Source organism: Eurosta solidaginis, chromosome 4 (assembly GCF_040869045.1).
Source record: "Eurosta solidaginis isolate ZX-2024a chromosome 4, ASM4086904v1, whole genome shotgun sequence".
Classification (NCBI taxonomy): domain Eukaryota; kingdom Metazoa; phylum Arthropoda; class Insecta; order Diptera; family Tephritidae; genus Eurosta; species Eurosta solidaginis.
In genome coordinates this window covers 134,261,114-134,405,292 of record NC_090322.1, presented here as the reverse complement: position 1 = coordinate 134,405,292, position 144,179 = coordinate 134,261,114, and positions in this window count along the sequence as shown.

The following is a 144,179-nucleotide window of genomic DNA, read 5'->3' as shown; positions in this document are numbered from 1 at the left end:
CGGTATTTCGGTGGAAATCTCAAACGGACGCCATAGTAAATCAGGATGTGGAAACAAGTTGTGGAAAAGGAGGTTATGCTAGTGGTAGAATAAGATGTCAGTAATCAGGGTGGCGATGCACGTTTGTTACCTGACCCAGCGTTGCAAGTAAGGTAACCATTCCGTGGATTTTTATTTTACATTTGCAACCACATATTAAGGATTTTCATGCTGAATTTTAAGTGTAGGTATGTAAATATGCGCGGTTTGAATGTATACAAGACTACATATGGCGAAATCCAAGATGCCTTTGACTTTTTAAAAAACGTTTTATGTAGTTTTTATTATGACGCAATAAAACCAGACAGGTAAAGTCAATAGGACAACAATAAAAATTTGACGGCCCTCATAATCCGGGCATGCGTTACAAAATAGTGAGTTTGGGAAATTTGTTGGTACCATTTTGTTTCTCTTTTACTATTTGAGTAATGCAATGCGAGGAAAACGGCAGAACCCGATATATCTTAAAGTTTTGAGACAAAGTAGTAAAAAGAGGTTAACGAGAACATTGACAATAAGGATAAGACTAAGAGTGAAAGTTAGAGTTACACTTGAGTGAGAGCAACAGCGGGAAGATTTACGGAAAATGAAAGGGATAGAGAAATTTAATGAGCCGGTTAAGATAAACTAGAAAACACAGAGGGGAAAGGAAATAAAAGAGGAAGTGGGCTAGGGGATAGATAGAGAAAGCCAAAACAATGTCTGTCGGGTTTAATCATATGGGTTATGGACGGTTATCCAGAGCTGTTTAAAATAAAGTTCTGATAAGCTAAAGTTCTTTTGCCTCAGGTTTGCTCTGATTGTTGAAGCATCGTTGCTGTAAAACCACTGATGCTATATGTTTTTACTTCATACACTTCTTTCTGTTCAATTAGCCTACCTTAACGCTTAGTTTACACTGAAAAATGCTTGGTCTTGGGACCGTATACTGGCAATTCAAAGTTTTCGTATTACAAGCCTCCCAGATACTTATCTGCAACTTCATGATATTGTTCCAGATCGTCGTTCATCTCATTGGCGTCAGCCGTATAAAAAATAAATGTAAGGCGCGATAACCTCGGAAGAGATCTAAGGCCGAGCTTCTCTTCCAATTTGCGTCGTGCTCCTCTTGATTTTCCCTACAAATTGGCCGGACGGGACCTTATGCCGACTCTGAATGGCATCTGCAAGACAGATGAGTTTTCACTGAGAGCTTTTCATGGCAGATATACACTCGGAGCGCTTGCCAAACACTGCCGAGGGGCGACCCCGCTTAGAATAATTTTCTTCTAATTGAAAAACCTTATTTCTAAAATGTTGATGTTGCTTTGTCCGGGAGTTGAACCCAGGGCATACGGTCTGGTAGGCGGAGCACGCTACCATCATACCACGGCCGCCGCCCCCTAGCGTCAGCAGTATGCTTTCATTATAATTAGTTGTGGACAATGTAATGCTCTGAAAATCCAGCCATTCACTCACATTGGCTATGACTTTTCCATTTTCTCTCAGGAAAAGGAAATAAGCCCTCCTTCAAAAGGAAATGCAGACCGCAGGCGTTGTTTTCGTGCAGGTCACTTCATATTTCAGAAAGGTATAAATGATGCTGAAAAAATCAATGCTGCAGATAAGTGAAGAAGAAACACCTAAATTTATGAGGGCGAATATTGTCCGCCAGCGGGTAGCATATACCCGCGGCAGGTATACCTGTCGTAAGAGGTGACTAACATACCAAATTGATTCAAGGGGTTGTGTAGCGCAACCCTTTCACGGAGTTGTCAGAGCAATATATAGCTTCTCCAACCCAATTGTCAACCTCAGCTACCCGTGGCCACTCCTGTTTTTTTAACAGCTCTGGCAAGTTCCTCATGGATCAAGGGGTGGGAGGGCGATATGGCCTAGAAGGTTTCATGCGGTTATACTAAATCGTTTCAAAAATAGACAGGCTAGCACCTTAATGGTGCTTGTTACCGGAACGTAATCAAAATCAACAATATTCCCCATAATCTTCGGTGACCTTATCGCTAAAACAACAACAACATGGCGAGAATTGTCTAATCCCACTCCATTTTGTAAAATTGACTTCATCTCTCTGGTTTATTGCATCATGGTTTTGATCAAAAAATATTTAAAAAAGTTGTAGTGAACTTGACAGATCTCCTTTTTCTGTAGGAGACAAACAAAGTTTACGTTTTTCACATTCTTCTGAAACTTTGTCATGTGTGCACTAGCGATTAATCAGAAGGTCGCAGGTTCAGTGGATTTGTCCATAAGAACACGAATTTTCACATCTACGTGAGGCGTATGATCTGGTGGTGGTGGCGTTGGCAGCAGCATATTTCAGCAACTCATTTTAATAATTCAGTAACTTAAAATTCATTATCCTTTTTAATTTAGCTATGTAACTTTCCTGGGGTTGTAGAAGTGATACAAAATAATACCATGATACATTTGAGTTTAATGTATACTCAAGTGTATTTTGACTGAATCAATCTGAATCTTTTACCTAACCAAATTCAATACGAAATACGAAACGTAATTCTATAAGTCAAGGAAAAATTATTTCTCCAGCGCTTCGTGCTTAGCACTAGGATTTCATTTAAGCCCTACTATTGGACATAGCTTTTATTTAGGGTAATTAACTAGAAACAATTGGAGCAGAACCTATGTTATGAAATAACTTCGTCCTCGTGACAAGCTTTCAAGGACCTATGATCCCTTTCCAAATTCGGCCGTTCCGGTCTTTTCGCAAGGAGGGGACACCTCGTCAAGTGCCGTAGTTAGTGATGTGACGCATATTATTCCTCCTAAGGACCTTAAAATGTATTATCAAAATGTATCAGGCCTCAGGACCAAGTCTTACGATATTCATACTATGAGTTCCCACATGGATTACGACATCCTTGTTATTGTAGAGTCGTCGTTAAATGACAATTTCCTGGATAGTGAGTTTTTTGATGAGAAATTATACTGCTTTTCCGTAAAAATCGTGACTTTTCTAAAACTGGTCTCTCAAGAGGAGGGGGCGTCTTAATTGCTGTTCAGCGAAAATATCGTTCAACATTGATGCCACTACCCAATGACGATACTCTCTTGGATCAGCTATGCATTACAGTACATGGATCTTCCAAACTATTAATTTGTGCTTCTTATATACCGCCAACTAGTGGGGATTTGCTTTACAAATAACATGTTGATAATATTGTAGCCTTAGCATCTGATCACGAAAACGTTTGCGTAATCGGAGATTTCAACCTTAGCAAATTAGAATGGTCTAATATAAAGGGTGGCCTTGGGCTCTACCCAAAATCTATTAATACTTTTGCTGAAACATACTTGATTGATAATTTTTCAAAATGTGACCTTAGTCAAGTCAACAGTTTCTATAATACTTTTCATAGAATTTTGGACCTTATCTATTTAAGCGATATAAATTTTTCTATCCAGGAGTGCCTCGACCCTCTGTCTACTCCTGGTTTGCATCATGTACCGCTTGTTCTTCAATTGGAATTTTATGAATTTAATACTTATTGTGAGGACTCTTTTTCAAAATTTAGCTTTAAAAATTACGATGTCGATGTTGTCAATACGGCAATTGATTCTATTGACTGGGATATGCTATTTACTGGGGTTGAAGTCTCAGGTTGTTTTGATATATTTAAGAATAATTTAAGCACTATATGTAGTGACAATATCCCGAGAGCCAAAAAAAAGGGCTTATAAAATTCCTTGGTTTACTAAGGAGTTGAAAAAACTTAAGAATTTAGGGTACAAGTTTTATAAAAAATTTAAAAAATCAAACTTGCCTTCTCATAAAGAAAAGTATTTGCAGTACTTAAAAGAGTTTAAGTCATTGAGCAAGGATTTGAAGAAGAAATATGTGCGTAACTTTGAGGCAGATATAAAATTGAATCCCAAGGCTTTCTGGCGTTATGTTAAGTCTATAAAATCCTGTTCAAGTATTCCCTCCGTTGTGTTCTTCACTGATAAGCAAGCAGACTCTTCATCTGATGCTGCGAATCTTTTCGCTGTTTTTTTGAGTTCAAATTTTGACCCAGACTCGGCCGTGAGTAATAACTGGCTTCCTCCTGCTGATTCTATGTTAAATTTTGGTGGTCTCGAGCTCACTTTAGACGATGTTGAGAGGGGGATTCAACAAGTAAAATTGTCATCACAGACTGATGTTGATGGATTGTCGTCTCTCCTTTTCAAAAACAGTTCTGCTATCGCCTACCCTCTATGGCTGCTTTTTAATAAATCCCTCGCGCAAGGGGAGTTCATTGATGCATGGAAAAGACGTTTATCACTCCCATTTTCAAAACTGGCAATAAATAGAATATTGTTAATTACAGACCGATCTCTAAATTATCTACTGTCTCAAAAATTTTCGAATGTATTGTAAAAGAAAAAATTATTTCCTCTATAAGTCGTCTAATCTCTGTAGATCAGCATGGTTTCATGTCGGGAAGATCAACCACGTCTAACTTGGCAGTGTTTTCGGAATACTGCATCGACGCTTTACCAAGTAGATACCGTGTATACCGACTTTTCAAAAGCCTTCGATAAAGTTAATCATAGTATTCTACTATCGAAATTACATTGTTTTGCTTTTCATTCTGTTTTTTGAAATGGATTAAATCATATCTCTCCAACCGTAGTTGTACCGTGGTAGTTGATGGTATGACCTCATATCCCTTCATAGCTTCTTCAGGCGTTCCTCAAGGAAGCATACTGGGCCCTATTCTTTTTGTGATTTTCATTAATGATATTGCCAGCTGTTTTGAATTTTCGCAATTCCTGCTATACGCAGATGATATGAAGATTTTCAACAAGATTACTTGCCTCTACGATTCAATTAAACTTCAGAAGGACCTAGATAATGTAGTTACTTGGTGCAAAAATAATAAACTTGCGTTAAATATTAAAAAATGCTATCATGTCCCTTATTATAAATCCCGTTTACTCATTCCTACTTCCTACCACATTGGGGGCGCGCAACTAAGCACTGTGTCCGAGGTCACTGATCTTGGAGTGGTCTTTTATTCTAAGTTTTCTTTTCATAGTCATTTAAAATTTACAATAGCTAAGTCTTACTCGATGTTGGCTTTTGTTCGACGATTCAGTTCTGATTTCACTGACCCATATACTTTAAAATCACTATATACTAATTTCGTACGTTCGAAATTGGAATATGCCGTATTTATTTGGCGGCCGTATTATGCCTGTCATATTTATCGTCTGGAAAAAATTCAAAAAGTATTTATTAGGTACGGTATACGTCCCCTTCATTTTGATCCTCCTTTTCCTTCCTATGAATCCAGATGTTTGCTTATCAATATTAAGACTTTGAACTGCAGGAGAACTTTTCTCTCTTTAATATTTGTTTTTAATTTAGTCCGTGGGGCTGTTGATTGTCCGTACCTGTTAGAACGCATTTTCCTTGCTATTTCACATATATGCCTAAGAAATAATGCGTATTTTTTTGTGGGATTGGCAAGAACTAATTATGCTGCAAATGCTCCTCTTTCCAGAGCTCTTAAAGAGTTTAACTTGCTCTCAAATTCGTCAATTTTGGACTTTTCCTACTCTGAAAATACTTTTAAATTGTTACTTAACCAAATACTAAATTAGTGGTTAAGTCTTTATATATGTCATTAGTCTGTAAGAAATGTAACAATTTCAAGATGAGTAAATAAATAAATAAATAGCAGAACAAAGACCCCATATGAAGTCATATTTGTCTTGCTTCCGCTGTTCTGCAAAACAATGCCCAAAAGAGCAAATATCTATACATTTTTATAACTTCCATGAAAACGAAATGGTATATTAATTCCGTCACGAATCCCAAAATTGTAAGTCCTTAAAGGAAAATAGATAGACCCACCATTAAGAATACCGAAATAATCAGAATGAAGAGCTGAGTTGATTTAGCCATGTCCACTTGTCCGCCCTCCTGTTTGTATGCAAACTAGTCCCTCAATTTTTGACTTACCGTGATAAGATTTGGTGAGCGGGTGTATTTAGGTGTCCGATTAGGCATTTGTCGGAACCGGCCGGATCGGACCACTATAGCATATATCCTCCATAAAACCGATCTTTCAGAAAAAGAAGATTTTTGTCATATCTTCCTCAATTTATCAGATTGAAACTTCACCATATGCTTTCGAATATTGCACATATTGTTGTCTGAAAATGGATAAGATCGGTCGTATATATAGCATATATCCCCTACATCCGATTTTTCAAATAAGAAAGTTTTCGTAATTACTGCCCCAATTTAAGAGCTAGAGGCTTCAAAATTCAACGAATGCTTACGCTTATAGCGTATATTGTTGTGTGAAAAAACCATAGAGATCGGTGGAATATACAGTATCTATCTCATACAACCGATTGTTCAGATAACATCATTTTTTGTAAAATTATGTTTTTTTGATGGGAAATCTCAAAACTAAAAACATTTGTTTTGACGTTTTTTGATATTTTAAAAAACTTCATTTATTTTTGAAAAAATGTTATGTTGCATATCTGCAACAACGGTAAGTTGAGTAAAAAACAAGTAAGGAAGGCTAAGTTCGGATGTAACCGAACATTATATATTTAGCGTGAGCTTCAATTTTCATTTCAGATAAATTCCTTTTCTACATAACACGTGGAACCGCCCGTTTAAAAAAAATGTCTCCCCATTTCCTTTGATAATAAAACTTGATAAGTGAAATATCATTGATTCAAAACTATCTTTTTCTATGTTATAACTTATTATTCTAGTCTACGACCCTTTTAAATTTGTTTTATATCTAAGGTGCCGTGGTTTTCAACCGATCCCTTCCATTTTTATTAGAAATATTTTCTGCTATAAGGAAAATATGTGTACAAAATTTCATTACGATATGTTAATTTTTCTTCGAGTTATGGCTCCCGAAATATAGAAAATTGGTTAGTGATAAAAGGGGCGGTGGCCCACCCATTTTCAAAAATTTTAGTGTTTTCCCATTTAGAAAGTAAAATTCTGTTGATACAAAGCTCTTTTTCGCTATGATATAGCTTATTATTTTCGTCTACGACCCTTTGAAAATCTCTTATATAATAGTGGGCCTGGTCTTTAACCGATATCCTCCATTTTTCACAGAAATATTTCCTGCTATAGAGAAAATCTGTGTACCCAATCTTATTACGATCCGTTAATTTTTCTTCGAGTTATGGCTCCAGAAACATAGAAAGTTGCTTAGTCATAAAAAGGGCAGTTTTTCCTATTTACTGTTATAAATCCACTTGGGAAATAAAATACCATTGATATAAAGCTCTTTTTTGCAAATACGTATTTATTTTATTCGTCCATGACCCTTTTAAAAATCTTTTATATAAAAGTGGGCGTGGCCCTTAACTGATTTCGTTAATTTTTCTTCAAAGCATTTCTTATAGTAAAGGCAACTTCTCTGCCGAATTTTGTCACGATAAGATTAACGATTTTTGATTTATGATTAATAATATTTGTAAAATTGATTTTATCACAAGTGGGCGGTGCCACGCCCATTTTAAACATTTTTTTCAAATCTTTATCAAGAGTCTCAATACCAGTCCACGTGTTAAATTTCAACATTCTAGATGTATTGTTTACTAAATAATGTGGTTTTTTGTGTTTTCCAAAATGTTATATATATAAAAAGTGGGCGTGGTTATCATCCGATTTTACTCATTTTCAATATCAATCTATTCTGGGTCCAGATAAGCTCGTGTAACAAATTTGGTGAAGATATCTCAATATTTACTCAAGTTATCGTGTTAACGGACATACGGACGGACATGGCTCAATCAAATTTTTTTTCGATACTGATGATTTTGATATATGGAAGTCTATACCTATCTCTATTCCTTTATACCTGTACAACCAACCGTTATCCAATCAAAATTAATATACTCTGTGTGCAAAGCACGCTGAGTATAAAAAGATACAATGGATAGCATGCAAATTATTTCAAATGGAAATCTTTGAAGCAATTGTTGGTTTTTTTGTAACATAGCGATACTCCACATTTTTTTCGCCTCATATAGTCGTTTGTGTATATCCGGTGTACTTTGGATACTTGCATCGCATACGTTTCGTCGCCCAAGGAGGCCATATTGGCTGTGGTGGTACGTGCTGCTAGGAAGCTTTCAATGATTTGACTCTGAGCAAAACTGGAGCGCTATCATAGCATTCGACGTTTTCATTTTCACAATGAGGATATAGCCACGGAGGAAAGCGATGTTACTCCTCCGTGGCTATATCCTCAATATAGTCTGGATCTCCAAGGTTGTCATCACTTGAAAACTCTTCATCATGCGAACTGTCCAGATCTTCCAAAACGTTATTTATTTCAGTGGAATTCAATCGTGTCGTCCACATTCTAAGTGAGAGAACCCCGAAAAAATTTTCTATGTATATAATAATAGTATATTTTCTCATATGTGCTAGCAATTTGTTGCATTACTGCAACAGTTATATAATTTTGCAATTTCTACAGTTACTTTGGCGATGCTGCCTGAAGTAATTCCAAAGAAAAATGTTGCAGATGCGCAGCATATATAAGTGACTGCAATTAGAACTACATGAAGGAAAATAAAGTAAATTGAAAATTATGTTGCAGAACTGCAACACGCGCCGTGAAGGGATATAGTATATATCTCATACAACCGATTGTTCAGATAAGAAACTTTTCGCAATTTCTGCCCCATTTTAACAGCTAGAAGCTTCAAATTTCACCAAATGCTTACGTATATTACATATATTGTTGTCTGAAGATCGGTGGTATATATATAATATACCCTTTTTTACGGCTAGAAGCTTAAAATTTCATCCAATGCTTACGCTTTCGTCATATATTCTTGAAATACGTGATTCGTGGTCATAGTTTTTACATGCAGGCCACAAAAAAGTGAAACTTTGCATCCTCACACAAAGTACCTACCTATTTTTTTAATTCATATTTCTCTTAAAAATCGGTTAGGTATGTACAACTATTCACTATATATTTTTTATTTTATACAGCCGATTATTTCGAGGTTACGAATGGGATAAGTTTACTGTTCAGCCCCATCATGGAAGGTATGAAGTCCTCGGCACAGCCGAACACAGTCCCGTTCTTACTTGTTTTGCTTTGCTCTCGCTCCACTACAAATAGCATTTCGTTTGGAGCTTTTGTTCTAACGCATAAGAAATGCAATCATTATTTTATGTTACGGTTCTGCTCTGTGCTCTGTTCATGTTCGGAGCACGAGCAGTAGCAGAGCTTTTTCGCTGATGCTGCTACTCTGGTGTAGCAAATGCAAGCACTGATCAAAATACACCCTCTAAAATAAAAAATTACACTGATTTTTCTTTAACTTTGAAATATTTACAAAATAAAACATTTACCGCACTTTATCTCGTTTATTATTCACGTAACCCTTGTTGCTTCCTTACCAAATTTTTTTTCATATTTGTCGACTATTGTTGTTGTAATATAAAATTAAGTTGTTGCTGCTGCTTTATTTTCCAGTACCAAATAAAAGAAAAATAAAACATTTAAGTAAATAAAAAATAGATTATTAAAGAAAAACAGTAAAGCTGAAGCAATTAAGGGTGCAAAAGGATACAACGCAGTGTAAACGAACAACACACAAATACATGCAAGGTGAATCACAACCCTGCAAAAAATCGTGCGATTAAGCCCTAAAGAGATTGGTCTCCGATTGATCTCTTTTGTCTACTTTGGGCATAATTAGTCCCCTATAGTCCCTTTCGGGTACAGTTGGGATAGTCAGTTTGATATCTATGTAGCCCACTTTAAGAAATATTAAAAAAAAAAATAGCAACGAAATAAAATAAAAATATTACAGGTGATTGAATCGAATTATTTAAGAAAAATGCGGAGCCCTATACTGAACCTAAATTACTAGGACTTAACAACTCAGCCGGAGTTAGGGTTAAATTTTCGGAGAATTTTTTTTTTATTCCATTTAAAAAAGCTGTTCCGCCCGCTCAAATAGATTGTGTTTCTGTCAAATGAAAAAATGCGTCTGGGCCTTATTTGAGTCCTTATAGAACCAAAAAGGGAATATTCCTCCTATGTTCCCATATGGGTACAAAGAGGACTGGTCCTTCCGATCCCTTTCAGGTATAAATAGGTACAATTAGTCTCTTCATAGGACATACTCAAATAAAAGGTAACAGTTCAACTCATACAAAGACATCAAAACTGGCATTGGTCACAACTTCTTTGCGACATCCCGGCATTATCCTAGACTTTGCAGGGGAAATATTGTCAACCGCAATATTCATCTACAACAAGAGTTAAAATTACCAACAAAATTCTTTTACAACAAAAAAAAAAAACATAAATCGTACAGCAACTAAGCCAGCAACACATCTGCGCAAATTCAAGCTCAGTCGAATTCCAATTAAGTTGAGTTGATGTGATATAGCTTAGAGTTTCAGCATTGAATGTTGCCACACGCGATTTAATTAGAATTTTTGAATTTATTATTTTGTTTTACTTAGTCGATTTCCGTGCTTGAACAGAATTTATTTATTCATAATTATAGCGTTTTGTTGGTTTATTTAAAATTTTGGTATGATTTTTTTATATCTAATATGCATATAAAGAATGTACATTAATTTGATGTGGTGGCTTAAGAAGGGGTCAAAAGGGTGAAGATTAATGCAGATAGCACAAAAAAAAAACAATGAAAGTAATCAAGCTGTCAAATATGAATTCCCAGTAGATTAGTCAGCAGCCAATCAGAATACTTTTATTTTGTTCTTTTTGCCTAAAGCAGCTTAGTCTTGCCAGCCGACTTGCTTTTTCTTGTTATACTCAGAGTGCATTGGACACAGAGTATATTAACTTTGACTGGATAACGGTTGGTTGTACACGTATAAAGGAATCGAGATAGATATAGACTTCCATATATCAAAATCATCAGTGTAGAAAAAAAATTTGATTGAGCCATGTCCGTCCGTCCGTCTGTCCGTTAACACGATAACTTGAGTAAATATTGAGATATCTTCACCAAATTTGGTACACGAGCTTATTGAAAATGAGCGAAATCGGATGATAACCACGCCCACTTTTTATATATATAATATTTTTCAAAACACATAAAACCTCATTATTTAATAAAAAATACACCTAAAATGTTGAAATTTGACGCGTGGACTGATATTGAGACTCTTGATAAAAATTTGAAAAAATATTTTTTAAATGGGGGTGGCACCTCCCACTTGTGATAAAATTTATTTTACAAATATTATTAATCTTAAATCAAAAATCTTTAATCGTATCGTAACAAAATTCGGAAGATATGCCTTTACTATAAGGAATGCTTTGAAGAAAAATTAACGAAATCGGTTAAGGACCACGCCCACTTTCATATAAAAGATTTTTTAAAGGGTCGTGGACGAATAAAATAAGCTATATCTTAGCGAAAAAGAGCTTCGTATCAATAGAATTTTACTTTTTAAATTGAATTATTACATTAAATTGGAAAACACTAAAACTTTTGAAAATGGGTGTGCCACTGCCGCTTTTATGACTAACCAATTTTCTATATTTGGGGAGCCATAACTCGAAGCAAAATGAACGGATCGGAATAAAATTGGGTACACAAATTTTCCCTATATTAAAAAATATTTCTAGTATAAATGGACTTGGTCGGTTAACGACCACGGCAACTTAGATATAAAACAAGTTTAAAAGGGTCGTCGACTAGAATAATAAGCTATAACTTAGCAAAGAAGAGTTTTGAATCAATGATATTTCACTTATCAAGTTTTATTCTAAGAGGAAGTGGGGAGAAATTTTTTTTAAACGGGCGGTGCCACGTGTTATGTAGAAAAGGAACTTATATAAAATGAAATGTGCAATTGAAGCTCACGCTGAGTATATAATGTTCGGTTACACCCGAACTTAGCCACATTTACTTGTTCTTTTTGGCTTCTGCAGCCATTGCTGTCGATGCTAAGTAATGATAACGAACTTGCTTCCGTTTAGTATTTTATTGCTTGTCTGATCTAAACCAGTAGTTTGCTCGAGAGCTTCGGAAGCGCTCAAACTTTCGGCCGTAAGTTGAGTGTGAGTATGAAAGTTAAAAATTCTTCGTAGCAAAAATTTGTTTTTATTGCATTGCATAGCATAGTATAAGACTTTTTTAAAGGTTCAAGAAATGCTCAATAAATGCTTCCAGGCCTAATGGTTGCAGCAATTTTATAAAGAAAATTAACAATAAAACAGGAAAATATATACTTACATATGATATTGATATTATGGGCCTGAGTTGCGCTTTCTCTGGATAATATAAAGAAGGAAACAAGCGGACAAGACCGAGTACTTCCTGTACCAAGAAAGTATCGGAATATTCGCGCTTTGACAGACAAGTAACTTTTGACTGTGAAGGATTTCGTCTATTTAAGAACCAGCATTAACATCGAAGACAATGGCAGCTTAGAAAGCAAACGGAGAATAACTTTTTTCAAAAAGTGTTACTTTGCACTGAGTAGGCATCGACATGTACATTTCTCTCTAGACGAACAAAACCCACGCCTTACAAGTCGTTCATCATACCTGCCCTCTGGAATATCTCTGAATCGTGAACAGTGTCGAGAGAAAGTTAGATGGATTCTATAGTGTTCGAGAAAAAAGATAAGCGGAAGATTTACGGTCCTGTCCGTGTTGCAGAGGCCGAGTATCGAAAGAGGTATAACTATAGCTTTACATATATATGACGATAGCGAAGAGAATAAAATCCCAAAGGCTTCGCTATCCAGATCATGTTATACGAATGGTGGAAGACGCTTCTACCAAGTAAGTATTTCAGCCGACAACGCAGTTTGGAAGCAGAGAGAGAGGGAGACCTCCACTGAGCTGAAGAGGCGGGTGGAGGAAGACTTAACCTCATTGTTGCTACCAATTGGCGTCAGTTACCGTGGAACAGGAATAGTCGGTGTCACTTGTTACGAAACGACCAAAATCGCTTAGGCGGGTTAGCTCTAATTAATGACATCTTGAAAACATTTTTTTGCGTTTTCTTTTGATCTGAATACCGAGTTTAACCAATTCAAACAATTGCAAAAGTACATGCTCCAAAAAGTAAGCACACAGAGCATTTATTAACTAAAATCTTTTGTAGGGTTACAAATATTTTAATCTGATTCATATAAAATTAAACATTTAGCAATTGTTTTCTAAGCTCTGCCGTGCACCACTGGGCTGGACACGAATTAATCTTCAAACTAGCAACTAAGTCCGGGATGGGCGTTATCAACCAATTTGAATAACCATTGACGAAAAAAAAAAAATAAATTTTTATTCATTATTCAAGAAAACTTGAGTGATGAATAACATGGTATTTTTTATTCAAGCATTTCTTGAATAGTGAATAACATTTTCTCGTTATTCAAAATATTCTAATTGATGATAACCCCCCATTCTTATTTTTGCAAATTTTGAATAAAGAGTTGAGTTATTATTCATTACTTACAAAATATGGAATAACAATAAAATTTTAGTTATTCAAAAATAAACCATCGAGATGCCTTGAAAATATACTCATATGCGTAACCAGTTCGCGTGTAGTTCTGAAGCTTCTTAGGGTAATATTGAAATGATTTTGGGGAGTATTCGAGGGGTTTTTGGGGGCCGTTTGGGGGTAATTTCTGGGACACCCTGGGGATCCTCCCGTGGTCTATTGGGGTCCAGAGGCTCCCCCGTGATCCTCATAGGGTTTTGGGGTCATTTCCGGATGGCTTTTGCGACTCCCTCGGGGACTTTTGGAAGTCATTTTGGCATGGTTTAGGGGAGTACCTCGGGGTCCTCCCGGGGTTATTCCGTGACCTTTTTGGGACTCCCTCGGGGTATTTTGGGGTCATTCCGGGGTCATTTGGTGGTCATTCCGGGATCGTTTTGAGGACTCCCCCGGGGTAATTTCGGGATGGTTTTGGGGACTCCCTCGGGGTCCTCCCGGGGTAATTCGTGGGTCATTCCGGGATCTTTTTGGGGACTCCCTCAGGGTCATTTCGGGGTGGTTTTGGGGACTCCCTCGGGGTCCTCCCAGCGTAATTCGTGGGTCATTCCGGGATCTTTTTGGGGACTCCCTCGGGGTCATTTGGTGGTCATCCCGGGATGATTTTGGGGACTCTCTCGGGGTCTCCCGGGGTCATTTGTGTATCATTTCGGGATCTTTTTGGCGACTCCCTCCGGGTCATTCGTGGGTCATTCCGGGATTTTTTGGGGACTCCCTCGTGGTCATTTCGGGGTTATTCCAGGATCTTTTTGGGGTCTCCCTCGGGGTCATTTGGGGATCATTTCGGGATGGTTTTGGGGACTCCTTCGGATCTTTTTGGGGACTCCCTCGGGGTCATTTGGGGGTCATTTCGGGATGGTTTTGGGGACATACATATTTACACCGAATAAAAAGTTTTCATTGATTGAATAATGAGGGAGTACCTATTGCCTATACTGCCCTCTTTTATTTCTGGGTGTACTTTGATTGCTTTTATTATTTACGCTCATGCCAGTCTAGCGCCAATTTTTCGAACTATTACATTTTGCAAGAACGCGTATTTCAAAGTTATAGTCCTTAAGCCTATTATACCGAGGTAAGTTGTGCATCGTTGCGTATGAAAAAAGCCTCTGCCGGTGCTGAGGAAGGCAACGGGGTGTTGTGTTAAAGGAAAATTTTTTTCACAACGGGATAAACATCCACTGCTAAAATGTCATTAACATAAAGTTTAATTGGGTGATGGAAAGTCGGTGTTAAGCTGACATCGAAAGCGCCTGTTATTTAAATAACTTTTGAATAGTTATAAGGAGTTAAATTTCACAATTAGTTTCTTATAACTGGCAGTGATGCGCATCCGTTGATACCCCTTTCGACCATATCCGACCAATTTTCGACATGAAAAATAAATGGCCTAAACAGTCTTAAACGAGTAGAAAATATAGTAACGCGCCGGACGCAGCGCCGCCACGCCGATATTTTTGACATTCGGCGGCGGCGTACGAAAAACGACCGAAATCAGCGGCGGCGGCGGCGTTTATGGGCGGCGTATATCTCTAGTGCCTACTTGCTAAAAAATACCAAAATATACCAAAAAGAACCATCGAACCAAACTGGGTTGGAAAGGACCATTTTGGTCCAAATGGACAAAGTGGCAACCGTTATGCATAGGTTTGCCCAACCGTTCAATAACTCCTGAGAGAGCGCTAAATACCCAGAAGCAAACTTGGAAAACGGTGTCTCCAAGTCATAAATTTGCGGATTACTTTTGGCACGCATCCAAATTACTCCATATAACAATTTCAGGTCAAAAGAAACTTTTTTCAAATCAAATAAAATTTTTTTTGACCTATGAGGTGTCAGGTTTTGAACCGTGATTATACACTCAAAAACTATATATTTCAATGTTAAAAGTGTGCTACTAAAGTGTATTAAACTACATATATCGAAGTGCGAATGGAATATCACCCAATCTCGGCTGCCGATTCGAATGCGCCATATCCCAGAAAACTTTTAAAACAAGGGACCAAATGTCCCCGAGGTAGTTACCAAAACCATCCAGAAATTACCCCCAAATGACCCCGAAATGACCACAAGGTAGTCCCCAAAATGATCCCGGAATGACCCAAGAATGACCCCGAGGGAGTCGCCAAAAAGATCTCAAAATGATCCACGAATGACCCCGGGAGGGCCCCGATAGAGTCCACAAAAAGATCCCGGAATGACCCCGAAATGACCCCGAGGGAGTCACCAAAAAGATCCCGGAATGATCCCCAAAGGACCCCGAGGGAGTCCCCAAAACCATCCCGAAATGACCTCCAAATGACCCCGACGGAGTCCCCAAAACCATCCTGAAATGACCCCCAAATGACCCCGAATGAGTCCCCAAAAATATCCCGGAATGACCCAGGAATTACCCCGGGAGGACCCCAAGGTAGTCCCCAAAACCATCCCGAAATGACCCGAAATGACCCCGAACCCCCAAACGGCCCCCAAAAACCCCGCGAATACTCCCCAAAATCATTTCAATATTACCCTAAGAAGCTTCAGAACTACACGCGAACTGGTTACGAATATGGTATATTTTGATGGCATCTCGATGGTTTATTTTTTTATTTTTGAATAACTGAATAAAAACTAAAACTTTATTGTTATTCCATATTTTGTAAATAATGAATAATAACTCAACTCTTTATTCAAAATTTGCAAAAATAAGAATTGGAGGTTATAATCAATTAGAATATTTTGAATAACGAGAAAATGTTATTCATTATTTAAGAAATGCTTTATTCATCAATAAGAAAATTTAAAATGATGAATAATTTTTTATTTTTTATTTTGATTTTTTTCATTTCAAAATGACTCAACCCTGAACTAAGTATTCATGACTCTTTCGGTATACAGCTGCTTGTCTGGTATAATTTTCTAAAAAGTATTGTGCGAAATTAAATATCTAATGAAAATTTGCGCCGAAGTCAAGGATATTTGCCTGCATCTTGTATGACCGAGGCTACTGTCACTGCATTTATCTATTAAAATTTGTTTTATTTCAATTGGACTTGCAAACTTGTAGTGAAGGCGCACTGGGCGCAATCGAGCTGGGTTGCCATCACAAATAGCTGTTGAACCAACTTCGCACAAATTGTTGATTCTGAACTAACCGTCATATCAAAAAAAAAAAATAAAATTACACAAGCCACAGCTGTCACCCTAAGAATGCCAATGATACATGTTAAATTAACAGATTTTTGGCCACATTAACATAAAGGTTGGTTGTTGTAATGATAGATATTTATGCGGCGTCGTGGTTATAAGAACAAAGTAGTTTCAATTTAAAATTAGCTGATATTGGCAGTACTTCGGTGTTGAAATTACTAATAAAATCAATTCTGGAATTTTCACAGAATATTTTAACGTGAGACAGTTTGTTTTTTGTTGAAATAACTGAACAAAGTTTTTCTCCGGAATGAAATCAGTTGAATTAATCGTAATGCGATAAATTTAACCAAATATCTGTTAATTCACGAACAACAAACCATGTTTGTTTATTTCTTCCAGAGTCATTGGTTTCGGTGTAAAAAGGATTTTATTTTACTCTATGAACTAATTAAGAAAAGTTAAAATTTGAGGACCTCTTCTTAGGTTCTGGATATTAATTGGAAAGCTGGTTGATGTCATGTGGGGACACGTCGTATGCAGGACGTACATTACGTATGTTGGAGTTAATTCTGGACAAATAAGGATTTAACCTGTTACAGTCAGCCAGAACGACTCGTATCTCCCTTGGTGGACTGCTTTCTTCCTCTGCAAAGTTGGGATAGTGTGTATTGATAATGGGACTCACCGGGTCCATCCTGGCAAAGGAGTTTACCGATTCTGTGTGGATTTTGCCTCCCTATCTTTGCCTAGATGATCGGTTGTGAAGGCAGGATGCTTATGAAAATGTTCCCTTAACCCTCCTCGTGCCGGGGCTAGATCTAGCAGTTGTTTGCTGTGGTGTCCAGGTTTTTGTTATGCTCTTTTATGTTGAACTATTTTGCCTCATGATGTATATGATGTGCCGGGGTTTAAGAACACATCCCGTGGCAGTTCTGAATGCAGCATTTTGGCGTTCCGTAATCACATTGGCCGTAGATTTCGTCGGTGACAATACCAAGTCACGCGAGGTAAAGAACCCAGAAAGACTTCATCTATTGAAGGGCCAGCTTTTTTTGCCATTAATGTGCAGTCGTCGGCATGGGATAAGGAAATTACTCCTTCTGAAAGAGAAAGCAGCTAAGGTATGTAGAAATTAAACAGAAGTGGGGATGGGACACCAGACTGTGGCAACCCTTGTTTAGTACTGATAGGTATTGAGGTTTCCTTCCTCAGCTGAACCAACACTTGCCGGCCATTCATAAAATTTGCGGCCATATTTTTAGTCAAGAAGAAAAAGTGTGTCTAAAGCTTTTATATTTATATTTATTTATATTTCGGTCTAAAAAGTACAAACTTCCTTACAGACTAGTTAAAAATAGAGAAAAGTTCAAGCTTAAATTTATAAATGCTATTATTAAAGTTAAGAAGACCACTATATCGATTTGCTAGGTGTAAAGCCTTGGATATGGGTTCATTCAACGCGTAATTCGTTCGATGAGTTACTTCAACAAATAGTCTGGTGTGCCTTAGATCACGTGGTGGAATATATGAAACGAATAAATTAGATAAATCAGGGCAGTTTATATTACCGTTGATAACGTTATAGGCAAGCATGAGTGAGATACAAGTTCTACGGTCATACAAAGCCTGGAGTCCGAGCAATTTACGCCTGCTGATATATGATGGGAGGCCATCGGGCCAGTGAAGCATACGCAAAGCAATTTTGGTGAAAATTCTTTGAACTCTCTCAATTTTATGTGAGCTACCTTCATAGAATGGACTCCATATAATCGAGCAATATTCCAGACGACTTCTTACCAATGCCGTAAAAAGTGCCTTCAAAGTCATCGGATCCTTGAAGTCCCTGGAATTACGTCTAATAAACCCAACCATTGCAAAAGATTTGGAAATAATAAAGTCGATGTGACCAGAAAAAGAAAGTTGGTTGTCAAACATTACACCCAGATCTTTTATCTCTCGACAACGGTTTAAAGATCCAGCATTTAATTTGTAGTTGAAAAAGGTGGTAGTGACCCTTTTAGAATAGGAAACCACGCAGCATTTGTTAGTATTTAAAAGTAGGTTATTACTTGAACACCATTCATTAAAAGAATCGAGATCATATTGCAAGTTAATGCAGTCGGAAGTATCCCGTACGGTTAGAAAGAGTTTGACGTCGTCTGCAAACATTAAACATTTAGCAAATTTGAATTTTTGAGGTAGATCATTAATAAAAATTAGGAACAACAGAGGGCCACAGTGGGTTCCCTGTGGGATTCCAGACCAAGCGTTAATAAGCGCAGTAGACTGGTTGGCTCCGATTGACACAAAAAGCTTTCTATTCGATAAGAAACTTGAGAAGAACTTCAGCAAACTTCCGGTCACTCCGTACATCCCCAGTTTTTGCAAGAGTATAGAGTGGTCGACCTTGTCAAATGCTTTCGAGAAGTCAGTATAGATGACGTCTAGTTGCGCATGGTTCTCAAAGGCATCTACAATTTGGCTAGTGACTAAAGCCAGATTGGTAGAAGTAGACCTGCCAGGAAAAAACCCATGCTGACACTCAACAATAGCCTTGACTATGTAGTGAAACAATTTGCTATGAAGGATACTATCGAATAGTTTTGCCAGAGTACTCTGCTTAACAATAGGTCTGTAGTTGCGAATATCATTGCGGTCACCAGACTTAAATACCGGATTTATGGAGCATAACTTCCAAGAGTCTAAAAATATCCCATGGTTCAAGCATCCTTGGAAAAGAATTGCCAGGGGTTCAGAAATTGTATTTGAACATAGTTTGAAGAATAACGGAGAAAATCCCTCGCTATCTGATTTCGGACTATTATTCAATTTTGAAATTGACAGAAATACATCTTCGGCTGTAATATCAAAAGAAGAAATTTGACGCGGAGAACCAGAGTAGAATGTCGGACTAGGTGAAGAGGTAGGATCTGAGTATACCTTCTGAAATAATTTGGCAAATAAGTTACAAATATCTACCGTATTACTGGACGATACACCGTCATACTCCATGCACGTCGGAAATCCGTTAGTCTGCCTCTTGGAATTAATCACCGACCAGAAACTAGATGGATTCGTCTTCAGTTTTGATTCCAGATTATTCATATATTGTCTAAACAAGAACTTATTGAGACAGTTAAAATTCGATTTAAGCCTGACAAAGGTAAGACGATCAGATTCACTCCTGCTCCTTTTATATTTCTTAAAGGCCTTACGTCTTTTATTTTTAATATTATTAAGTTTAGTATTGAACCAGGGTGGCCTGTTGTTCAGAATTTTCCGTTTTAGCGGAACAAAATTCGAGACTGCTAATGAAAGCCTTTGCTTTAAGAGCTCATAAGAAGCCTCAGGCCCATTAGCGGAGTCCAAGAAGGACCAATCAGTGTCGATCATTGCGAAATACGTTATAATAGCCGTCAAAAAATTCGTTAGATGAAAAATTTTCATTCAACCAGGTCTCTGACAGAGCTAATATATCATATTCGTGTGAACTAACGTTACAATAGAATTGTGACGATTTGGTACGCATACCACTAACATTTTGATAATAAATCGCATAACTCGATTTTGATTTATTAATGGATCTACTAATTTCTAAGTAAGAACTAGCGACTATGTCTTCAGTTCGAACCTTTTTCGGCCAAACCGAAAAGGGCAAACCGTTACACCGGCAGGCCAAAGCTCAGGGTTGAGCATCTTATCAAACCAAGAATCGGGGACACCAAGCTTGAATGTAATTCGCTTCAAAGATTCAACGGCAGTACCTTTCCTAATAAGCCCGTGACAAGAAAGCAACTCTCTTCGTATCCCAGAATACTTAGAGACGTATTCAATAATATTTTCCTCTGTAACGGATGGCAAAAACGACGCAATGTGAAGCCACTTAGTCTTAGCAACCCTAAGCTCAGTGCTTACATTCGAACCAATAATGCGCATTTGTTTATCATCATTATTCTTCATTGCATCATCTACCTTCTGATGTTGATGATTGTTGTTGACGTTCGCAATGTTAACTTCAGCATTAGTGCCATTAACAGCTGACGCAGAGAAAGACGGAGATGCGGCGGTATTTAGGTCAGATTTATCCTTCTCAGTACTTCGATTTTTACCTGCTTTCTTTTTCTTTATAACTTCCACCCACTTTGCATCAGTAGGCTCATCACTTTGTATGTCAGTTGTATCAATAATAACAATGCTATCATCAACACACGTATTAGCTGGTTCAACAGATAGTGTAACATTGTTGTTGTCAATGAGAACAGGTTTCTCCTTAGCAGCGACATCATTGATTGGAGTTAGAAATTCAGATTCTATCATAGGTTCTGACTGCCTTGTTTCTGTATCAGATTCAGGCTTTTCTATACTCGTGATTTGTTTACCTTTTGCAGCAGAGTCGTTGTTGCTGTTTTTTGCCTTTGCAGCCAAACCACTCATATTGTTTTTCTTATGAGAAGTTGACTGTTTAACTTTTTGTTTTTCTATGCGAGTTGATTCGCGTTCACTAGCATAGGAAGCAACAACAGTATGCATGTCTTTTAGTTCGGTAGTTAACGAGGAGATTATATTATTTTTATCGACAATTAATGAGCGCAAAGAGCAAACTTCGGCTAATAGAGAATTCACTGTAGTAAGTATACTGGCATTTTCCGAACGTAAAGCAGCAATGTCATTAGCAATATCGAACAGAGATAGTTGTTGGATATTTTCACACAGCTCGCCTATGCTCTCAGCATTATTAGAGACAATGGGTGGAGCACTTGGTGGAGGAGTACGTATCGATGCGCGACGCGCAACCGAACACAATTTACAAAAGAATGGTTTCTTTGAAGAGATGAGATAATCAAGATCATCAGATGACATGTTAACACATTGCAAATGAAAGAGATCATTGCACTTTGCACACAACACTTTCGGTTTATTGCGATCAACCCTTTGTCCACATTCGCAGGGCATTTTGAATAATTTATTTTATTAATAATAAAATTGTTTCTTCATTTGAATAAAATGATAATAGTAATTATATTGAAACAAGAGTCACTATCTCAGGTCAACAGTGCACTTGTTATAATTATACTTATTAAAACTTGCCATAATAGCAGAAATAGTACAAAAAACGCGGAGCGAAAAATAAACACGTCCGCAATCGACGGCGACTTCTTTAACGATTTGACAGGTCAAGAGCCACGAACACCGCACTATGATTAAGTTTTTGCTGGCTTAGTCCGTAATTTATCTGGTTGCTTATGGCATTAAGCATGCTGGTAGAATTATTCGTTTTGCGGAAGCCATGCCGAATATCCGCAGTGAAATGAGGAAGCTGGACGGTTTCTAACACCTTTGCTACTGACTAAAGGAGTGATGTCGGTCGATATGACTCATCTTCTTGAGCTGGTTTTCCAGGTTTTAGTAGTGAAAATAACCCTGCCATATTCCGTTGTTCGGGAGTGCCAAAGGACTTCAACGAAAATTCGAAAACGGGGCGCACGTAGCTTATTACCTCATCGCTGAGGTGTTTTGCATTGGCATGGCTATATTGTCTGGCCTATTTGCTTCTTTAACCTTTAACAAGCGATGGACATTTTATCATTGTTTTCTGGCGGGTTTGATAATGATTTGCAAGTTGAGCACAATTTCTTCGAAACCCGTAGAGAGGTTACATTTCTTTAGATGATCTTCCTATTTGACACATTTGTATTAATTTACCAGCCAGTATCTAGGGTCAAGCTGTCCCCCTCTCTAGCTAGGTTTGCAGCTTCTACAGGGAAAAGTTTGCTATGTTTCAGGTACTCGATATGAAGCATCCCAAAGCTGCAGTGATGACTTTCCGGATCGCGCATTCGCCTTGGCGGACATCAGTCGGATATATGCAGCTTCTAAGCGCAAAATCGTAAACATAACCTGTGATGTGAGTTACTATATTGTACAAATATAATTGAATTTTATAATTTTGGAACAACCATTTGGTAAATTATAATGATAAATTTTGATAAATTATCATGACTACCTAGTTGCCGTCGTACATACTGTTGGAAACTCTATTAAGAAACGTGCAGCCAGTCTTACTCAAAATCAAAGCATATTTAAGCACTGTAAATGAGCATATTAGGTGCTTCCGCTTCCGGCGCCAACACCCGGCAACAGCAGCAGAGTTTGTGGTTGCGGTAAATGCTGCGGCAAAAGCTGTGGCAATGGCAATGGAACCGTGAATGGATATTACTTGTAGAGAGGCAGACATCTAGTATAAAAGAACTGAGTGTTGTTAAGTCATGGCACGAAAAATTGTGCTTTGTGCGCTTAAAGTTTTTGAACATTGCTTTGCTAAGTCTATGACGTTCGCATGCGAAGTTAAGTAGCTGAATAAACACAAAATTTTACATCATATTTTATAGAAATTTTAAAGTTCATTTCACTGAAACGATTTATTCGTACATATTTAATTTTTGTTGAGTATATATGCTCACAGAATTCAACGCTCCTAACATGAGCTTTACAATATTGAAAAAAAAAAAAACAGAAATAAATAAATTTAGCACACAACTCAAGTTTGTGCCATATGAAGTAAAGCACATGCTCATGAGTTTGCTCTTTGATTGAAAATATTTATGCGCATACTCGCGACTGTGCAGATTATTAGAAAAAAGTGCTGAGTGCTATTAAAGCCATGCACATGGGCAAGCACAGAAATTAAGGCGCCCAATCAACATTCTCAGAGCTTTATACGATAATGAAAACGTGGCCGCAACGTATTTTAGAAGTCGTTTCAACTGATAAAATGCGTAACCTTGAATTCTATGCCTTCGGGATATTATCGAATACAAATCGCGTCAACTCACCTACGGTTCAGCCGTATTTATCAAAAGGAGGTGAGATTGTTTCTTTCTTGAGTCTGGAGTCCTACATCCTGAAAAATTACAAAATTTCATATGTATGATCAATGGGACATGAGAGTGCAAATATGAGTCCTGGTAGATATGAAACTTAGATCCAGATCAGGTTTTGTTGGTTGATCAAGGCCGTTGCAGCAGCTAGATCCGCTCTGAGGCACAGACAAATTTTAAAAACGGCGGTGACTGTAACGTCGCAGTCGCAAATCAAGTTACCTTTTACAAATCGCAAATCCATCTTACTCTATAGCTAATGGAGCGCTACTAATCCAGCAAGTACTACTTGTCATTTCAGAGTTGCAGTAAAACGTTTGATTATTGAGTAGGCACTGGACTGCGGTAGGGCATGGTTTTACCTGAGGTATTCCAAAGTGACGGTAGAGACACTTTGACTCGATTTTGACTCAAAATTTATGTAATGTCTCTATATCTAGAAACTTGGCAAATTCTGGAAATTCAACGAAACGAATTAAAAATTTAACTTACATAGGCGTACAGTTCATACAAAGAATAAACTGGTCTACCACGTTATCCCCAAAATAAAAATTGCCAAAGCAAAATCCCCAAAACAAAATCCCCAAAATTAAAATCCTCAAAATCAAAATCCCCAAACTCATTATCCCCAACACAAAATCTCCATTTTATGTGTGAAATAAAACCAAGTTAGGTTTAAAAACGCCGCGACCAAAAAAGGCTAAAATCCATACCAACTTTCTGCATAGGCGGCCTTCGGCCGCGCTTATAAAAAATAACCCTGGGGTACGCCATGCCAAGTCCGGGTGTGTGGTATAACCGTGGCTACCGCTAAGGTGATGTCCTTCTGCGTAGAACACGCTTCTGTTAGCTTGTTCGAATTAGAGCGACTAGCAGCCCTATATATAGATAAGTAAAAATATGTATTGCCAAAACGTGAATATATAGTTATACATACATAAATATGAATGAAAGAGGAAAGAGATATTGCTATTTTTTATACGGTCATGATGTTTATCATAGCATATCTTTGGGGATTTTGTGTGTGGGTATTTTTTTTTGGGGATTTCGTGGCACTTCCAGAATAAACATTTTCTAAGAGTGACTGGTGTGACTTTGAAGTTAACGCACAGATAAATTGCGGACGTAATCAAGAACCTTACCACCAAACTAGAGCTGCAAAAGTATCGATATAAATATCGATACATTGAGTACTAGGTTCATTGGGCGATTATCGATGTTTTTTTTATAAATATCGAGTACTGTATTTCCATTACATATTCCTTTTTCTAGCGGCAGAATTACCTGCTTCTAAAACTTTGGTAAGACTAATAAAACATGAATAAATAAAATTACATACATTGTGTTAGATTTTTGTTTATTTTAGATGAATACCTAACAAGTTGGTGGCTCTGAATAGATTCACATAGCTCGCCAAATAAGATTGATTTTGATATGAAAAATACATATGAAGATCCATCATCACGTACAAACGCTTTTGACAGCACACTACTTGGGTTTAGTCACCGCAGACGTTCGAACTTTTCCCATAGTGAACGACAAAGGGTGTTGTAACTTTGTATATACCTTCGTTTCGCTGTAGAAGCTACCATTGTGGACAACTTTTGGGTTATGGAGATAATAATACATATATATATATATACATGAACATATTGTATTTACATAAATTTCTGTGTCTCAACAAGGTCGACCGCAAATTATCTGTCTGGCCGGCATACATTGGTGAAATTCAGGAACGTAACATCCAACCCCAAAAGGATTAACACAGGGTGGTGTCCCATCTCCGCTTTTGTCAAAGCTCCCTTCCCCATCCTTAGGAGTTACTATTGTATCTTACACCTATGACTGCACGATAATGGCAACATGTCCGGTCCACCTATTGATAAACTATGCAATAAAATAAACGAGTTAGTCTTTCCAGTTCCTTCGTCTCGCGTAACCAGACATTGCATTTACGCTATCGTCTGTCTTACGTCCAAAAATACTGGGTGTGATGTTCTATCAGGATCTACAGTTTGGCGCGCACACATCTGCAGTTGTAAGTGACATCCAGAGCCGTAACAATATCGTCAAATTCTTTGCCGGCAATACTTGAGGTAAAGATAAGTAAACGCTCACTACCACCTACAAGTCGAATGGCCGGCCGTTTGTGTGGTTTCCCCAATATGGTCGCCAACGCCTCTAACAGCCCTTTCTCTCAGGTCCACCCCTTTTGAAACTGCAAGTTTACTCGGACTTTCGTTAGAGGATTTTGATGAGAAAGTGTGAGTGCGCACACCTATTGGATGAGGCGAAGCACTGCCTATGTAAGTGGATAACTTCATTTCACACAAACTATTAAAGTGTCTTCAAAAATTGCTGTTCTATATGTTTTAATGAGAAACATTACCTATCTTATATTATATTTAATTTATTTTTTTTTTTTGTTGATTTTCCGACAAGGTGGATAAATGATGTATACTGGAACAATTTTCCGTCATCCCTTGTCAAATTTGGTTTCGAGACAAACCGGATTCGGCGTTGTGCCATCATCAGTATCGATTTTAGTTCTGATTTGTTGTTGTCGTTTGTCTTGTATTTATAGTTCGTAGATACATGAGCAGGTATTGTAAAAAGGATGCTTGTGTATATTTATTTGTATGTGCTGTGTGTTCATTCAAACCGAGGGTGGTTTTTACTGATCGATTTGTGTGGCTGGCTGAGGCAGGTAAAAGTCAGTAAATTCAAATTGGGGGTGTCATTTTACGCAAGATACGTGGATGACACAATATGCGTTTTAACTACTAAGCTAGTACTGGAGTGCCTCACCAAGCAGTATGGGAACATAAAATTCACAATGGAAACCGAAAAAGATGGAAAAATGTAAGCGATAATTTGGATTCACGTTCATATTTTAATGAGCCTTAAGAATTATCGATGATTCGTTTGCCTTGCGATATCTTTCGAGTCACTCAAATGTTTTGTATGTAAAATGCTCTGTATTTACAGCATTCCTGTGATAGTCGATTTTCGCTATGAAACTATTCGCGTATTTTACTTACAACATTTTAAATTCAAACTGATTGACCATCGATTGGACTGCGCTGCTTTAATGCTCTCATTCCCCTCGTTCAAATATCTCTCGCAGGGTCCAGACTTTTCGCGAACAGCCTTCCCGATTAGTTGCTTGTTTACTTCTATAATCTGCTGCTTCTCATATTCGCTGTTGTCTTCTATGTATGCGTGTGAGTAATGTCATGGGCCCTCTTAGCTGCTGTGTTCATGCATAGTGACGTGTCGAAACTGCTAATATTCGCCAAATATTCTCAATTTTGTCAAGTCGAACACTCAGTTACTTCTCAGACTCATTATCACAAGCGAGAGTTGTACGTTTAGAAAGGTGGTGTTATTAACTCAGGCTGTCTGATGATTAAAGTTAGACGAGGTATCTAGAACTCGAATTCGTCATACGAGAATGTGGTAAGCAGATTTATCGGAAAATATGTATTCCGTTCCCAATTGAAAAGAAATTCTTCAATAAGTAATTTATGTAGGTAATTTTTGATAATTTTTGGTAGTAGTTCCTTAACCATATATAACGTAATTTTTCCTGAGCCCATCAGACAAAAAAAATCAGTGCAACAAATTAATGCAATATTGGCGAAATAGCATTGAATATTGTTAGCAATTAGTCTGCAAAGTTTTCGGACAAATAAACTATGGGTATGACTTTTGGCGTACAAATGCAGAAGAAACCAAGATGCGTCGCCTATGGAATTTTTCGAAATAATGTAACAGCCAATACAAAAAAATATGGCACCCGCAGTACATTTTCGCAGCAAAAACATTTTTCTTGTCGTAAACTTTTCTAATTGCATTATTATAGCAGCAAAGTGCGCATTGCACCCCGCCCACCGTCCACCGCTTGCCCACACCAACAAACGCCAAACAGCTGGTTATCAACAACAGACGCTGTCAGTACAAAGTACGCACTACAAGTAAAAATTGCCTGTAAGCGTTTTTTGTTGCACTGGGCAAATAAGTTACACAAAAACAACAAGTTCGCAGCAACAGCTACTCGAGACATTACCGCCAACATAGGAACTTATGCACCAATACACTGACACTGTAATGTGCGACTCATGTTGGTGCCGCAATTATTTGTAGTGTTGCTGCGTGTATTGCTTTAGCCTCTTGACTTTTGGCCGAAGGAAGTACGACTTGCTCAAATTTCTCCAAAATGAACAAAGTGAAGAGAAGTGACAGAAACTGAAAGAACAACAACATCAATATTCTCATTTTTATTCCTTGCAGTAAAATTTGTACGTAAAACTTCTAAATTTCATGTTGAAGCAGAAATTTGATGTTTTGCTTATTGAGCTGCTTTCAACTTTCTCAAGGAGTTTTGTAGTTTTTAACTGCACATTTTTAGCTACACTAGTTATATAGAGCTATGAAAAAATTTTAATCAAAAACTATACAAATAAAACTGCGGAAGTTTTGAAAGTTGGTTTACAATAAATATTGCTATGAGCTGTCATTGCATCGGGTGCACGTGTTGCAAGCGCAAAGTCAGTTGCCTTAAATTGTTTGATTTTTATGCAGCAACAGGATTGATTCAAGGTTCGATTCGAGCTCAAGGCCAGAACAATAAATTTTTTGTAATGAAAATTATTGTTATTTTATAATTTTTTCTAAATTTGAAAAACTGTATTTTGTTTTTGGAATAGTAAATATTATTGTTCTGGCCTTGAGCTCGAATCCAACCTTGAATCATTTATCAATAGGCCGATAAAAACAAAAACAAGCAGACAACAGGATTTTATAAAAACTTACCAATTATTACAAAATGCCCTCGACTCGAATTTATTTGAAGGAAGTGTTCGCATACGCACAAAACCTCACCCAAAGAAGATGAACCACCACCAACTCTTTTAATTAAAACTTATTGACTCTGTGATTTTACGGCTTTCCTTGGCTCTCATTCGGTATTGCTTGAACTGTTCACAGTAAGCTCAAAGAGTCACTGGGTGCACTAGTTATTGCGCCACACCCATTGTCCTTTACAGCAATCTTTACTGTACTATAGACAGCTAGAAAAAGACAAATTCAGTTTAGAGTCGAGTAGAGGTCCCAATGAAGTCACGTTAAGTTGTTGTTGCTATTGACACACGTACACTGTGGCGCAGAGTTTTTAATTATAGGGTTAGCAAGCCGTAGATGGCTAAGTTGGAATCGGTGGATTGGTAAACGGATCGCATATACCAAAAACGGCCAGGAAACGGGTGTAAGGCATAAAACCCACATTCGCCAATCCATTCAGAGAAATGGTAAATTTGTGAACGGGTTGCTGCTGGCAAAAACACTCATTGAATTGGAGGCACGTTGAATCAGTGGCCAGATGCACAAAGTCACCAGTCGATTTGGGGAAAAGCGAGCGGTAAACGAAGAATCGGTGAACGCATAGCTGATTAACGGCGGATGGTAAATGAAAAACCGGTATTCATATTGTTGTTGTTGCTGTAGCGATAAAAGGATTCAAGGAGATGGCCTAGAGAGCTCTACGTGGTCATATTAAATCATTGCCGAGATGATCGGGCTAGTATCTTAATGGTGTCTAAATTGTTGACATGATATTTGTTATAACCCTCCCTTTCCCCCAAGTGCGATTTTAAAAGACGCCCCTACGCGAAATTGTTTTTTATTTCACGTTGTTCTATTAGCCTGTTACTTCTGTCATTTACCCACTATTTAACCATATTATTTGCAGAAATCACATAGTGAATGAAAGATGATGCTCCAGCTAAGAAAGTATTTTTATCGGAACCCGCCTATGGAAACAGAGGAAGAGGGCGGCCTAACTCCACTGGAGGGACCACATGGAAAACGATTTTAATTCTCTTGATGTTAACGCAGCGAAGAAGCGACTGTAAAGCCTTGTTGGACGGCCATAAGCGTTTAAACGGTTCAGCGCTAATTAAGTGAGTAATTAAGTAAGTATTTTGGAATGGTTTCCTCAAAACCCAAAAACATGCCATGAAAAAACGCAATCTTTCATTACGGAGGTTTCAGCTCAAATCGACACCGCTAAGCTAAATCGCATCAGACTAAAACTTTCCACTCTCTTATTAAGCGGCTTTTTTTAGCTTGACTTGAGCTGTTTGGCTGGCTGGCATGAATTTTGTAATTGAAATTTTAGTAACTTACCGATAAGCTACAAGCTTGAAACATGGAATATAGTTCAGAACCCGATTACAATGCAATAATAAGAAAAAACTCCGATAGGTGGCGCATGGGTCAAAATATTTCAAAAAATCGTATTTGTGGTCCGATTTGGCTCATATTTGGAACACATAATACATACAAGAATAGAAGGAGAACTATGAAAAAATCGCCGCCAGGTGGCGCGAGGATCGAGATATTATTAAAAAAAAATCACGCGTCCAACGCTTTTATTTAATTATCTGATCAACGCCCTAGATTGATGAGGAGTGTGATGACTTGTACCTAGGACCTAATTATTTTCTAGCTTTTAGCATTATTGTTACTTCATGTAAGTATTGTTTTCAATAAAACCGGTTAACTAAATTTTTTTTTTTCAATTAGTGTATGTATAACTAAGCCCAAGCCTAATGCATGCGCGGTTCCAGGGGGGGGGGGCTTTTTTTGTATTGACTGTAATGAAGTATATAATACTAATCTACAAAGTAATTTCTTATCACACAACGGATTTTTACTAATTTTTTATTTTCCTTGCTTTTTTACGTACTAGGGGGGGGACTTTTTTTTTAAATATATGTAGATAATAATAAAGTAAAAAAGCAAGAAAAATTAAAAATTAGTAAAAATCCGTTGTGTGATAAGAAATTATTTTGTAGATTAGTATTATATACTTCATTACAGTCACTACAAAAAAAGCCCCCCCCCCCCACCCTGGAACCGCGCATGCATGCCTAATGCATTATTTAATTCGAGCATTAGAGAAAAACATTCTTCAGGAAATTTTTGCGCATATACATATTTCATCTAATAAAGCTTCGCAAGACCGATATAACAAATCAATATTAAGCGAATATCTGGTCGATACAAAGTTTTCACGTTTAAGTTGTATAAATCTGGCTTGGTTTGTATATATATATATTTCTGCCATGAAAAGTTTTTCAGTGAATATTCATCTGCCCTGCAGATGCAGCTCGGTGTCGACGTAAAAAATTTAGGTCCCGTCCTGCTTAGTTGTAGGAAAAATTAAAAAGGAGCAAGACGCGAATTGGAAAAAGAGCTTGGCCAAAATCTCTTCGGTGGTAAATCGCACCAACCGATTAAGTTAATTTGTAAAAAATGAACTAACAACGAGCTTTTGCGTAGGGTGGTACTTGTTTTCACCCATTTTTCAACCGCTTCTAATACGTAAAAAGTATTTTCTGCAGCCGATTTCATATATAAATTCCATTCAATTCATCACAATTGTTTTAATAATAATTGCTGAATAATTTATTTCCGTATGCAACAAACAACTTAAAAGTTCAAACAAATAAACTTGTGCTTGTGATTGAATTTAAATTATGAACCTTAATGCTTATGTAGATAAATTTAAATGCAACGCATGTGGCACGCAAAATTACAGACCAGCTAATGAAATTGCCTCATATACGCGCATACGTGCCGACGGCACTAACCAACCTCAAGCGGAGGCGGCGTACTACAGTGGTTCGGAAGCGGAAAAAAAATGGATAGTCATAAGAACTCTCAAACCCATTTTGACCACATCTTTCGCGAATAGATTATTGAATGGGTGGTTTTGGAAAAAAAGTATGCCGACATATAGGCTTCAGGCAAAATCGTCTTTTTTCATGCTCATAGTTGGCGTTTAAAGTCCTTACAAAACAGCTCCAAGTTGCTCCAACCAAAGATTAATATTTAATTATAAATTGATAGCAATAAAATTAACTGCAAGTAACTGCTTTATAATTTATCAAACCTTTCAACAAAATTATTAAGGTGCAAATCTTACTTGGCTAAATACCATCATTGGCACACAATTTTTTTTTTAATTTTTGTATTTTCAATGAAATGCTTTTCTTAAATATATAAAGATTGTATCTGTTAGCTGGACTTTGTTGGAAATTACTTCAGATTCGCAATGAGAGACCTTGGAATTAAAATTACAGTTAAGTTGGCTTGATTTTTTAATTACTCGTCCGCAGTTTCGGATCCACAATTTTGAATGAAAAAGAGAAATTCAAGTTCGGAGGTTCAAAAGCCCGTTAGGCTCAATTTTCGTACAGAAAATTAGTAGCGTTAATTTTTTTTTTTAATTTCGACAATTAGTTCTCATTTTATATTCGATATTTTAACAAAAAACCTTAAGGAATTTTCTAACTTAAATTATGATAACCAATCTCGAAAATGTTTTCAAAAAGTGTTACGTAAATTTCCAACTTTTCATTTTAAGTTTCCTGAATTCCTTTGAGTATGCAGTTTTTTAGCCCAATTTATTTTGTAAAAATTCGCATTAATTTCTTGACAATTTTTTTTCCGAGGGGTGTTTCAGATTTTCTTCCATAAAAAAAAATGAGTTTTTGAAATTTTTTGTATAGTTTCATTTATAAAAATTATATATGTGTATATTTTTTAAATATCAAAAATAAAATAAACAGAATTGAATTGATGATTCTAAAAACTGGCACTGCTAATTTTCTCATCGTTACTGTAGATATTGACTTTTTCCGCATTGCAGTAAACTTAAATCACTGTGCCAAGATCGTGGGCTAGACTGCGGCCAAAAGTAGTGATATGTCATTCATACATGCGCAATTTTGGCCTCACTCCTATTTTCGTAATTTTGGTAGTAGATTCTTACTTTCAACCAAATCAAGAATAAACTAAGAATATATTTTGGTTGTAGAACATTTTTAGTCTTCATTTTTATAGCAGGTAAAATCATAAACCAAAATATTGGAGTATGTACCAGAGGTAATGAAATGCTTTGTTAGACATAAATTGTATAACTGTTTTTATTCACTTGTGTCCTGCTATAACTTTTCGATAGGAAATAGAATATATTTTGATAAAATATCGATAATTGTTCGATTATTAGTCGATCAGTTTTTAAGAATAAGTCGATAAACTTACGCTAAAAAGTCGATCAAATTTGGATAGCATGCCGATAATTGCTCTATAAATAGTAGAACAATTTTCAACCATAAATCGATTACTTTTTGATAGCGAATCGTTAGATAGTCGATAACCTTTTTTATCGTTTGCAAGTTTATATTACGATAACAAACTGTTAATAATTTCAAACGCCAAATTTGGTTTACGGGGGGAAACTAAAAAATGGTGTGACTTCGAAGTCCTCGTAACGTTCGATGTGTAAACATACAGGAGTAAGTCTGGAAACTAATTTTTTTAAGTTAACTAGAGCACGCCCAGGGGTTGGGGTTGTACTTAACCCACAATAGAGGTAACTTAAACAGAAACAAATAGTTTTTTGGTCGTACGCGTTACACTGTGTAACGTTCCAGGCAATATGCACCTATGTAGTATATAAAGTGGTTTGTACAACGAGTGCGGTAAGCGCGTAGGTAACCTACAATTTGGAGTTCCTGGTAACTATAAACCATGAGCATAAGCGCAGCAACAACAAAACTAAGAACAAATTTAACATACAACAACTATAACAGCAACAATAGCAATGAAAATAGCTTTAACGATGACAACAACAACAAGCCTTACCACGGTTCTTGCACTGCCCTTTATGCACAATATTTATGCCACACACAGCGTTACACAATAATCACGTACATATTAACGTACCTTGCGTACCTGCCTGTCAGCTTGCTGACTGTCTTAGTTGATATCTGTTTTTATACTCAGTTGAGCAGAGCTCACAGAGTATATTAAGTTTGATTGGATAACGGTTGGTTGTACATATATAAAGGAATCGAGATAGATATAGACTTCCATATATCAAAATAATCAGGATCCAGAAAAAATTTGAATGAGCCATGTCCGTCCGTCCGTCCGTCCGTCCGTCCGTTAACACGATAACTTGAGTAAATTTTGAGGTATCTTGATGAAATTTGGTATGTAGGTTCCTGAGCACTCATCTCAGATCGCTATTTAAAATGAACGATATCGGACTATAACCACGCCCACTTTTTCGATATCGAGAATTTCGAAAAACCGAAAAAATGCGATAATTCATTGCCAAAGGCGGTTAAAGCGATGAAACTTGGTAGATGGGTTGACGTTATGACGCAGAATAGAAAATTAGTAAGATTTTGGACAACGGGCGTGGCACCGCCCACTTTTACAAGAAGGTAATTTAAAAGTTTTGCAAGCTGTAATTTGGCAGTCGTTGAAGATATCATGATGAAATTTGGCAGGAACGTTAATACTATTACTATATATGTGCTAAATAAAAATTAGCAAAATTGGATGAAGAACACGCCCACTTTTTAAAAAAATTTTTTTTTAAATTCAAATTTTAACAAAAAATTTTATATCTTTACTGTATATAAGTAAATTAAGTCAAAATTCAACTCCAGTAATGATATGATGCAACAAAATACAAAAATAAAAGAAAATTTCAAAATGGGCGTGGCTCCGCCCATTTTCATTTAGTGTGTCTAGAATACTTTTAATGCCATAAGTCGAACAAAAATTTACCAATCCTTTTGAAATTTGGTAGGAGCATAGATTCTATGACGGTAACTGTTCTCTGTGAAAATGGGCGAAATCGGTGGAAGCCACGCCCAGTTTTTATACACAGTCCACCGTCTGTCCTTCCGCTCGGCCGTTAATACAATAACTTGAGCAAAAACCGATATATCTTTACTAAACTTAGCCCACGTACTTATCTGAACTCACTTTATCTTGGTATAAAAAATGGACGAAATCCGACCATAACCACGCCCACTTTATCGATATCGAAAATTACGAAAAATTAAAAAAATGCCATAATTCTCTTTGCTCGGCCGTTAATACAATAACTTGAGCAAAAACCGATATATCTTTACTAAACTTAGCCCACGTACTTATCTGAACTCACTTTATCTTGGTATAAAAAATGGCCGAAATCCGACCATAACCACGCCCACTTTATCGATATCGAAAATTACGAAAAATTAAAAAAATGCCATAATTCTATACCAAATACGAAAAAAGGGATGAAACATGGTAACTGGATTGGTTTATTGACGCAAAATATAACTTTGAAAAAACTTTGTAAAATGGGTGTGACACCTACCATATTAAGTAGAAGAAAATGAAAAAGTTCTACAAGGCGAAATCAACAGCCCTTGGAATCTTGGCAGGAATACTGTTAGTGTTATTGAATATATAAATAAATTAGCAGTACCCGACAGATGATTTTCTGGATCACCTGATCCACATTTGGTCGATATCGCGAGAACGCCTTCACATATACATCTAAGGGCCACTCGCTTTTAAAACCCTCATCAATACCTTTAATTTGATATCCATATCGTACAAACACATTCTAGAGTCAACCCTGGTCCACCCTAATGGCGATATCTCGAAAAGGCGTGCACATATAGACCTAATGCCCACTCCCTCTTAAAATGCTCAGTAACACCTTTCGTTTGATACCCATATCGTAAAAACATTCTAGAGTCACCCCTGGCCCACCCTAATGGCGATATCTCGAAAAGGCGTCCACCTATAGACCTAATGTCCACTCCCTCTTAAAATGCTCAGTAACACCTTTCCTTTGATACCCATATCGTACAAACATTCTAGAGTCACCCCTGGCCCACCCTAATGGCGATATCTCGAAAAGGCGTCCACCTATAGACCTAATGCCCACTCCCTCTTAAAATGCTCAGTAACACCTTTCGTTTGATACCCATATCGTACAAACATTCTAGAGTCACCCCTGGCCCACCCTAATGGCGATATCTCGAAAAGGCGTCCACCTATAGACCTAATGTCCACTCCCTCTTAAAATGCTCAGTAACACCTTTCCTTTGATACCCATATCGTACAAACATTCTAGAGTCACCCTTGGTCAACCTTTATGGCGATATCTCGAAAAGGCGTCCACCTATAGAACTGAGGATTACTCCCTTTTAAAATACTCATTACCACCTTTCATTTGATACCCATATCGTACAAACACATTCTAGAGTCACCCTGGCCCACCCTAATGGCGATATCTCGAAAAGGCGCCCACCTATAGACCTAATGCCCACTTTCTCTTAAAATGCTCAGTAACACCTTTCGTTTGATACCCATATCGTACAAACATTCTAGAGTCACTCCTGGCCCACCCTAATGGCGATATCTCGAAAAGGCGTCCACCTATAGACCTAGTGCCCACTCCCTCTTAAAATGCTCAGTAACACCTTTCGTTTGATACCCATATCGTAAAAACATTCTAGAGTCACCTTTGCTCCACCTTTATGGCGATATCTCGAAAAGGCGTCCACCTATAGAACTAAGGATTGCTCCCTTTTAAAATACTCATTACCACCTTTCATTTGATACCCATATCGTACAAACACATTCCAGAGTCACCCCTGGCCCACCGTAATGGCGATATCTCGAAAAGGCGTCCAATGGACCTAATGCCCACTCCCTCTTAAAATGCTCAGTAACACCTTTCGTTTGATACCCATATCGTACAAACACATTCTAGAGTCACCCCTGGCCCACCCTAATGGCGACATTTCGAAAAGGCGTCCACCTATAGACCTAATGCCCACTCCCTCTTAAAACGCTCAGTAACACCTTTCATTTGATTCCCATATCGTACAACTAGAGACACCCCTGGCCACCTTTATGGCGATATCTCGAAACGGCGTCCACCTAGGGAACTAAGGATCACTCCTTTTCAAAATACTCATTAACAGCTTTCATTTGATACCCATATCGTACAAACATATTCTAGAGTCACCCCTGGTCCACCTTTATGGGGATTTCTCGAAAAGGCGTTCACCTATAGAACTAAAGCCCATTCCCTTTTAAAATACTCATTATCACCTTTCATTTGATACCCGTATCGTACAAACACATTCTAGAGTCAGCCCTGGTCCACCTTTATGGCGATATCCCTAAATGGCGTCCATCCATAGAACTATGGCCTACTCTCTCTTAAAATACTCTTTAATACCTTCCATTTGATACACATGTCATACAACCACATTCCAGGGTTTCCCTAGGTTCATTTTCCTACATGGTGATTTTCCTTATTTTGTCTCCATAGCTCTCAACTGAGTATGTAATGTTCGGTTACACCCGAACTTTGCCTTCCTTACTTGTTTATTTTGTTTTATTTTATTTTGTAGGCTACTTGCCACATTATTGCTTTCAAAGTTCTCTACTGTCCGTCTGTATGGCTGATTACAGCTCATCGGTAGCGATTTTTTCGTAGTTGCCACATTATATAAATTTTAAGTTTTTTGTTTCTTTTTTTCCTTACAGCGTTCTTCCGCCACACAATTTCTGTACAATATACACAGCTGTGCTATTCAATTACAACGCTTAAGTGGGCGTGGTCAGTATACATCTAGCGACCGCCCTCCCAACTTTGGGGCAGCGTGCAATGAATGCTTCTGCAATAACGCTCATTTGTGCCGCATTCGCGCATAAAGCTGTCAGAATTATGATGTACGCATGCGCGATCGGCTTAATGCCCCCAATGCAACGCAATTTAACGTTAGGTAACTTGAACTCAGCAGTGGTTGTTTGTATGATTGTAGATGTGCATGAAGCCTAATTGTGAATGATGCACTTTTTAATTGCAGCATTTACTATCAGCAAAGTCGCAACCTGCTATAGCAGCAGCGGGGCAGGATAACGACATAATTCAAATTGTTTGTATGTATGACTAGAAGTAAGGTTGTGAGTTGATTCTACTACATCAGGCATGTAAGCAAACGCATGCGCGCCATAAATTACGTTTTGCTGTTTGAGAACATGTCAGTGGCTGGTCGGTGACATTTAGTACACAATATTTGGTTAGCCAGGTAGTTTTTGTTGGTGCTGTTGCTAATATTAAATGCAAAACGTGGCACCTGTTTATAGCGATTCAATTAAGAAAACATTGTGTGTGAATAGAAAGAGTTCGTTGTTGAAGGAAATATAATTCAGAACGAAGTTAGCATCTAACTGTTTATTAACTAAAAAAATACGCTTTTGTGCTCGGTTATTTTCGAGGCAAAACGACTGTAACAAAAAATTCCCAGCCTTCTCTTTAACATAAAAATTTATTTAGTAGAACAAGTAACGTAGTCTGGAACGAGAAATTCTAACCGCTTCAGAAGTAATTTATAGATTGATGCTTTTGACACAGAATTTTTAAAGTTATGATGAAACTTCATTTCAACTTTACAGTAAATATTTTCCGTATGGTCCATCATCCAGCAATGTTCTTGATACTGCATTGAGTTCTAAACGTGGTGCATCAACGCATGATTGGAGAGTCCCTGATAAGCCAATGTATATCTGCTAAGCCCATGCTTCAGCATTCTCTCAAAAATTGAAATGAAAGGAGGAGCCTTTAGAAACCCAAGGTCAATGGACTGGAGCCAATTCCAGGAACACTTAGAAACAAAAATATGAGAACCCAAAGAAATTTCCACTATAAAATACATAGTAGCTTGTGCCCTTAGAAGATTCAGAGCAAAATTAAAACCGCCAAAGTTCAAGCTGGCAAAGGCCGACACACATTTCCTATTGGAAGATGATACAGAAGAGCCAGCAGAAAACACTTACACTTCCATCACAGAGCGGATAGTGCCGGGCTCGGTTACTGACACCTAGATCGAATGGGCGGTGCAGACTTTTTCTAAGTTTAAATCCCTGTACCCGGATTATATATGCCCTGACCTGCTAAAAATCTCCAGTAGAGCGATAGAGGAATGTATGTACAGTATTAGTCGGGTGCATAAAACTGAATTACGTACCCAACTATTGGACAACTGTTCGTGTCATTTTCCTACCAAAGGTGAGGAATATTAGTCGTATGTATCGCAAATACTACAGACCGCTACAGCTTATTGCCAGTTCTACTCCAAAATCTTTGAGAGGTGATAGATGTGCATATAAACTCCAACGTGGACTAAAAAGTACTCTCCAAAACACAACGTGCGTACACCGAAGGCATACACATATCATTTCATAGGGTATTTATAAACAAAGAGAAAGCCTGGGAATATAAGGAGTATGCCTTAGGAGTCTTTTCGGGCATTGACGGGGTTTTCTACAATGTCTCTTACCGGGCGATGATGGGGGGTCCAAAGCACATTGAAGTTGATGCAGCCCTAATGGATCAGATTCATGCTTAACTGCAGGAAAATTACTTCGTAGTGGTGGCTGTATGAGATCTCAAAATCAGGGTGGGGTTTTCACTCCGACGACTGCACTATATAGAAAGGCATGCAAATCCACATTCCATCCATAGACTTGGTAGCCAAGAGCATAACGCTAATAACTGCAATGAGACTCAATGCCTCGAGGCAGCTTGAGCGCATAACACATGGCCATAAGCTACCTTCTTCCCTACCTGCACTTCGTTGGTCTCTTACGATATACGTGTATATCGATGGTTCCAAAATAATGGATGGAGTATACCTGCGGTATACTGCGCAGAAGCCAACGAAGCTCTATTCAAAAAGCCATAAATATTTGTGTTTTATAATGTTACCTCAGGTGGTTTTTAACTTCAAGCCCAGAGTGAGCCTAGTTATTTAATAAACGTAAGACTTCTGCGGCTGCGCTGGCTAGGCCATGTTATGCGAATGAAAGATGATGCTCCGGCCAAGAAAGTGTTTCTATCGGAACCCGCCTATGGAAGCAGAGGTAGAGGGCGGCCCCACTCCGTTGGAAGGACCAGGTGGAAAATGATTTAAACTCCCTTGGTGTGACCAATTGGCGCCAGTTGGCGGAGCGAAGGAGCGACTGGCGCGCCTTGTTGGACGGCCATAACCGTTTAGACGGTTAAGCGCCAATTAAGTAAGTAAGTAAGTAAGACTTCTAGACGTACACCAGTAAGTTTACACATCGAACTTTAAGAGTAGTTGGTACTCACGTCTCTTTCTTTTCTTATTTCAACTTGCAATGCTCCCTGGCGCGTAATAACTTTTTAACCGCTGGCCTTAGCTCATAAGCGCCAACTCAATGCAAGTACAAAAACAACTCAGCATAAGTCAATACGTTGCCACTTATTCGGTTTCAACCAGTTGTTGATGCAACATCTGCTATCAGTTACCCATATAAGTTTTATTTTACACATTTTTATTCGCTCAATTATTTCTTTGTAGCTACATTTTGCGTCAGAAATTACTTTTATTTGCCCTTATCACGATCACGTCAATTCGACCACTGCAATCCCCAATTTTCTACTGCAAACAGACCAATTCAAGTGCATACCCCTCATATGTCAAATTGTGCGTCTGTGTTTGTTTTGCTAACCACATAAATAAGAAGCAATTTCGACTTGTAAATTTTGAAATTGAGTTATTATTCGCACTGTGCTTAGTTGGATTAAGGACGAACACTGTCTGCTGCGATCTGGGTGGCAAAATCGCTACACCGCGGCATACCTAGGAACGGATCCTTTCTTTGTGAACTGTAAAAATACCACGTCAGCGATTATGTTGTGGCAGCCGCAAGTAGTTTTCCATTTTGATGTTGTTTTGGTGAATTCTTGGTAAAAAAAATTGTATAATCGTAGCTTGGTAGAAATAGTACAGCAGGTTCATAAATGTATACGGTTAAAACGCCATCTGTTGGATAAATAGAAGATGAGTACACGCGTTATACAACCACAACTCTAATCTGAATGACTCTAGATCCATATCCATACTATATGAAACGACCTGGGCTATTTGGATTTTCGGCAGTGGGAGTACTCACTGAGGTCGCTGTAGGATGTAAAAAGAAAGATACAAGAATACGAGATTGACTCTATGGCCGATTTGAATGCTACGTTGACTGAAAATCAATGGACTGGTAAATGAACGAGGTAAATGAATAGTAAATATAAGCAATAAATTTCTTTTCAGGGCGTACGACGCTTCAAATTTATAAAATAGCTAAAGAACTAACTTCAAATGGCGTGTTAAACTTCAATTGGCTTTTATCTAAAAAGGGTCTATAGGCGGTGGGAACTCAGTCGAAAATTAGGCTTTCAGCCAACATATGCGTATCATGGTCACTGTTCTACGCCGATTATGATGGACGGTATCGATAAAAGTTGAGCTTGACTATATCTTTGTATCAGAAGATTATGCATCGACGAGTGCACGGATCAGGTAGAACTTTCCCCCCGCTTCGGCCTACAATGGTAATCATGGAGCGCATGGTGCCCCCTTTTGGGTTAACTTATGTTTTTGTGAATGTTAGTTAATGTATTTGTGAATTCTTGACTAGGTTCGGTTTAATCAGCCTTTCCGAAGAAATCTCACTAGACTGAATGAGTTAATTGTATTACCAAAAATTTGTTCGACCATCAAACCGTATATATTGTGACGAATATTAGCAACACTAAGGCATACTATCATCTCTAAGCCTATACTAAGCAGTCACTTGTATCTATATAAACAAATCAATCATTATGTATAAACATATGTACATACAAGAAGCGGAGAGATATGCACAAACACATGCATATATCTGAGATACTCACAAAAGTGTGCAATCATCGGTCGAAGTATCACTCACATATACACGCGCATATGAGAAGCTATAAACGTGCATCAGTACTTTATAGCTGGTGAGTTTGTAGCTGGTAAACAAGTAGTAAATTCTAGAAGGAGAAATGACTAGAAGTATGCGAACGAGGAAACCGAAGACTATAAAATCAGCACCAGCTGAAGCACGGGGGATCAGTTTGATTTAAGCACGCTATTGGTTGCGAAGTATAAGTGTTATTGTACTTTCAAAGTAGTCTAATAAAGACCATTTTGCATAATTGAATGTTAGAGTTATTTATTCAATAATTTAGCGATACGAACGTTAGTAGAAGATGTAAAATAAGCGGAGTTTCACTAAATTCGTTACAATTGGTGTCAGAAGAAGAATTGTTGAATAAAATCCAGAGGACAACAAGGACATGGCAAAGTTAAGTGAATTAAGGATCCAGCAACTGAAAAAGGAGTTGGAAAACCGTGGACTGAATACAACCGGCAATAAAATCGAACTTCAAGCGCAGGATGCAAAAATCGCTCTACTTCAAGCAGAAGTCGATGATTTGAAGGGTCGTATAGAGCAGTTACAACTAAATCGCCCAGTTGTTCCAGCGAGTAATGGAAAGGTAAACACACCATCCTTTGACGGTTCTGTTCCTTTCCAGGTGTTTAAGATTCAATTGGATAAGAACGCGGCAGTGAACAATTGGAGTGCTGAAGATAAAGTTGCTGCGCTGTTCGTCGCATTGAAAGGACCTGCAGCTGAAATCTTACAGACCATTCCAGAGGGAGAACGAAACAATTACGAAACATTGATGAGCGCTCTAGAAAGGCGATACGGAAGCGAACACAGAAAGCAAATATTCCAAATAGGGTTGCAAAACCGCTTCCAAAAAGCGAATGAGACTTTGCAGGAGTTTGCGTCGGATGTCGAAAGGCTGGCCCATCTAGCTAAAGCGGACGCATCCGTGTAATATACCGAGAGGGTAAAAATCCAGAGCTTTATTAATGGAATACGGGATATCGAAGCGAGCGACATACGCAAACCCAAAACCTACATTCACAGAAACGGTATCACATGCTCTGTTTCAGGAAACAACATCGCTTCTGAGTAAGCCAGCGTTCAGAGCACGCCGTGTGGAGGTAGAAAGGCCAGACTTGGTGAACATAATATTGGAGGCACTGAAAGGGTCGCAAAATCGGAGTGAAAGAGTTATCAAATGCTGCAAATGCGGGAAGCCCGGTCACATTGCACGTCATTGCGATCTCGATCCTAGTGGTTTCAACAGCATGGATGGTCTTAATAACAAAGCTGGTGGGGATGAGCAAGAGCGAGTAAGATGTAGAGATCGGGAGCCAGCTCCAGCTATTGAATGTCCTGTGATATCTGTGTAGCAAATTTGAAGGAAATCAAGCAATCTTACCGTCAGAGGGAATGTGGATGGCAAAGAACGTATACTGACTGTAGATACGGACGCTTATCATTCCTTGATTCGATTAGATTTGGTTAACAGGGGAGTAAAGCCATTACCTGGAACAAGGTTGTGTACGGTCACTGGCGTGTATAACTAAGTCCGGGGAGAAGTGATCTGTGAAGTCTTAATTGGGAAGGTTATGATTCTACACAAATTCGTTGTGGCGGAGATTGTGGATGAAGTCATATTGGGAGTGGACTTCTTAGTTGACCATGACATCAAGATCGATATGCAGAGAAGGGTTATGCATTGTAAGAACTAGGATGTGCCTCTTACTTCACTTTGGAGAAAGGGTTCAGCAGTAATCGAGTACTGGTGGAGAAGACTCCACAAATACCACGAAAGTCAAAGGTAAATGTTGATGGATCGAATGGGCCAAATAAAGCGAAATCAAAGGTACCTGCGGTAGAAACACTGGCATTGACAAAACCAAATGGACGCACAAAAACTAAGGAAAGAATTTCCCAGAATGAATGCGAGGGTAGTTTCAAGCCAGGGCGCACTACTGTTGTGAAACGTGCGGACGATACAGATTATGCGAAGCCAAGCTGTCAAGTGCAAGCTCTACGAAGTAGTTAATTGGCCAAACAACAGAGTGTGAGAAAACGTATCAGGATAATAAGTACTAGGCTGAAACACAGGTAAGACAAAGACAATAATTCGGAAGGTTTCCGGGAGGGAGATTTTGTACTGCTATACAACCCTCACCGGCGGAAGGGTGTTCCATCCAAATTTTGGTGCAGTTGGGAAGGCCCGTACAAAGATGTGAATAAGATCAGTGATACCATCTACCGCATACAAGCCATTGGGAAACCACGAAATAGAAGGGTGGTTCATTTGGAGATGCTAGCGGCGTTTAGAACAGGAAATTTGTCTGATCGGGACGATCAGACTAAGGTGAGTTCAGTGTGACGAATATTAACTCCACTAAGGCATACTATCGGCGGCCACCGTGGTGTGATGGTAGCGTGCTCCGCCTATCACACCGTATGCCCTGGGTTCAACTCCCGGGCAAAGCAACATCAAAATTTTAGAAATAAGATTTTTCAATTAGAAGAAAATTTTTCTAAGCGGGGTCGCCCCTCGGCAGTGTTTGGCAAGCACTCCGGGTGTATTTCTGCCATGAAAAGCTCTCACTGAAAACTCATCTGCTTTGCAGATGCCGCTCGGAGTCGGCATAAAACATGTAGGTCCCGTTCGGCCAATTTGTAGGGAAAATCAAGAGGAGCACGTCGCAAATTGGGAGAGAAGCTCGGCCTTAGATCTCTTCGGAGGTTATCGCGCCTTACATTTAATTTTTTTTAAGGCATACTATCATCTCTAAGCCGATACTAAGCAGTCACTTGTATCTATAGAAACAAATCAATCATTACATCTACACATATGTACATACACGAAGTGGAGAGATATGCACAAACACATGCATATATCTGAGATACTCATAAAAGTATGCAATCATTTTTCGAAGTATCACTCACATATACACGCGCATATGAGACGCTATAAACGTGCATCTGTAGTTTATAGCTGGTGAGTTTATAGCTGGTAAACAAGTAGTAAATTCCAGAAGGAGAAACGCCTAGAAGTATGCGAACGAGGAAACCGAAAAATATAAAAGCAGCACCAGCTGAATCAGTGGGGATCAGTTTGATCTAAGCACGCTCTTGGTTGCGAAGTATAAGTGATATTGTACTTTTAAAGTAGTCTAATAAAGACCATTTTGCATAATTGAATGTTAGAGTTATTTATTCAACAATTTAGCGATAATCGAACGTTAGTATAAGGTGTGAAATAAGTGCAGTTTCACTAAATTCAAACTTTCAAATGAATAAGAATATTGACAGTTGTCAAACAAAACATAAATTCGTTACAATATATTTACAGTCCATCTACTGGGCGGATTTTCCTGAGGGTAGAGTGAGTGCTAAATTGATCGGGAAGAAGATATAGAGGTGAAAGTGGAGGGAGATTGAAAGGGGATAGAGATAAGTATAGGCATTCAAAAAGGGAAAAGGGAAAAATATAAACAGAGATTTAGAAGACGAAATTAAGTAAGTGAGTGGGAGGAGGGAAAGAGGAGTGAGAAATGTAAATATTCATCATAAGTAACAACTAAAGAAAATAGCTTTTCATTATAAAGTTGTTCTGATTGCCACGGATGAGATTTTACATTTCAGAAATACCTTGGTCGGATGGTGTGTGTTCATTCTTACTTGGCTGCTGTATCGAGTTCCTCTGTTTTTGTGGGTGTACTAGCGATAAAGACACTTCCTGTAGATTTTTGAGAGTATAACTGATATTAATAGTCCTCCTCTGTATAGATATAGGTTTATTATGCTTTAAAACTATGTAGCACCTTAAGGGAAATTCCCTATAACTTGGCAACGATTTTATGTGACCACGTTGAACTCTAAAAGGCATCAACAAACTTCGTTCGTAAGAAAATTATGTTAGCCAGAGACTCATTGTGTGTACATGGGGTTGAGAAATGAGTTGGGGAGGGTGTGAAGCTATAGGACCTTATATTGCTTTGTCTCAAATTGGCACTTTTACCCCAGTTTGATACAAAAGCTCTTCAGATAGCCAATGGGAGTGCCACAAAATTCCCGAAAAAAATCCCCAAACACAAAATACCCAACGAAAAAAAAATCCCCAAATAAGTAATCCCCAAAATCAAAATCTCCAAAGTAAAAATCCCCAAAATCAAAATCCCCCCCAAAAAAAAACCTCCAAAATCAAAATCCATAAAGAAAAAATCCCCAAAATCAAATCCCCAAACAAAATTTCCATGGTTTGAATAAACAATATTACCGTGTAAAAAATAGCAAAAACATTGTCCGATCTGAGCTAAAATTCGTATTTATGTATTTATAACCATATTTTAATTTTATGATTATACATATTTTTAACTTTGCGTATGTGGAACTATTAATCGCAATAATTCTATCATATTAAATTGCAAGCCTCACCTATACTAAAATAAATGGGTGTACTACGCAGAAAGACATCACCGTGGCGGTAGCCACGGTTATGACACACGCCCAGACTTGGATGGCGTAGTCCAGGGTTATTTTTATAAGCGCGGCCAAAGGCCGCCTATGCAGAAAGTTGGTCTGGATTATTAGCCTTTTTTGGTCGCGGTGATTTTAAACTTTGAATTTATTTCACACATAAAATGGGGATTTGGTGTTGGGGATTTTAATTTTGGGGATTTTGATTTTGGGGTAGACCCATAGCCAATGAAAAAGTAACGATGAGAAACCCACTATTTACATTCTGATTAGCTCCTAAAAAGCGCCTTTCAAAGATACTTCATTCTACAACATGCTCTTTATAGTCGCTCAATAGGTATTCCACCATTTGGTCCGCTTCAAGAAAAAAGCGACCGTGACATGAATTAATTTCATTCCAATCACATTCTCAACGCATGAGTTCCCATAACACAGTGGTTGAAACTAATCCGAATAAGATTTTAAAGATTATATATTTTTCAAAGGCGGCGAATAGGCTTTTGAAATCTAAAGGACTGCAATCGCCTTCATTTAGTTCCGGGTGTACAAAGACAAATGCATTCTGCAGTTCATAGCTTTCGCCTGCTTGATGCCCTGGCATACAAATTAGATAAATGCTTTAAAGAATCGCACGTTGCAGGTGTCACTTTATACTCTGACTAACCAGACTTAACATTATCGTCGCTGCCTAGAGGAGTATTATGATACTAATTTATACTCGGTAAAGCCTTGCCTTCCTCCTAGATAGCTTATATTTGTAATTGAAATATGCTCGCTATGTTCGAAAGACGCTCTGATATAGATGCGAGCGGAAGTGCTGCAAGTATTTCCGTTCGGAACCGTTACGTGGAAACTGGAAGTTCGGGAGAAATAGTAGTCCATTTTTAAAGTTGGTACGAGAGTGTTTATGCTCTGCATGAAACGGCTGTATTAGTCTTTACAGGGTCCTGACTACAGAAGACTTTGAACACCTTTGGATGTTGTTTCATTGACAAAGAGATTAGTCTTGAACATGTTGCAGAGGTTCTGTTGCTCACCAATCCATTTTAACAGCGATGTTTCCTATTTAGGCCTCTGATTCCGCCTAAGTATAAGAATCAATCTTTGCTTATTAATCCAAAAGCGAAAATTACGGCCTAAAAGCTGCTCCACCACACCATAGAGAGCTGGAAATTATCCGCTATTTAAAATATATTGTTTGCTAAATTTTTTCCTGAACGTATGTACTGATGTATGTATGTATGCCATTAATTATTACTCAACAACAAATATGTCATCACCAGTCACTTTAATTGTGCTTAATCAAATGGAATTGCAGCTGCAACAAGTTGATTGGAAGAAAACTTAAGAATTTCAATTGCACAACTGATGAGTTGAAAAATAACAAATTTGCAAATGCCAAACAACAGACGATTGATGATTGAAGATGACGAAGCAGTGGCATCCAAATAAATAAGATTTCTTAGCCACAGACGGTCAAACTGAATAAGCAATAAACAAAAGCATGCCGATAAATACATGCATGTATGTATGAATGTCAGAACAACAAGAAATAGACGAAAATGTGCAAGTCGAAGATACACTTCAGTAGAGAAGGCGCTGAATTATTCATCGAATGGCTCAATTGGTCGTGACAAAGTGCAACACAGACTGACAGATTGACGCAGAAAAGCAAACGATTGAGTAAATAAGTAAGTGAATGATGGAAGAATATTTGCATAGTTGGTTGTGTGGTTGAAAAATTTGTTGTCGTTTACGCGGTAAGCTCTTGTACTCTAATGATAGCAAAGCAATTGCAAGTCCTAAGTTGAAAATGAAAATAAAATAAAGTACATTCGCTTACATATGGAGGGACTGATAAAAATTTAGGGCGCATGATCAACCCAATGCAACACATCCTATTACAACAAAAGTTGTATAACAATATCAGACTCAATAACAATAGCGGTATTCGCTTTGTCTTGCAAAGTGCATGAATTGCCCGGACTTTTTATATCGTACGACAGAATGCACAAGACTGCGAGAGCACTTCGTTGCGATGTTAAAGCACGCATCAGTAAAAAGCGTGAAAAATTTGGCACACTGAGCGAAATTGGCGTATTGTGCGGAATACCGTTAAAACAGGATTTATTGTAATTTCCTTTAATTCCTTGTACAAACATATGCATAGGTTTGAGCATACTCGAAATTGCACGGATTGCATATAATTTTTAGCTTGTATTTTGTTGTTGTGCAATTACAATCTGTTCAATCCATTTATTCAGTGCAATCCGCCCACCAATTGCAAGGCAAAGCTAAACCCTCTAATAAGGCCCCTTGCAGCCGCAGATTAACCACTGGTCTATGCAATTCCATCATAAGCGAACAAGTTCGTGTCTGCCAATTAGAAAGTAATGGCCAGATTATGTATTACCCCGTGAAACTTTGCGTCAAAGTCACTCGAATTCACACTCGCCACTATATAATGCGAAAAAAATTTAACAAGGCCACTGTCACTCACTGAAGCAAATTAATGTTTTATTATCATACGGATTTTGTTTCACATGAGAAAAATTGCAACGTTACGTAGCGTTGCGTTATATATAATTTGCCACTAAATTTTTCGTAAAACATCATAAATAAAATGCGAAGATTTTACTGTCAGAGTCAGAAATATAATCGAATGGTTTTCTTCCCACCTGCCGAGGACCGGCTCCGTTTTGAAAACCCATTTCTGAATTTATTTCTGATGATACTTTTCCCGGAGTGGGAACCTGGAAACTCTTTATCTAAAAGAGGGCTTGGGACTCATTCCTGAGGAAGCATCCAACGCCATTCATATATATGGCTGAGCTCGTTTTCGTTTTATTCATTGCTATGCAATACTGTATAATTGCGTTTATTTGGAAATGTTATATTTATACCAAACCCTCATAGGTCCCCAACTATAACAAGCGAAGCCTTTTCAACTGCGAACATATAAAATCTGTGCGTATCATAACGAAATGCACTTGAACAAATAGAGACGCAAATATGTTGCACTTGTGCCATTAAAAAATAAAAACGTTTAAGCGACACTCGGTTTAAAAGAATGTTCTTTGAATAGAGATAAAAAAAAACTCCACAAACTCTCAATCTTGACAACATCACCTGATTTAGAGGCTACTGTGGAATATTCACAACCATCTACTGCCCTCCCATCAATCCAGTGAGTTATTTGTATATATCGACTTGCTGACTGACCACCGTTGACGTTCTGCAAGACCATCTTTACGCTCTCTGCTATTGGAGTACTATGAAGGTAACAGTATTCGTTGTTGGAGGAACTCGACTTTAACTGATTGTACAAATCAATATTTAAATTCTTGTTGTAACCACAATGACGACAAGTTCCTATTCTCAAGCGACCAATGCAACATTTATACTTTCATACATAGTGTGTGCATATTTAACCAGGCATGCGGATGCAGCGGCAACTTTTTCATATATGAAGCCATGCAACATATGTAAATGTGTATGCATACAAATATGTAAATATGAAGTTGCAACATAGGCAGCGTGCAGCCATTGCACCAGTTGAGCGGTGATCTTGATCGATTTACGCCAGCACGCTTGTCGGACACTTCACACACTAACTTATAACTGCTTACAATTTTGGTGTGGCTCGGTGGTGCAGCATCTACACTTTCGGGCATAAGTACCTTGGCAATGAACATTTAGTTTGCTAATATTATGTAATCGGTGAACGCCAAGGCTATTTCGAGGAAAAACAAAAGTTCTATATCACAATCAAATTCAAATCAGATCCAAACTTCAAGTTTATTTCTTGTTTGCCATCTACTCGGTCGTGTTAGGCTACGAATACTTCTGTTGAAGTTTTAAGCTCGTGTTTTGGTTACAATATGAGACTTTTCGCTCTTATTCTTATGATTCGGAGGCTCGCCAAATCTTTGGAATAAAGGAGCAGTCTTTATGAAGATATGTAAGTTGTAAAATTAAGGTTCCGGTCTAATTTTCAACTTTGGCCTCTCTTTCGGTATCGGTCTCTTTACCGGTTCCGGTTTCTTTACCGGTTCCGGTCTCTTTACCGGTTCCGGTCTCTTTACCGGTTCCGGTCTCTTTACCGGTTCCGGTCTCTTTACCGGTTCCGGTCTCTTTACCGGTTCCGGTCTCTTTACCGGTTCCAATCTCTTTACCGGTTCCGGTCTCTTTACCGGTTCCGGACTCTTTACCGGTTCCAGTCTCTTTACCGGTTCCGGTCTCTTTACCGGTTCCGATCTCTATACAGGTTCCGGTCTCTTTACCGGTTCCGGACTCTTTACCGGTTCCAGTCTCTTTACCGGTTCCAGTCTCTTTACCGGTTCCGGTCTCTGTACCGGTTCCGGTCTCTTTACCGGTTCCGGACTCTTTACCGGTTCCGGAATCTTTACCGGTTCCAGTCTCTTTACCGGTTCCGGTCTCTATACAGGGTCCGGTCTCTCTACCGGTTCCCGTCTCTTTACCCGTTCCGGACTCTTTACCGGTTCCAATCTCTTTACCGGTTCCGGTCTGTTTACCGGTTCCGGTCTCTTTACCGGTTCCGGTCTGTTTACCGGTTCCGGTCTCTTTATCGGTTCCGGTCTCTATACAGGTTCCGGTGTCTATACAGGTTCCGGTCTCTTTACCGGTTCCGGACTCTTTACCGGTTCCGGACTCTTTACCGGTTCCAGTCTCTTTACCGGTTCCGGTCTCTATATAGGTCCCAGTCTCTTTACCTGTTCCGGACTCTTTACCGGTTCCAGTTTCTTTACCGGTTCCGGTCTCTATACAGGTTCCGGTCTCTCTACAGGTTCCTGTCTCTTTACCGGTTCCGGACTCTTTTCCGGTTCCGGACTCTTTAGCGGTTCCAGTCTCTTTACCGGTTCCGGTCTCTATACAGGTTCCGGTCTCTTTACCGGTTCGGGTTTATTTTTCGGTTCCAGCCTCTTTACCGGTTCCGGTTTATTTTTCGGTTCCGGTTTTTCTTCGTTTCTGGTTTATTTTTCAGTTGCGGAATATTTTTCGGATCCGCTCTATTTTTCGATTGCGGTATATATTCCGGTTCCAGTATCTTTTCACACTTTCGGTTTTGATCTCCATTTTGGTTGGGGTATATTCTGCGGTTCCGCCTACTTTTTCGGTTTCGGTTTTTTTTTCGCTTCCTGTGTCTTCTCTGGTTGCGGTATATTTTCCGGTTACGGTCTCCTTTTCGGTTTCGATATCTTTTTCGGTTCCGGTCTCTTCTCTGGATGCGGTATATTTTCCGGTTCCGGTCTTTTCTCCGGTTGCGTTCCTTTTTTTCGATTTTCTGTGTATTTTTTATATTCCTTTTTTTCAATTTTCAGTACCTTTTTTGATTTTCGTTTATTTTTTACAATTCTCGGTTCCAGTCTCTTTTCAGATTTTGTGTATTTTTTCGATTTCGATATATTCTCCAATTTTCTGTATCATTTCCGGTCCTGGTCTCTTTTCCAATTTTCTGTATCTTTTTCGGTTCCGTTCTGATATTTTGTATTTTTCCTGTTCCGATCTCGGAGTACGGTTCCCGTCTCTCTTCCGATTTCCGTTCATTTCCAAGATTCGGCTTCTTTCCCGACATCCAGATTCCAGATGCCAACCCTTTTCCGATTTCTGGTCACTTTTCTAGTTTCCAGTTCCGGTATTTTTTCTAGTTTCTAGTTCAAGTCTCTTATCTTGTTCCAGTTCCGGTCTCTTTCTTGATTTCATGTATATTTTCTAGTTTCCAGTTCCAGGCTCTTTTTCTGGTATCGATTTTTGGCATCTTTTCCAGCTTCCAGATCCGGCCTCTTCTCCGATTTCTGGTATCTTTTCCATTTTCTAGTAACAGCGTCTTTCCCGATTTCTGCTCTCTTTTCCAGTTTCCAATTCCGGCCTCTTTCCCGATTACTGGTCGATTCTCCGTCGGACTGTCTTTCGAGTTTTTGAGAAATGCAAGGATGAAACAAAATTTTTATAAAATAAGATATCCTCTGGTCGTTACAGCTAATTATGCCGATGTCTATATGCTATTTCTTTTCGAGCCAAATATTCGATTTTGCGCTATCTTCGCGCTGGTTTTTATGCATATTTGATACAGTTTTTTATGATGCTATGTCTTTGATTTGTATACTTTTCATGAAAATGAAATGGTATATAATCCCAAAATTGTAAGTCCTTAAAGGAAAATAGATACACCCACCATTAAGTATACCGAAATAATTAGGATGAAGAGCTGAGTTGATTTAGCCATGCCCGTCTGTCTGTTTTTATGCAAACTAGTTCCTCAATTTTTGAGGTATCCTGATAAAATTTGGTGAGCGGGTGTATTTAGGTGTTCGATTAGACATTTGTCGGAACCGGCCGGATCGGACCACTATAGCATATATCCTCCATACAACCGATTTTTCTGAAAAAGAAGATATTTGTCATATCTTCCTCAATATATCAGATTGAAGTTTCAAACTTAACCATTTGCTTTCGTGTATTGCACGTATAGTTGTCTGAAAAAATGGATGAGACCGGTCGTATATATAGCATATATCCCCCACAACCGATTGTTCAGATAAGATACTTTTCGTAATTACTGCCCCATTTTGAGAGCTAGAAGCTTCAAATTTCAACGAATGCTTACGTATATAGCATATCAGATAGATCGGTGGTATATATATTATATACCCAATATAAACTGTCATTTTTGCCCCTTTTTTACTGCTAGAAGCTTCAAATTTCATCAAATTTCATCAAATACTTTCGTTTGCTTCATATTTTGTTGAAATAAGTGATTCGTAGTCATAGTTTTTACCAGGCATGCTTAACCAACGAAACGATATCATTTCGTTACGATAATCAACGTTAATAAACGAAACGAAGTCATTTCGTTTCGTTTATTAACGTTAAGATCGTCAAATTAACGAAGTGATTTCGTTTCGTTTTCTGCCATATCAAAACGAAATCAAATCGTTTATGTAGATTATTAATTTCAAACTATGCTGGCAAAGCTGATTGATGGCGGAGTCATTAAAGGTGAAAGCATTAGCCAGGCTGATTGCAACTTTTCTCATGAATTTTGACAGTACGAACATTTCTCAGAGTATTTTTGACATTACTACCAACGAATTACACAAACAAATTACATGGAGTTTGTGTGTGTATGTGCGCTCGTTGTTGCCACCTTACGGCTTCACCATGGCTATAGCATTGCCAGCACAATTCAAACATAAAGTATCACGTTTTTGTTAACGTTTTTAACGTTAACGAAAGCTTTTCGTTTCGGTTAAAAACGAGATACAATTTATCTTGATAATTTCTTTATCGATAATATTTCGAAGTGTTTCAACGGAAACGGTGGAAATTTTTTGATAAACGATTAGCTTAACGTTAAGGTGCATCCCTGGTTTTTACATGCAGACCACAAAAACCGTTAAACTTTGCATCCTCACACATAGTACTTACCTATTTTTATACTCAGCGTGCTTTGCACACAGGTTGGTTGTACAGGTATAAAGGCATCGAGATAGATATAGACTTCCATATATCAAAATCATCAGTGTAGAAAAAAAATTTGGTTGAGCCATGTCCGTCCGTCCGTCCATCCGTTAACACGATAACTTGAGTAAATATTGAGATATCTTCATCAAATTTGGTACACGATCTTATCTGGACCCAGATGAGACTGGTGTTGGAAATGAGCGAAATCGGATGATAACCTCGCCCACTTTTATATAAAAGATTTTTAAAAGGCTCGTGGACGAATAAAATAAGCTATATCGTTGTAAAAAAGAGCTTTATATCAATGGTATTTCATTTCCCAAGTGGATTTATAACAATAAATAGGAAAAACTTCAGATTTAAATGGGCGTGGTACCGCCTCTTTTATGACTAAGCAATTTTCTAATTTCCGGGAGCCATAACTCGAAGAAAAATTAACGGATCGTAATAAAATTGGGTACACAAATTTTTCCTATAGCAGAAAATATTTCTAGTAAAAATGGACGGGATCTGTTAACGACCAAGGCAACTTAAGATAGAAAACAAGTTTAAAAGGGTCGTAGACTAGAATAATAAGCTTTAACTTAGCAAAAAATAGTTTTGTATCAATGATATTTCACTTATCACGTTTTATTGTAAGAGGAAATGGGGAGACATTTTTTTTTAAATGGGCGGTGCCACGTGATATGTAGAAAAGTAATTTATCTGAAATGATATGTACAACTGAAGCTCACGCTTAGTATATAATGTTCGGTTACACCCGAACTTAGATACCTTTACTTGTTTTATTTTATATTTATCATAAAAATCGCTTAGGTATGTACACCTGTTCACTATATATTTCTAATCTTATACAGCCGATTATTTGTATATTACGAATGCGATAAGATTATTGTTCAGCCCCATTCATGAAAGGTATGAAGTCTTCGGCACAGCCGAAACAGTCCCGTCCTTACTTTTCTTTACTAGATTATACAATCGATGGTGTTGTCGCGCTTATTTGTTTTTTCTGTCATATTATTTGAATATTTGCAAACACCAAATAAAATTGACATTTTTTATAGATAAAAGCACATGGTTCCTTTACTTCACGGTCTTTGTTATTTACACAAATCGAGCTGATTGCAAAAATCACTAAAGTCATCAACAAACAATATCACATCAACCACATCACATTAGCAATATCACATCGACAGAATAACATCAGAAAATGGACAACATGAAACGCAAGTACAGCGAAAACAGTAAAAATAATTACAATCTGACTAGTTAGTAGACAAATAGCTCAGCTGCAAAAAAATCGTTATTAAAAATACGACACTAATCCGTACCACAGAAGTCGCATCAATACCACAGAGAGCTCCATCGTTAGCTTGTTTATGAGCATGCGACTGCAGCTATTTTTTTAATATCATCAGTTGGGACAACATTGTATTTTTGCATTCTAAACACCCTTCTTCTTGATTTTCTTATTATCATTTTGATGTTTTTTTTTTTTTTCGTAGATGTTGCTTGTTGTTTTTTGCAAACATAAAAAATTATCGTCGCCGTGTTTGCGCTTCATTTACTTCCAAGTAACTTGTAGATTTTTCAGTATCATTACTCAGATAAGTTTTGACCGTCGTTGATGATCTGATGTTGCTACATGGCGGTCATTTCTTTCGAGTTTACGTATGCGCATTGCAGTCATCTGAGGGGGCAAGTCAATAAATGTTTTGTGTCAATTTTAAGACAAACGTTCTGGAACAAACACAAATTGCTCATAAATACTTATGATGGGAAGATTTGACATTTTGTGAGTAGATAATGAACACAGCTTGAATACTGTTAACGTACAAGGCATATTTTGTTTTAAAGAGAGTAAAAAAAAATGATGTACATATATTGAAACAATCTTCTTTCAGCCTTTATATGAAGATAAACCACTTTTTGCACTTTGCCATCTTCAGTGGTATTTTTTGTAAAAAATAAATTTATTGATTCATTTTCTTTGTTGTTTTTCCGATAGGGTGAATAATTGATGCATATTGGAATGCTTTTTCGTCATCCTTTGTCAAATTTCGTTTGCAGACAAAACAGTTGCGATGTTGCGCCGTCTTCAGTACAATCGTTCCATTATAAATTTATAAAAAAATAATGCGCTCACATAACCTTTTCGAAACTTAAGTGTTTGCATATAAAAGTATCACAATATTTATTTATTATCTGCAGTAAATTCTCCATTCTATAGTTATAGTGGCAAATTAAGTAGATCTAGCAGCGAACTCAGGCACAGATTTGAAGCAATGGAACGCTTTGTCAGTATCTGAGTCTTTGTTCTTGCGTAAACTTATAATTTACAAGCAGAGCTATGAAGCAGCCGGTCACGAGCCTTCCACGTCGCATTCGTTTTTTTTTTTTTTTTAGCTTTTTTATAAGTTAAGTCTGACTCGCGAGTCATCGGTGTATGTATTGACTCGCTGTCCAAATCAAATTCGTTTTGATTTGCACGAGTTAGCAAGAGTCATGTCGGTGTAACTAATACTTAAGTAGTTTCTCTTACACAATGAAGATGACTCTTGAATTGGATCGTTTGTAGACCGTATTACACTAAGCTTTTGAGTGCACGCTTTTCAGTTTTAACTTAATTCAGGTAGTTTTTATTATTTTCCATTTTCATTGATTATTTATATTTATCGCATATATATATATGTAATTTATGTTTAGCAATAATCGCATTTCTCTACATCCGAGTTTATTTCAAAATTCCAAAATTCTCAAATTAAAGAAATTTCCAGCTGATAAATTTATATGCTTTGTATGCTCCAGTTTTAAACTCAAACCTAAACCAAATCAGCGACAATTACAAACAATTCCCATGATATTTGACCCAAATACCGTTACGTGTTATTTATTGTATTCAAATGATGAAAATATTTAGTATGCAATAAATAGCAGCACGCATCACCTCTTATTAATGACAACGATCAATTCACCATAAACGATTATAAATTGTGCGACAATAGAAGTCGCACTGCTCGTAAAATATTTCTTAAAACAAAAAACACAGAATTCTCAAATGACACCAAAAACGACTAGAAAATAAAAGTGTGCGCACAATTTGCTATGCAGTCTTATCTTGCGATGCTAGGATGCTGGACCGTGATGGTGATGCAGATGATAGCTCGTCTGAGTAGAAGATGCTTATGGAGATGAGTAGGTTGTGCGTCGACTGTTAAACGATGATGACACCCGCAAGCAATCCAAACAAATGCATTCGTGCATACATAAGCATTGATACAAACATACGCACTTTGAAAGTATGCACAAACTTCGTTCCCCGTGACAGAAATGATTAAATTCGAACAGATGCACTGACAATGATCTCTAGCTCACCGACCATGCTATGCATTTAAATAAAAAAAAAAAAAAGAATCTATACTTATAGCTCATACAAATGCTTATATGCTTGTAAACATTCGTTTGGCACACACGTCAGTACTCAGATCCCAATCGACACTCACTCGAGGCAAATTAATTTAATTGGAACAGAATTTGAATTTCTTCTTTTGACAGTTTCAAATAAAAAGACTTAAATATTTCACTTTCCAAAATAAAGTAAATATCCAAAAGTCACTGGTGAACACAAGTTTATGTGCATGTCACAAAGGGAAATAACTTTATATCTGCGAGAAAAATGTGTTACCATTTGAAATCTTAAACTAAAAAAAACACATCTCAATTGCTGTGTGGAGGATAAACCTATGACGGTTACCAGAGCGAGATCCAGATTTATATCAAACGACTTAGAAAAGCCCTTTATTAGAGTTTATTTGAAAAACGTTCTTCGTGACTTTTTTTCCAAAAACGACCAACACATATAAATCAGAAATAGGTTTAAAAGTGGAATTTGGTATGAGAGTATCATTTCTTATATTTAATTAAATGAATGAGTTGAGATATGGCGATTTTCAAAAAATAAAGTTTCTAAGATACCTACGTAGTTCTTGAAACATATTAGGAGATAGCTCGTTTTCCCAATTACAAGATATTGTTTCGTAACTTTACTAAAGCCGAGCCATTCCATGTATCAAAATGCTTAGGAAAAAATGGATTTTCCATTTTAGTATGTCGGTGTATAAAAAAAAATCGAACTCGAGTGCTTCCGGCCTGCTGGTAGGCAATTATTGCAGTCAACTCGTGAAGTAAATATTTCAAAAATCAGAAGTAAAATGATTTTAAAAAGGAATATTTTGCATATTAACCTATTATTATACGACTGCAGTCGACTCTCAACTTGGTGATGATAAATATATGATAGCCGAGCAAAACGATTTTCGAATAATGGATTTGGCAGGGCCTAAAAAGCAATCAAATCAGCCAATAGAGCTTTTTGCTATTCAGTTTCCCTATAATAATAAATATAAAAAATTCGTTACAGATGTAACCGTCTAAAAAATGATAAAATTTTACTAATATTTAAAAAATTATAAAAGATAAACTATTGTGGATAGGTATATATAGAATGCGTACCAGAACAAAATTGTAATAAGCTTGATACTGCGGTGAATGTTAGCAAATTCGCTATGCCGATAAAAAGAAAGTATTGCACAAGAAAAACAATAATGTAATCTGATGAAATAATATAAACTACACACACATTTATATAGCCACAGTGAAGAAGAAGAAGTTAACGAGCAAATATTAGGGAAGAGTTTATTAATTTGATAGTTCAGTGACTCGAACCGATATGAGAAGGCAAATACTTCACCTTTCTTTCACTTTCCAAGAGTCTCCTACTGTCATAATCAACTTATAAATCAAAGGAATTAGCAGATACTTAGTTCCCATATATAATTGCTGAAGAGTATTGTAAACCCAAAATAATTTGTATAGAGAAGAAGACCAGTATGTTAAATGTGGAATCTGCTAACGTAACACAGCGAACAGGGCTTAATACAAAGGGACATTTTTAAAAGCGATAGATTATGCATCGAAGATGCCCGATGAATGTTGATGGGAAAAGATTAAATCAGCGCCCTTAAAGATCTATGTGAAAGCTAGTTTTCTATATAAACAAACTAAGAGTAAGAAATGCAATCGTTTAGTATTTTGCGTTTGGTTTAATGTCACAAAACGTCATTAGTGACGGTTGTCGGACAAGTGAATGAGTGTGTTTTGGAATAGTTGTAAGACTTCACTCATGTGTGAATGTGAACCGTTGAAAGCCGCTATTGTAAACGAGTGACATTAAAGCAACCGCTTTAGCACACACACATACACAAGCATTGGCGATGAAAGGAAAGTAATAATCATCAAACACCGCCGCAAAATAAATACGATACAAAAAAGATATTGAACACTAGCGGTGAATGAAAAACTGGTAGTAGCAAAAATTCAAACAACTAACGCCAATCAAAACTGACAACCGATGACAACACCTCAGTGTGACATGTTGCACAAACAAAAAAACCTTCACGCAGTACTGGCGTTGGCGTAATAAAAACATTTTACTCATTCAACCAATGAAGAATAATTCGCTTTTAACCACCTTAATGGTAAGTGTGTAACTGTGACCATGTTATTGTATTAATAAAGGACAACAACAAAACTACACAAAAGGGTAACGTGAGTAAAAAAGGCAACAGCAAGTAAGAAATTGCCATTAAACTTGGTCAAGATCATGAGCACGGTGAGCGAGTACCCATTGCTGGTCAACAACGGCGCGACTGAAACAATAACAACAATCAGCTTTTGGTGACATCGAACATTCGACTTTTGCCAATTTTGGTGAAAATTAATATAAAAACTGAATATAAATAAAACAAAAGGCGGCGAAGTAAGTGCACAGTTCACAATTTATTGCCTACCAAGTTGTTGTCTTGTGTTGTTGTCCATTTTTTTTTTGTGGTTTGCTATTTGTAATGCATAGTTTCAGAACGCAGCCTTTCTTGCCGTTTTTCTTGTTCGGCATTCGCCTTGTCAGTGTAAGCTGTCAAATAAAATTTCCGCTCTATGGCCTGCTGTAACTATTGTTGTTGTAGTTCTGCAAAAGTCACTCGCTATTCGATCTGAAGTGTTGTTGGTTGACACTGTCGGTGTCGATGTTGGTGTCACAGAACCAGACGAAATACATTTATTGCCACCTATCGGGTTGAGAGAAGCACATTTGAAAGATAAAAGCTGGTAAAATCAACCGAATTACGCGTCAATTCATCCGATATTTCTGTAAATTTTTATCCATCGCAAATAGGTATTGAATCAACTTCGCACATATTTTTTATCCAGAATTAAGCGTTTTAACAGTCAATAAAAAAAAAATAACACAAATAAAAATATTTTAATATTTCTTTTTCCAGGCCTTGATCTCAGGATTTACGGTGTGGTGCATAGCTCTATTATGTTAACTAACAGTTATTAATGTCACCGTAACAGCACCAATTGAAACTATTAAAATTTGATTGCTGTTGATATTACAGAGATTTCTGTGACATAGTTATAAGATCAAAGTAGTGAGCGCCGTCCGCGTAACTTTCTCTTTAAAATTACATTTTTTGCCAACGACCAATCAGTTCTTTTAACAAAAAATCTGCAATATTTATAGAATATAACTTACTATAACAGTTGACGAACTGTTCTTACTCTGTTGAAATGACTATAAAAGCTTGTCCTCTAAAAACTACACATACTGAATCAACTATAATGCGGTCAATTTTACTAAATAACTGTTAACTCAACTTAACAACCTAATTTGTTGATTTCTGTCGTTGTATAAACTTATTATTAGATTATGTTGTTGTTTACAGACTATGAATACTTTGAGGTCCAGTTTATCAGTTTATCTGAGTATTGACTACAAAAAACTTTAGCTTGACCTTTTTGAGGTTTCTCACAACGTTTCGGTTCCTTCAGACCAGTGATCGTCACCCCATAAGTGCTTTCACGCAATTGTTTTTGTAAAACGCTCAGGCAAGCGCACCGCATAGGCAAGCGAACCATACATCCCCGCGCGCACGTATTCTCTCCTCTCGCCAGCAACCGAATGTATTCTGCTGAGCCCATAAGGAACTAAACTGCTATAATTTCGTCTTAAATGACTTCTGAAGTAATAATTTTTGGGTATATTTTTCGTTCACCTATAAAAAACAATAAATCCTTGTTTCATTTATTTAATAATTAAATTTTAAATTAAATTAAATTTTAAATGAACGCATTTTTAAATGCTTTCAAGAAAACAATGCGATACTTTAATTTTGAAAGCTACCAATTCCGATTGGGTTTGTGTAGGTGCCAGCGCCATTTCTGCTCGCTGATTGGTTGTCGCCATTTTTTTAGAAAACATAATGAAGAAAAGACATGCACTGACAAAAATTTATTTCATCTCACTGGAAGTTAAAAATTTAATATGGAATATACATATTAGTGAAAAGTTTGAATTAAGAAGATAATTTAAGATTATCATTCATTTATCTAATAGAATATAATAAATAATAGCCGTGCTTTTTTAAACGGTTTTATTTAGCTTGGCTCTGTGTAGCGAACAGAATTTTGTAATCGAAATTTAAGTAACTTCCCGATAAGCTAAAAGCTTGAAATTTGGAATGTAGTTCAGGACCCAATGAAAATGCAACAATAAGAAAAAAAGCTCCGATAAGTGGCGCATGGATCGAAATATTTCAAAAAATCGTATTTGTGGTCCGATTTTCTTCATATATGGAACACATAATACATGCATGAATAGAAAGCAACCTATGAAAAAATTGCTGCTAGGTGGCGCAAGGATCGAGATATTCAAAAAATCGTATTTTGTGCGTTTTCGAAGTTCTTACAGTGTACTTTTTACTTGCTCCGTCGCCATTTTTTTATTTTTGGATTTCAAAGTAGGTGTGGTCACGCTTCCATAAGGAGGTTTTGGAGATCCCTGCTTTAAAGTTCTGGCTCGCACTAATACTATGTTCAAACAGAAAAATAAATTGAAGCAATTTCGATTTCAAATGAGTGGTGTTCATACAACTCAATTTAGCTTCCACAATGTAATTTGATATCTGGTTGGCTCATCTCTAAAGCAACAACATACCTTTGTTCAGACTGTAAAAATGTGCGGGTTGGTATTAGGCGAATGGAATGGAATGGAAACATAAAACTTTGAAGTTTTTGTGTGTTGTAAGAAAATGTATACAATGTTTTGGTTTCATTTTGAGTTTGCAATCTTCTTTTCACAATCCCTACTCCAGTGAAATGAAAAAAATAAAATCAGCTGATGAGATGAGCCAACCATATAGTTGAGCCATGCGTAACTGACGTTTAAATCTACTCAATAAACACTAAACTGGGTCGATTTATTAACCGATACCGCGCCATCGATTTTTCGATAAGATTTGGTCTCAGGAAAAAAAGTTCCACTACGCATACCCAAAAAAATAATTTTCGAGCCTGCGAAATTTCATTTTTTTACTTTTAAGGTTTTTTTCATGATTTTCATTTGATTGTAAAATTTTCATGTATACCCTGTCTGACCCAAAAATGACCGCTAAAAACGTTGGCAATAACAGTTTTTGAAAAAAAAAAAAAAAAAAATATTCCCGCATTTACATCGCACGCCTTCGAGGATTATTGTAAGAAGAATCAAATACAACATTTGCCTATTACAACTGCAGTACCGAGAGGAAACGGTCAGGTGGAAAGAATGCATAAAATCGTCGTTCCCATGCTGGCAAAGCTGTCGCATGATAACCCTGATCATTGTTACAATCACATCGGAAAATTTAGCAGTACATAAACAACTCTGCGCCGAGAAGCACGAAAATAACGCCTTTTAAACTATTGACGAGATGTGACATAAGACTGTCAGAATCACCACACTAGATGAAATCACCGAAAGTAAAGCAATTGAGACAGTCGAAGCCAACCGCAACGAAGCTCGACAGTTGGCCAAGCGAAATATTTCAGCAATCCAAGAGGAAAATCGTAGAAATTTTAATCGAAAACGCGAGGAGAATACGAATTACGAAGTCAGTGACGTAGTGGATACAAAGCGCACTCAATTCGGTACGAATTTAAAATTGAAACAAAAATATTTTGGACCATATAAAATCGTCGAAAAGTTATTTCATGGTCGTTACTAAGTGGACAAGCTAGATAAGTTAGAAGGACCTAATTGCACTTCAACAGTTGCAGAGTATATTAAACCTTGGTCGCCAGAATTCGGGTTGAATCCTAATTCGGGAGGGCCGAATGTGGGAGGGACTGGTGGACAAAGGACTACGAGAGCTTAAGTCCGCTAGTATATTAATGTAACTGAATGCAGCCTAGCCAGCTGACAAATATAAAACGTAAGACATACGAAGTTTGAAAAGAAGAACGACTGCGTTTGTAAGTCAGTCTCTAATTGGCATCAACCATTAATAGACCACACATATATTGTAACTCTTATATCCAGCATTTACTTACTTACTTACTTAATTGGCGCTTAACCGTCTAAACGGTTATGGCCTTCCAACAAGGCGCGCCAGTCGCTCCTTGGCTCCGCCAACCGGAGCCAATTGGTCACACCAAGGGAGTTTAAATCGTTTTCCACCTGGTCCTTCCAACGGAGTGGGGGCCGCCCTCTACCTCTGCTTTCATAGGCGGGTTCCGATAGAAACACTTTCTTGGCCGCAGCATCATCTTTCATTCGCATAACATGGCCTAGCCAACGCAGCTGCTGCGTTTTAATTCGCTGGACTATGTTGATGTCTGCATATAGCTCGTACAGCTCATCATTAAATCTTCTTCGGTACTCACCAACGCCAATGCGTAGAGGTCCATAAATCTTTCGAAGAACTTTTGTGTCGAACACTCCCAAAGCCGCTTTATCTGCTGTTGTCATGGTCCATGCTTCTGCCCCATATAGCAGGACGGGTACGATAAGTGACTTGTAGAGTATGATTTTCGTTTGCCGAGAGAGGACTTTACTTTTCAATTGCCTACCTAGTCCAAAGTAGCATTTATTGGCAAGATTGATTCTTCGCTGGATTTCAGTGCTGATGTTGTTGCTAGTGTTGATGCTGGTTCCCAAATAAACGAAATCTTTTACTATTTCGAAATTATGGCTGCCAACAGTAGTGTGGTTGCCAAGGCGCATATGCGCTGACTCTTTGCTCGATGAAAGTAGGTACTTTGTTTTGTCTTCAATCACCATCAAATCCATCTTTACCGCTTCTTTTTCCAGTTTGGAGTAAGTAGAACTAACAGCGCCGGTGTTTAGGCCGATCACATCAATGTCATCAGCATATGCCAGTAATTGCACGCTTTTATGGAATATTGTTCCAGTGCGGTTAAGTTCTGCAGCTAGTAAAATTTTCTCCAGCATCAAATTAAAGAAATCGCACGATAGTGGGTCACACTGTCTGAAACCTCGTTTACTATCGAATGGCTCGGAGAGGTCTTTCCCAATTCTGACTGAGCTGATAGTGTTGCTCAACGTCATTTTGCACAGCCGTAACAGTTTTGCGGGGAGACCAAATTCAGACATAGCGGCATATAGGCAGCTCCTTTTCCTGCTGTCGAAGGCGGATTTAAAGTCGACGAAGAGGTGATGTGTGTCGATTCTCTTTTCACGGGTTTTTTCCAAGATTTGGCGCATTGTGAAAATCTGGTCGATGGTAGATTTACCAGGTCTGAAGCCGCACTGATAAGGTCCAATCAGCCGGTTCACGGTGGGCTTCAATCTTTCGCACAATACACTTGAAAGAACCTTATATGCGATATTAAGAAGGCTGATTCCACGATAGTTGGTGCATTTTGCAGTATCCCCCTTCTTGTGGACTGGGCAAAGAACACTTAGATTCCAACCGTCGGGCATGCTTTCGTCCGCCCATATTTTGCGAAGAAGCTGCTGCATGCGCCTTACCAACTCCTCGCCGCCGTATTTGAATAGCTCCGCAAGCAATCCATCAGCGCCCACGGCCTTGTTGTTTTTCAATCTGGTTATTGCTACTCTAACTTCTTCGTAATCGGGCGGGGGACATATATTCCATCATCATAGATTGCTGGATCGGGTTCGTCATCTCTGCGCGGTGAATCGCTGCCTCCATTTAGGAGATCAGAAAAGTGTTCCCTCCATAATGTAAGCACTCTCTGGACAAAAACGATTTTTTTGAATATCTCGATCCTTGCGCCACCTTGCGGCATATTTTTTCATAGGTCGCTTTCTATTCCCGCATATCGCTATTGTATAGTTTCGCAAATAAACAAAAGTTGTTTGAATGTAAGCCCAAGTGATTTTTCAAACCCTTATCATACGTACATATGTATATCCTCAACTATGAAGTAAGAATCATTTCGTAGGAGTGTTTATGCCCCTAGAACCTACTAAAGGATTTTGCGTCACTGATTTCGCTTATTCTTTCAGCCAGTCGTAATATAAAACAAGTAAGGAAGGTTAAGTTCGGGTGTAACCGATCATTACATACTCAGTTGAGAGCTATGGTGACAACATAAGGGAAAATAACCATGTAGGAAAATGAACCGAGGGAAAACCTGGAATGTGTTTGTATGACATTTGTATCAAATGAAAGGCATTAAAGAGTATTTTATGAGGGAGTGGGCCATAGTTCTATAGGTGGACGCCATTTAGGGATAAAGGTGGATCAGGGTTGACTCTAGAATTTGTTTGTACGATATGGGTATCAAAAAAAAAGATGCTAATGAGTATTTTAAAAGAGAGTGATCCTTAGTTCCATAGGTGGACGCCATTTCGAGATATCGCCATAAAGGTGGACCAGGGGTGACTCTAGAATACGTTTTTACAATATGGGTATCAAACGATAGGTGTTAATGAGTATTTTAGAAGGGAGTGGGCCTTAGGTCTATAGGTGGACGCCTCTTCTAGGTATCGCAATAAAGATGGATCAGGGGTGATTCTAGAATATGTTTGTACGATGTGGGTATCAAATGAAAGGTGTTAATGAGTATTTTAAAAGGGCGTGGGGCTTAGTTCCATAGGTGGACGCCTTTTCGAGATATCGCCATAAAGGTGGACCAGGGGTAACTCTAAATGTGCTTGTGCGATATTGGTATAAATTAAAGGTATTAGTGAGAGTTTTAAAAGGGAGTGGTGGTAGTTGTATATGTGAAGGCGTTTTCCAGATATCGACCAAAATGTGGACCAGGGTGACACAGAACATCATCTGTTGGATACCGCTAATTTATTTATATATGTAATACCTGCCAAGATTTAAAGGGTTTTTTATTTCGCCCTGCAGAACTTTTGCATTTTCTCCTACTTAATATTGTAGGTGTCACAATCATTTTATAAATTTTTTTCTAAAGTTATATTTCGCGTCAATAAACCAATCCAATTACCATGTTTCATCCCTTTTTTCGTATTTGGTATAGAATTATGGCATTTTTTTCGTAATTTTGAAACCGAAAAAGTGGGCGTGGTCATAGTCGGATTTCGTTAATTTTTTATACCAAGATAGAATGCGTTCGGATAAGTACGTGAACTAAGTTCAGTAAAGATATGTCGATTTTTGCTGTAGTTATCGTGTTAACGGCCATGCGGAAGGACAGACGGCCGACTGTGTATAAATCTGGGCATGGCTTCAACCGATTTCGCCCATTTTCACAGAAAACAGTTAACGTCATAACATCTATGCCCCTACCAAATTTCAAAAGGATTGGTAAATTTTTGTTCGACTTATGGCATTAAAAGTATCCTAGACAAAATAAATGAAAAAGAGCGGAGCCACGCCCATTTTGAAATTTTCTTTTATTTTTGTATTTTGTTGTACCATATCATTACTGGAGTTGAATGTTAACATAATTTACTTATATACTGTAAAGATATAAAATTTTTTGTTAAAATTTTACTTAAAAAATTTTTTTTTTAAAGTGGGCGTGGTCCTTCTCTGATTTTGCTAATTTTTATTAAGCGTACATATAGTAATAGGAGTAACGTTCCTGCCAAGTTTCATCATAATATCTTCAACGACTGCCAAATTACAGCTTGCAAAATTTTAAATTACCTTCTTTTAAAAGTGGACGGGTCCACGCCCATTGTCCAAAATTTTACTAATTTTCTCTTCTGCGTCATAAGTTCAACTCACCTACCAAATTTCATCGCTTTATCTGTCTTTGGTAATGAATTATTGCACTTTTGCTGTTTTCGAAATTTTCGATATCGAAAAAGTGGGCGTGGTTATAGTCCGATATCGTTCTTTAAATAGCGATCTGAGATGAGTGCTCAGGAACCTACATACCAAATTTCATTAAGATACCTCAAAATTTATTCAAGTTATCGTGTTAACGGACGGACGGACGGACGGACGGACGGATATGGCTCAATCAAATTTTTTTTCGATCCTGATGATTTTGATATATGGAAGTCTATATCTCTCTCGATTCCTTTATACCTGTACAACCAACCGTGATCCAATCAAACTTAATATACTCTGTGAGCTCTGCTCAACTGAGTATAATAAAAAAATAAAAAATCGGCACCTTTTTGGGTATTTTGCTTTTTTAACAACTTGAGAACAATTTGAAAACATGTTCGCCTTGGGTCATTTTATTTGAATTCATTGTTCATTATTAATTTTTTGAAAAAAATATGCAAAGTGAGCATATCAAGTTATTATATAACTTTTCTTTTAGTGTTTTGTTTTAAAAACATGGTGAATTGGGTGATGCAAAGTCCGTGTTAAGCTGACATCGAAAACGCCTGTTTTTTTTCTTTTTAACAGTTTTTGAACAGTTAGAGAATTACATCTTGCAATTAGTTTCTTATAACCGGCAGTGATGGGCATCCGTTGATACCACTTTCGATCATATCCCACCAATTTTCAAAATGAACAATAAATGGCCTAAATAGTCTTAAACAAGTAGAAATTATAGTAACGCGCCGGACGCCGCCGCCGCGGCGATATTTTTGAGAGTCGGCCCAAAAGCGAAATTGCAAAGTTTACAAACGGCGATGGTTATTAGGCTCTTAGCGCGCCTATAATTATTCCACACAATTAGGATTAAAATGCATATAAAATTAGTATGTACCTAACTGATGAATAAAGGAATAGCAACAAAAAAGGCAATACTTAGAGACTAATTGCAAAGCGAGCAGTGGGGCTTTCATATGGCGGAGTGGTTAAAGGTGTCTACTTTTATACTAGTATAAAGAATGAATGTTGGAGATTTCGAGTTCAATACTCAGCTCCCGAGAAGATAGCTGATGAAGAAGTGAAATTCAGAAACATACCCTAATAACCATCGCCGTTTGTGAACTTTGCAATTTTGAAAATCTAATATATAAAATTCTTCTGTCACGGTGTTAGAGGCTTAACTCCTCCGAAAGGGCTGAACCGATTCTCATGCAATTTCGTGGGCATATTGGGTAGGTCTGAGAATCTGCCAACGTCTACCTTTTTTTTCGCTACGGGTCTTCAGATCAAAACGTGGACCCGGGTACCCCTAGAATGTGTTTATACAATATGGACATCGAATGAAAGCTGTTGATGAGTGCTATGGTACAGGATAATTTTCATACCCCTGGATGACTAGGGTCTCGAGATATAGACCAAAACGTGGACCCGGGTACCCTAGAATGTGTTTATACAATATGGATATCAAATGAAAGCTGTTGATGAGTGCTATAGTACAGGATAATCGTCATACAACTGGGAGGCTAGGGTCTCGAAATATAGCCCAAAACGTGGACCGGGATACCCCTAGAATGTGTTTACACAATAGGGATATCAAATGAAAACTGTTGATGAGTGCTATAGTACAGGCTAATTTTCATACAACTGGGAGGCTAGGGTCTCGAAATATAGCCCAAAACGTGGACCCGGATACCCCTAGAATGTGTTTATACAATATGGATATCAAATGAAAGCTGTTGATGAGTGCTTTGGTACAGAATAATTTTCATACAACTGGGAGGATAGGGCCTCAAGATATAGCCCAAAACGTGGACCCGGATACACCTAGAATGCGTTTTTACATTATGGATATCAAATGAAAACTGTTGATGAGTGCTATAGTACAGGATAATTTTCATACAACTGGGAGGCTAGGGTCTCGAGATATAGCCCAAAACGTGGACCCGGATACACCTAGAATGTGTGTGTATTATGGATATCAAGTGAAAGCTGTTGCTGAGAGCTCTAAAGTTCATTGTGATATTCGATTTAGCCGAATCAACCTGGCAAATCTGATAAATATGCATGCGAAGCCGAAATAAAGACATGAGTTAATAATACCTACATACTTATTTACATACGCTCTATTCGATTTGCCTGAAATTTCGTATATAAATTTGCCTATATTAGTATTTACAATGCTTTTTCCGGGAAGTATACCAGAGACGGACTGGGACTGGGATTAGGACTAGGACCGGGACTGACACTGAGACTCGGAGTAGGACTGGGACTGAGACTCGGAATGGGACTGGAACAAAATATATACCACCCTGGGACTGGCAATAAGAGATGAAGAAGATGGAGAAAAACTTTAGAGAAGAGAAAAGACAGAAGGAGAGTGAGAAAGAGATAGAATGAGACGATGATGGAGATGAAGCGAAAAAGACGTAGGGAGGAGGGAATAAAAAGATTAGGAAAAAGTGTAGAGGGGTAGGGCGGAGTTAGACGAAAAGATCTTATTAAAATGTATGCAGATAGGCCAAATTTAGGGCAGAACGACGTCTGTCGGGTCTACTAATAGTTTATGTTATTTCAATATTCAAAAACGGCCAGAAAAATTAAGTGGCTAACTTAAATTTATCTACAGTTTCTGAAATTTTTGAGGTAATTGTTAATAAAAAACAGCAATTCGAAGTTAGTAGTCCTAAACGGATGGTGCACAGTGTCTAATCTAGTAGTGTTCACCAAAGACTATTTCGAAACATTCCTATAAGCTTTCCAAGTCGATGCGATCTGTGCAGATTTTTCAAAAGCGTACGGCAGGGTCTCACATAAGATCACGATTTTAAAATTGAAGAGCTTTGGTTATCACTCTAGGTTGCTTGATTCGCTTAAGTCATACTTATCAAACAGGCTCTATAATACCACCATTGAATATATCCCCTCCTCCACTTTTACAACAACTTCTCGTGTTCCTCAAGACAGAATTTTGGGGCCCTTGTTTTTCATAATTTATTTAAAAGTGATAGCGGGTTCCGATTTTGCAGCTTTAGTTTCTGCTCAAAGCTGATGACTTTAAGATATAACCGCAAATGTACTCATTATACATATGTACACCAAAACCATTTGCCCTTTTTATACTCAGTTGAGCAGAGCTCACAGTGTATAATAAGTCTGATTGCATAACGGTTGGTTGTACTGGTATAAAGGAATCGATATTGATATAGACTTCCATATATCAAAATCTTCAGGATCGAAAAAAAATTTGATTTAGCCATGTCCGTCCGTCCGTCCGTCCGTCCGTTAACACGATAACTTGAGTAAATTTTGAGGTATATTGATGAAATTTGGTATGTAGGTTCCTGAGCACTCATCTCAGATCGCTATTTAAAATGAACGATATCGGACTATAACCACGCCCACTTTTTCGATATCGAAAATTTCGAAAAACCGCAAAAGTGCAATAATTCATTACCAAAGACAGATAAAGCGATGAAACTTGGTAGGTGGGTTGAACTTATGACGCAGAAGAAAAAATTAGTAAAATTTTGGACAATGGGCGTGGCACCGCCCACTTTTAAAAGAAGGTATTTTAAAACTTTTGCAAGCTGTAATTTGGCAGTCGTTGAAGATATCATGATGAAATTTGGCAGGAATGTTACATCTATTACTATATCTACGCTTAATAAAAATTAGCAAAATCGGAGAAGGACCACGCCCCCTTTTAAAAAAAATTTTTTTTTAAAGTAAAATTTTAACAAAAAATTTAATATCTTTACAGTATATAAGTAAATTATGTCAAAATTCAACTCCAGTAGTGATATGGTGCAATAAAATACAAAAATAAAAGAAAATTTCAAAATGGGCGTGGCTCCGCCCTTTTTCATTTAATTTGTCTAGGATACTTTTAATGCCATAAGTCGAACAAAAATTTTCCAATCCTTTTGAAATTTGGTAGGGGCATAGATTTTATGACGCTAACTGTTTTCTGTGAAAATGGGCGAAATCGGTTGAAGCCACGCCCAGTTTTTATACACGGTCGTCCGTCTGTCCTTCCGCATGGCCGTTAACACGATAACTACAGCAAAAATCGACATATCTTTACTGAACTTAGTTCAAGTACTTATCTGAACGCACTTTATCTTGGTATAAAAATTGAACGAAATCCGACTATGACCAAGCCCACTTTTTCGATATCGAAAATTACGAAAAATGAAAAAAATGCCATAATTCTATACCAAATACGAAAAAAGGGATGAAACATGGTAATTGGATTGGTTTATTGACGCGAAATATAACTTTGGAAAAAACTTTGTAAAATGGTTGTGACACCTACCATATTAAGTAGAAGAAAATGAAAAAGCTCTGCAGGGCGAAATAAAAAACCCTTGAAATCTTTGCAGGTATTAAATATATAAATAAATTAGCGGTATCCAAGAGATGATGTTCTGGGTCACCCTGGTCCACATTTTGGTCGATATCTGGAAAACGCCTTCACATATACAGCTACCACCACTCCCTTTTAAAACTCTCATTAATATCTTTAGTTTCATACCCATATCGTACAAACACATTCTAGAGTCACCCCTGGCCCACCTTTATAGCGTTATCTCGAGAAGGCGTCCCCCTATAGAACTAAGCCCCACTCCCTTTTAAAAATACTCATTAAGACCTTTCATTTGATACCCATATCGTACAAACAAAGTCTAGAGTCACCCCTGGTCCACCTTTATTGCGATACCTCGAAAAGGCGTCCACCTATAGAACTAAGGCCCACTCCTTTTTAAAATACTCATTAACACCTTTCGTTTGACACCCATATTGTACAAACAAATTCTAGAGTCAACCCTGATCCACCTTTATGGTGATATCCCTAAATGGCGTCCACCTATAGAATTATGGCCCACTCCCTCATAAAATACTCTTTAATGCCTTTCAATTTATACACATGTCATACAAACACATTCCAGGTTTCCCTAGGTTCATTTTCCTCCATGGTTGTTTTCCCTTATGTTGCCATCATAGCTCTCGACTGAGTATGTAATGTTCGGTTACACCCGAACTTAACCTTCCTTACTTGTTATATATGTTATTGGATTTTATGAGACAACACTTTTCTGACTTCCTAATTAATGGATTTGGGCGTCTATTTTTAAAAAAAACTTAATTTTTCAAGCCACATCACTTACATTATCTCAAAATCGTATGCTATGTTAGGCTTAATCCAGAAGAATAGCCCTTCCTCCATCGATCCAAGCACTAGAAAAGGGCTTTATGATTCTCTAGTAAGATCCAGGCTTGAATATGCGTTTATCATCTGGAGGTCTTACAATTCCTCTTAACAATGGTCACCTAGAAAGGGGTTGTAAGGTTTTTATCAAGTTCGCATAACTATCTTTGAACTTTAGGGAACCGATACCATGTTGTGAATATCGATTGCTCTAATCAATGTCACCATGTATAATCTTAAATATTTTCAGCTTTGTTTTACATTGATATTCTAAGATCTAATATAATCTAAATATGTACTGTTCATAAAAACACTTGCGGAGTTAAATATTGTTCCAAATTTAATGGTACGTTCATTACTTAATTATCATTTTTGATACCATAAAGTAGTATAGCGTCATCAATTATAGGACGGGCAGACTACCTGATTCCCTATCTGCGCTTTGAGGGGGCTCTTAAAACCACAATAGAGGTGGGTGATTTGCGCAAGGGTGTTTAAATAGCGAACGAAGTGATAAATGCGTGCACAGATGGTTTCAAAGTAGTAAAAGGAGTAGGATCTGCGGTATACTGTGCTAATGCGGAAATAAACAGATCACACAAGCTGCCAGATCACTGTAGCGTTTCCAAAACCGACATATTTGCCGAAAGCAAAGTAGTAGAAACTCTGGAAGAGAATAGCTTAAGCTGCCGTATTAACTTTTATATTGCCAGTCAAGCAGCAATTAAGGCCATAATCTCGCATAGCACAGCATCTAAATGCGTGTTGGAGTTTAAGCAGTCTCTGAAGAGAATCGGGACAGGGTAAAGCATACATGTATATTGGTCCCAGTGCATATGGGAATAGATGGGAATGAAAAGCAGATGAACTAACTAAAAAGGGCGCATCCCTCGAAGCTTGCTCCGTAGACATCCCAATTAGACTGGGCGAGATTAAGAGAAGGCGAGAGGTGCACATGATCGACCAAGCGTGAACGACGTGGGTTCAATTTGGAATCCGTGAAATTCGCAATTCAATGATAAAATGCATAGTTTGTATAAGCATTGTTAAGGTATACGAGCATGTGTTTCATAAAACCGTTATTTTTCCTTCGTTATATTTCTTAGTTTACATAGTTCATAAATAACTGAATAAATAAGTATTTAATCCTGCAAATCATTGTGTGTAACTTGGATGACAATTGTCTTTAATCCTTTGAGTCGCTTGTGAGTACAAAGTACACTTGATTGGGAGCCACACATGTATTATAATATAGCCACACTTTCCTGCATAAGTATTATGTATGCTCTGCAAATCGTGTAGATCAAAACTGTACGCATATTAGAAATGGTTAACAATTTACGTTGAGTACCTTAGGGGCGCTATAAGTAACATCAGTCAACCGCAGCACAAATAGCGCCTAGCAACAACAAACAAAATTTGCCAACCTCATAAATGGTAACAGCAACAAAAACAAAGGTAGCGCAAAGCTGATACAGCAACTGATTGGCAACAATGTCAATGGCAATGACATTGTCGGAATGCCATGTTTGCTGCTTGTTGGCCTCTGGGGCGTATGAGTAACTTTTTTCTTGTTTAAAGTCTAATGTAGTTAAACGTATCGTCGACGCCGCGGTAAAAGTTGCTTACTCCATCCAACAAAATTGTATATTAGTACGAATAAAATATTGTGAATAAAAACATTGAGACTTGAAAATGTAATGCAAATATATGTAGTTAGGAGCTTTATATAATTTTGTTTGTTGGTTGGTTGGCCGGTTGGACGGGCTGCAACGTCCGAAGAGACCGGACCCAAGTAGCGCTCTAGGCATATTCTCCTGGGACCGATTGCATAATGTACATTTACAATTTGGCTTGATCAATAAACCTTCAAAGTCCTCCATGCAGCATTTTGACAACGCCCCTAGGTCGAGCAGCATAAAACTACCTACAGTTCGGAGCCTCATGTTCGCTAGACTGGGCACTCGCAGAGGAAATTGGTGACTGTCTCCTCGCAACCGTCCAGACAACAGCTCATGCACTTGTCGTTGAAGGGGATTCCCGATATGTCCGGCTGTGGGACAAATGGCCAGTGGCCTGGTAATGGTGGATGATATATCTTTCCTAGACATATTCAGTAGAGACTCTGTTCTTCAGCACATATTTGCTGGTTCAGTTTGCAGTTATCCGTAAAATACCAATTGCGAATTGTGGTTTTCTTGAGATTGATAAGAATGCCACTCTTTATTCAAGAAAATGGCCAGTGAGCCGTCACTGCCTCAGAGATGTCTAACAATGCACTGGCATTTGCCAAATTATCCGATTTTTCATTGCCGTCAATTTTCTTGTGACCGGACACCCAAGTGAGCGTGATGAGGGCAAGGTTTCCTGCTTCGCATAATGTCTTCTTACAATTTCCGACGGCTTTAGAGAACGCATTCTGTGAATTTAGTGCTTTAAGCGCTGTTTGGCTGTCTGAGTATATGCGTATCTCACCGTCGCTTACTCCACTCATTAACAGCAAAAGTCAGGCTGCTTTATACCTAGTTTCTCTTCTAAGAAGATACTAGCTGAGTTTATATGAAGGATGGATATTGCGACTTTTAGCTGTGCGGAAGAAACCCCCGCCCAATACCGCAGGCCATTTTGGACCCATCGGTGTAGGAATTACGACCTTGTTGTAAACCTTGGCGGCTGAGTGAAGCCCCACTTTGAAATAATTTTCAAAGTTCAATGTAAGTGAAATGTTATCTGTACTCACATTAAGATATCGTTGTGCCTATACAGTTTTTCGCTCTAGCTTCTAGACTCCCTAAGTTTGGTGACTGAGTACGTAGCTGTCTGGCGTAAGTAGAGGTTCAATCGGAGTTGTTTAAGGATAACACTTAGCACCTACGTGCGATTAGACATAAGTGCTCCTTTAATCCTGTGTCTGGTTAGCAAGAGTAAGTAAGTTTTATTTTAAAAACTTTTAGCGTTTCTTGATATTAAGCACGCATTTTTCTTTCACAACCAAGTGCTAAAGTTGGGCTCCATCACATTAGTATTAAAAAATAGTTTTAATTGAAGAGTGGAGAATCGGCACTATTTCGGCTGCACCGACGATAAATGTAAGTTTGAAAATACATTAGGGTGTTTAAATTTTATAGCAAGAACATAGGTTCATACTAAAAAAAAATCCAAGCGCAAAGTGAAGTTTAGCTTTTTGCTTTAAAGGGCTTTATGAACTTTCCCTGTGATATTTTACTCAGCATAATAGGTTATAGTTAACAATTAGTTTCTGACGACTTGTAAAGTCACAGATCAGTTTAGCAAACCATCACCCTACCCGTACTTGCTTATAAGCTCATTAGGAAGCACTTTTAAGAGCATAACATGTGAGAGCCGAGTAAACAAAATTCAACACACCAAGAGCGACAAGCACAGCGAACCCATAAATTCCTTTATCAAATTTCATTCGTCAGATCAAAACACCTTCTTGGTCTGTGACTCCATCATCTGATGACAGATTTACTATGGAGCTTTAATAAAACTACAGCTGCGAACACGAAAAATTCGCTGAAAATTTTTATAAACTTTCATCAGTTATATATTTTTTTTGACTTTCGATAACTTCAAAAAAAAATTGCATAAACCGTGTAACTAAAACTATGCAAATCAATCTCCTAAACGTTTTAGAAAATTCGAGAGTACTATGTGAAAATTTCGAACGAATAATTTCTTTGTTCATGCAGTTTGGAAGTCCAGTCAATTTCAGTCTAACAAAGTACAAGTTATAAGAACTTGAAAATATGAAATAATTTTTAGAAAACTTATTTCCGAAAGGTATTTTAGATTTCCTTCCATATAAGGGTCATAGTTTGATTTTTAAAAAATCAATGCAACATTTGAGAGATTTACAACTTTATTTGATTGGTCTAACAAACAAACTGCATAATCAAAAAAATTTTGTACATACTTAAAAATAGTCGAATAAGCGTTTTAAGGCCATAGAGGCGACCCCGCTTAGTAAGACCTTTTAAATTAAACGTATTTATTTATTTATTATTTGACTATGTGTAGCGTTATTTAAGAATTTAATAATTGAAATTTAAGTAACTTGTCGATAAGATACAAGCTTGAAACTTGGAATATAGTACAGAACCCGATGACAATGCAATAAAAAGGGAAATACAACTCCTTCAAGCGACTTATGAAAAAAATCGCCGCCAGGTGGCGCAAGGATCGATATCGATTTGGCTCATTGAACAAATATTACGTACAGGCCGGTAGAATTGACATGAAAATACTTTGGAGCACATAAGTTCAAATTTTGTAACAGAATTAAATTAAATAAAATAATAAAAAAAAAATTTTATAACTATTCTAATAACTAAGCAAAATTTAAACAACGTGACATCAGGACGGAAAAGGCGACAGCTGTTTCAACTATACCTTGTAAATCTCTTCAAAGCCTTTTCTCCCAGGAGTGGGAGTCGATAATGTCACGTTGTTTAAATTTTTCCCAAATTATTAAATAAATTATAAAATTAAAAATTGCTTGTAATAAATGTTTTTGTACATTTAAAGCGATACGGGCAATCCCCGGTTAACTCATATAAGTAAAAAAAAATTTAAGTTAAACGGTTTTATTGAAAACAATACTCAGGCTAAGTAATAACAATAGTAAAAGCTAGAAAATAATTAGGTAGGTCCTAGGTACTAGTCATCACACTCCTCATCAATCTAAAGCGTTGATCAGAAAAATAAATAAATAATCCGAATAATCGATTAATCGTAATCATCAGCTCTATCTCATAGCTTTGTTTTTCAAAAATCAATGCGAGTTTTTAGATACCTATGCACTGAAAGAAAAAAGGCGCTTAATACAACCGACTTACGGGTTAATACTGCCGATATTTCTGTAAATTTTTATTCATATTTTCTATTCTCTTTTGCCAGAAAAATCGGTTAGATTGATTGAGAGTCTGTAATTTTTACAGAATATTGTGAGCTTCAGATCAATAGTTTCTCTTCTGTTGAAAAACCAAACAAATTTTTTCTCTTGTACAAAAAATCGGTTAAAGTGAACAGTTTTGTTGTGATCCCTAAGTTTTTAGCAGGTATGCTTAACCAACGAAACGATATCATTTCGTTACGATGATCAACGTTAATAAACGAAACGAAGTCATTTCGGATGACTTCGTTTCGTTTATTAAGGTTGATTATCGTAACGAAATGATATCGTTTCGTTGGTTAAGCATACCTGGTTTTTAGAGAGTGTTATAGATGTTAATTGTCCTTTGCGGGGAATAGATCTGATACATCGTGAGAACTCATCGTATACAGGGCATACATTACGTGTGTGGGGGTCCGGTAACTAGCGCCATTAAGTTACGACACAAGTTAGCCAGACACATTTAATCCTTCTAAACTTCAAGGAACATCGAAGCAATTTTATACTGAAAGTCGAATACAAAATCTTTAAAAAAAACTTTTGAAGCTTTGTTTGCCGTAAAAAACTTTCAGCTTTCATTTTATGAAAAAGTACAGTTTTGCATCACAAAAAGTGTCTGGCTGGACAAAGCCACTATGGAAAGTGTTTGGCAATGAGGCTAGAGGTTTCTTATATCGTGACGAAGACCATATATGAAAATCAGTCTATCAGTCTTTATAAAATGACGAAAGAAAGGTCTATTTTTATGCAAAATTTTTGCACGATATCTGTTAAAGCCACCATGACTCAAGTTTTCTAATAGATCAACGATCTTGCCTCAGTTGGAAGTATGCACTGACGAAATTTCAACTGTTATAAAATGACAAAGGTCTGGCAGTCACGGGCTCTTAGACTATGTACTCTAAAAATGCTGAAAATTCGCGGTTATAACGCAGCCATCTCGAACTTTCAAAATTTCGCGAAAACGTTTTTGAGTTTGATTTGCATAGTTCCAGTTAAGCATCACATGATTTTTTGTTTTAATTGTAGAAAGTAATGAAAAGAAAAATTTAATTAATGAAATAAGTTAAAAATATTTACCTAGTTATAGGTAGTATAAAAAATTCAATCATCGCTATCAGAGAAAACTATGAAAATGCTCAAAGAAAGCAACGTTTCTCATTCCGTGCAGATTTTGCCATGAGCTTAAAGAGATCGTGTAATCTTTCTGTGTATCTTTAAAATAAACAATGAAATACAGTGACTATGAAATTTAAACAAAGCGACAATGTTAAGCAAAACAACAGCTTATGAACAAAACATGGAATTATGTAGCTACACACATACATTCATACATATATTAACATAAGTCACGCATGTGACTACATAAAATAGAAATCCGCAACAATAAAATGAATTGCCTCCAAATCCGAGAAAGTAAAACAAAACATCCCAGCACCACCACAGCCCTTGCACAGGAGCCACATAAAATGTAGGGAAAAAAGTGCGTGGGTGGAAAAATGGCAAAAGGGTTAATTTGGTATAACAAAGAACTCACTCGTTTGCATTTGTTATGTTATGCGTGTGTACTTGAATGTATGTATGTGTTGCCGTGTTTTTGCTATTGTAGAAATAAGCAAACTCGAGTGTTGGTCTATTTAAATAAATACTTGCTTTATATTTACTCACATGTGTATGCATGAGTGTATATCTACGTAGGTACATATGCAGGTATTTTTGTATGCCTCCAAAGACTTCAGAGGAATTTGTAGTGCCTTTGTTCCATCAAGTGAATGATACAAAAGTGTCGGTGTCAGCATGAGTGGCGTCAACGAGCAATATCTACTCCTTCTTTACACACCACCCCATCACATGTCACCAAACATATGTAGGTACATTAGTATGAGTGTATGCTTGACAGTAAATTTGATTTGATATATATATATTTTTTTGCTCTCCACCAAACGCTTTTGTCGCAGTGCGTCATTTACCGCCGCCATTCGACATTAGCGAAGCATCATTTAACCGCCGCGAATTTCTACGAAAATATAAGGATATTTACATATCATATTATTTTACCTACACACATGCATAAGTAAACATATGTATGTAACGCAAGAGGGCGTGTGTGGTATAAGAATATACATACAGAGAAACCCCTCCTAACGGACAGACCCTTTTTTCGAGCACCAAGTTTTAGGAAAAATTCTTTAAAACAAATTGCCATCCGTTAGGCATACACCTCACTGGGTCGGACGAGGCTATATTTATTGCTATCAATAAAAATGAAAGCCCCTCACTATAGCAGTCACCTTGTCGTTGAAAGCCCTTTACTGAGCAAAACCGAACTTCTTATCGACGCACGTTGAGACCTACTTTCATAGAAAATCAATCAAAAACCTCTTTCAAATGGATCTCGTTAGCGGACAAAGTGTGGACATATATGTAAGTGTGTATATCAACTTATAGGTTTTAGTATGTAGTGCTAGTTACGTACATATATACTTAAACAAAAAAATGTAAAGTGCGATAAACTGCGAAGAGATTTTAGGCCGAGCTTCTCGGCCGGGATTTGCAAGGCAGATTAATTTTCACTGAGAAGCTCTTCAAGGCAGAAATACACCCGGAGTGTTTGCAAAAATCACTTCTGAAGGGCGACGCCGCTTAACAAAAACTTCTTCTAATTAAAAAAAAGCTTGTTTCTAAAATTTTGGTGTTGCTTTGCCCGGGGCGTGAACCCAGGATCCTCGGTGGGGTAGGCGGAGCACGCTACCACCATACCACTCGGGCGCCAATGAAAAAATTTGGCTCATCAAACTAAACCAACTTTGCGTTAAGCAAATATGTACTCAAGTCTAAGAAGTGTCATAGTGTGATGCGCACGAAACGAAATAACGTTAGATAATTGTTCAGCCATAGCAAGATCCTTACTAAGTATCACTTATATGTTAAAAAAAACTAGGCTTCCGGATTGCCCGAAATTAGGAGGGGTTGAACTGGCCGTTTCGTAAGGAACTCATATAAATTGAATTTGCCCATAGTGTTACCAAATGTTTATTCGACTGCCAAAGTGGTCCCCCAAAACCATGACCTATGTTATGAAACTACTACGTGCTCTTGAAAAATAGCAGAGCCCACTCCACTAGCTGCTTCAAGACATAAACATTTGATTTGTCATGACTTTTCACACCCTGCAGCCTTACGCTTGGTTTTACAGCTTTCCTGCTTCGTTGATCATGTGCAGCTATTGTCCTCTTTCACAGTTCACCCTTCTCTTCGTTACCTGCCTATGCCCACATGAACGAGGAACTAGAACGACTATTAACTTCCCCCCGTTCCAATTCGTACTAATGCTTATTTGTAAACGTATATATTTCAAGTTGTTGAGCTATGCGAGATTATCGCCTTAATGACTGTCTGGTTGTCAATACTAAAGTTTACGAGACTGCAGTTTTCTTCCAATATCTCTGCTGTTTTGGTTACGGCTTCCACTTTTACTTTAAAGACACTGCAGTGATCTGCCATGTTGTACGAGCGGATGATTCTCTTGGGCGGACAAAGTCGGTTGAGGGTGCGTGTCCACTCAAGGGAGTTTTCACTGTACATAGTTATGCCAGTTTTTTAGTATGCGTAAAAGTAAATGGAGATGTCTATAAAAATATGACTTTGTGACAATGTCAGTTAAAAATAATGAATTCTACGCCGCTCAGATTTTTATCATATCCGCACAATTACGCCAATATTATGAACAATAAGTGTAAAACATATGAGAGTACAAGTTCGTGTGTAGCCGAACATTATATATATACTTATATTATACTTAGGTTCAGATAAACTCATATTGCATTTCGAATATTACTGAAGAAAAATAAAATAAAAATAAAATTACTGAAGAACTGTAACTAAATAGCTACTGTATCTTTGTATCTATATTGGGACTCTGGGTATAGATGAAAATTAAAATGTTTATGACGTAGCTAAACAGGACGCATCCCTCGAAGCTTGTACCGTATATATGTAAGGCGAGATCTGCACATGTTCGACTAAGCAGGAAAGTCGTGAACTAAGCGCGGGAGTACAAAGGGTCGAAGATCATGTGCAGGTCTTACAACCTTAGAAAAACAATGTTACTCTTATTGTTGAGAGGAAGGGACTTTCGTCTCATTATTGATATTCTGACAAGACACTGCCTTCTATCGTCGCTTGCTGAATGAAGCCTCGTCAATGACATATAGAAAGTGAGGGTTGGAGAAACGGTTGATTATGTTTTGTGCTTGCCCCCTGCGCTCGAGAGACTAAGACTTCAGCTATTAGGAGCAGCAGATAGAAGCATAGGTCCTTCTACTACATGCCAAGAGGCCGGAGTTTTTTTATAACATAAGTCCTGGTTTCTGATAGGGTTTTCAATTTGGTTGTGAAGCAAACATCTGGAAATATGTGAAGTCCCCACGGATTGGCTAGTTCAGTCTATCCCAAGTATCTTATATATAGACTGAAGCTGTCGCGGAGTGATGCGCATCTCCCTGGAAAGTGCGCTTCCTTGTTGAGAGTTGTCTGGAAAGGCTTGTGGAAGACTTTAAGGATATTCCCAGAGCCTGTGTGGATAGTTTGCTGTTCTACTCATGTTATCCTTGATCATACGCTGGACCTCCTCATAAGACGTACGTATATGCTTTATGAAAACACCTACCAGGTATAACCGTTTCCGCAATGAAAATATTTTCAAATTTCTCAAATGCACATAGACATACATATATCATATATTTTTAAAACTTTTTAATTTTAAATTTGTGAAAGATAGCTTTTATTTTTAAATGAAAGACCATCATTTACGATAAGAGCACGCAAATAACATATGGGTACATGCACAATTATAATATTTCCAAGCTTACAAGCAAATGTTCTTGTTGTTGTTGTAGGGATAAAGACACTCCCCGAAGGTTGCGGGGAGTGTTATCATTATGGTTTTAGAACATAGATCCAGTACGTTCTGATGACAAGCAGAATTAAGGCACAAGGCCGACCATCCGGAATGGTTTGATATGACCACAATGCACCTCAAAGGCAATCCCGCCATCCACCACTTATTCCATGAAGAACTTATGTTCGCCAGAGCCTCGTCTGTTAAATGTTTGTATGATACTTTCATATTTGTAACAGGACTTCTCTTGAGTAAGTGAGGTTGGAAATTGGGCTTTATCAACCCCTTGGATCGTCTTACAATTCCATTTGACCATAGAAAGTGTAAAGATTGCGGTGCGTGTTAAAACAGCGAGGACAGCAAAAAAGTCCGTCGGAAGAAGACGGAAGCGATGGGAGAAAGCTATCAGGTTGTATTAACAAATTCAACTCGCTTTCCGAAAATAATTTTAAGGATACTGATTTTATCAGCTGTCCGTCAGATTTGAGTACTCAGTTGTATCTGGGAGGTGTTCCCATTCCAAACGAACATATTCCTTCAAGTTGAGCACAATTAAGCAAACTACCATACGTATGTGTTTTCGATTTGGAAACTCAAACAGGAAGCCCTTTCGAAATGTTCTCGAAAGGTGAAAATATAGAACATGGAATTAAGGCTCAAGGAGGTTAAGTGTATAAACTTAAACATCCTAACAAAAAGTAGTTCTGGTAGTGGTAAGATAGTTAATGCGGAAAAGCATAAATCTTGGGCTATTAAATACAAAAAATTCCTTAAATAGATTGTAAAGAGATGTGTTTTCTTTTTAGCAAAATACTCTTTAAATATAATGTCCGATATACAAATGTTACTTGTATTTTATTGAAATAAGTACGGTTTGCTTTTGAAGTTCTCATATTATTTCCTTTGTAGTCATAAATAATGCTGTCACACAAGGTAAAATGCAAAAAAAAAACAGTAGTGATAAAATGCTATATACACACATAGGGATCATTCATTTGTTTGACATAATAGTTTCTTACATAATGCAATAATGAAGGTGATGTCAACAACATAACCTCACTTTTTCGGCAGCTCTATTTGCCAGTAATTACTTGTACTACCAATTGATTGCTTTATTTTCGTATAAATTTCCTAAAAAAAATTTCGCTAAATTTTCTCTATAAGCTTTTGGGGAATACAAAGTTACGTTTATCTTTATGTTTAAAAAGTTATGGTAGCGGTTTATATAGTTAATATATTTCTAAACGTATAGTAAAATCTACTCCGATCGTAGTAAAATTCAAAGGCAGTTATGTGTGATAGACAACCATCTAAATTATGCATGGCGAACTTGTCAGAACAAGGGAAAACGTTATCGGGATAAGAACACTTGAATTCATTTCATCATGAGTCCCTTACAAGCATTGTGAATTCATACAAGTGAAAAATCTTTCTATTCCTCCATTGTCGTACCTACCTTTCAAATAATAGCTGAATTGAAGAAAGTTTTGTTTTTTGCTCGCCGTTATTAAATTGAAATACCATGAATCGTCCATTTGTGTTTCAAAACATATTGATTTTAATTTAAAAAATCTAGTTATTAGATGAAATATGAGTCGTCTACAAAAATGTTTGAAAAACATTATTGGCAAATGATTTAAGTAATTGAACAACGATTTAACATGCTGTTTACTATTGTGAACGTTCTTCTCAAACATTCGCCACTTGTATGAATTCACAATGTATGCAACTCTCAATCAGACTTTGTTAAATTCACTCTGAGTAATACCTATGTTTATTACACTACACTATTTTCGTGTATTTTTCCTTTCAACTATATCTTAACTTTCTGAGTGTGAAGTAAAAGAGAAGCTTTATTTTGCTACATTATATGCCATAACCAACATGGCTTTGTTCCCGGAAGGCCTACAGTTTCGAACTTAGCGGTTCTTAGTGACTACTGCATAACAGCGTTTTCTGATGGTCATCAAGTAGATTGTATATACACAGACTTTTCAAAAGCTTTCGATAAAGTCTCGCATAAAGTTCTAGTTAAAAAACTTGCTTGTTTAGGTTTTCATTCCTACTTCTTGGAATGGATCAAATCCTATTTATCGAATAGACGCTATGTTGTTACTATTGATGCATGTGTTCCGAATCTCTCTTCAGGCGTACCGCAAGGAAGCGTTCTTGGACCTCTACTGTTTGTCTTATTTATTAATTACATTGGAAGTTGTTTTTCATTCGCCGAGTGTTTGCTTTATGCTGACGATCTTAAGTTATTTGCTGTAGTTAAAGATTCTCTCGATGAAGCAAGGCTCCAGCAAGATGTTAATGCTCTTAATCTATGCTGTAGTAAATCACGTTTATCTTTAAATATCAAAAGTGTTTCAAAATGACCTTTGCGAAAATTTTGAATGTACGTAGTACGTCTTACAGCATTTCAAATGTTACTCTGCTAAATGTTAATGAAGTTAAAGACTTAGGAGTTATATTTGACACAAAACCATCTTTCAACAGCCACATTAATTTCCTTATTGCAAAAGCATACTCAGTTCTGAGGTTTGTACGTCGTAACAGCTCTAAGACCGATATAACTTTAAACTTTTATTTACAAGCTTTGTACGCTCGCATCTTGAGTATGCTGTCTTCGTGTGGAGACCCTATAATCAACTTCCGATTAAGAGGATTGAGCGTGTACAAAAGGTTTTCTTTAAATTTGCCTTACGGTTTCTGAATTTTGAAAAGCCGGTTCCGGCCTACACAGCTCTTCTTCAACTGATAAACTTGCAATCTCTGAAAGCCGTAGATCTGTCTTGTCCTTAACATTTACGTTTAACATGATTCAAAGCATCGTTGATTGCCCATATCTCTTGCATAAAATAATTTTCAATGTCCCTAGACGTAACCTTCGTGTATCTTATCCATTTTATCTACCCAAAGTAAAAACCACATTTGCTGGAAATGCACCTTTGGTGCGCTCTTTGAGAGAATTTAATATTTTGTCAGAAACTACTGTCACTGATTTCACAATGACAAAACAGGCTTTCTTAAATCTTCTGTACACTATTCTGTAAAGTAAATTTATCTAATCCGTTATGTAGTCTGTAAGAAACATTGTATTTCAAAGATTACTATATTAAATAAATAAATAAATAAATATCTTGCCGCACTCCCTCCTAATACGGCATCAGCGCTGGTTTAAATGTCTAAGCTATATTCCAAAAACAAAGAAAGTACAATAAAAATAAAATCTAGTTTAACAATTTTTGTTGTTATATCGGCCTACTGATTTGTAAGATCGCGGGTTCGAATCGAGCTCAAGGCCTAACAATAATTATTTTATCATTATTATTGTTATGATAAATTTTTTCTTAATTGAAAAAATTATTAACTTAGAATAGAAGAAAGAAAAAATTTAGACAACTGCCAAAGCTCGTTGTATAAATCCATTTCGGGAACTGCTAAATTCCTTCATCTGCAACGTTTAGGCGCCGCTGCTATAGCCATTCAGCCATCACAGCGGTTTTTTTTGTTTGTCTTCATTAATCCTACTTCTATTCTGGTTCTTGCCAATTGATATTCACAACACTGTGACATCTGTTGCAGAATGAATGTGAAAATTGGACTTGTTTGATGGCAATGTTGCCATAGTGTCAAATTTTATTGACAATTTTTCCCCGTGCTCTGGGATGTATTAACAATTATTTGTTGTTATATCGGCCCACTTTTTTTTTTCTTTCTTCTATTCTAATTTAATAATTTCTCCAATTAAGAAAAAATTTATCATAACAATAATAATGATAAAATAATTATTGTTAGGCCTTGAGCTCGATTCGAAACCGCGATCTTACAATCTAGTTTGTTAAAAACAAACGAGCCAGAGCCAGTTTGTATTTCGTTAAGGTTTTTTGAAATTCGGTTGTTTTTTTTAATTTTTTCAGACAAATCAAAATTTTTTTTTTAGTTTGAAAATTTTGTGCATAAATACACAACTAAAATGAACTTTCGTGTGAAATAAGTGACCCACCAGAGCGCGAAATAAATTTTCCGTGTTATTTGCATGGTTTTTGTTGTGAATAAAATAATTAAAAAAAATTTTTAAGTTGAACGATTTTATTGAAAACAATAATTACATAAAGTAATAAAATACTAAAAGCTAGAAAATAATTAGGTAAGTCCTAAGAACTAGTCATCACATTCCTCATAAATCTAGGGCGTTGATAAGACAATTAAATAAAGCTTTGGGCGCGTGAAATTTCTAAAAATATGAGGCATAGCATAACCTGATTAAGGTTCAGTTGGTCTTATATATGACTATCAATAGAAATTTGAGGCGTCCAACGCTTTTATTTAATTGTCTGATCAACGCCCTACATTGATGAGGAGTGTGATGACTAGTACCTAGGACCTACCTAATTATTTTCTAGCTTTTAGTATTTATTTAATTCCCTATTATTTCTCATTCTATTTAGTTCATTTAATGACTCATTACTACATGGACTCTTCCTGACAATTTGTTACAATCTAAGTCCTCAATACATAATCGTTAACGGCGATTTTTTTTCTTAGGTCGCTTTCTATTCTTGTATGTATAATGTGTTCCAAATATGAGCCAAATCGAACGACAAATACGATTTTTGTGAATATCTCGATCTTTGCGCCACCTAGCGGAGATTTTTTATAGGTCGCTTTCTATTCTTGTATGTATTATGTTTTCCAAATATGAGCCAAATCGGACCACAAATACGATTTTTGTGAATTTCTCGATCCTTGCACCACCTAGCGGCGATTTTTTATAGGTCGCTTTCTATTCTTGTATGTATTATGTGTTCCAAATATGAGCCAAATCGGACCACAAATACGATTTTTGTGAATATCTCGATCCTTGTCGCACCTATTGGCGATTTTTTTCTTATTATTGCATTGTCATCGGGTTCTGAATTATATTCCAAGTTTCAAGCTTGTAGCTTATCGGGAAGTTACTTAATTACAAAATGTGTGCCAATCAGCCAACCAACCAGCCTGCCAAGTCAAGTTAAATAAATCCGTTTAAAAATGTTAATGAAAAAATTAAATTTAAAACTTTAACAAAAACTTGTAAACTTATTTGATTTTGTGGACGATATTGGTCTCTTTTTCTCTTGTTGGAAACTGTTTTTGTAATTTGACTTTCCGATAAAGTTTCGTCAGTTTTTTGAGCTTTGAAGCCAAGTAAAAATGAAGTAATATCATATAGGTATAAGACTTTCTAATTTTTGTATAAAACTTTTCATTTATTTGAGAGCATTGTGAGTTCATACAAGTGGCGAATGTTTGGTAAAAACCTTCACAATAGTAAACAGCCTGGATCACCTGTTGAAGCGCTGTTCGATTACTTAAATCATTTGCTGCATTCCGTTCTTGCCCTTTCATCAGAGTGGACGTGCAGTGCTAGCCTCGGCTCAACCAAAATAATTTCAGGCTTAACTTGGTTGAGCCGAAAGCTAAATTGGACCTAAACGTGGCACCTGTACTCCATTCTGGCGAATTGGCGGAGTTGAGACGTGCAATGTTTCCCTAAACTGAATTTAGGGAAAGTTTTTGCACTCCCAACAGGAAGTATTGTGAATTAAAATGGTGTGACACGATATAACTGTGAAACAAAAACTGAAGTAACGCGAAATAACGGAACATATATAACTGAACGTAACGGAACAAAGAAAAACCCATGGCAACACGCCACATATTGAAAGAAAATACATATATACATTAAAATGAGAGAAAACTCTCGTAATTGGTGATGGCGCTATAGATTCTTAATCGGGCCAAATATTTTGATTTATTAATAACATTAATAATCGACCTCCCTAACCAACGAGCGGGAGTAACTTATACCTCAAAAACAAAAAAAAAACATCATTTGCTCAATAAAGTTTTTCAAATATTTTTTAGACGACTGGTATATTGAATTATTTACATATTTTAAAATATTCGCTTAACTGGCTGCTCATATTTTCTCTATTAACTAAATTAGAAAATTAATAATAATATGTAATCCGATTTTCTGTAGATAAATTTAAAAGAAAAGCTGCTTTGAAAAACAAATGTGCAATTCATGGCACTTCAATTTAATTACGGTGAGCAAAAACCAAACCGTTCTCCCTGTCAGCTATTATTTGACAGGAAGGTATGGCTATGGAGGAATAGAAAGATTTTTCACTTGTGTGAATTCGCAATGTTTGAGAGAAAATAGTTCTTTAATGTTTTCAATCAAAAATACTTGACTGAATAATTTTCACAATATTTACATGTACGCATCCCTCACTAGGGTAGGCACCTTGTCGTTGGTGTGAGGGCTTAGCCGAACTCCATAGCGCCCGACTATGAGGCGGAGCTGTTTAGGACTGACATCTACGCCGTTTCGCCTCATACGAGGGCGGCGGGATGTCGGTGACCAAGAACTGCCAAACCCCTAATCCAGGGTGTTATGCGGACCGTGCCTATTGGACGATTTGCAGCCAGGGGATAAATTCGGCTGTATTCGAACGGAGCCTTCCCGATACCGGGCCACCTCGGGAAGTATTAATGGCCTTACCACAGTAAGGGGAGCTGCTGTGGCGGACGGTTCTTTCCCCGGATATAATACTGGACCGCTGAGCCCGCCTTGTCGGGCAGGTAGTCGTACGACCAAGATGAACGACTCATTACCTGACTGTAATAAGGACGATGCTCTTTTCAGGACTGAGTCGCAATTCAAGGACGACAAATACGAATTAAGCGGTGCGTCGGACTCGGGGAGCGAGAGTAGTGCTGAGGCAATGAACTCTGTATTGGAGAAGCACACAAATGAAAACGGAGTAGAAGAGTGGATATGGGTACGGAGCAGAAGAAGCAAAAGAGCTCTCTCGCAGTACCATGCAGCACTAAGAATTGTACAACGCTTGGGAGCAGTGGTCGACCCAACAGAAGTGGAGATCGAGCGCTCGGAATGGGCCCATGAGGCGGTAGAAGTAGGTCGAAGGCAGTTTAAAAGGTTTGCTGCGAGAAACCCTCGGTTCTGCAATCGGTACGAGGAGGAAGAAGCGTCGAATGGCAGAATGAAGAGGCAACGTTCGGCGGGAGGCGACAAGCCTGCTTTCAAGAGGCAGAAAGGACCCAGTCCTAGAGCCGCGAGGCAGGGCAGTCGCATAGACAAGACAAGTAGGCCCAAAGTTGTAAGACAGATGGGCTCCAATAGCGAGGTAGCAACTACTTCGAAAGCTGCGAGTCAGAGGGAAGTTCCAATTAAGAAAGTAGGAGATACGCCAAAGGGAGATAATGCTAAGACTCCGGCTTTCTCGGAGGCGCTAAAGGGAGTTAACGCTAAGACTCCGGCTTTCTCGGAGGTGCCAAAGGGAGATAACACTAAGACTCCTGCTTTTCCCGAGAAGATGAGTGATGTGGCGAAGCAGTCACTGACTGTGGCGCTGGTTGATCGTAGCAGTCCTTTCGGACAAATAACTACTGAAAGGTGAGATCTGTGGAAAGGGAGCTTATTAGCTTAATGCTTAAGATGATGCGGGAACAACCAAGTAAGCCCCTTCCAAACTTTGATTCGGGGGGATGGTATAACGGTGTGAAGATGATAGCGTGCGACAACATCGCGAGCTTGCAGTGGCTGGAGGAAGTGGTTCCAAACCTCCAAAGGCAAGGCACGAACGCGCGGTTTGAGGTGGTGGATAAAGCGCAAATCCCCACGGTACCAAAATTTAAGGTATGGATACCATGCGTGATGAAGTCGGAGGATACACTGCGACTTCTGCAGAATCAGAATCCGAACATACCGACACAGGATTGGAAGGTACTTACTGTATCTCGGCCTACCGAGGATGGTCAGTTCTACATCTTCCAAATAAACAAGCAGGCGGAGGATATTTGTACACGCAGCTTGGTAAAATGTCCTTTGTCACTGGCAAAATTTACATGCGACTCAGGAAAAGAAGTCCCGAGGATAAAAACCCTAACGCGCTAGAGGTGGGCGAAGTCGAAAAGGAGCTCAAAATCATAAGGGAAAAAAGAAAGGTGGAGGTCCCCGACGTCACCACGAACGTGCTAGAAGAGGACCAGCCGCTAAATAGTGCTGTGACTCGCACAGAGGAACACCCTGCACAACAGTCACGAGAGGCTGAAGCGGACCTCGAATACTCTAAACCAAAAGGGCAAGGGGAGGACAGCGACGCCAAGACGAAGGTGCTGGAGGGGGACAAACAGTCCAGTGGTGCTGCGAGTCCTACAGATAAACCTCCAACACAGTAAAGTGGCGTCGAGCGAACTCCTCCTAACCCTTGAGGAGGGTTCGTTTGACGTGGCGCTGATCCAGGAGCCGTGGCTCTCATCGGGAGGAAAGGTTTCTGGACTTAGAGCGCGCGAGTTTTGGCGTTTACTACGCGCAAACTGAAGGACGGGTGCGAGCTGAAGTAATGGCAAGGAAACAGCTGCATTCATATATGCTGCCTAATTACACCACTGAGGATCTCATAGCGGTGGCCGTTGAGCAAAAGAATAAGCAGGCATTTATGCTGGCGTCCTGCTACATGGCCCATGCTGCGGAGGTCCCACCGATGGAGTGCAAAAGGCTAGTACAGGAGGAAGGGCGCAAAGTGCGATTTGTCATAGGCGCAGATGCAAATGCGCACCACAATGCGTGGGGAAGAGCAGATACGAACGAGAGAGGCGAATCTCTGTTTTGTTACATCCTGCAAACCAATTTGCAGATAGCCAACAGGGGAAATGTCCCTACATACATTGGTCAAACATCCAGCAATGTTCTGGATATTACATTGAGCTCCGAGCGTGATATATCAAGGTATTATTGGATGGTTCTTGATAGACCATCCTTCTCCGACCATGCGTATATCAGCTTCAACATCCCCCTAAAGAGGGTAGAGAAGGGAGGAACCTTTAGAAACCCTAGGTCAACGAACTGGAATAAATTCCAGGGACATGTAGAAACAAAACTGGGACAACCCAAAGAGGTTGCTTATGTAGAGGAACTGGAGGAGTCGAATAAATTCCTAACAAGGACGCTTATGACTGCGTATAACAAAGCCTGCCCTCTAAAAAGATTCAGAGGAAAAGCAAAACCGCCATGGTGGAGCAATGATCTGAGTGTTCTAAGAAGACAGGTAAAAGAAATGTGAAGCTCGCAAAGACCGCGGAAAGCGAAGCGTGTCGGGACGAATACAGGGATCTACTAAGGATCTATAAGCGTGAAATTACCAGGACGAAGAGAAACTCATGGAAAAGTTTCTGTACGGACATAGAGTGCTCCAGCGAAACAGCACGGTTGAAAAAAGTCCTAGCAAAGGGAAACATAATCCAGGGACTAATAAAGAAAGAGAACGGGGAATGGTCACGTAATAGTGAGGAATCCCTTGAGGTGCTTCTCGATACACATTTCCCATCGGGAGACGGTTTAGAGGAGCCAGCAGACAACACTCACACTTCGATCACGGAGCTAGTAGTGCTGGGCTTGGTGACCGATACCAAGATCAAGTGTGCAGTGAAGACGTTTTCTAAGTTTAAATCGCCGGGCCCAGATGGTATATTCCCGGCCATGCTACAAGTCTCAAGTAGGGCGGTCGTGGAATGTCTTAAAACAATATTCCATGGGTGCATACGACTGAATCATGTACCGCACTCTTGGAGAACTGCTCGTGTAGCTTTTCTACCAAAGACGGGGAAGATCGGTCACGTGTATCCCAAAGACTATAGACCCATTAGCTTAACATCATTTCTGCTCAAAACCTTTGAGAGGCTGATAGATGTGTACATAAAGTCCAACGTGGATGAAAAGCTGCTCTCCACAACACAGCATGTGTACACCAAAGGCAAGTCGGTAGACACCGCATTGCACAGGGTGGTAATAAGCATAGAGAAATCCCTGGAATATAAGTGGTATGATCTAGGAGTCTTCTTGGACATTGCCGGGGCTTTCAATAATGTTGCAAAACGGGCGATTATGGATGGTCTTAATTACATTAAAGTACATCCTGCCTTAATCAGATGGATCGGCTGCATGTTAAATTGCAGAAAGATTACATCACAATGGGGATTGTACGAGGTCACGAAATCAGTGGACAGGGGCACGCAGCAGGGAGGGGTGCTATCACCTCTGCTGTGGACGCTGGTCATCAACCAACTGCTCAGGCAATTTGATGAGGGACCCGTAAAACTTACGGCTTACGCAGATGACGTTGCAATTGTCATAAGTGGAAAGTGCCTTCTAACGATTAGTTCTTTGATGGATCGGGCGCTTCGCGATATTCATACTTGGGCATCTAATGTCGGGTTGAAAGTCAATGCGGAGAGGATGAATATGGTCTTGTTTACAAAGAGGTACAGGGTCCCAAATTGGACCAGGCCTAAGTTAGGAGGGGTGACCTTACAGGAGAAACCTTGCACAAAATATTTAGGAATCATCCTAGACAGTAAGCTGTCATGGAAGCTCAACGTGGAGAAGAGGGTCAAGAAGGCCTCAACGGCACTCTCTGCATGTAAAGGAATACTGGGGTGCACGTGGGGCCTATCGCCCTCTCTTTCTCAATGGGTTTTTACAGCGATTGTAAGCCCTATTCTATACTATGGAGTTCTTGTGTGGTGGAAAGCCACACAAAAAACAACATGCCTCAAAAAATTAGAGGGGGTATGCAGACTATCGATGCTTAGCATTACGGGAGCCCTGAAAACAACCCCGACGGCTGCACTGTATGCCATTTTGCACTTCCCACCTATAGACCTGGTAGCAAAGAACAAAGCGTTAACGACCGCAACCAGGCTCGGTGCTTCGGGGCAGCTTGAGCGCCGACCATATATCCATAGTAGTATAGCGTCATCAATCACAAGAGGAACAGACTACATGATTCCCTATCTGCGCTTCGAGGGAGATCTTAAGGCCACAATAGAGGTGGACGGTTGGCGCAAGGGTGCGCAAATGGCGGACGAGGCGATACATGTGTACACCGATGGTTCCAAAGTAGTGGAAGGAGTAGGGTCTGCGGTATACTGCGCTGATCCGGAAATAAGGAGATCCTACAGGCTGCCGGATTACTTTAGCGTTTTCCAAGCGGAAATATTAGCCGTAACCAAAGCAGTAGAAACCCTGGAAGAGAATAGCTGAAGCTGCAACCGTGTTAACTTTTATATTGACAGTCAAGCAGCAATTAAGGCAATAATATCGCATAGCACATCATCTCAATGCGGGTTAGACTGAAAGCAGTCTCTGGAGAGAATCGGGACAGGGAGAAGCATACATCTATATTGGGTCCCAAGGCATATGGGAATAGATGGGAACGAAAAAGCGGACGAACTAGCTAAAAAGGGCGCATCTTTTGAAGCTTGCTCCGTAGATGTCCCAATTAGATTGGGCGAGATTAAGCGAAGTCGAGAGATGCACATGATCGACCAAGCGGGAAAGGCGTGGGTTCAAGCGCGGGGCTGTAAAGTGTCGAAGATTATGTGTAGGTCTTACAACCTTAGACTAACACAGTTGCTCCTCTCATTAAAAAGAGAGGACTGTAGACTCATGATGGGTATTCTGACTGGACACTGCCTTCTGGCGTCACATGCCTTTAAACTAGGCTTGGTCAGTGATAGCAGATGTAGGAAGTGCGGGTTGGAGGAGGAAGCGATCGAGCACGTTCTGTGCTCTTGCCCTGCACTTGCCAGGTTGAGACTCCAGCTATTAGGAGTGATACAGCTGTGAGATCTAGAAGCAGCAAGTGGCTTAAGTCCTAGGAAGCTTCTAGTATTTGCCAAGAGGACGGAGTTATTTTATAACATAGGTCCTGGTTTTCGATAGGGTTTTTCAGTTTGGTCGTTAAAACAAACTTCTGGTAACACTACGGACTCAATCAGTCTATGTGAGGTCCTCATGGTCCGGCCAGTTCAACCTACCTACCTACATGTACGCATTATATCACTGAATAAGAACTCTCGACTGTAAAGTTGGTAGCATTTGTTTGCTGCGCTATTAAAACTCAAATTCTATTTTCATTTCTTGGGGAAAAAGTTTACACCACAAAGTGCAGCTTTGACACCCAATTTTTGTTTTGTGTGAACAGATACAGTAGCCGATTGTATGGGAGCCATATTTGGAAAATTATAATCACTTGAAAAAAATGATTCTACACAATTCCCAGAAGATTATTTGGGGCGCTAATTCATAAAAATCTGCAATATTTAACCTTTAAGGAAGCTACTGATACGTCAACTTGAGAACTCGCACAGTTGAAATAAAGGCACTTCATTTGCACTGAACGTCGAAATAACCAGTACTACTTCAATAATAACTTGAGCGATTTAGCACTTTAGCTCTTTTTAAATGGCTCACGTATCAACATAAAAAATACCATTAAGAGTTACCAATTACGCAGTTCAGATAATTGTTCTCGACATGAGTGTATGAAAATACGCCTATTGGCGTTCAGTCGCATCCAAAGTAATTCAGTGCAACAAGGTGGGACATGAATTTCTCACATTGCGACAGATAATGAAATAATTTTCATCGATGGCACAAGATCTTATCGACGATTCCCACGTCATTGACGTCAAAACCAAGTAAACGCCTAGTACCGATTTTCGTTCACGCGCAACAATAGTGTAGTCTGGCCGACATACTACATATCTTCTGACTGCCTCTGCTGTGCTGTGTTTTTTTGTTTGTTACAGCACTGCCGCCAAACTGGGTCATTAGTGGAATGTTGTAATCTGGTGAGTGGCATCATTTTTTGCACCGCCACGTAAACGTAGAAAAGCGCTTACTTATAATATTGGTCATATGATTTAATGTCTACATGTAGTCGCTGCCAGGCAATGAGTGTCTACTTACCGTCACAGTATTTGGCCTATCGTATAGCTCAATCTATAGCTAAGCGCAGCGATAATAACGCTGATGTCGATAATGACGCTGCTGAATCTTTTGAATGCTTCGAATATTCACTAGTTGCCTCTTGTCTGACAGGATGGCGATGATCGATTTCTATCGCTTCCAACTGAAAATTACCACATTGATGCTATGGCTAAGCTAGTGAAAAGAAGGGGGAAAATATATAAATAAGAAACTCGGCATTACTGTAGTTCATAGTCAGTAGTCCAACCATTTGAAGCAATCAACAACCACCATAATTCCAAAGGCTGTCCCATCATCTCACCAACAATTTTCTTTGCTATGTGCCTTTTTTCAATATTCTCTAACGGTGCTTACATTGAAGTTCGCGATCGCTTACCGGTGATGGCGATCACGGCCATAGCACTGCGTATGCGGCTTGGACTTATTAGGCGCTACTTACTATAAGAGCAACTATGAGCGGTTGACGTGATTGCGAAGAAACATGAATAAGTGCATAGAGTTGCTAAGGCAGACAAGTGCAACAATTGCTTGCAGCACTCTACGCTCCACTGTGGACGATTTGAGAAAATAATTTGTTAAAAATTTATTGATACTATGTTCGACTAAGAAAATTACTATAATTAACTGACAAGCTATCGCCTACATCTAATAAAGTTCAAGTACTTAATCTTAATGTGTATGTATGTATGTATGTAAGTATATACACTAAGTATAATCAATATATAACAAGTAAGGAAGGCTAAGTTCGGGTGTAACCGAACATAACATACTCAGTTGAGAGCTATGGAGACAAAATAAGGAAAATCAATTTGGGGTAACCCTGGAATGTGGTTGTATAACATGTGTATCAAATGAAAGGTATTAAAGAGTATTTTAAGAGAGAGTAGGCCATAGTTCTATGGATGAACGCCATTTAGGGATATCGCCATAAAGGTGGACCAGGGCTGACTCTAGAATTTGTTTGTACGATATGGGTATCAAATGAAAGGTGTTACTGAGCATTTTAAGAGGGAGTGGGCCTTAGGTCCATCGGTGGACGCCTTTTCGAGATGTCCCCATTAAGGTGGACCAGGGGTGATTCTAGAATGTGTTTGTACGATATGGGAATCAAATGAAAGGTGTTACTGAGCATTTTAAGAGGGAGTGGGCATTAGGTCTATAGGTGGACGCCTTTTCGAGATATCGCCATTAGGGTTGGCCAGGGGTGACTCTAGAATATTTGTACGGTATGGGTATCAAACGAAAGGTGTTACTGAGCATTTTAAGAGGGAGTGGGCATGAGGTCTATAGGTGGACGCCTTTTCGAGATATCGTCATTAGGGTGGGCCAGGGGTGACTCTAGAATGTGTTTGTACGATATGTGCATCAAACGAAAGGTGTTACTGAGCATTTTAAGAGGGAGTGAGCATTAGGTCTATAGGTGGACGCCCTTTCGAGATATCGCCATTAGGGTGGGCCAGGGGTGACTCTAGAATGTTTGTACGATATGGGTATCAAACGAAAGGTGTTACTGAGCATTTTAAGAGGGAGTGTGCATTAGGTCTATAGGTGGACGCCTTTTCGAGATATCGCCATTAGGGTGGGCCAGGGTGACTCTAGAATGTGTTTGTACGATATGGGTATCAAATGAAAGGTGGTAATAAGTATTTTAAAAGAGAGTAATCCTTAGTTCTATAGGTGGACGCCTTTTCGAGATATCGCCATAAAGGTGGACCAAGGGTGACTCTAGAATGTTTGTACGATATGGGTATCAAACGAAAGGTGTTACTGAGCATTTTAAGAGGGAGTGGGCATGAGGTCTATAGGTGGACGCCTTTTCGAGATATCGTCATTAGGGTGGGCCAGGGGTGACTCTAGAATGTGTTTGTACGATATGTGCATCAAACGAAAGGTGTTACTGAGCATTTTAAGAGGGAGTGAGCATTAGGTCTATAGGTGGACGCCCTTTCGAGATATCGCCATTAGGGTGGGCCAGGGTGACTCTAGAATGTGTTTGTACGATATGGGTATCAAATGAAAGGTGGTAAGGAGTATTTTAAAAGGGAGTAATCCTTAGTTCTATAAGTGGACGCCTTTTCGAGATATCGCCATAAAGGTGGACCAAGGGTGACTCTAGAATGTTTGTACGATATGGGTATCAAACGAAAGGTGTTACTGAGCATTTTAAGAGGGAGTGTGCATTAGGTCTATAGGTGGACGCCTTTTCGAGATATCGCCATTAGGGTGGGCCAGGGTGACTCTAGAATGTGTTTGTACGATATGGGTATCAAATGAAAGGTGGTAATGAGTATTTTAAAAGGGAGTAATCCTTAGTTCTATAGGTGGACGCCTTTTCGAGATATCGCCATAAAGGTGGACCAAGGGTGACTCTAGAATGTTTGTACGGTATGGGTATCAAACGAAAGGTGTTACTGAACATTTTAAGAGGGAGTGGGCATTAGGTCTATAGGTGGACGCCTTTTCGAGATATCGCCATTAGGGTGGGCCAGGGTGACTCTAGCATGTGTTTGTACGATATGGGTATCAAATGAAAGGTGGTAATAAGTATTTTAAAAGAGAATAATCCTTAGTTCTATAGGTGGACGCCTTTTCGAGATATCGCCATTAGGGTGGGCCAGGTGTGACTCTAGAATGTTTGTACGATATGGGTATCAAACGAAAGGTGTTACTGAGCATTTTAAGAGGGAGTGGGCATTAGGTCTATAGGTGGACGCCTTTTCGAGATATCGCCATTAGGGTGGGACAGGGGTGACTCTAGAATGTTTGTACGATATGGGTATCAAACGAAAGGCGTTACTGAGCATTTTAAGAGGGAGTGGACATTAGGTCTATAGGTGGACGCCCTTTCGAGATATCGCCATTAGGGTGGGCCAGGGGTGACTCTAGAATGTTTGTACGATATGGGTATCGAACGAATGGTGTTACTGAGCATTTTAAGAGGGAGTGGACATTAGGTCTATAGGTGGGACGCCTTTTCGAGATATCGCCATTAGGGTGGGCCAGGGTGACTCTAGAATGTGTTTGTACGATATGGGTATCAAATGAAAGGTGGTAATGAGTATTTTAAAAGGGAGTAATCCTTAGTTCTATAGGTGGACGCCTTTTCGAAATATCGCCATTAGGGTGGGCCAGGTGTGACTCTAGAATGTTTGTACGATATGGGTATCAAACGAAAGGTGTTACTGAGCATTTTAAGAGGGAGTGGGCATTAGGTCTATAGGTGGACGCCTTTTCGAGATATCGCCATTAGGGTGGGCCAGGGGTGACTCTAGAATGTTTGTACGATATGGGTATCAAACGAAAGGTGTTACTGAGCATTTTAAGAGGGAGTGGACACTAGGTCTATAGGTGGACGCCTTTTCGAGATATCGCCATTAGGGTGGGCCAGGGGTGACTCTAGAATGTTTGTACGATATGGGTATCAAACGAAAGGTGTTACTGAGCATTTTAAGAGGGAGTGGGCATTAGGTCTATAGGTGGATGCCTTTTCGAGATATCGCCATTAGGCTGGGACAGGGGTGACTCTGGTATGTTTTTGTACGATATGGATATCAAATTAAAGGTATTAATGAGGGTTTTAAAAGCGAGTGGCCCTTAGATGTATATGTGAAGGCGTTCTCGCGATATCGACCAAAATGTGGACCAGGTGATCCAGAAAATCACCTGTCGGGTACTGCTAATTTATTTATATATGCAATACCACTAACAGTATTCCTGCCAAGATTCCAAGGGCTGTTGATTTCGCCTTGTAGAACTTTTTCATTTTCTTCTACTTAATATGGTAGGTGTCACACCCATTTTACAAAGTTTTTTCCAAAGTTATATTTTGCGTCAATAAACCAATCCAGTTACCATGTTTCATCCCTTTTTTCGTATTTGGTATAGAATTATGGCATTTTTTTCATTTTTCGTAATTTTCGATATCGATAAAGTGGGCGTGGTTATGGTCAGATTTCGCCCATTTTTTATACCAAGAAAAAGTGAGTTCAGGTAAGTACGTGGGCTAAGTTTAGTAAAGATATATCGGATTTTGCTCAAGTTATTGTGTTAACGGCCGAGCGGAAGGACAGACGGTGGACTGTGTATAAAAACTGGGCGTGGCTTCCACCGATTTCGCCCATTTTCACAGAGAACAGTTACCGTCATAGAATCTATGCTCCTACCAAATTTGAGAAGGATTGTTAAATTTTTGTTCGACTTATGGCAATAAAAGTATTCTAGACAAACTAAATGAAAATGGGCGGAGCCACGCCCATTTTGAAATTTTCTTTTATTTTTGTATTTTGTTGCTTCATATCATTACTGGAGTTGAATTTTGACTTAATTTACTTATATACAGTAAAGATATTAAATTTTTTGTTAAAATTTGAATTTAAAAAATTTTTTTTTTAAAAAGTGGGCGTGTTCCTCATCCAATTTTGCTAATTTTTATTTAGCACATATATAGTAATAGTAGTAACGTTCCTGCCAAATTTCATCATGATATCTTCAACGACTGCCAAATTACAGCTTGCAAAACTTTTAAATTACCTTCTTGTAAAAGTGGGCGGTGCCACGCCCATTGTCCAAAATCTTACGAATTTTCTATTCTGCGTTACAAAGTCAACCCATCTACCAAGTTTCGTCGCTTTATCTGTCTTTTGTAATGAATTATCGCACTTTTTCGGTTTTTCGAAATTTTCGATATCGGAAAAGTGGGCGTGGTTATAGTCCGATATCGTTCATTTTAAATAGCGATCTGAGATAAGTGCTCAGGAACCTACATACCAAATTTCATCAAGATACCTCAAAATTTACTCAAGTTATCGTGTTAACGGACGGACGGACATGGCTCAATCAAATTTTTTTTCGATCCTGATTATTTTGATATATGGAAGTCTATATCTATCTCGATTCCTTTATATATGTACAACCAACCGTTATCCAATCAAACTTAATATACTCTGTGAGCTCTGCTCAACTGAGTATAAAAATTTAAAATTTTTTGTTGCTGTGCTATTTAAACATCACATCAATCTTCAGTAGCTTGGCATCATAAATTTTGGAAGAGATATGGGTTTCCTATTGCACCAAAAGTTCCCAGATTCATGCGGCTATGTAGCAAAGTGTACGATTGACACACAAAATAATGAACGCAGAGGCTTTCAAGCTATTCGCATTTGCTTGAATGTCGCTCGTGGAGTTGCAAATATTCGTGCACCTGCGAGTTTGTCACAGCTACTGCAATATAACAGTAGTTTTCAGCGACAGCTTGGAAAGAATAAACGTAACTAACTGATGTGATGCTTAAGGGTCAATTAATGGTGACTTATAACCATAAAACCATAACCAGATAAAACAGTTGATCAAACCGACCTTATGGAAATCAATGTAATCGATTAATGGTGTCATACCATCACGCTAACCCCATAACCATATCATAGCCAACCAATTGGTTTATGGTTTCTCGCCATATCCATAATCTAAAAATGTTTGAGTTGGTGCATTTAATAACTTTTTGTAGATTTTATTCATTGTTTCGGATACGTTATGCCTAAGAGAATTATTTTTTGTGGAATATGTTTGTAATTTTTTGCGTTTTCTTCATTTTTATGAAATTTTCACGATTTTTAGGTTAAGGCACCATTAATCGATCACATTGGAGGTGGTTATGGATATGGGTATGGTTACGACTATGGCGTTAGGGTTAAGGAAGTTTAATTAGCCCTTTAGCAATCAATTATGGCTACGAGCCATAACAGTCAAAGTCATATTTCATAGGTTTTGTTGGGAGCGTTTTGAATGTTCGAATTGTTATCGGAAATCAGAATAAGTATGTTTTACTTTAGTAAAGTAAAGATATAAAGAGAAAAAGGTGAGCTACCACAAATATAGTGACATAAAAGCAAAAGTAAGTTAGCTAGTGCGGACATTTACAAAGGCTTTTCTGTAGGGTTTTTATGATAGGATAGGATAGGTTAGGTGGTAGCTGCCCTGATAAGGATAGGTCAACAACACGAAGGTCCGTTGTGATACCACATACACCAAAAATAACGGTGACTTAGATCTAGCTACTTAGAGAATCGTTGGGTAGCAACGATAAAGCTCCGAATGATACCGATCTTAACTTTGGATATATCCTCGGGAGATCCAAGTGAGTCGCGACCGAAGTACTTTCGCCTAGTTCTGGCAAAAGATGGACAATCAAGCATAAAGTGATTTGGTGATTCCACCTCATCATCCTCCATACAGCTGCAGCAGGATGGAGTTTCCAGTATATTGAGACGTACCGCATGGATAACCATGGGACAGTGCCCTGTCAAAACCCCAATGCCCATTGATAGGTGAGCCTTAGTGAACCCAATTATTTCAGCAGACCTCCTGCCATCCACTTTTGGCCAGTAAGATCTTGCTACCCTGCAAGACGTGGTGTCCGCCCAACGTTTGCTGAGCTGATTCGAGGCCCAGCTATGGAGGAGCGATCCACAGGTGGCCAGCGGGATCCCGAAATCCCTACAGCCATCTTCATCCGGTTCAGTTGTACCGATGCGGGCTAAGAGATCCGCTTGACAGTTACCCGGGATATCACTATGACCCGGGACCCAGATAATCTTAATTGTAAAATAATTCGATGCAATCACAAGCGAGGTCAGGCACTCCCCGACCACCATCGTTCGCACTGTAGTTGAGCTCAAGGCCTTGATAGCCGCTTGGCTATCAGAGTAGATGTTAAATTCCCTAACCGTGGTAGCACTGGATAGCATTCCATCCACCGCATCCTTAATCGCAGCAATTTCCGCTTGGAATACACTGCAGTGATCAGGCAACTTAAACTTGCGGTTTAAATTTAGCTCTTGACAAAAGACCCCCACCAACCTTTCCATCCAGCTTTGACCCATCCGTGAACAAGTTAACCGGTCCCATGCCCCAGATAATTCCTCTTCCCCAATCCTCTCTCTCTGGAAAAACTGGGGTGAAGGTTGTATAGGGAGCAGTTATCGGCATACAGTAGTCCGTTCTGCCCGGAATGAAGTCGAAACTGGTAAGAAGGCTAGAGTGTCCGCGGTCAGAAAGTCTATATCCGCAATATCTACTGGATATATGTTCAGTATGACGTTCAGTGCCAAGGTAGGTGTTGTTCTGAGAGCGCCACTGATACCGATCAGCGCCGTCCGTTGCATTGACACTGACATTTTGGAGGTGCTCGCCGTGTCCAGTGCTTTCCACCAGACCAGCACCCCATATAGCAGAATCGGTTTGACCACCATCTCATAAAGCCAGTGTACTATTCTTGGCGAGAGTCCCCCTCTCTTCCCGATAGCTCCTCTGCAGCAGTACAAGGCAATGGCGGCCTTCCTGGCCCGATCTTCCACATTAGGTCTCCAGGACAGTTTCTTGTCCAAAACAATCCCCAAATATTTAACCCTATCAGAAAGTACCAACGGTACCCCTCCAATCGAGGGAGTTCTGAAATCGAGCATCTTACATCTGCTTGTTAAAAGGACCAATTCCGATTTTCTCGGGTTGACCGCCAATCCACATGATTCAGCCCACCTAGCCACAGTATCCAGGTAGCCCTGCAGAACATCGCGCAGGGTGCCCAGAAATTTGCCTCTGACTAGGATAGCGAGGTCATCTGCATAGGCAACCACCCGACAACCATTGGCTTCCAGCTCCACAAGAAGCTCGTTGACTACCACAACCCAGAGGAGAGGAGATAGGACACCCCCCTGTGGCGTGCCCCTGCACACCTTCCTGTTAATTATGGCCCCTCCCCACTCCGCTGCGACAATTCTGCCGCATAGAAGTTTGCTAATAAATTCAACCAGAGCCGCCTCGACTCCTAAACCCACCAGAGCTCTTTCGATTGCACCCGGTAAGACGTTGTTAAAAGCTCCCTCGATGTCTAGAAAAGCACGCAGAGCATACTCTTTGTGTTCTAGGTACCCCTCTATTTGCTTTACAATCGAATGGAGAGCCGTTTCCGTCGATCTGCCCTTGCAGTACGCATGCTGTGAAGCCAAAAGTAACCCCCGAGGTATCCTTTCCCGTAGGTACAGGTCAATCAACCGCTCAAACGTCTTAAGAAGAAACGACGAGAGACTGATTGGTCTGAAATCCTTAGGTGATACATGAGAGCTTCTGCCGGCCTTCGGAATGAAAATAACCCTAACCGTGTGCCAAGACTTCGGGACATAGTTAAGCCTGAGGCAGTTAGTATATATGATGGCCAACCAGCGGCAGGAAATCCCCAAAGACCTTTGAAGCTGCGCAGGAATGATTACATCCGGGCCCGGAGACTTATAGGGCTTGAACGACCCTATAGCCCAGGTTATTTGAATTTCCCGTATTGGAATGGCAGGCACTTCTGCATGGCCAACGACCGCCGAACATGCAGGCGAAGATCCCTGCGCAACTGGGACATCGGGAAAATGATTGTCCAGTAAAAGCCTTAGGGACTCCTCGCTTCTCATCGACCAGTCCCCACCATCATCTCACAGATACCCCAGAGGAGCTGGGTTCCTAGAGAGTATTTTTCTAAATCTCGCGGATTCATTGCAGCCTTCTACGTTTTCGCAGAAGCTTCGCCATGCATCTCGCTTGGCTATCCTTATTTCATATTTATAAATCCCCAGACTCACCTTATAGAGCTCCCAGTCCGAGGGTAATTTACTCCTCCTGGCTCTGTTGAAGAGCCGCCGGCTGGACGCTCTTAGGTCGTCAAGAGAATCCGACCACCAGGGTGGCTTGCCCTTCCCCCTGTAAGTTTTCAATGGGCAGGACAGCTGAAAGGCGCTATTGCTTGCCGAGGTGAAGTTTTCCACCAGAACGTCTATCTCAGATTCGGACAGGCCCGAACTAATGATAGGCACCGCAGGCAGTAGCTCTCCCAGCTTCCTACAATACAAGTACCAGTTAGTACTTTTAGGGTTCCTAAAAGATATTTTACCGGGACGTTCTTCGTTCACTGAGAACTGAATATATCGGTGATCAGAGAAGGAGTGCTCGTTGAGAACCCTCCATCCAGATATCCGACCTTCCAGTTCTCTACTAACCAGGGTGAGGTCCAGGACCTCCTCCCTTACCGCAGTAATAAAAATCGGGTCATTCCCCCTATTACATATACAAAGTCCCTCATCTACAATAAAAGCAAATAAAGACTCACCTCTAGTGTTGGTATCCGAGCTTCCCCAAATGCTATGATGGGCATTAGCATCGGCACCGATGATCACGCCAACACCTCTCCGGCTTGCTTCAGCGGTGATTTCACCCAGTATCGCAGGTGGCGGTCCCTCTACGTCCCCGTGGGTCATGTACGCTGAGACCACTCACATTTCATTACTTCCTCGCTCGAGGCAGACCGTGGTTACGTCAGCATTGCTGAAATCAGAGAGAATAAAAGCTTTAATCTCTTTTTTAACAAGCACACAGGATCTAGGCTACTTGCCCCCCCTTCCACCAAGGTGTTGAATTTTCCAGTCCTTAATCCAGAAATCTTACTGCCGTTACTACTCAGCCACGGCTCCTGGACAAGGACTATATCCACTCCGCCTTTTTCAAGGCAGAGCAACAAATTTGCGGAAGCCGCCTCAGAGTACTGAAGATTGATTTGACGGATTTCCATCAAAAGCGCTCTTCTTCCCCACCCCATCCTTGGCGGATTCGTATTAGTCTTGTCCATTCTAAAAAAGCCCTCCTCAAGGCCGCTATCCGGAGCCGATTGTGTAGTCGCCCTACATCTAGTGCTACTTATTCGCAACACGATCGATCAGCAGGTAAAAATAAATAAAAATTAATTCCTGTTGTCGTGGTGTTTGTTCGGTTTCAGGTACACTGCTGTGATAAATAAATAATATAGAGGCGGCTATAAAAACCATTCGCTAATAGTTTACATCCACTGTTAAATTAATGGCTGCAAGCTATAGCAGCAAAAGTCATATTTCATTGGTTTACTGGGGAGCGTTTTGACATACTGAGATATCTAGCGCTACACAATTAGAAGGCAAAATTAAAGAATTGATTTCTGCTGTCGTGATATTTGTTCAGATTCAGGCAGTCACGATAAAACTGCATTGACTTTAAAAGTCACAGTCAGGAATAGGACAGTCATTGTCCTTCCAAAAACACGGGGTCGGTGAACATTAATCGAACGAGCGCTATAAAATCCGGTTTAATTACCCGAATGCACTCCCTGGCGGTTTTGGAGAGTGTTATCGGTTGTTGTGGGTCCTTTGCCGTATATAGATCCGGTACATTCCGGTAACAAGCACCATTAAAGTACTAGCCCGACCATCTCGGGAACGATTTAATGTGACCATATTCTAGGTCATCTCGCCCACCACATCCACTCCATAGTTCCATGCGAAGCTTGGGGTCGCCAGAACATCGGCTGACAAAGAAACAGGATTCGCCACGGGTGGGTAAGGCTAACAACTGAGTTGAAGAAGCTATAAAAGCACTGGCAACTATTTAAATCATATGGGTATTTTAGTCGCCTTTTACGACAGGCAAACGTGAAGTGGGTATTTTTTCAGCTTCCTAATCCGCCGGGGGCTCCTCTGTGTGCTCCAAAGTGGTAGTAGCAAAATTTTGTAGTTTTTGATACTATTTCAAAACAGTTCCAGGAAAAAATCGCGATAAATATATATTTCGGAAAAACCAATTGAAATATTCTCGAAAAAAATTATTGAATATTCACAAAAATAATTTGTAAAAAATATTCAAGAATTTCTTAGTAATTTTGCTTAACGATCCTTTAATTGTTCCCGAGCGGAGAGTGCCGGAATTAAGTATGCCGTCGGATGACTTTCAGTTCTACTATGGTTATAGAATTCCCACTAGCCAAGAAACTATTAAAGTCGTAAATTCAACGTTGGTGCTTTGGAGGATAGTACGGGTATGCCTAAACTCGATGACGGTTGCGTCGAGCTATTTTAATAATTAGTTATACATATATAATCTAGCTAGCGGGAGACAGCAATATACTTAGCAAATGTCACACGGACTTTATATCGGGCATTAGTACAAATTAACCGAAAGTAGATTTATTTAGGAAATACGGAGTATCTCTGGCCACCTGTCGTCTGATCCTATATAGATTGCTTACAAATCAGCAAATCACTGAGTGGACACAACTTCTTGCAGGAAAGCGATATCCTTGTAGCAGGAAGTACTTAGCAAGCACCTTAGGTTCACCAAAGTAGTAAGCTAAGTTGCTGAATGTTAGCAAAATGTTTTATTTTTTATTTTATGTTCAGCTCAAGCAACAAAATACTCTTTTTTAGTATATTTTCGAAGAGTTTTTTAAGTGTTAGCAAACATGCGTGCATACGCCCTGCCTCGTTGCTAGTTAATCAACAACTAAAATACTATCACTACATAGATTTTACTCTAGCAAGTACAGCTGCAGTCTAAATTTTGGTGACCACTGAATTAAATTCACCAAATGAATAGGATTTTAGAGCGTTCCCCTATAATATAATATGTAGCCATTGCATTAAATAAGCTTCCTCGTTTGAAAAGAAATTGAATAGCGCTCTCGCGTCGATCTAATATTTATTGCCAACTTGTGCCTCCCAAGTCACTGTGCCGCAAATGGTTTCCTATCGTATAACATCTAAACTTGCTGCGCGGCAAAGTAGGTTTTTGTCCCCCGTTTACTGTGTGAATTTCGTTATTAGTATCTATGCTTTTATTGCAAACATTGTTGCTCTTGTTTTACTAATAACACAAGCAACAATACGTGTCTCGTAATGATTCTCACAATTCACTCACGCGACTCATCTATGAACTTGTATGTGTCCACTGAACAAGAGCGCGCCTGCGCATTTGACTAGCCGCTACAGCACATATTTCCCTCAACCCTTCCGTACCGCAAACCGGTACCATGGTGCGCACTGAAGGCGTGCGTGAGTGAATGCTATTTGTAGTTGCTTTTGGGTGCCACCGTTGCAAGAAAATGAAATAATTGAAAATGGGGAGCTGCTGCCTGAGGGGTGAATTGGTGAATTGATTGGTTTGCTACACAACAATAATGTGGTTCTAATGTTGTTTTAGTATTGCAAGTACACAAAAAACAGCGCACCGCCCACTTTTGGAATAAAATGAAAGAGACGATAATAAAAAATGAATTTGCAGTGGCGTATCAACAAATCATAAACCGCTGCTATGTGAAAATGCTGATGAATCCAGTTGGAAAATAAGCGTTAACATTACTGTGGCGCTGGAAGCAGTGCTTGGTAAGCGTGTTGCGGCACACAGCAACCAACATACGCTTATGGTTTTTGTTACGAAAATTACTGCAGCGCATTACTCTTCACTCTCCTCCTTAATGTGTGGAGCGCGAGAGTTACGTTATGGCATTTTGTTGCAATTTGGACAGTTATTCTTGCAAAGCTCATACGAGTATGGTGGCATGATTGTAGTCGGTTAACAGACATCAGCCAGTTTGCATGCGTATGCTCCATCAATGCGCTTCATGACGTGGCAACATCGCTCACTGCTCACAGCTACTGGATATTGTAGTCCACCCCAATGACGTGAATTGTTGAGCCGTGTAAATAAAGCATTTGATGTGGTACGCGTGCGCAACACCGTTACTAAAACAACAATCAACAAGTGAACAGTAGCAGCATTGTTGGCAATAGGTAATATGCCAGTTTATGTCAGCAAGACAGCTTGACTTGTTGCATGCCAAAAATGGGTGTGACAATTTGGTGTTTTTTTTTTGTTTTGTTTTTGCTGCAGCACAAAATCATTTAAACTTACACTCATCATAAGCGCGCGCGTACATGTTGCATGCCACTTAAATGCATTGGTATGCTGTATTGTCATTTCCCCGCGCGCACATGTTGCATGCATGTTTACGTAGCACGCTGAACAAATCAATCAGTTGGATATTACAAAAAATGTTTAGTTGCTCAGCAAAAAAATCAATGCTTTAGTGGTAATTAAAAATTAAGAACAACAAAAGGGAATTCACAAACGCACGTAAGATCCAGCGAATCGCCAACAGTGAAGTGATAGTGCATTTTTTTGCGATATTGTTGCTGCTCAACTTAAGAAAATGTAAGCTTTTTCCTTATAGCAGCACAAAAACAAAAAGCACTTAATTGGTGTTGCTACCATCGGCGCATGTTTGTCTCATGACAGGGCGTTGCACAGCTGGCAACGTCAATTTGTCATGAATATTAAAATATTTAATTAATAATTTTAACTTGAGCGCTATGCACATTAAGCAGCAAGCATTGAAGTTCCTTCCAGGAACGGTGTTGTTTAAACGTGCAAGGTTTGTTGGTGTACATGTTCGAAGGAGAGATATTCTCTTCTACATACAGGCGGAAAAATTAAGATATTGCTACGCCTTTTATTAAATTTTTTCATATTCAGAGCAATTTATTTTCTGCTGCTTTAATAATTCATTCACAAGCAACTTAATATTCTAAAAGAATACAAATTTTCTAAATTATGAGGCTAAATTATTATTATTACAAATTTCACACAGCGAGTTAATGAAATAATTAGTTAAAATTTCTACAATAATGCCGTTATTGAACTCTGTCTTCCTTACAAAATACAAATTCTTCATTATGTTATTATTGATTTATAGTATGCCTAATAGAAACCATCTTAGTTGTCTTGCCCTATATTTGAAAAGTGGACCTCCTTTCACTCTCTATTTCATCGAATACACTACAACTTTACTACTTTTTTCCGCTTCTCCTATTTATTCCTGTCACTTTCACTCGTTTCAGACTCTCATTCTTCCTCTTACTCCCAAACCCATTCCCACTTACACTCCCACTCTCAATCTCACTCCCACTCGAATTTTCTATCCCACTCCCTCCTAGACTGCCTTTACCTTTTCCACCTCCAACGCCTCATATATGGAATGTATAAACCAAATATTGGAAACCCCCTTCAAAAAATTACAGAGACTTTGCAAACTAAATTTTTATTTCATTCAGACTCTCACTAGTGTCCACATTTCCACATTATCTACCCCTCTTACCTAAATTACGTCATATTATCCATATACCAAATACGGGATATACCCTTCAAATAATTATGGAGATATCGCGAGTTTTTGGTTTCACTCCTACTCTCTGTCCTACTCCCACTCCAACTCCCTCTATCTCTCCTAACTAAATTACCTCATATACATATATAGTCTACTAATGTATGTATATATAAACTATTGTTTCAACCCCACTATTTTTCCCCCTACCACTCCCGCTGCCACTCCCACTCCCACACCCTCAACCTCTTCCACTTGAATTACTTTATATATAGAACTAGAAATCCCGGCAGATGTTGTCCTGCCCTAAATTTGGCCAATCTGCATACATTTTAATCAGCTTTTTCCGCCTGACACTGCCCTCCCCCCTCTTCACTTTTTCCTAATCCTTTTATTCATTCCTCCCTCCATCTTTTTCGCTTCATCTATCTCCATCTTCGTCTCATTCTATCTCTTTCTCAATCTCCTTCTCTCTTATCTCGTTTCTCTTCTCTCAATTCCTTCTCATTCTTCTGCATCCCTTATTGTCTCTCCCAGAAGGTGGTATGTATTTTATTTCAGTCCCAGTCCTAGTCCTAATCCCAGTCCCAGTCCGTCTCTGGATAATATATTACTCTGTATTAAAGCACTCATCAACAGCTTTCATTTGATATCCACATTCTATAAACACATTCTAGGGGTAACCGGGTCCACGTTTTGACCTACATTTCGAGACCCTAGTCACCCAGGGGTATGAAAATTACCCTCTAATAAAGCACTCATCAACAGCTTTAATTTGATATCCACATTCTATAAACATATTCTAGGGGTACCCGGGTCCACGTTTTGGCCTATATCTCGAGACCCTAGTCACCCAGGGGTATGAAAATTACCCTCTAATAAAGCACTCATCTACAGCTTTCATTTGGTATCCATATTCTATAAACACACTATAGGGGTACCCGGGTCCACGTTTTGTCCTATATCTCGAGACCTTAGTCACCAATAGGTATGAAAACTACCTTGTACTAAAGCACTCATCGACAGCTTTAATCTTATATCCATATTATATAAACACACTCTAGGGGTGCCCGGGACAACGTTTTGGCCTATATCTCGAGACCCTAGTCACCGAGGGGTATGAAAATTACCCTCTACTAAAGCACTCATCAACAGCTTTCATTCGATATCCATATTCTATACACACACTCTAGGGGTACCCGGGCCCACGTTTTGGCCTATATCTCGAGACCCTAGAGACCCTAGAGACCTATCCTATATTTCAAGCTAGATCAAATTACACATGGGGTGCAAAACAAATTCAAAATCGGTTCCGTAGTTTAGGAGCCCATTGGACTCAATTGTTTGACACGAGTTTTTTATATATTAAGATTTATATTAATTATTGTGTGAACTTAAATATTTGTTGCACATATAGCGCTTTTAAATTTTTTGTTTCACTTCCACTCACTCCCACCTCTTCTTCCACTCTTGCTTCTGCTCCCTCTTTCATATATACTCCCTCCACCTTTGTACCAATTTTGTTTATATTTTTGGAGTTTCTTTAACAAATATTGGATATTAACTTCAAATAATACGGAGATACAGCAAGTTTAAATATATATTTCTTAATAGGGGGCTGACACAGCTAACCTTTTCAAAACTGTATAGAGCCAGGAAAATACCGGGTGAGCATGTGAGTCTACTGTGAAATGTTTGCGAAGATCGGCTGAGCCTTTGGATGTCCATAGGTCACACACATTCATATGTATTCAGGGGAATAGGGAAAATACTTGTTCTCTATTTCTTTGTTAAATAGGTATGCTTTGAATGTGCTGTGCCTAGACGTAGGTGACGCAGGGTGATAACTGGCGATCAGATTTTTTAGGGTCATTTTTCTTTTTCTTTTAATTTTTTTCTTTTTTTTTTCTTAGCCACCGGTCCGGTGAAGGTGCATACTCAACGGTTTGTAGCTCCGGCTATGAAAGTCTGACCAAAGCCTTCAAAGTTGGTACCACGGCGACAGATTGCCCGCGGAGCTTTTTCAATTTCTGCTCATTTGGGAAAGGCCCTACGGCAGCATAATGGTGGCTGTAGTTTATATCCAAATGCAGAACTCATATGTGGAGTTGCATTCCAACCAATAGAATGGAAGATGTTTTAAGTAGGTCTTCAACCCCACCGATTCTTGGGCACTGATCGAACATTCTTTGACCCGTGTCAATTGGTTAAACGTTAAAATGATCAGATGCCCATAGACATATAATCAGTCATATGAATTTCTCTTTGTATGCTTTGTCATTTTTCACTTAATATTGCCTTTTTTTCGCTTTTCCTTTTATTCATAATTAGGCTCATATGTACTATATGTTTTTAATTCAAATTGTGGGGAATATTCAATATTGTTAGACTCGTTCAGCAGAACTAACATACACCAGTATAAGTGTAGAAGATTTCGAGTTATAAACTCATTTGCAATTAAATAAGTTTAATTTGAACTGAAAAATGCTTTATCATCAGCTTAGAAATGAGAAGAGTATATGCATTTTAAAGCGCCGCAGTAAATGTGTACAAAATTAAAAAAATAATAATAAAATAAGCAGGACCTCTTTCAGACAAAGTAATCATGCATCTCAAAATAATTTTTAATGAGATAAATCGGAGAAACTTTAAGTTTCCAATATTCTTGGTATTTAAATAATAAATACCACTCCCTTGGCCTCCCATACGTATAGTCGAACCATCGTTAACAAACATATTCAATATTTTGGTTTTATATGATTCTCCTGCTGGCCTGCTAAAATGAACATATCAAAAGAATAATCAATATGTATACTTACATATTTACGTATGAATAGCTACCTACTAAGCTAACTCAACATACAACAAAAGAATACAAAAAGCAAGATGGTAATATTTACTTGGTAATTTTTCGCCATTGCCGTAAGGTAACTCAATCGATGTAACTATTCTAATAAAGGAGGAGATTACAATTTCTATAAATAATTTAGCATAACCCACTAAACAAACGCTTCATTGTACTCCATTATGCTGGTGGAATGCAATTGTTTAACATATATGCGACATTATAGATATACATATATAATACCCACCAAGAAATCGCAAAAGATCTTAACGGAAATAACTAACATACCGGCAACGCTAAAAATTTATAATAAAACATTATATAAGTCTTATATTGCATGACCCATTAACTTTTTATGCACATAGGTCTCTTGAAAAACGTTATGTTTTAAAGCCTTATGTAAAGATTTGTTTACATGAGCAATCATTCAAATCTATCGTCGCTACACCAAAAGAAATGAACAAATCAGGTTCGTTGTTCTTGAACTTAGAGTTATTCAATAAAATTGATCAAATAATAGGTAATTAAATGGAGGTTTTTTGTCAAGAGAGCAAACTTGCATTTTCATTTTAAAAGAAGAAAAACTGTTAGTATTAAGCCAACAATATTCTGTAAAAATGACAGATTCTCAATCAGTCTAACTGACTTTTCTGTTAAGACAGTAATTTCTGTAATACCAATAGCCACTGTTATATTTGAACAGTTTTCATTGGTATTTTTAGGGTGAAATTAACAACTGTTAGTTAACACACTATAGCTAAACGGCCAACGTGGTGTGATGGTAGCGTGCTACGCCTATCACACCGAAATGCGGGGACAAAGGCCTGGAAAAAGCAGCATCAAAATCTTACAAGGAAGGTTTTTATTTGTATTTTTTTAACAGAGCTTTGGCTTACATAGATGGAAATGAAATGGTATATTAAATTTGTCATGTATCTCAAAATTGTAAGTTCTACAAGGAGAATAGATAGACTCCCAATAAATATACAGAAATCATCACGACGATAATGAAAATTAACTAAGCCTTTTCCATCTGTCTGTTTGAACGCAAACTTGAGGCTAAATTTTTGAGGTATCTTGATTAATTTCGATCACCGGATAAATTTTGTTATTCGATTAGATATTTGTCGAAACGACCGAATCGGACCACTATAGCATATATCCCCTATAAAACAGATTTTTCAGAAAGGAGGTTTTACTGTCATATCTCTCTCAATTCATCGGGCTGCAGCTTTAAATTTCACCAAATGCTTTCGTAGTTATATGGCACATATTGTTGTCTAAAAAAATCGTTGAGATCGGCCGAATATATAGCATGAAACCAATTTTTCAGATAAGAATCCTTTCGAAATTTACTCTACCACAGCAAGAAGCTTCAAATTGCATCATATGCCTCCGTATATGGCACGTATTGTTCTCTGAAACAAACGTAGAGATCGATGGTATATGCAACATATATCCCATACGACCCACTGTTCAGGTAATAAGTTTTTCGTAATTTCTACCCTTTTTTAAGTTTAAAATTTCATAAAATTATTACGTTTATATTATATATCGTTGTAAGGAAAATATTGTTTACCGATTATTACCGATAATTTTTTTATTTCATATTTATCGAAAATTTCGAGAAGTGTACATCTGTTCTCCATATATTAACCTTCTTATAAAGTCAATTATTCGGATATAACGAATGGGATAAAATTATTGCTCATCTTCATTCATGAAAGGCATATTCCGTCCTTAATTGGTTTTTGTTGATTTGACTGTTACAATGGTTAATTCAACAATTTGTACAAAGTTAATGCAATAGCTCTTTGCGATGAATAAAAACTGACAGAAATATCAGTTGAATTGACCCGTAATTCGGTTCATTTTACCAGTTTTTTCATTCAGTGTAATTGAAGACTATTAAAGCAAAAATACTCGCTGTTAAAAAAAAGGGTTCATACATAATAATAATAAGGCGTAATATAGTTCCCGCTTTTTTCATACTGTAAGGAATTAAAAGAAATTCTCGAAAATTTTGTTATCGTTCTTTATATTAAATGCGCTTTATTTACAGCACTACTATGGTAGTGGAACTTCACAATGTGTTCGTGTACTGATTGATTGTCACTTGCACTGCACCTCTTATATACTCTTAGTTGCCTCGTTCGCCTATTTATCTCAGTTTCTAGACTTTCTGCTGCATCTCATACGTATGTCTCGTAGCCTTAGATGGCGTACATGTGTGGGTAGCTATTGGTTGTCTCATCTTCTTACATTGATGCTGTGGTTATTCGCCACAATAATTTAAGTGTTTTGATCAAATGAAATTAGCATTACCTATGTTACCATATTTTGGCGGGTTTGCTCTTATACACATATTTCAAGAAAAGTCAATTTATTGCCAGAAATTCTCTCTTGTTCAAGACTAGTACTTCTCATACATCTTTCGTGGATTCCTTGGCTTCAATGCACCGACTGCACGCCATACCAAATCATTTTCAAAAAGTTATTGAAATTGTATATAAAAACGTATGTATGTATGTAATGTAACTGCCATGAAGGTGCAGCACTTTTTAACAAAAAAATATAAAAAGCATCTCGTTACACATGCATATATGCAAACATATTAGGGTGTAGAAAAAGAGGTCTTTCACAGACATCCTTTCAGGTTATTTGTTTTAAGAAAAATATTATTGGTTTTTGTTTAAATTGTACAAACTAAAAAAAAATTGTTGATCGCATGTCCATAGCTTAGGATTCTTACATAAGTGTTGTTATATTGTTAGTATATTAATAGGGTAAAAAACATTGTGTAATATACTTTTTGTATGTTTTTCCCATGGTTTAATTATTAACCCTAGTGAGATAACCTGTTTCTGTGAGACGTACGTCGTTTTAATTTTGCTCTCAGTCTCCCACAATCGTAAAGAGAGAACATTTTCATTCTCAATTTTCTCAGCTACCATTATCAGCTTGTTCGTTGGGGGTGTTTTCAGTAGTAACTTTTTTGTTTGCTGAAATATATACGATTGTTTTTTAAAAATACGTCTAAGAGACGTATGGTTATCTTTTACGTGGCTGCGTGACATGACTAATTTTATATGTAATTTTTGCCTAAAATTGTAATTTTAGCTAATATTTTTTTAAGTATAGTTTAAAGCAGTTAATTCGTTCAATTGAAGTACAAAAATATGTATTTTATTTTAATTTTTTTGCTATAAACTGAGGTCCTTCGAAAAAAACTGATTTTTTAAGGACAAGTTAATATCGTCGCTGCGCTAACGAAAACAGTTATGTGTTTTTTTCAAATTTTTTTATTGCATATTTTATTATCACTATATAGAGGCCACATTACTGCATATGCGGTTTCTTTATATCTCTTTTGGTTTAGAAGTGACCGAAAACATCTATGTGTTCGCAGTATTAGAAGTACTCTGAAAAACGGTTATATACTTACTTATAATTTTCTTTAATCCCTGGCGAAAACGCTTTGATTTCAATATAAAAAATAATTACAAACCATCCCAAGGCAGCCGATTCTATGAACCGGAGCGACTCGGGATTTTTCCCGACCAAGGGCTGTCATTTCGGTGTAACCCCATTTAATTTGTTGCGCCTCTCCCACAAATTGTCATTCTTCCAGCATATCCTTGAACCGGGACTTCGCCATATTCTTCTGCTCCGGGAGGGTATCGAATCCAATCCGGGACTTGTACCTGACCCCGGTCCAGAGAAATTGTTTTGCTGCGTATGCCGAAAAAAATCTTTTTAGGACGGTCACACTCTTGTCAGTGTGTCACGTAAAAGGGATGGTTGCTTCGGAAAGGATGTTCTGGGCTAGACCCCAAAACTCGACGTCTCGTAACTTTTATAAATCTTTTGCGGCTCCACTACCTTCACGCCCCATGGCGCCACCAGCTCATACGGCCGCTCCTACTCATAACTACAATCTCCGCAGTAGAGTCGGCAGAAATGCCGAGCATCAGCCTCCGTCTTCCTCCCCCCTCAGCCCGACACTAGCATTAGAATAGTTCACGAAACCATACTCTTAGTCCCTACCACCTTTTTACAATGTTTTGTCCGTAATTTCTTTGTCAACTGTTCTGTACTGAACTAACGATTTAATTAATTGTAGGTCTTCGTTGGTGCCTTGTGTTGGTTCGTGGGCAGTAAACCATGCTTTTACATAAATATTGACTATAAACAAACATATATTTTTAATGCCCTTTCTCTCTAAATCAGTTAACAAAAACTCTTCCCTAAAAGATATATTTTAAGACAATATATGGCTTTTCCCATCCATCTGACGTGGTGAAAAGCTTCAGGTATCCTGCAAGTAATTTTTCCCACCGGAAGACGTCCTACACAAATAAGGCAAAGTTGAATAAGTTCTTTATAATCATCCCTGGGTTGATGATTGCTAAACCGTGTGATAAGAAAATTGGTTATTTTGTCTGGATTACTTATTTTATTTCTAAATTCCTCATCTTCTAAAGCTGTTTTGTATTCCTTTTTGTCTAGCTTAGATCGCGCATTCTGGAATTTGCGAAATATATCTGGTTGAGATGCAGTTGATGTGCCCATTTTACAATTAAAAACGTCTTTTAAAAGTATGTCCAAAATAAGGTGGCGGCCGTAGTATCAAAACACATTGCCTGAATTTTTTCAGATGCTCCCCACAGCTCAACTGCTGATAATACAGTTTTTGCTTGAGTAATGTCCGTACCATTTCCAAGAAATGGAACCCCTATCAACTGTTCTTCATCGCCACAAGTAATTAAAATCGCTAATCTCTCTACATTGTCCTTACTCAACAAATATTGAAGCACTTTTCCATCTCCGTGCACAACGGAACCCTCTAGATCAGAATTTTTGAATCTACTTTTTATGAGATTTGTTCTTTGTTGGCGAAATTGTTGTCTACGGATTCGCATAGTACTTCTACTTACAATTAAGTTCTGAGCGTCCTGACCTAATGCTTCTGCCGTAGCTGCTATAATTCTCAACGCATCTGTGTCGGAAATATTGCACCGATCTAACAGTACTGACTAATTTGCAGTTATAACCTCCTCAGAACCTCGCAAATACCTCCGTTTTTTCATTTCTGGTTTATTTGAACAGTTATATGAGCGATTTACTTATTATTACCAAAAAAGAGGACAGAGTGTCCTAAACGTTTATATAGGTACGGTAAGTTTTTTCATTTACAATATATATAACTAATCTTGATGCGGCCATACTGATCGGATAAATGCAAAATACTGCTAAAAATAACCGTTTTATAAAAATATTATTAAAATTAAAATTAATACAAATACAATTACGTATCTAATGATATACGAGTGAAGTTCCTGGCGTAAATGGTTTCGCTTTTACTGACGAAACATTAAAATTTTTTCTGAAAAATCGCTGTTTTTCCTAACTTTGACATCAATGAGGCACGTGTTAACGTTATCGGATTGGCCTGAAACTTTGCAAACATCATTTTCTGATCTATTGGCATATTTTAGGAGGGTGCCCCGAAAAATAAAACAAAAATTAAAATTCACCATATACCTTGTACCATCCTAATCTACAGCCATGGATATCTACTATATACATTGTACAGATGTTACATTAATGTACAAATTTAAAAGTTGTTATTATAAATGTTACGATCATCGTCGCAAGTCTATTACAGCTCACCAAGCCTTATATTACATACATATTTACATTCTTATATTGGTTGGTGTTTCAGCAAACGTGCAGGTATCACATGAACAATTGAAGCATGAAGTGCTCTTCTAAAACTCCTCCTCTCTTTGATTGCTTTTGACAGATTCATATACGATTATAGGTTTATATATGTAGATATGTGGCTAATCTTAGTTACTTACATACAAACATAAAATCCACAAAGTCGTAGTGCTGAATCAATTCACTTTTGCTCATCATAAGACATGACCTCATGATGTGAATTAGTTGTTTGAATTTATTTCATATGGGAAAGGCTACATATGTGGCGTTGATGCACCAAGAGAACTTTGATGTTGATATCACGGGCAGTTGGTCTGTAGTTACATATTGCTTTGGACGACTAGAAGATACATATATGTGTATTGAGTTGGGTCAATTTAAATTTAGCAAATTTATTTGACATTTTTTGAAAAAGTTCGGCGGCAGACGAAAACTCGAACTCTTGTATGAACTCAAATGGCGACCTTGTAACAATGCCTAGAGAGTACTTGGATAATGGGGGAGCACTTCTCTGCTCTCCCAAATGGAGACAGCGATTTACCGCACAGGGATGACGAACCCGATCCCGCAATCGATGATGACGGAATAAATGTCCCCCACCCGATTATGACAAAGTCAGAAAATCACTAAACGGATTACAAAACAACAAGACGGCGGGCGCTGATGGATTTCCTGCCAAGCTATTCAAATACGGCGGCGAAGAGTTGATAAGGCGCATGCATCAGCTTCTATGCAAAATATGGTTGGATGAGTGCATACCCGACGAATGGAATCTAAATGTACTTTGCCCAGTCCACCAGAAAGGGGATAGTGCAAACTGCGCCAACAATCGCGGAATCAGCCCTCTTAATATCGCATATCAGGTCCTGTCAAGTGTATTGTGCGAAAGATTGAAGCCCGCCGTGAAGAGGCGGTAAGGATGTGTTTGATGGTAAATGAGGACAAAACGAAATACCTTCTGTCATCGAGCAAAGAATCAATGCATACTTATGCGCCTTGGCAACCACGCTACTGTTGGCAGGCATAATTTCCAAATAGTAAAAGACTTTGTTTATTTGTGAACCATCATTAATACTAACAACAACATCAGCTCTGAAATCCAGCGAAGAATCACTCTTTCCAATAAATGCTACTTTGGACTAGGTAGGTAATTGAAAAGTAAAGTCCCCTCTCGGCGAACGAAAATCTTACTCTACAAGTCACTTATCGTACCCGTCCTGCTTTATGGTGCAGAAACATGGGCTGTGAAAATAGCAGATGTAGCGGCTCTGGGAGTGTTCGAGGGAAAAGTTCTTCGAAAGATTTATGGGCCTCTACGCATTGGCGATGTCGAGTACCAAAGAAGATTTAATGATTACCTGTACCACCTTTACACAAACGTCAACATATTCCAGCGAATTAAAACGGAGCGGCTACGCTGGCTAGGCTATGTTATGCCAATAAAAGATAACGATCCGGCTAAGAAAGTCTTTTTATTGGAACCCGCCTATGGAAGTAGAGGAAGAGGGCCGCCCCACTCCGTTGGAAGGACCATGTAGAAAACGATTTAAACTGTGCCTTGGTGAGACCAATTGGCTCCAATTGGAAGATCGAAGAAGGAACTGGCGCGCCTTGTTGGACGGCCATAACTGCTTAAACGGTTAAGCGCCAATTAAGTAAATAAATAAGATACCTAAATTACATCATAAAGGTAGGAAAAAATAGTTCCGCAATTGGGCCATGAGTTTCAAACATAGACCCTTTGCTGTTTAGAACGCGATAGCAATAGTTAAGGTTAGGATGAGTAAGAGCTATACCGGTAGGATAAGCTTATTTGGACTGCGTTAAGTTAACTTGTGATACCGCAAAGGAACCATTGATAGCTGGTATAACTTCATAAAGAATCCCTGCGTTGCAACAACAATGGGTGCAAGTTCGATCCTGAACTTTGATAAGTTCCTGTAATAGCTAGACAATTGCTCCGAGAATTCAGAGCCGTAACAAAATCCTCAAATTCTTCGCTGGCAGTACTTGGGGAAAAGATAAAGAAACGCTCATGACTACATACAAAGCAATTAGTCAGCCGTTTACGTGCTACGCGTCACCCATATGGTCGCCAAGCCTAAAAATCACCCACTGGAAGAAACTACAGGCCTGCCAAAATACTGCTCTCAGAATCGCCACGGGCTGTCTTCTTATGTCCCCAGAACACCATCTGCATAATGAGGCGAGAGTACTCTCCATAAGGGAGATAAATGAAATGGTAACCAAACAGTTCCTGTTGAATACCCAGAAACCTGAGCATCCCAACAGACATCTGATTGATGAACCAGCACCGCCTAGGGGCTTAAGGAGTCATCTCCGTAAGCATTTTGAGGAAATACGGCACCTGAGAACCCAGCCGTATAAAGTGAAAAAACACAAGCAGGTCCTTGGTGAACTCCATAAACAGGCGTCGGACCTTTATGCCGGGAATTGCCCGGTGAATCCAGTACTTAACGAAAATTATCCAAAACTCGCGGAAAAGGAACGCATACTCCTTAGGGAAACGCGTGTCACTCTTGCTCAACTTCGTTCTGGATACTGTAACAAGTTAAACTTTTATCTATCCAGAAACAACGCTGACATACAAAATGTATTTCCTGCTTGCAATGTGTCCCCACATGACACCAACCATCCCTTCAATTTTAATGTGGAACCAACGCCTCTAACACCCCTTTCCTTATGGTCCACCCCTGTTGAAACGGCAAGTTTCCTTGGACTCCCGTTAGAGGATATTGATGACAATTTGTGATCGGTAGCGGCTATTAGGTGGGGCGAGCATTGCTACAACAACAACAACAACATAGCTAGACAATGAAGTATGAGGTGACTCGATGATTCTAGCTGCGGCTGGAAGGGTCCACCTGTATATTGAAGTTATATGCACCCGTCAGAACAGAAAGCATCAAGGCGGAATAAGCAATACATAGTTTTCACAATCCAATTGATGACATAACCTTAGCGTGGCTTATTCTGTTAAAAATGTGAATATATCATACATACATATATTTAGCTTACGACTTGACCCGAAGCTATTGACTTACAAAACTCGACGTTGTCATACAACGTCTTTCCCAAGATGGTTGTGCTAGTCCGTTGGTGGTGCTAGATTCCAGAATGTACCAGATTAATATCTGGAAGAGGGCCATTAAAATCTTAAACACTCACAAAATTTTAATGAAGTTTCTTTACCGCTAACTTCTTATACAATCAGTATATGTACAGCCTTTATCGAGAGACACCAGCTATGCTACATTGTCCAGCTCTTGCCCACTTCTCCCACATTGGAGTTTCCAGATAGCTTTTAGTTTTAGATATATTCCACTAATATAATTTTGATTTCGTGGTCTTCCAGTGTATTTGGAACCATTCTTAGTTCGACCTCAATCTCTTTTAATTGGTTTCTAACTGTCGAATTTAAAATGTAATGCCCTAGGATATGGAAATACGAAACTAGAGCAAATCTAGTGCCATTGAACTAGTCTAAGAACTATCGGACTACTTCTTATCTTGAGAATTAGGTCTAGTTCTGGAGCTGAAATTTGTTTCGCTAGTTACTAACTTCTCTAGAAAGCAAGCTTAAGATAAATAAAAAAATGCAAGGCTCAATAGGGTCCGAAGAGATTTTAGGCCAAACTTTTCTACCAATTTGCGTCGTGCTCCTTTCCTAAAGATTTGCGGGACGGGACCTGGAGTTTTTACGCCGACTCCGAAAGGCATCTGTAAGGTAGATGAGTTTTCACTGAGGGAGAAGCTTTTTATGGTAGGAATACACTACGAGTGTTTTCCAAACACTTCCGAGGGGGACCCCGATTAGAAAAACTGTTTTCTGATTGAACTGTTTGATATTACTTTGCCCGGGAATTGAACCCAGGACCCTCGGTGGGGTAGGCGGAGCACGCTACCCCCACACCATGGCGGCCGCCCGAGGTATGAGCATGATTCGCGCAAAATAAAGGAATATTCCAATCGAAATTTACGCAAATTCACCGCTCTAGAAGGCAACTATCGTACCCGTCCTGGTATATGGTGCAAAAGAATGGAGCATGACAAAGTCAGATGATTTATGGAACTCTACGTACGTAAGTGCTTTACACAGACATCAACTTAGTAAAGTGAATTAATGATGGTGACTGCGAAGGCTGGGCGATGCCATGCGAATAAAAGATGATGCTAAAGTATTCTTTTCGGATCCCGCCTACGGAATTAGAGGAAGGCGGCGGCCCCAACTCTGCTAGAAGGACCAGGTGGAAAATGATCTAAATTCCCTTTCTGTTACCAATTGATAGTATTGGGTTGTTTAAATTTTCCAGTTAAACACAAACATATATCAGCTTTACTTTCTGAACAGTGGCGGTGAAAATACCTTCTCCGGGAACGGATTTAATTTAATAATTGATATAACGTTTGTTTGTTCCAAACTCTCTAGACTTTGTGAGTGAAAGGTCAGTGAATGCTACACTCAAAGTGTTCATTGAGCAATTATTGTGGGTATTAACTTACAAGGGGGACAAAAGATCAACAAAAAGTCTTTCTTTAAGAGCCGGGGTTAGAATTTCAAAACCTTCGCCCGATATATTTAAAGAGATAATATCAACATTTGAATACACAGGTAGTGCGGACGACATTGCTGGTAGACACTTTCAAAGATGAAAACGAAGGCTCAATTTTCTTGGGTGAAGATCTACCTTCAAAGATGCGCGCCAAGTACTAAAGACTGGAGTAAAGGATAGCAAGCGACAATTTTTCCTTCAATTTTGTTATGGTGCTGAGTACGATTCATGGGGTACAGCTTACAAAGTTGTTGTGAAAATTTTAAAAACAAAGAGCCGATGTCAACATGCTTATGCTTCTTATGAACCTAATCGATATTTTATTTCCCTCGCAAAGAAAGCTGGTTTCTCCTTTATGTAATACTAGCAGACCCGTCAGAAGTTGTTCTGCCCTAAATTTTGTCTATCTCCATACATTTTAATAAGCTTTTTCCGTCTAGCTCTGCCCCCCCCCCCCCCTCCTCACTTTTTCTTAATGCTTTTATTCACCCCTCCCTCCGAATTTTCGCTTCATCTATCTCAATTTTCGTCTTACTCTATCTATTTCTCAGTCTCCTTCTCTCCTTTCTCTTCTCTAAAGTTTTTCCCATTCTTCTTCATCCCTTATTGCCAGGCAAATCGAATAGGACGTATGTAAATAGTTATGTGGATATTATTAATTCATGTCTTTATTTCGGCTTCGCATGCACATTTATCAGTTTTGTCAGGTTAATGCAACTAAATAGAATATCACAATGAAAATTACTTTAAAGCTCTCAGCAACAACTTTCGTTTGATATCCATATTATACACACATTCTAGGGGTATCCGAGTCCAGGTTTTGCCCAGGACTTTCCAAAATATCTGGAAATTAAGACTTTGGTAATTATACCGAAAATAGCCATCAAGTTATAAGCGTATATTCCTTCTTGACTACGCCGGTAAGGATTCTCGAGAGGGTTATTTATAATCGCCTTGAAACGGAGATCAAAAAGTAAGCGGAAATGTCTGCATACCAGGTTGGCTTCAGAAACGGAACATCCACCATCGACGCAATGAAGATGGCTAAAAAAGTGACCTAAGGCGCTATAAATGGCACTCGATGACTCCAAAGAATACTGCCTTATTGTAACGCTAGATGTCAAGAATGCTTTTAATACCGCTACTTGGCCAAAATTCCTGGATCGCATAGATATATCTTATTACCTCAGAAGAATCATACGAAGCTGCTTTGAAGAACGGCTGCTAGAATACGAAACATCAGCTTGTACGAAAAAATCAATGTAACAAAGGGGCTCCACAGGGACCGTTTCGGTGCACTACTCTGGAACGTTATGTACAACAGAGTATTACGGCTTGAAGTGTCTAATGGAGAATCATCAGATTCGCGAATGACATAGAATTGGCTGTTGCTGCCAAGCATTCAGGCGAAATATGTGAAAAATCCAGCACAAGCATAGCCAGCGCCAAATCGTGGCTCGTGCAACACGGATGACAGCTCGCTAACAAAAATCAGTGGCACTGCTCATATCAAGCAGGAAGAAAGTAGAGTAAGTCATTTTAAAAATCGGCAGCCATAGCATCGACACATGGCCAGCATTAAATTATCTAGGAATTGTGTTAGACATGAGGCTATCATTTAAAGCCCACCAAGTGTATACCAATGAAAAAGTATCGAAAACTGTAGCATTATTATCAAGAATAATGTTAAATATACGAGTTCGAAAGCAAACACGGCGCCAACTACTGCCAGGAGTTGTAAAGAGCTAAATACTCGACGATGCCCCATTTTTGGAACCAGGCCACAGTGTATTATTACCATACTTGGAGTAAAGTCAATGTACCGCCCAAGCACGTTCCAAGTGTGCAGTGCGCTTAAACCTGTGTCGGACGAGGCAGCGCTAGTAATAGCAGGAATGTATACAATCGACATCACAGCAGATGATATACAAAACAGATAATTATCGCTGCCGAGCTCGTGAAATTAGCATGAAAAATTGGCATAGAATAACTCGACAATAGGGCGATGGATACATCGGTGCATCCCCGATTTGAAATGCTGGGTGTCACGAACTCATTGCGTAGCGAACTTCTCCCTAACCCAGTTCTTAACCGGGCACGCATGTTTTAAAAATATGTTCACCGCTTCAAGCGCGACGGAAATAGCCTGCCGAATTTCGGAAAATTCTTGTTTAATTTGTACCTTTTTGCTATCGTTCAATTGGCTAAACAGTCGAAAAAATAACTAAAAAGTTCAGTGTAGCAAAATGTAATTTATTTACAACACTACTATGGTATTAGTAACTCACAACTAAATAACTTGCGCAATACACTTATAGCGCGTAAAAATCATGCAAATGAAAGGTATTAAACTTGGACTGCGCCGCTTTTATGCTCTCAGTTTGCCTCGTTCGCTTTTCGTTTTGCCTTTCTCTCAGGGTATAGACTTTTCGCGATAGTTGTTTTATTATTTCTTGTTTCTGTATCTCGTAATTATTTACGAGAAGCAAAACAGAAGCAAATCGCGCATTGGAAACAAAGCCTTTCTACCTACGAAATTAGTGCAAATCATGGATTGGAGACAAGGTCTCTTCAACCATCGAAATGTTAACAACATTAGAGTATTACAGTTTTACCATCGTAGGTGTTATATCGTCGATACGGATTGAAGACTAGGTCTCTTCAATCGTCCTACGAATTGGTGACGTCATCACTTCAACTTTCGGTGATTTAGTTGCAACGCATTGTTGCCTATTCATGTCATGCAGCGGGCCGCTTTACACTTGGTCTATGGTGTTGAAGACAACCAGCATATTTCCCTTACTGCAACATAGATGACTACATGAACATAGTTAAAGAGGGTGGGAATAAACTGGCATATTTATACGAATGTGGGTTTTGGACCCAATTAATCAAATGCCGTGTGACCTTCACAGAATTCCAACGTGGCCCGAACAGACGTAGATCCTAGTGCTCAACTCACCTTCCGACGGAATACTTGGTGGTAGTAATGGGCGGAATGGTACTTAGAGGGAAGGAGGTTTACTGCGGTTGAAGTTCCATACTGACTTTGAGGCATCCGACGCTTCCTCTTCTGCAAAAAAAAAATATTCCATTTTTATAGCCGGAAGGGTTGGCACAATTTCTAATTCTCCAAAATATTTTTTTTTTGCTGCTAACCCAAAGCTGTCGATTTTTGCCTCCGCAGAGCGCAATCACCAACAATAAGCAGCATAAGATGCTATTAAACTTTTTTTGTCAGAGCATTCAATCTATGCACCAAATCAATCTAGAGGGGCTTTCATCCATACACAGAGTACAAGGAAAAAACTAATCATTACGATGAACCATTTTGCTTGAATTTGCTAAGAGAATTATTAATAACTCTAGTCATTCAGTTGGGCGGTCTGGGGACGCAAAACTGTAAAATAGATCGAAAGCGCGTGCATAATGAATGTAATCACGTTATGGCAACATTAAATTTAATAACACCAACAATAGAAAACAAGTAAGGACGGGACTGACTTCGACTGTGCCGAAGACTTCATACCTTTCATGAATGGGGCTGAACAATAATCTTATCCCGTTCGTAATCTCCGAATAATCGGATGTATAAGATAAGAAATATATAGTGAAAATATGTACATACCTAAACGATTTTTAGGATAAATATAAAATAAAAAATGGCAAAAAAATATTATATATATATTATATATAGCTTCGATCAAAGTGATTTTTCAGGATATCTTCTATGATATATTAGAATATATTACACCGAGTTTCACGCTTATACTTTCTAAATTGCGGCAGGAATGACCAAAATCGTCTTATCTGAACGATCGGTTGTATGGGAGATATATGTCTTAGTGGTCCGATCCTACCGGATCCAACAAATGTCTAATATAATACAAAAATACATCCTTGTGCCAAATTTCATTGAGATATCTCAAAATATGAGGGACTAGTTTACGGTCAAACAGATAGACGGACGGGCAGACGGGCATGGCTATATCAACTCAGTTCGTCGCCCAGATCAATTCGGTATACTTAATGGTGACCCTATCTTCTATATTTCTCAACGTTACAAAAATCGGGCCAAATTTAATATACCATTTCATGTTCATGAAAGGTATAAAAAAACAAGTAAGGAAGGCTAAGTTGGGATGTAACCGAACATTACATACTCAGCTGAGAGCTATGGCGACAAAATAAGGGAAAATCACCATGTAGGAAAATGAAACTTGGGTAACCCTGGAATATGTTTGTATGACATGTGTATCAAACGGAAGGTATTAAAGAGTATTTTAAGAGGGAGTGGGCCATAGTTCTATAGGTGGACGCCATTTAGGGATATCGCCATAAAGGTGGACCAGGGCTGATTCTAGAATTTGTCTGTACGACATGGGTATCAAATGAAAGGTGTTAATGAGTATTTTAAAAGGAAGTGGGCCTTAGTACTATAGGTGGACGCCTTTTCGAGATATAGCTATAAAGGTGGACCAGGGGTGACTCTAGAATTTGTTTGTACGACATGGGTATCAAATGAAAGGTGTTAATGAGTATTTTAAAAGGGAGTGGGCCTTAGTTCTATGGGTGGACGCCTTTTCGAGATATCGCCATAAAGCTGGACCAGGGGCGACTCTAGAATTTGTTTGTACGATATGAGTATCAAATGAAAGGTGTTAATGAGTATTTTAAAAGGGAGTGGTCCTTAGTTCTATAGGTGGACGCCTTTTCGAGATATCGCCATAAAGGTGGACCAGGGCTGACTCTAGAATTGGTCTGTACGACATGGGTATCAAATGAAAGGTGTTAATGAGTATTTTAAAAGGAAGTGGGCCTTAGTACTATAGGTGGACGCCTTTTCGAGATATAGCCATAAAGGTGGACCAGGGGTGACTCTAGAATTTGTTTGTACGACATGGGTATCAAATGAAAGGTGTTAATGAGTATTTTAAAAGGGAGTGGTCCTTAGTTCTATAGGTGGACGCCTTTTCGAGATATCGCCATAAAGGTGGACCAGGGCTGACTCTAGAATTGTCTGTACGACATGGGTATCAAATGAAAGGTGTTAATGAGTATTTTAAAAGGAAGTGGGCCTTAGTACTATAGGTGGACGCCTTTTCGAGATATAGCCATAAAGGTGGACCAGGGGTGACTCTAGAATTTGTTTGTACGACATGGGTATCAAATGAAAGGTGTTAATGAGTATTTTAAAAGGGAGTGGGCCTTAGTTCTATGGGTGGACGCCTTTTCGAGATATCGCCATAAAGCTGGACCAGGGGCGACTCTAGAATTTGTTTGTACGATATGAGTATCAAATGAAAGGTGTTAATGAGTATTTTAAAAGGGAGTGGTCCTTAGTTCTATAGGTGGACGCCTTTTCGAGATATCGCCATAAAGGTGGACCGGGGCTGACTCTAGAATTTGTCTGTACGACATGGGTATCAAATGAAAGGTGTTAATGAGTATTTTAAAAGGAAGTGGGCCTTAGTACTATAGGTGGACGCCTTTTCGAGATATAGCCATAAAGGTGGACCAGGGGTGACTCTAGAATTTGTTTGTACGACATGGTATCAAATGAAAGGTGTTAATGAGTATTTTAAAAGGGAGTGGTCCTTAGTTCTATAGGTGGACGCCTTTTCGAGATATCGCCATAAAGGTGGACCAGGGCTGACTCTAGAATTGTCTGTACGACATGGGTATCAAATGAAAGGTGTTAATGAGTATTTTAAAAGGAAGTGGGCCTTAGTACTATAGGTGGACGCCTTTTCGAGATATAGCCATAAAGGTGGACCAGGGGTGACTCTAGAATTTGTTTGTACGACATGGGTATCAAATGAAAGGTGTTAATGAGTATTTTAAAAGGGAGTGGGCCTTAGTTCTATGGGTGGACGCCTTTTCGAGATATCGCCATAAAGCTGGACCAGGGGCGACTCTAGAATTTGTTTGTACGATATGAGTATCAAATGAAAGGTGTTAATGAGTATTTTAAAAGGGAGTGGTCCTTAGTTCTATAGGTGGACGCCTTTTCGAGATATCACTATTAAGGTGGACCAGGGGAGACTCTAGAATTTGTTTGTACGACATGGGTATCAAATGAAAGGTGTTAATGAGTATTTTAAAAGGAAGTGGACCTTAGTTCTATAGGAGTACGCCTTTTCGAGATATCGCCATAAAGCTGAACCAGGGGCGACTCTAGAATTTGTTTGTACGATATGAGTATCAAATGAAAGGTGGTAATGAGTATTTTAAAAGGGAGTGGTCCTTAGTTCTATAGGTGGACGCCTTTTCGAGATATCGCCATAAAGGTGGACCAGGGCTGACTCTAGAATTTGTTTGTACGATATGGGTATCAAATGAAAGGTGTTAATGAGGTTTTTAAAATGGAGTGGGCCTTAGTTGTATGGGTGGACGCCTTTTCGAGATATCGCCATAAAGCTGGACCAGGGGCGACTCTAGAATTTGTTTGTACGATATGAGTACCAAATGAAAGGTGTTAATGAGTATTTTAAAAGGGAGTGGGCCTTAGTTCTATGGGTGGACGCCTTTTCGAGATATCGCCATAAAGCTGGACCAGGGGCGACTCTAGAATTTGTTTGTACGATATGAGTATCAAATGAAAGGTGTTAATGAGTATTTTAAAAGGTAGAGGTCCTTAGTTCTATAGGTGGACGCCTTTTCGAGATATCGCTATAAAGGTGGACCAGGGGCGACTCTAGAATTTGTTTGTACGATATGAGTATCAAATTAAAGGTGTTAATGAGTATTTTAAAAGGGAGTGGTCCTTAGTTCTATAGGTGGACGCCTTTTCGAGATATCGCTATAAAGGTGGACCAGGGGTGACTCTAGAATTTGTTTTTACGATATGGGTATCAAATAAAAGGTGTTAATGAGTATTTTAAAAGGGAGTGGGCCTTAGTTCTATGGGTGGACGCCTTTTCGAGATATCGCCATAAAGCTGGACCAGGGGCGACTCTAGAATTTGTTTGTACGATATGAGTATCAAATGAAAGGTGTTAATGAGTATTTTTAAAGGGAGTGGGCCTTAGTTCTATGGGTGGACGCCTTTTCGAGATATCGCCATAAAGCTGGACCAGGGGCGTCTCTAGAATTTGTTTGTACGATATGAGTATCAAATGAAAGGTGTTAATGAGTATTTTAAAAGGGAGTGGGCCTTAGTTCTATGGGTGGACGCCTTTTCGAGATATCGCCATAAAGCTGGACAAGGGGCGACTCTAGAATTTGTTTGTACGATATGAGTATCAAATGAAAGGTGTTAATGAGTATTTTAAAAGGGAGTGGGCCTTAGTTCTATGGGCTGACGCCTTTTCGAGATATCGCCATAAAGCTGGACCAGGGGCGTCTCTAGAATTTGTTTGTACGATATGAGTATCAAATGAAAGGTGTTAATGAGTATTTTAAAAGGGAGTGGTCCTTAGTTCTATGGGTGGACGCCTTTTCGAGATATCGCCATAAAGCTGGACCAGGGGCGTCTCTAGAATTTGTTTGTACGATATGAGTATCAAATGAAAGGTGCTAATGAGTATTTTAAAAGGGAGTGGGCCTTAGTTCTATGGGTGGACGCCTTTTCGAGATATCGCCATAAAGCTGGACCAGGGACGTCTCTAGAATTTGTTTGTACGATATGAGTATCAAATGAAAGGTGGTAATGAGTATTTTAAAAGGGAGTGGTCCTTAGTTCTATGGGTGGATGCCTTTTCGAGATATCGCCATAAAGCTGGACCAGGGGCGACTCTAGAATTTGTTTGTACGATATGAGTATCAAATGAAAGGTGTTAATGAGTATTTTAAAAGGGAGTGGGCCTTAGTTCTATGGGTGGACGCCTTTTCGAGATATCGCCATAAAGCTGGACCAGGGGCGTCTCTAGAATTTGTTTGTACGATATGAGTATCAAATGAAAGGTGTTAATGAGTATTTGAAAAGTGAGTGGGCCTTAGTTCTATGGGTGGACGCCTTTTCGAGATATCGCCATAAAGCTGGACCAGGGGCGTCTCTAGAATTTGTTTGTACGATATGAGTATCAAATGAAAGGTGTTAATGAGTATTTTAAAAGGGAGTGGGCCTTAGTTCTATGGGTGGACGCCTTTTCGAGATATCGCCATAAAGCTGGACCAGGGGCGTCTCTAGAATTTGTTTGTACGATATGAGTATCAAATGAAAGGTGGTAATGAGTATTTTAAAAGGGAGTGGTCCTTAGTTCTATAGGTGGACGCCTTTTCGAGTTATCGCCATAAAGGTGGACCAGGGCTGACTCTAGAATTTGTTTGTACGATATGGGTATCAAATGAAAGGTGTTAATGAGTATTTTAAAATGGAGTGGGCCTTAGTTGTATGGGTGGACGCCTTTTCGAGATATCGCCATAAAGCTGGACCAGGGGCGACTCTAGAATTTGTTTGTACGATATGAGTACCAAATGAAAGGTGTTTATGAGTATTTTAAAAGGGAGTGGGCCTTAGTTCTATGGGTGGACGCCTTTTCGAGATATCGCCATAAAGCTGGACCAGGGGCGACTCTAGAATTTGTTTGTACGATATGAGTATCAAATGAAAGGTGCTAATGAGTATTTTAAAAGGTAGAGGTCCTTAGTTCTATAGGTGGACGCCTTTTTGAGATATCGCTATAAAGGTGGACCAGGGGCGACTCTAGAATTTGTTTGTACGATATGAGTATCAAATTAAAGGTGTTAATGAGTATTTTAAAAGGGAGTGGTCCTTAGTTCTATAGGTGGACGCCTTTTCGAGATATCGCTATAAAGGTGGACCAGGGGTGACTCTAGAATTTGTTTTTACGATATGGGTATCAAATAAAAGGTGTTAATGAGTATTTTAAAAGGGAGTGGGCCTTAGTTCTATGGGTGGACGCCTTTTCGAGATATCGCCATAAAGCTGGACCAGGGGCGACTCTAGAATTTGTTTGTACGATATGAGTATCAAATGAAAGGTGTTAATGAGTATTTTAAAAGGGAGTGGGCCTTAGTTCTATGGGTGGACGCCTTTTCGAGATATCGCCATAAAGCTGGACCAGGGGCGACTCTAGAATTTGTTTGTACGATATGAGTATCAAATGAAAGGTGTTAATGAGTATTTTAAAAGGGAGTGGTCCTTAGTTCTATAGGTGGACGCCTTTTCGAGATATCGCTATAAAGGTGGACCAGGGGCGACTCTAGAATTTGTTTGTACGATATGAGTATCAAATTAAAGGTGTTAATGAGTATTTTAAAAGGGAGTGGGCCTTAGTTCTATGGGTGGACGCCTTTTCGAGATATCGCTATAAAGGTGTACCAGGGGTGACTCTAGAATTTGTTTTTACGATATGGGTAGCAAATAAAAGGTGTTAATGAGTATTTTAAAAGGGAGTGGGCCTTAGTTCTATGGGTGGACGCCTTTTCGAGATATCGCCATAAAGGTGGACCAGGGGTGACTCTAGAATTTGTTTTTACGATATGGGTATCAAATAAAAGGTGTTAGTGAGTATTTTAAAAGGGAGTGGGCCTTAGTTCTATGGGTGGACGCCTTTTCGAGATATCGCCATAAAGCTGGACCAGGGGCGTCTCTAGAATTTGTTTGTACGATATGAGTATCAAATGAAAGGTGTTAATGAGTATTTTAAAAGGGAGTGGTCCTTAGTTCTAGAGGTGGACCCCTTTTCGAGATATCGCTATAAAGGTGGACCAGGGGCGACTCTAGAATTTGTTTGTACGATATGAGTATCAAATTAAAGGTGTTAATGAGTATTTTAAAAGGGAGTGGGCCTTAGTTCTATGGGTGGACGCCTTTTAGAGATATCGCCATAAAGCTGGACCAGGGGCGACTCTAGAATTTGTTTGTACGATATGAGTATCAAATGAAAGGTGATAATGAGTATTTTAAAAGGGAGTGGGCCTTAGTTCTATGGGTGGACGCCTTTTCGAGATATCGCCATAAAGCTGGACCAGGGGCGTCTCTAGAATTTGTTTGTACGATATGAGTATCAAATGAAAGGTGTTAATGAGTATTTTAAAAGGGAGTGGGCCTTAGTTCTATGGGTGGACGCCTTTTCGAGATATCGCCATAAAGCTGGACCAGGGGCGACTCTAGAATTTGTTTGTACGATATGAGTATCAAATGAAAGGTGTTAATGAGTATTTTAAAAGGGAGTGGTCCTTAGTTCTATAGGTGGACGCCTTTTCGAGATATCGCTATAAAGGTGGACCAGGGGAGACTCTAGAATTTGTTTGTACGACATGGGTATCAAATGAAAGGTGTTAATGAGTATTTTAAAAGGAAGTGGACCTTAGTTCTATAGGTGTACGCCTTTTCGAGATATCGCCATAAAGCTGAACCAGGGGCGACTCTAGAATTTGTTTGTACGATATGAGTATCAAATGAAAGGTGGTAATGAGTATTTTAAAAGGGAGTGGTCCTTAGTTCTATAGGTGGACGCCTTTTCGAGATATCGCCATAAAGGTGGACCAGGGCTGACTCTAGAATTTGTTTGTACGATATGGGTATCAAATGAAAGGTGTTAATGAGGTTTTTAAAATGGAGTGGGCCTTAGTTGTATGGGTGGACGCCTTTTCGAGATATCGCCATAAAGCTGGACCAGGGGCGACTCTAGAATTTGTTTGTACGATATGAGTACCAAATGAGAGGTGTTAATGAGTATTTTAAAAGGTAGAGGTCCTTAGTTCTATAGGTGGACGCCTTTTTGAGATATCGCTATAAAGGTGGACCAGGGGCGACTCTAGAATTTGTTTGTACGATATGAGTATCAAATTAAAGGTGTTAATGAGTATTTTAAAAGGGATTGGTCCTTAGTTCTATAGGTGGACGCCTTTTCGAGATATCGCTATAAAGGTGGACCAGGGGCGACTCTAGAATTTGTTTGTACGATATGAGTAACAAATGAAAGGTGTTAATGAGTATTTTAAAAGGGAGTGGTCCTTAGTTCTATAGGTGGACGCCTTTTCGAGATATCGCTATAAAGGTGGACCAGGGGAGACTCTAGAATTTGTTTGTACGATATGGGTATCAAATAAAAGGTGTTAATGAGTATTTTAAAAGGGAGTGGGCCTTAGTTCTATAGGTGTACGCCTTTTCGAGATATCGCCATAAAGCTGAACCAGGGGCGACTCTAGAATTTGTTTGTACGATATGAGTATCAAATGAAAGGTGGTAATGAGTATTTTAAAAGGGAGTGGTCCTTAGTTCTATAGGTGGACGCCTTTTTGAGATATCGCTATAAAGGTGGACCAGGGGCGACTCTAGAATTTGTTTGTACGATATGAGTAACAAATGAAAGGTGTTAATGAGTATTTTAAAAGGGAGTGGTCCTTAGTTCTATAGGTGGACGCCTTTTCGAGATATCGCTATAAAGGTGGACCAGGGGCGACTCTAGAATTTGTTTGTACGATATGAGTAACAAATGAAAGGTGTTAATGAGTATTTTAAAAGGGAGTGGTCCTTAGTTCTATAGGTGGACGCCTTTTCGAGATATCGCTATAAAGGTGGACCAGGGGCGACTCTAGAATTTGTTTGTACGATATGAGTATCAAATTAAAGGTGTTAATGAGTATTTTAAAAGGGATTGGTCCTTAGTTCTATAGGTGGACGCCTTTTCGAGATATCGCTATAAAGGTGGACCAGGGGCGACTCTAGAATTTGTTTGTACGATATGAGTATCAAATGAAAGGTGTTAATGAGTATTTTAAAAGGGAGTGGGCCTTAGTTCTATGGGTGGACGCCTTTTCGAGATATCGACATAAAGCTGGACCAGGGGCGACTCTAGAATTTGTTTGTATGATATGAGTACCAAATGAAAGGTGTTAATGAGTATTTTAAAAGGGAGTGGGCCTTAGTTCTATGGGTGGACGCCTTTTCGAGATATCGCCATAAAGCTGGACCAGGGGCGACTCTAGAATTTGTTTGTACGATATGAGTATGAAATGAAAGGTGTTAATGAGTATTTTAAAAGGTAGAGTTCCTTAGTTCTATAGGTGGACGCCTTTTTGAGATATCGCTATAAAGGTGGACCAGGGGCGACTCTAGAATTTGTTTGTACGATATGAGTATCAAATTAAAGGTGTTAATGAGTATTTTAAAAGGGAGTGGTCCTTAGTTCTATAGGTGGACGCCTTTTCGAGATATCGCTATAAAGGTGGACCAGGGGCGACTCTAGAATTTGTTTGTACGATATGAGTATCAAATTAAAGGTGTTAATGAGTATTTTAAAAGGGAGTGGGCCTTAGTTCTATGGGTGGACGCCTTTTCGAGATATCGCTATAAAGGTGTACCAGGGGTGACTCTAGAATTTGTTTTTACGATATGGGTATCAAATAAAAGGTGTTAATGAGTATTTTAAAAGGGAGTGGGCCTTAGTTCTATGGGTGGACGCCTTTTCGAGATATCGCCATAAAGGTGGACCAGGGGTGACTCTAGAATTTGTTTTTACGATATGGGTATCAAATAAAAGGTGTTAATGAGTATTTTAAAAGGGAGTGGGCCTTAGTTCTATGGGTGGACGCCTTTTCGAGATATCGCCATAAAGCTGGACCAGGGGCGACTCTAGAATTTGTTTGTACGATATGAGTATCAAATGAAAGGTGTTAATGAGTATTTTAAAAGGGAGTGGGCCTTAGTTCTATGGGTGGACGCCTTTTCGAGATATCGCCATAAAGCTGGACCAGGGGCGACTCTAGAATTTGTTTGTACGATATGAGTATCAAATGAAAGGTGTTAATGAGTATTTTAAAAGGGAGTGGTCCTTAGTTCTATAGGTGGACGCCTTTTCGAGATATCGCTATAAAGGTGGACCAGGGGCGACTCTAGAATTTGTTTGTACGATATGAGTATCAAATTAAAGGTGTTAATGAGTATTTTAAAAGGGAGTGGGCCTTAGTTCTATGGGTGGACGCCTTTTCGAGATATCGCTATAAAGGTGTACCAGGGGTGACTCTAGAATTTGTTTTTACGATATGGGTATCAAATAAAAGGTGTTAATGAGTATTTTAAAAGGGAGTGGGCCTTAGTTCTATGGGTGGACGCCTTTTCGAGATATCGCCATAAAGGTGGACAAGGGGTGACTCTAGAATTTGTTTTTACGATATGGGTATCAAATAAAAGGTGTTAATGAGTATTTTAAAAGGGAGTGGGCCTTAGTTCTATGGGTGGACGCCTTTTCGAGATATCGCCATAAAGCTGGACCAGGGGCGTCTCTAGAATTTGTTTGTACGATATGAGTATCAAATGAAAGGTGTTAATGAGTATTTTAAAAGGGAGTGGTCCTTAGTTCTATAGGTGGACGCCTTTTCGAGATATCGCTATAAAGGTGGACCAGGGGCGACTCTAGAATTTGTTTGTACGATATGAGTATCAAATTAAAGGTGTTAATGAGTATTTTAAAAGGGAGTGGGCCTTAGTTCTATGGGTGGACGCCTTTTCGAGATATCGCCATAAAGCTGGCCAGGGGCGACTCTAGAATTTGTTTTTACGATATGAGTATCAAATGAAAGGTGTTAATGAGTATTTTAAAAGGGAGTGGGCCTTAGTTCTATGGGTGGACGCCTTTTCGAGATATCGCCATAAAGCTGGACCAGGGGCGTCTCTAGAATTTGTTTGTACGATATGAGTATCAAATGAAAGGTGTTAATGAGTATTTTAAAAGGGAGTGGGCCTAAGTTCTATGGGTGGACGCCTTTTCGAGATATCGCCATAAAGCTGGACCAGGGGCGTCTCTAGAATTTGTTTGTACGATATGAGTATCAAATGAAAGGTGTTAATGAGTATTTTAAAAGGGAGTGGTCCTTAGTTCTATGGGTGGACGCCTTTTCGAGATATCGCCATAAAGCTGGACCAGGGGCGTCTCTAGAATTTGTTTGTACGATATGAGTATCAAATGAAAGGTGTTAATGAGTATTTTAAAAGGGAGTGGGCCTAAGTTCTATGGGTGGACGCCTTTTCGAGATATCGCCATAAAGCTGGACCAGGGGTGACTCTAGAATTTGTTTGTACGATATGAGTATCAAATGAAAGGTGTTAATGAGTATTTTAAAAGGGAGTGGGCCTTAGTTCTATGGGTGGACGCCTTTTCGAGATATGGCCATAAAGCTGGACCAGGGGCGACTCTAGAATTTGTTTGTACGATATGAGTATCAAATGAAAGGTGTTAATGAGTATTTTAAAAGGGAGTGGGCCTTAGTTCTATGGCTGGACGCCTTTTCGAGATATCGCCATAAAGCTGGACCAGGGGCGACTCCAGAATTTGTTTGTACGATATGAGTATCAAATGAAAGGTGTTAATGAGTATTTTAAAAGGGAGTGGGCCTTAGTTCTATGGGTGGACGCCTTTTCGAGATATCGCCATAAAGCTGGACCAGGGGCGGCTCTAGAATTTGTTTGTACGATATGGGTATCAAATGAAAGGTGTTAATGAGTATTTTAAAAGGGAGTGGGCCTTAGTTCTATGGGTGGACGCCTTTTCGAGATATCGCCATAAAGCTGGACCAGGGGCGTCTCTAGAATTTGTTTGTACGATATGAGTATCAAATGAAAGGTGTTAATGAGTATTTTAAAAGGGAGTGGGCCTTAGTTCTATGGGTGGACGCCTTTTCGAGATATCGCCATAAAGCTGGACCAGGGGCGACTCTAGAATTTGTTTGTACGATATGAGTATCAAATGAAAGGTGTTAATGAGTATTTTAAAAGGGAGTGGTCCTTAGTTCTATAGGTGGACGCCTTTTCGAGATATCGCTATAAAGGTGGACCAGGGGAGACTCTAGAATTTGTTTGTACGACATGGGTATCAAATGAAAGGTGTTAATGAGTATTTTAAAAGGAAGTGGACCTTAGTTCTATAGGTGTACGCCTTTTCGAGATATCGCCATAAAGCTGAACCAGGGGCGACTCTAGAATTTGTTTGTACGATATGAGTATCAAATGAAAGGTGGTAATGAGTATTTTAAAAGGGAGTGGTCCTTAGTTCTATAGGTGGACGTCTTTTCGAGATATCGCCATAAAGGTGGACCAGGGCTGACTCTAGAATTTGTTTGTACGATATGGGTATCAAATGAAAGGTGTTAATGAGGTTTTTAAAATGGAGTGGGCCTTAGTTGTATGGGTGGACGCCTTTTCGAGATATCGCCATAAAGCTGGACCAGGGGCGACTCTAGAATTTGTTTGTACGATATGAGTACCAAATGAGAGGTGTTAATGAGTATTTTAAAAGGTAGAGGTCCTTAGTTCTATAGGTGGACGCCTTTTTGAGATATCGCTATAAAGGTGGACCAGGGGCGACTCTAGAATTTGTTTGTACGATATGGGTATCAAATAAAAGGTGTTAATGAGTATTTTAAAAGGGAGTGGGCCTTAGTTCTATAGGTGTACGCCTTTTCGAGATATCGCCATAAAGCTGAACCAGGGGCGACTCTAGAATTTGTTTGTACGATATGAGTATCAAATGAAAGGTGGTAATGAGTATTTTAAAAGGGAGTGGTCCTTAGTTCTATAGGTGGACGCCTTTTCGAGATATCGCCATAAAGGTGGACCAGGGCTGACTCTAGAATTTGTTTGTACGATATGGGTATCAAATGAAAGGTGTTAATGAGTATTTTAAAATGGAGTGGGCCTTAGTTGTATGGGTGGACGCCTTTTCGAGATATCGACATAAAGCTGGACCAGGGGCGACTCTAGAATTTGTTTGTATGATATGAGTACCAAATGAAAGGTGTTAATGAGTATTTTAAAAGGGAGTGGGCCTTAGTTCTATGGGTGGACGCCTTTTCGAGATATCGCCATAAAGCTGGACCAGGGGCGACTCTAGAATTTGTTTGTACGATATGAGTATCAAATGAAAGGTGTTAATGAGTATTTTAAAAGGTAGAGGTCCTTAGTTCTATAGGTGGACGCCTTTTTGAGATATCGCTATAAAGGTGGACCAGGGGCGACTCTAGAATTTGTTTGTACGATATGAGTATCAAATTAAAGGTGTTAATGAGTATTTTAAAAGGGAGTGGTCCTTAGTTCTATAGGTGGACGCCTTTTCGAGATATCGCTATAAAGGTGGACCAGGGGCGACTCTAGAATTTGTTTGTACGATATGAGTATCAAATTAAAGGTGTTAATGAGTATTTTAAAAGGGAGTGGGCCTTAGTTCTATGGGTGGACGCCTTTTCGAGATATCGCTATAAAGGTGTACCAGGGGTGACTCTAGAATTTGTTTTTACGATATGGGTATCAAATAAAAGGTGTTAATGAGTATTTTAAAAGGGAGTGGGCCTTAGTTCTATGGGTGGACGCCTTTTCGAGATATCGCCATAAAGGTGGACCAGGGGTGACTCTAGAATTTGTTTTTACGATATGGGTATCAAATAAAAGGTGTTAATGAGTATTTTAAAAGGGAGTGGGCCTTAGTTCTATGGGTGGACGCCTTTTCGAGATATCGCCATAAAGCTGGACCAGGGGCGACTCTAGAATTTGTTTGTACGATATGAGTATCAAATGAAAGGTGTTAATGAGTATTTTAAAAGGGAGTGGGCCTTAGTTCTATGGGTGGACGCCTTTTCGAGATATCGCCATAAAGCTGGACCAGGGGCGACTCTAGAATTTGTTTGTACGATATGAGTATCAAATGAAAGGTGTTAATGAGTATTTTAAAAGGGAGTGGTCCTTAGTTCTATAGGTGGACGCCTTTTCGAGATATCGCTATAAAGGTGGACCAGGGGCGACTCTAGAATTTGTTTGTACGATATGAGTATCAAATTAAAGGTGTTAATGAGTATTTTAAAAGGGAGTGGGCCTTAGTTCTATGGGTGGACGCCTTTTCGAGATATCGCTATAAAGGTGTACCAGGGGTGACTCTAGAATTTGTTTTTACGATATGGGTATCAAATAAAAGGTGTTAATGAGTATTTTAAAAGGGAGTGGGCCTTAGTTCTATGGGTGGACGCCTTTTCGAGATATCGCCATAAAGGTGGACCAGGGGTGACTCTAGAATTTGTTTTTACGATATGGGTATCAAATAAAAGGTGTTAATGAGTATTTTAAAAGGGAGTGGGCCTTAGTTCTATGGGTGGACGCCTTTTCGAGATATCGCCATAAAGCTGGACCAGGGGCGTCTCTAGAATTTGTTTCTACGATATGAGTATCAAATGAAAGGTGTTAATGAGTATTTTAAAAGGGAGTGGTCCTTAGTTCTATAGGTGGACGCCTTTTCGAGATATCGCTATAAAGGTGGACCAGGGGCGACTCTAGAATTTGTTTGTACGATATGAGTATCAAATTAAAGGTGTTAATGAGTATTTTAAAAGGGAGTGGGCCTTAGTTCTATGGGTGGACGCCTTTTCGAGATATCGCCATAAAGCTGGACCAGGGGCGACTCTAGAATTTGTTTTTACGATATGAGTATCAAATGAAAGGTGTTAATGAGTATTTTAAAAGGGAGTGGGCCTTAGTTCTATGGGTGGACGCCTTTTCGAGATATCGCCATAAAGCTGGACCAGGGGCGTCTCTAGAATTTGTTTGTACGATATGAGTATCAAATGAAAGGTGTTAATGAGTATTTTAAAAGGGAGTGGGCCTAAGTTCTATGGGTGGACGCCTTTTCGAGATATCGCCATAAAGCTGGACCAGGGGTGACTCTAGAATTTGTTTGTACGATATGAGTATCAAATGAAAGGTGTTAATGAGTATTTTAAAAGGGAGTGGGCCTTAGTTCTATGGGTGGACGCCTTTTCGAGATATGGCCATAAAGCTGGACCAGGGGCGACTCTAGAATTTGTTTGTACGATATGAGTATCAAATGAAAGGTGTTAATGAGTATTTTAAAAGGGAGTGGGCCTTAGTTCTATGGCTGGACGCCTTTTCGAGATATCGCCATAAAGCTGGACCAGGGGCGACTCCAGAATTTGTTTGTACGATATGAGTATCAAATGAAAGGTGTTAATGAGTATTTTAAAAGGGAGTGGGCCTTAGTTCTATGGGTGGACGCCTTTTCGAGATATCGCCATAAAGCTGGACCAGGGGCGACTCTAGAATTTGTTTGTACGATATGGGTATCAAATGAAAGGTGTTAATGAGTGTTTTAAAAGCAGGGCATTTTTTGAGGATTTTTCACTAGGTGGCCAAAAGAAAAATATCTCCTCGACATGACTGACCATACCGGTCAGCTTTTGAATATTGCCATTTTTGGTCCAAAAAAAAACATGCTGTGGCAACCGTGGTTGTGACTCACTCATACCAAAACATTTGCAATAAAACAAGTAATCCCAGGAATAGTTATTTTTCATATCCAACTTATTATATACTTGCCCAAAATTTTTTTATTATATGCTGACAAAAATCCTCGAGCACGTGCAGAATTTGTAAAATTTATATATGTCACGGAAGTCGTGAGTACCTATGTTCTTTTCCATAAAAATCCTCATCGACAGTATATTTGACGAACTATCATTAGAGTTGGGATTCTACCGGGTGTTTACCATTTTTATGGGTAAATACCGGGAAAATACCCGGAATATTCCTTTTTTGTATCTTTTTTTGGGTATTTGGGCTGCTTGGAATTACAATTCAGCAATTAAATTTATACGTCATTTGAAATTTAAAAAATTTCGTTTTGATTTTAAACAAACAACCCAGCAAACACTCTGAGTCAACAATTAGTCTGAAAGGAGTCCAAACTTTGGATCGTTTGCACTCGTTATGAACTCATTTAGGAGCCTGTAGCGAATGCTATATGCTTATATTTTGCCTGTAACATAAGTCTTATACAGGCCTCCTTCCGATATCATATATGAGCCTTATTGGCGTCATATACTGCTAATTTTGATCCTTTTAATGACACTACTTCAGGGCTTTTAGGAAGAATTTTTGACATATATCCGAAGCGAAAAACATAGGGGAGAAAATTGTTGTGATAAAACTCACATGAGGATAAGATAGAAATGAAATAAGTATTAGTTAAATTATTATTTATTTAGAATAAATTGTCGCAGAAAAATTTCAGAGTTTTTATTCCGGAACTGCCTAGTTTATTGATTTTAATATTTTTCGTTTGTTTATAATTTCATCAAATCGGAGTCATAAAAGGCTCTCAGGTGATAGCATTTTTGAATCTTTTGAACCATATTAAACTCCAGAACTGTAAGAGAATATTTATAAGGGACACAAATTTACCCAAACAAATCTACCCCTCAAACAGGCTCACGGCGCTCATAATTTAAGAATCCGAAACGAGTCCAAAATAAGTGGGCAATGTAGGAATCAGAAAAGCGTCGAAACGCGTAGTAGGGTACAAGAAAATTTAATTTTTGCCTTTTATTTAACGGCCTAAAATCTCCTAACCTAGCATGCAAAAATTATCATTTATCAACTATTTATTTTCGTCACAGCGAGTTGAAAATGGATTACATTTGTACATTATTTTTACCCTTGCTATTCTTTTATTGTATAAGCATCGACTTTTTTCCGCTCATGGACGCTTCTCGACATTTTTAATGTGACCGCAAAACTGTCACGCTCTGTCCAGGTGTGTCGAACTATATATGATCCCAATAACTGCTGACGATGCCTAATAAATAGGCCATATAGGTGTCAGATAATCAGAGCTTATTAGAGTTAAAAATGACGCCGGAGAGTTCCATTAGAGTATAATGTGAGCTGTTTAAACGCCTTTTAAGACTTATGTCGGACTCTTTTTTAGGCTCAAATGATATACGTTAATAGACTCATATAGGACGACCATAACAAGGAGGAAATACATTGGTTTCGGTCTCCCAAATGAGCACATACCGACTGTAAACGCTCCAATTTAGATATTTTCCGACTCTTTTTCGACTTAAAATGTTTACTGGGTAAACTTAAATATTTGCAACGGCATGCATTATCGGCTAAATATTTTTGAAAAACGCTGGATTACAGATTAAAACTAATTCAACCGATAGCATAATGGATAACTACCCGCCAATATAGGACAAATTGGGTACATTTTGGATTGAATTTGTGTGTTTGTTTCCCATATTTTCCAAAAGATTATTTTTACCCTTATTTTGGGTAAATATTTGGGACTTTACCCATTTTTACCATATATAACCAATTTACCGGGTATTTACAATTTGGGTATTTACCCCTTTCCCATCTCTAAAGCATATATGACATTACTTTAATTTTGCTTGGATTCCAAGCTAAAAAAACTGACGAAACTTTATCGGAACTTCAAAACACAAAAACAATTTCTATCATGAAAAAGCGATACCACTATTCCCCCATAATTAGTGAGTTTGGCATGTTTTTGTTTATGTATTACATTTTATTTTTACATTAAAATTTTTAACAATAAAAACAATGCAAATAACACGCGAAAATTATTTCGGTCTCTAATGGTTTACTTTTTTCACACGAATGTTGATTTTAATTGTGTTTTTGTGCACCAAATTTTCAAACTAAAAACAAAATTTTCATTTGTCAGAAAAAAATAAAGAAAAAACGGCCGAATGTCAAAAAAACCTATCGAAAAACAAACTGGCTCGTTCGTTTTTAATGAACTAGGTTGTATTTTTCTTGTATTTCGTTAGTTTTTTAAAATATAGTTTGCACACTTACACCAGTACTGAAGCCGCATTAGGAGGGAGTGCCGCAAAAAATTGAAGATAAAATACAAGAAAAAATACTCGAAAATAAAGTAGTGTCTTATAGGTATAACTATCATTCATTCGTTGATAAATTTCTTCGATTAGCACCAAAAACCTTCATTAGAATTAGCAAGTTATATATTTTTTGACATTTTGGGGAAATCATGTATGTTCAGAAAATGTCTAACATTATTTCAGTTAGGTGTTGTTCACGTATTATCGAAATTTAGTTGTGGCCAGATTATGATTACTACGTGGCCACGGCGGACTACTACGTGGCCATTTGGCCACGTTCCTATTACTTAAAAAATGCCCTGTTTAAAAGGGAGTGGGCCTTAGTTCTATAGGTGTACGCCTTTTCGAGATATCGCCATAAAGGTGGACCAGGGGACTATAGAATTTTTTTGTACGATTTGAGTACCAAATGAAAGGTGTTAATGAGTATTTTAAAAGTGAGTGGGCCTTAGTTCTATAGGTGGACGCCTTTTCGAGATATCGCTATAAAGGTGGACCAGGGGTGACTCTAGAATGCGTTTGTACGATACGGGTATCAAATGAAAGGTGATAATGAGTATTTTTAAAGGGAGTGGGCCTTAGTTCTATGGGTGGACGCCTTTTCGAGATATCGCCATAAAGGTGGACCAGGGGTGACTCTAGAATTTGTTTTTACGATATGGGTATCAAATTAAAGGTGTTAATGAGTATTTTAAAATGGAGTGGGCCTTAGTTCGATAGGTGGACGCCTTTTCGAGATATCGCCATAAAGCTGGACCAGGGGCGACTCTAGAATTTGTTTGTACGATACGGGTATCAAATGAAAGGTGTTAATGAGTGTTTTAAAAGGGAGTGGGCCTTAGTTCTATAGGTGGACGCCTTTTCGAGATATCGCCATAAAGGTGGACCAGGGGTGACTCCAGAATTTGTTTGTACGATATGAGTATCAAATTAAAGGTGTTAATGAGTATTTTAAAAGGGAGTCCTTAGTTCTATAGGTGGACGCCTTTTCGAGATATCGCTATAAAGGTGGACCAGGGGTGGCTCTAGAATTTGCTTGTACGATATGGGTATGAAATGAAAGGTGTTAATGAGTATTTTGAAAGGGAGTGGGCCTTAGTTCTATATGTGGACGCCTTTTCGAGATATCGCCAAAAAGGTTTACCAAGGGTGACTCTATAATGTTGTTGTAAGATATAGGTATCAAATTAAAGGTATTAATGAGGGTTTTAAAAGGAAGTGGTGGTAGTTTTATATGTGAAAGCGTTTTTGAAATATCGACCAAAATGTGGACTAGGGTGACCCACACCATCAATTGCCGGGTAGCGCTTATTTATTTTTATATGTAATACCACGAACATTATTCCTGCCAAAATTCCAAGGGATTTTGATTTCGCCATGCAGAACTTTTTCATTTTCGTATACTTAATATGGTAGATGTCACACCCATTTTACAGTTTTTTTCTAAAGTTATATTTTGCGTCATTAAACCAATCCAATTACCATGTTTCATCCCTTTTTTCGTATTTGGTATAGAATTATGGCATTTTTTTATTTTTCGTAATTTTCGATATCGAAAAAGTGGGCGTGGTCATAGTCGGATTTCGTTCATTTTTCATACCAAGATAAAGTGAGTTCAAGTAAGCACGTGAACTAAGTTCATTAAAGATATGCCGATTTTTGCTCAAGTTATCGTGTTAACGGCCATGCGGAAGGACAGACGGACGACTGTGTATAAAAACTTGGCGTGGCATCAACGGATTTCGCCCATTTTCACAGAAAACAGTTAACGTCATAAAATCTATGCCCCTACAAAATTTCAAAAGGATTGGTTAATTTTTGTTCGAATTATGGCGTTAAAAGTATCCTAGACAAATTAAATGAAAAAGGGCGGAGCCACGCCCATTTTGAAATTTTATTTTATTTTTGTATTTTGATGCACCATATCATTACTGGAGTTGAATGTTGACATAATTTACTTATATACTGTAAAGATATTAAATTTTTTGTTAAAATTTTACTTTAAAAAATTTTTTTTTTAAATGTAGGCGTGGTCCTTCTCGGATTTTGCTAATTTTTATTAAGCGTACATACAGTAATAGCAGTAACGTTTCTGCCAAAGTTCATCATGATATCTTCAACGACTGCCAAATTACAGCTTGCAAAACTTCTAAATTACCTTCTTTTAAAAGTGGGCGGTGCCACGCCCATTGTCCAAAATTTTACTAATTTTCTATTCTGAGTCATAAGTTCAACTCATCTACCAAGTTTCGTAGCTTTAT